The sequence below is a fragment of the Taudactylus pleione genome, unplaced genomic scaffold (assembly GCF_031769625.1).
Source record: "Taudactylus pleione unplaced genomic scaffold, aTauple2 ptg000454l, whole genome shotgun sequence".
Taxonomy (NCBI): domain Eukaryota; kingdom Metazoa; phylum Chordata; class Amphibia; order Anura; family Myobatrachidae; genus Taudactylus; species Taudactylus pleione.
Window position 1 is genome coordinate 10,295,152 of NW_028284856.1, and position 144,179 is coordinate 10,439,330.

The 144,179-nt window shown below is 43.8% G+C and overlaps 1 protein-coding gene across 1 annotated transcript; it reads left to right on the plus strand.

Annotated features, from left to right (window-relative positions):
- The first annotated feature begins 14,276 nt into the window (after positions 1-14,276).
- B4GALT1 (beta-1,4-galactosyltransferase 1) lies at positions 14,277-86,612 on the plus strand. Its single transcript, XM_088448377.1, has 6 exons — positions 14,277-14,911; positions 40,005-40,240; positions 62,638-62,825; positions 71,474-71,596; positions 73,256-73,360; positions 83,987-86,612. Exons 1-6 carry the CDS (start codon positions 14,590-14,592, stop codon positions 84,120-84,122), a joined length of 1,110 nt encoding a protein of 369 aa, XP_088304503.1. The 5' UTR covers positions 14,277-14,589; the 3' UTR covers positions 84,123-86,612.
- The last annotated feature ends 57,567 nt before the right edge of the window (positions 86,613-144,179 follow it).

A 144,179-nucleotide genomic window follows, 5' to 3' on the forward strand; every position in this document is an offset into this window, starting at 1 on the left:
GGAGGATTACATCGGTGACAGCATCCAAGTAGGCATGTCAGACAGTCCATACCTGTACTGGCAGGAAAAAGAGGCAATTTGGAGGCCCCTGTACAAACTGGCTCTATTTTACCTGAGTTGCCCCCCCTCCAGTGTGTACTCCGAAAGAGTGTTTAGTGCAGCCGGGAACCTTGTCAGCGAAAGGCGTAGGAGGTTGCTTCCACAGAATGTGGAGAAGATGATGTTCATCAAAATGAATTATCAGCTCTTCCAGGGAGACCAGCCTCCAGAACGTACAGAGGGACCTGTGGTGGTGGATTCAAGTGGGGACGAGTTAATACTTTGTGAGGATGAGGATGTACACACTGAAGAGGGTGAGGAATCGGTGGATGAGGAGGATGAGGATGACATCTTGCCTCCGTAGAGCCAGTTTGTGCAGGGACACATTAATTGCCAGCTTGTTTTGTGGGGGCCCAAACGAACCAATCATTTCAGCCACAGTTGTGTGGCAGACCCTGGCGCTGAAATGATTGATTTGTTAAAGTGTGCATGTCCTGTTTATACAACATAAGGGTGGGTGGGAGGGCCCAAGGACAATTCCATCTTGCACCTCTTTTTTTCTTTGCATTATGTACAGTTTGGGGCCTAGTTTTTCTAACTGCCATCCTGTCTGCCACTGCAGTGTCACTCCTAGATGGGTCACGTGTTTGTGCCGCCCACTCGTGTCGCTTAGCATAGTCATCCAGCTACCTCGGTGCAACCTTTTGGACATAAAAACACTATTGTGAGGTGTGAGGTGTTCAGAATAGACTGGAAATGAGTGGAAATTAAGGTTATTGAGGTTAATAATAGCATAGGAGCAGAAAAACCTACAAATTCTGTGATTTTAGCTGTTTTTATGCTTTTTTTCAAAAAAATACAGATCCAAAACACAAAACCCAGAACCCAAAACACGGAAGGGTGGTTTTGGCAAAACCAATCCAGATCCAAAACACGAAGAAAGATCCAGATCCAAAACCAAAACACAAAACACGAAAAGTGGCCGGTGCACACCCCTAGTTTATACCTTACTACAGAGGGGATGCAATCGGGAAGCCAGCTGACATTATACCAACAGCTGGCTTCCCGACTGTCATATCCCGGCGAGGGTGAAATGCCTGGCGTCTAGATGTAGACGGCGCTCATTTCACCGACGCCGGGAGACCGGCGCCCGGCATCCTGATCGAAGGGAAGCCGGGCGCCGCGAGCGGACAGCCGCGGGGGGGAGGGTTAGGTTTAGTGCTCCCGTGGGGGACTTAGGGTTAGGCACCCCCCGGGAGGGTTAGGGTTAGGCTAGGGGGAGGGAGGGTTAGGGTTAGGCACCCCCGGGGGGAGGTTAGGGTTAGGCACCCCCCCGGGGGACTTAGGTTTAGGCAGCGGGGAAGGGGGTCGTTAGGGTTAGGCACTTACAGGGGGGATTAGGGTTAGGCACTTGGGGGGGAGGTTAGGGTTAGGCACCCCTAAGGAGGGTTAGCGTTAGGGGGTTAGGTTAGGTTAGTCATTACTTACCTTACGACGAGCGGGATTTCCAGCACTGTGGGGCTACCACTGCCGGGATCTGTTCCAGTGTTGGGCTGCCGCTGCCGGGAATCGAACCAGCCGGCGGTATTTCATACCGATTCCCTACAGAGAGACATATACATTGACATTATTCTGTATCAGGCCCCACTTCTTTAAGAAAAAAATTACTTTTCCTATACACAAACAACAGTACATATACATTTACAAGGGAAAGTTACGGATTCTGCTGACACAATCATGTGCAGTTATGCCCATGCAGACGCAAAATCTGCTTTTTCGCTACAACATTTACAAAAAAACTCAAGATTTCAGAAGTTGTTGCATAAAATGGAAACAGAACACTATATAGTATAATATTATGTATATAATAACCATCTTGTGCATTATCTTTTATATTTTATTAATGCAGACAAAGGGTTAAAAACACTCACAATTTAAGTATACTGTAAGTAAAAGCACAAAACATTCAGATCCTACAAAGGATAGGTAGTCCACCTACCAGACACATGCTGTAATATGGCACACCACAATGTCACACATTGGGGTCTAAGATCCCATTACCAGATCTGACGGTGACATCTCATCAGTGATTCCCTGGTTGCAGCTGGCATTCCTAAAGGCTGGAATTGCTCATCTTGATGCGGCCCTGGCGATTCCTGCGGTTGCGGAACATGGGCGATGCCATCTTGGATTCACTCACATGATGCAATCAGGTTTCTGCAGTTATGCTCATGTGATCAGCTCAGTAAATTGGCACAAGAAGCACCCTATATAAACTTTGTCTGGCACTATGCTTGTGGCCAGAACAACACTTCTCTCTTAGAGATCAGTATCCTGGCTCCAGTTACTTTCTGCTTCTGCTCCAGTTACCTGCATTGCCAAGGGTATTCTGCATCTGATTCAGTCTCCAGTTACCTGCATTGCCAAGTGTATTCTGCATCTGACTCAGGGCTTCATTCAGAGGTGGACGCAAAGGCCGTCAGTGCTGTGTCTACTTACACAGTGGATCGGAGAAGTTATGCAAATCTCAGAAGACACAGCATCGGATGACCATCGGAAACATAGGTCGCATCACTGGACCTCTGAGCAACCCTATGGTTGCTCTGAATGCATATCGCAAGGAAGACGCCGGGCCAGTGACCACATGTCCAAAGTCACAGTTGCTGGCTGCGACACGCCCACGGAATGATCGTGCCAAGTATGCGTTTTTGTCACCACTCCCCCGTCACCTCCTCCAAATGGCCGCTTCCTGCCAATTACCCTGTGTCCTAATTCACACTGCAAATGTAATATTCCAGTGACTGTGATATTTGCATATTTTCGCACAGCTGCTACGTATGGGATAGCAGCGGTGGTGGTATTTGCATCCATCTGTGAATCAGGCCCTCGTCTCCAGTTAGCTGTATTGCCCTGTGCATTCAGCATCTGACTCAGAGCCTGATTCAGAGTTGTATGCAAACCCGAAAGTTTGCGTACAACTCCAATGTTTGAAGACCTGCGTATGTCCAGGATCTGTACTGCACATGTGCAGATCTACTTCTGTGTGCTCGCTCCCAGTGCAAGGATGGCATGGCCTGATTGACAATGTGTGGAGGGGGCGGAGTGGAGGCAGCGTCAGGCAGCACCCCAGAAAATGGGGGCATGTGCTGAAGCCAGTGACTGCGTCCTTGCACGCAGCTTCACTGGCTTCAGCTGTGTAAAAACACCGGCCACCCTGAGTAACCTGAATGTTACTCAGATGACCGATGTTCACGCAGAGTGATCAGATACTGCAGCTGCGGATCACATAAGCCGACAAGAGGCATCTACAAGGGTGGTTCAATAAGTAAGGTAACAAGACCTCTCATGTGTGTAATGTTCTCTATTTCATTCTAATTTCCTGCCAGGCCTCCCCTCACGGCCAATAGACTGCACCTCATTTTAGCCATACTGGGAATGACTGGTACTCTACAAAACATTAAAACCTGAATTGAACTGGAACCTAATGCTACCCTGAAATTCTGCAAGACAAACTCAGATACGTACACCACCCGGCCAGAGGTGGAGGAAAAATTACGTAATTTAGTAAACACGAGGACGCTTTCTCCTGTATAGAGTGAGGGGGCCACACTTAATAGTACCAGCTCTAAAAAAAATATTACATCAGGGGGTATATTTACTAAAGATCGATTTTGGATTCTGCCCGATTTGCCATTCGATTTTGGTTTGATTTCCATTTGATTTTTGATATTGGAGATTTACTAAAGCCAAAATCGAATGTCATATCGAACAGAAAACTGAATTTCACTCAAAATCGAATATAGGCAAAACATTGATGTTTTCCTATAGTTGAATATAGGATCCCTCCACTTACTAACATTCGATTTGCAAATCGAAAATAAATCGAACTCAAAATCAAACTTCAAATCCCGAAATGAATAGAATACAGAGAGACAGTCGATTTGGGCTTCTAAACACCATTCTATTGGCTGGAAATTGATTGTGATGCTTTTAAAAGTTCCCAAAAGTATGTAGGGCAATCTGTCTGTATGAATAATGGCTGCTCAAGGCTATGCTATGCTGTGCACCTACCTGCGGTATCAGGGGCGTAAGTATCTCTTTAGGGGCACCATAGCAAAGGTGCCACCCTCCCCATGGTGGGGTTCAGCCGACATAGCCAGCCGAAAAAAAAAAAAATGTTTTAAAAAAAATTATATGTATATACACATATATACCTGGGAACAAAGTTTGTGTACATTGAACCATCAAAAAGCAAAGGTTTCACTTATCTCAGTCATACTAAAAAAAAATCTGTTTTTTGGAATATTCCGTATTTCTGAATATTTCGATATGGGAGACTCAACCTGTATATCAGGGTTGCCAACATTTAGCTCCCTCCTTCTGGAAGGGAGCTGTCGGGCTTCCACCCAGGGGGATCGTGTTGCGGCAATAAGGGGGAGTGGCCTGGCAAATGACGGATCATTGGGGGCAGGGCATGGGGCGTGGAGGCACATACATGTCATCGTGGCTCCAGCCTCCTCTTCACAATGCCGAGATTAATGGCATTGTGAAGCAGGGGGCGGGGTCACGATGACGCAATTCAGCGTGAATCGAATCACCGTTGCCGGTATTTATACAGACGGGTCAAGAGGGTAGGCAAGTATGCTGTATATATATATCCATAAAAATGTATATAAATATATATATATATATATATTTATATTAGGGCTGTGAACCGGCCACTTTTCGTGTTTTGTGCTTTGGTTTTGGATCTGGATCTTTCTTCGTGTTTTGGATCTGGATTGGTTTTGCCAAAACCATCCTTCTGTGTTTTGGGTTCTGGGTTTTGTGTTTTGGATCTGTATTTTTTTGAAAAAATGCATAAAACAGCTAAAATCACAGAAGTTGTGGGTTTTTCTGCTCCTATGCTATTATTAACCTCAATAACATTAATTTCCACTCATTTCCAGTCTATTCTGAACACCTCAAAATATTGTTTTTAGTCCAAAAGGTTGCACCGAGGTAGCTGGATGACTATGCTAAGCGACACGAGTGGGCAGCACAAACACGTGGCCCATCTAGGAGTGACACTGCAGTGGCTGACAGGATGGCAGTTTGAAAAACTAGACCCCAAACAGTACATAATGCAAAGAAAAAAAAGAGATGCAAGATGGAATTGTCCTTGGGTCCTCCCACCCACCCTTATGGTTGTATAAATAGGACATGCACACTTTAACAAACCAATCATTTTAGCGCCAGGGTCTGCCACATGACTGTGGCTGAAATGATTGGTTCGTTTGGGCCTCCACAAAACAAGCTGGCAATTAATCTGTCCCTGCACAAACTGGCTCTACGGAGGCAAGATGTCGTCCTCAACCTCCTCATCCACCGATTCTTCACCCTCTTCAGTGTTGTGTACATCCTCATCCTCACAAAGTATTAACTTGTCCCCGCTGGAATCCACCACCACAGGTCCCTCTGTACGTTCTGGAGGCTGGTCTCCCTGGAAGAGTTAATAATTCATTTTTATTAACATCATCTTCTCCACATTTTGTGGAAGCAAAAAGCTGACAAGGTTCCCGGCTGCACTAAACACTCTTTCGGAGTGTTTAGTGCAGCCTCTTTCAGGGGGGGCAACTCAGGAAAAATAGAGCCAGTTTGTACAGGGGCCTCCAAATTGCCTCTTTTTCCTGCCAGTACAGGTACGGACTGTCTGACATCCCTACTTGGATGCTGTCACCAATGTAATCCTCCACTATTCTGTCAGTGGTGACAGTATCATATGCAGTGACAGTAGACATGTCAGAAATTGTTGGCACGTCCTTCAGTCCGAACCAGATATCCAAACCGGCCCTTGTCTTATGACACAGGCGCACACTTGGCGCTGCTACTGTGTTGATGCACGTGCGACTACTGTGCATACATTTCGCACACAAACACAGAAAAAAAGAATTGTTTAATTTTTGTGGAGCGCACTGTGGGGGTTACACCACCCTTTAAGAGATGAGCCAGCCAGCCCTTTACTTATAGGACACAGTGCACACAATTCACAAACACAGAAAATAATTTTTTATTTTGTTTGGAGTGCACTTTGGAGGTTACACCACCCTTTAACAGACGAGCCAGCCGGCCTTTACTTATGACACAGGCACACGCTTGGCGCTACTTTGTTGATGCACGTGCGGCTACAGGTAACCCAATTCACAAACACAGAAAAATATATTTTTTTTTTGGAGTGCACTTTGGGGGTTACACCACCCTTTATCGGACAAGCCAGCCGGCCCTTGATTTATGACACAGGCGCACGCTTGGCGCTACTTTTTGATGCATGTGCGGCTACTGCGCACACAATTCGCAAACACAGAAAAAATAATGTTTTTATTTTTTTTTTGGAGTGCACTTTGGGGGAGCACCCCTGACGGACAGATCACCCCCTGCACAACACTACAGCACCCCTTTAGGACTACAGCCTTTATGGGACACTGCACAACACAGTCCAGCCAGCCCCTATAGACTTTGGAGTGGACACAGCCCCTATGGACAACTGACTGCACAACACAGTCCAGCCAGCCCCTATGACAGCAGCACAACATAGCCCATCCAGCCCCTATGGACAACAGCAGCACAACATAGCCCAGTCAGCCCTAGCTCCCACCCTCCCTCTTCACTGTCCTCAGCCAGAGTGAGAAATGGCGCCGACGCGGGGACCTTTTATAGAATCCAAAACCTGCGAGATCCGGAAGGCGGGATGATGACGTTTTTCCTCAATTTCAGTTCTGAGTCAGGCAGGAAAACCCGAGCCTGACTCGGTTCCCGGCTCGGATCGGGGGGGCTCGGGGGGATTCGGATTACAGAAATCCGAACCCGCTCATCCCTAATATATATATATATATATATATATATATATATAGATATATATATACAGTCAGGTCCATAAATATTGGGACATTGACAGAATTTTCATATTTTGGCCTCTATTCACCACCACAATGGCTTTGAAATGAAACAAACAAGATGTGATTTAATTGCAGACTTTCGGATTTAATTTGAGGGTAATTACATCCAAATCAGGTGAACTGTGTAGAAATTACAATGGTTTCTATATGTGCCTTCCACTTTTTAAGGGGACAAAAGTAATGGGACAAACTAAACAATCCTAAATCTAACTTTCACTTTTTAATACTTTGTTGCAAATCCTTTGCAGGCAATTACAGCCTGAAGTCTGGAACGCATAGACATCACCAGACGCTGGGTTTCATCCCTGGTGATGCTCTGCCAGGCCTCTACTGCAAATGTCTTCAGTTCCTGCTTGTTCTTGGGGCATTTTCCCTTCAGTTTTGTCTTCATCAAGTGAAATTCATGCTCAATCGGATTCAGGTCAGGGAATTGACTTGGCCATTGGTGAGCCTCAAAAACAGGAAGACCAGATTAGAGTTTGCCAAACAACATCTAAAAAAGCCATTACAGATCTGGAACAACATCCTATGGACAGATGAGACAAAGATCAACTTGTACCAGAGTGATGGGAAGAGAAGAGTATGGAGAAGGAAAGGAACTGCTCATGATCCAAAACATACCACCTCATTAGTGAAGCATGGTGGTGGTAGTGTCATGGCGTGGGCATGTATGGCTGCCAATGGAACTGGTTCCCTTGTATTTATTGATGATGTGACTGCTGACAAAAGCAGCAGAATGAATTCTGAAGTGCTTCGGGCAATATTATATGCTCATATTCAGTCAAATGCTTCAAAACTCATTGGACGGTGCTTCACAGTGCAGATGGACAATGACCCGAAGCATACTGCAAAAGCAACCAAAGAGTTTTTTAAGGCTAAAAAGTGGAATGTTATGCAATGGCCAAATCAATCCCCTGACCTGAATCCGATTGAGCATGCATTTCACTTGATGAAGACAAAACTGAAGGGAAAATGCCCCAAGAACAAGCAGGAACTGAAGACATTTGCAGTAGAGGCCTGGCAGAACATCACCAGGGATGAAACCCAGCGTCTGGTGATGTCTATGCATTCCAGACTTCAGGCTGTAATTGCCTGCAAAGGATTTGCAACAAAGTATTAAAAAGTGAAAGTTAGATTTAGGTTTGTTTAGTTTGTCCCATTACTTTTGGCCCCTTAAAAAATGGGAGGCACATATTGAAACCGTTGTAATTCCTACACCGTTCACCTGATTTGGATGTAATTACCCTCAAATTAAATCTGAAAGTCTGCAGTTAAAGCACATCTTGTTTGTTCCATTTCAAAGCCATTGTGGTGGTGAATGAAGGCCAAAATATGAAAATTCTGTCAATGTCCCAATATTTATGCACCTGACTGTATATATATATATATATATATATATATATATATGTATATATAAAGGATGTCACATCTACTATACGTAGAGATAAAGGCACTCGCCAGACTTTTGAAGTCAAAACATACTTTAAGCTTTATTAGCATGCACATATTCCATAGTATGTTTTGACTTCAAAAGTCTGGCGAGTGCCTTTATCTCTACGTACAGTAGATGTGATATCCTTTATCGTTGGGTTACCCACAGTTCAGTGGAAACTCTAAAGAAGCACCCCAGCAAATTACAATATATAAGGTGTGAGTGCTGGACCACAGATACCTTGTTATACACATATATATATATATATACACAGCATAGTTAAGATGAGCATATATTTATGAAGAAAATATAAATCACTTTCACTTTTCTAGAGTGTGCACAAGTGTTTCCATTTTTTCCCCCTGTTATTTAGTGTGCATGTGATACACTTGGCCCAATAGGAAGTAATGAGGAAGTTGAGTTTGATTTTGAATTCTATTTTAATGGGGATTTGAGGTTCAATTTTGGAAGGGATTTTATCAACTGAACACAAAATCCCTTCTTAAAATCAACCAAAATCGAATTTGATTTGAAAATCGAAGGCAAAATCGAATATTAGTAAATGAGGGATTTGTTAAGGGATTTTGCAGATAGATTTAAATTACATTTCTGTCGATTTTATTGATTCATGAAGTCGAATACCAAATAGAACTTTAGTAAATTTACCCCCAGGAAGCATCCAAATATGTGGAGGTTTCAAGATGACAAAAAATACAGTTTTGCACATGGTGAAATATCCCTTGCAATAAATCAAGGATATCTGAAGGGGACCATTTCCTGAAAATACATCTGGGCACAAGCATAGTTGTACATCTGGGCACAAGCATAGCTGTACATCTGGGCACAAGCATAGCTGTAGATAGATTAAACTTCGAAGAATTATATCACCATAAATACACACAAAGGACTGTTACAATACAAAAAGCTTGTATTTGCCATAGCTTCAGCCCCACACTCTGGCAAACAGCAATGCACTAGGTACTACAAAGAATACCAGGTATGCAGTATTATCTAGATGATATTATTGTCACTAGCAGACATGATGCTGAGGACTTGCACAATTTAACAAAGGTCCTTCAATGCATACCAGAATAAGTCAAAAACAAATGTGAATTTTTCAAAGTTAAAATATAATACTGTCGACACCGGCATCCCGACAGGGTTAGGATACTGACACCTGTCAGTCAGTATCCTGACCCTTATCCTCTCCCTACCCCTACACCCTCCCTTCCCTTCCGGTGCCTAAACCTAACCTACCCCCCTAGTGCCTAAACCTAACCTCTACCTCTCTGCACCTTAAAGCTAACCCTCCCCCCTTAGTGCATGCTTGCTTACCCTCCCGACTTAGTCGGGAGCCTCCCGAATATTGGGTGCCACTACCGACCCCCGGAATGGCAGGCAAGCCTCCTGGCTGCCGCCTGCCCCTCTGGACTACTAATAGAAGCCCCCACAGCAGGGGGGGGCAATGACGCGATTTGCGCTGAATCATGTCATCGTGACCCCGCCACCCTTCTTCACAATGCCTGTAATTTCGGCATTGTGAAGAGGGGGCAGGGCCATGATGACACAATTGTGCGGTCCCGCCCATGGCCCCACCCCCAATGCGGAGTCACTGCCCGGCCATGCCCCCCGCTGTATGCAGGCATTCAGCTCCCTCCCGGAAGGAGGGAGCTGAATGTCGGCAAGTATGCCTTAGTGCCTAACCCTAACCCTTCCCCTAGTGACCAATTCTAACCCTCCCCCTAACCCTGCTACTTACCTGGGATGCCAGCGGTCAGGATGCTGGCTCCAGGATTCTAACAGAGGCCGGGATTCTGAGCACCGGAATCCCTGCTTTCAGTATTATGCCCATATCCCGTGTGGACAAGTGATCGACAAGGAGTGTCTACACAAATCTGAGGACAAAATAGAGGCTGTGTTGCAAACCCCACACCCACAGTCAGTAACAAAGCTCAGATCATACTTAGGTTTAGTCAATTACTACCATAAATTCTTGCCAAACATATCCATAGTCTTGCACACAACAATTAAGTCGCCCCCACTGAATACACTCCTATAACAGAATACATGAAGAAATGGACAAAAGTTTGTGAACACGTTTTCTTGGAAACCATGAAATTGATAACATCTGACAAAGGTGGCTTATTAAATTCCATAACACAATTTAATTTACATACTACCCTAAGAGTTCTTTCTTCTTAATCCTATGCATCTTCTTTGAGGATTTGGAGACACCGCATTTTTTCCTGAAAAGACATTTGAGAGGCAAAAAAGAATAGATTGTGTAAGCATTACATTCAGAAGGGCCAGTGCTCCAATTACCTATATATGTGTACCCTTCTTTTATTTACCAGATGTGGCCCCTGGCATCGTTTGGAGATTTATAGAAAGACACTCTGGGCCTGATTCAGAGCCGCTCGTAAGCAGCCGCTCGTTCGTTCCGACCGAAGTTCGCACTACTGCGCATGCGTACGGATTTTAATACGCATGCGCGAACCAGTCAGTGCGGCCGAAAATCGTTTGTTCGCTAAATAGCGAATGCCTGCTATTTTGAGTGACAGGAGGAGGCGTATGTGGGTGGTAACAGGGGAAGGTGCTTGAAAACGGGGAGTGGAAATCAGAACGCAGGCGTGCTTAAAGGTCAAAACGGGCGTTTTATGGGTGTGCATAATTAATACAGGAGCTTCATTGACCACGTCACTTGGTTGATTTATAGTCAGAACTGCTCGCAAGATTGTGGTTGGAAACACCAACCACAAGAATAGCGAGCAGTTCATACGCTGTTCGATGTACTCGATTAATCTATTAAATAGCGGACATGACGTATGGGGCGAGCGGCCAGGGGGCGTCTTTTTCAAAATTACGACCGCAAGTTTTGTTAGCTCGTTCAGACATAGAGGCGTGAACAGACCGCAAAATGCGAACGGTTCATTTGAATAGCCACCCCTTTTTTAATGAACGAGCGAGCGCAAATAGCGTACGGCTCTGAATCAGGCCCTCTGAGAGGTATATTTACTAAAGTGAGAGTTTTTAGAAGTGGAGATGTTGCCCATAGCAACCAATCAGATTTTACTTAACATATTCAAATGGGGATTCACAGCGCTCTTAAGTCTTTTCTGTGATTTGTCCCTAGCTGCTCCACTAGTAGAGGTATCCCAACCTCTCTGGGTAATTAGTTAATAAATATTAGTGGTGTGCTCTGGGGCAATATTAATGTGTAGATAAGTGAATCTGAATTGAAATTGAATGAAAGTGTAACTTAATTGGTATTTAAATTACACAATGTCCTGCAAACAAATTGCAAAGTCCCAACTTTAAATCTGTAGGTAGGGCATTCTTAAAAAATATTAGATAACTGGCTGAATGATGTGCGTTACAAAGTCCCAACTTTAAATCTGTAGGATGGGTGTTCTTACAGTGTGCTTCAAGGTATCAAAACCGCCTTATCCTCCTCTCCACCTCAAATACAATACAGTGGCACAGTATCAGGGATCTTAGCGAACGCTATAATGCAGGTAGGTAAGAATTGGTTTGTACTTACCCCGTATGCTGTGTTGCCCCTGCTGGTTCTCCTTGTCCCGGTGCTTTTATGGATGTTTATGAGGGGACTGGGATAAGTGTGAATGGCTGCTGCACAATGACATGTTATAAATTACTGCAGACTCCAGTCTGATATAAACTGCTATATTGCAAGTATACTGGGGACTCAAATGAGTCTTAACATCTAAAAAAGCTTCCTGTACATAGGAAGCATGAAATTATAAAAGTAGCCAAATGTGCTGATAATACAGAAAAAAAAGTCTCTCATGGAAGTCCTGTCAATAGGGGGTGTGGCACATTTTTTCCTGAAAAGACATTTGAGAGGCAAAAAAGAATAGATTGTGTAAGCATTACATTCAGAAGGGCCAGTGCTCCAATTACCTATATATGTGTACCCTTCTTTTATTTACCAGATGTGGCCCCTGGCATCGTTTGGAGATTTATAGAAAGACACTCTGAGAGATATATTTACTAAAGTGAGAGTTTTTAGAAGTGAAGATGTTGCCCATAGCAACCAATCAGATTTTACTTAACATTTAACTAGCACCTTATAGAAGATAATAGCTAGAATATGATCAGTCCGCAAGCTCCGATTGGCTCGTGACCGGCACCAGATTCGAATTGCTCCGGTGCTATATGTCCATGTCTGCCACTGCGCCAACTGTAATTAGCTGGCGACCCGGCCCCAAATCTACACCTGCTGGCTGCTGATGGCGCACAGGGGGAGGCTAGAGGCTGCTGGAGGGACATGTGGAGGTGAGTTGCTGGGGGGAGGCATAATGTGTAAGGGTCACTACTATAGTGTGCAATAATGTGTTATATGGGGCACTACTACGTGGCATAATCTGTAAAGGGCATTACTGTATGGTATAATGTTTAAGAGGCATTATTGTGTAGTGTAAGGGGCATTACTGTGTAGCATAATGTACTGTATAAGGGGCACTACTACTGTGTGGCATAATGTGTATAAGGGGTACTACTGTGTGGCATAACCTGAATGGGCTCTGTGTGGCATAACATGAATTTCGCCCTGTGTGGGGGCAAATGTATGTTTTTTTTTACCTCTGGGGGGACCTTTAAAGATCTTGCTATGTGGCCCACAAAATTATAGTTACGCCAGTGTTTCCCAAACTGGGTGCCGTGGCACCCTGGAATGCCTCAGGACACTTGCAGGGGTGCCTTGGGTTGGTGGTCCAGTAACAAATAAAATTATATATAGTCAGTATGATAGGCAAAGCCAGTGCTAATAACTGTGCGTCAATAAATATATGGACAAAAAGAAGTGCAGCCCTGTCAACCACCACATAACTGAACCTAAGGGTGACATATAAGCACAATTTACTTCATTTAATTTTTGCTGAATCTCTCAATAAGAAACTTTGGCCCAGGGGTGATGTGGAGAAAATGCTGATACTCTAGGGCGCCGTGATTTGAAAAAGTTTGGGAATCACTGAATTATGCCCTTGCATGCAAACACAGAGGCTCTGGATTTAATATGAAACTTGCATGAGTCATCAAGTTTGCTCAGACTGAGGTGAAAAGGATACTTTTGTAGCTCTCTCACAGGTTTTTCTCAGACTGCAAATCTCCACTGGAGCCAGCACTGGAACCTGTGTTCCCATTTTTAAGGATTGTGTACAGTGTGGCCCTGACAAAGTTCAAACCTAGACAAAAACTTAATCCTGGTCAAACTTACACCACCATGCCAAATTTTGTGGAGCTATGTCCAAAACTCTGGCCGTGCATAATTGACAAAAAAGATAGACAGACACGCTTTCTTACTTATTATATAGATGAATGCTAATGTGATATGGTAAAAACCTATAATCTTGGATATAATAATTTCCTCTTAGATAAAGAATATTTTATTGTCCAAACATGTAATTCCCCGATAACTTTGAATCCAACTGTAAAGACTATGTTGGTGCTATATAAAACGTTAATAAATAAATTATGATGACATTGTTATAAATGACCAATGCTTTATCTATTGTATTTCTATGAAAAAAGAACACTTGCCTAAAATGACAAGTTGATACTAGAATATAATACTATCGAGTACCATAAAAAGCACTGTAAATAACTTTGTGTAACACCTACTGGATCATGCCCCCTCTTTACACGTTATGTTATGAGTTGAGCACGGATAGAGCAGGGGCTACTGTATAGGTGCAGCATCCGTTTTTTGTTTAGGATAATAGACTGCTGAGCTGAACTGTAAAATGAGAACAAGCTCCTAATATGTCAGGAAATATAAGTAGGGCAGGGCCTGCTGTTACACCAGATGATTAGGGTCTCTGTGCGGACCTGCCCTTCCTCAACCCCCTCCTCCATGACACCCTCACCGTGACGTCACGTGGCTTTTTTCTCTCTCTCTCTCTCCCCGCTGTTGGCTGTTGGAGTTGATGTAGTATGTACAGTGCGGGGCGCAGGGCATCGCTGATGGCGTAACTCCTCGGGAACATCGGATGGTGACAGAGATGTTCAAAGTAGCTCAGCCGCTCCCCGTTGTTGTATGAGCCCTGGTTGGTCACGTAAGCCTAACCTTGGATAGTACTGTTATTTTACTATGCGAAGCCAGGGACGGGTTGTGTAAGCAGTGTCCATATATGCGCGTTTCCTCTCCTCGCTGCACTCCGCACTATGATGATGAAAGATCCGCTATTACCAGTCTCCAGTGCTATCCTGCCTGGCGCCTCGCTGCAGAAAGCCTGCAAGTTGCTGGTGCTCTTCTGTGCCCTTCACCTCACTGTTACACTGGTCTACTACGTGTCCGGCGGAGATCTGAAACTTTTCCAGTACTTTCAGAACCCGCAATTCCAAAGTAGGCAGAAGACGAACTCCACCGCCGGCCCCCTGGTCTCTGTTCGGGCCAAAGCAGAGCATGATGCCACGCCGGAGCCCCACAACAGTGCCAGAGGCACGGAGGATCTCGCAGAGTGCCCAGCCACCTCGCCACTGCTAGGTAAGAGCTGTCACCCCCCAGCCATATAGCTTTTTGTGTCCATGTACGTTTTGTTGACATTTAAGATGTTGACATAAAGTAGTATGTCTACAGAGTACATGTCGACATGCAGAATGTCGACTTGTGGCATGTCGACACCTACAATATCACCATTATCACATTGTCAACACCTAGCCCTAACACGAATGTTCACATTTAAACCATACTGACACGATAGCAATGCTAAGCATTCAACATTCTTTCAATTGTCAACATAGTGACTGTCGACTTCTGGATTGTGTAGTCCTGTAGTTGGTGTCTTGTGCGCAAGTTGTTAGGCTAGGGTCTAGACAGGTTCAGGACACTAAGGTCATATCCCCAGTGCCTCCTACTGCACATCTGTACTTTTATAGACCTGGAAGAACCTATCACAGGGCTGGGTAACCTGTGGCTCTCCAACTGTTGTGAAACTACTAGACCTAGCATACCCTACCACTAATCACCTGGTAAAGCATTCTGGCACTTGTAGTTTCACAACAGCTGATGAGCCACAGGTTGGTCAGGCCTGACCTATCCTGTATTTAAACACATTGTAGGGTCTGCAAACTTTGATTTATATTTTGCTGTTACTTTAATTGGTATTTCTGTATTGTATGTACTCCTTCATTTATCAGCATCAATAGAACATTTAATTACTACATACTAAGCCATTTTAATGTTCATCTCCTACTTCGGAACAATGTATAGTACCACACTAATTATAAGGCTAGTCATGGTTCTGAGACTACTGTGATCTTGCAAATTGTTTTTAATAATTCCATTTAATTCAATCACACTTGTGTACAGTACTTATCAATTTTTTTTTTATCTGTTAATTACCATTCGATTTTTATTTTTTTTTGTATACAGTATTTTCTGTTTCTCGTTCTGTAGTTTTTGTTTAAAACCCCAGTTTAATGTATATATTTCCCAAACATTACAATTGTATTCCCAGCCTGTATGAGTCATGCTGTTACCTTCCTAAAGCTGGCCACAGTCTAAAGATTATCTGTCTAACTAGCCAACTAGTTGATTGGTTGGAATGAAAATCTGGTAAGGAATGAAAGCAAATGACAATCAGCAGTTTGCTCCCAAATGCCAGAAAATGGACAAACACTGTTGTTTGAACAAATTGTTTAGAGTAAACATTTATCATACTTGTCTGACGACCATTTTCATCTGTTTTCTGGCATTTAGGAGCAAATTGCTAACCATCAATTACTCCTATTCCTTACCAGATTTTAATTCCAACCAATCAACTAGTTGGCTGGTTGGACAGATAATCTATAGATGTGTGGCCAGTTTATCAGTGCATTTGTTAGAACTCGAGCCCAGAAAGACAGCCCAACAGGCTTTGTAAAGGGGGGTATCCACTAAGTGACATGAAAGTCTGAACGTCCAGTGTTCAGACCTTCATGTGGCCGAGGTGCGACTTTCAGTGAACGAGCCCGACCTCCTATCCCTGAACATGCCGAACCTGATGAGTGTCGTCAGGTTGACGGGTATGTTCAGTAGACAGTCGGGGACGGCAAGTACCCAGCATGCTCACGCATCGCTAGTCCTTGCCGGCTATCCAAAACCTCCTGGTTTTGGTCGGATTGTTCACAAAGTCGGGTAATGGATAGGCCCCTTAAGCACTCCAAATCATTCAGGTATTCGGGAAATAAGCCTAATAATATTAATATGGAAATTGTTGTATTAGGAGATGAAATGCACTGTCTTTTCTTGGAGATCGGTACAAATCTTAAGGCAATTTCTCAGTGGCCAGCTAATGCTATCCTATCAGTAAGCATGTTAGCTGAATGGCTAGGTTATATGCTGACTGCTGGTTCAGCAGATTAGGGTCCCTATTTACTACAATCACCATTTCAAATGCGGTTGTAGTGTGATATTTTCACCTAAAGTGCATTATTTCTCGCATTAGGTATGTTCTAGCTAAACTTTAAATATGGCAAAATGAGCTATTGTATTGATACAATTTAATTAATCTTTTATTAAAAAATGGTTTGCAGCTACATTATACACAAATAATGCTTAGAATGTGGTAACTTACAGTAAATAAAATTGTTAGTTATTAGATTACACTATTACCACTTAGGGGCCTATTTATCAAATAATATTTGTGGGTCATTCCACAAAAAAACACCAGTTTTCAGTGGATATCTGCAAAGTGTCCCGCGACTGTACCATGGTGGGACCGCATCAGATATCTCCATATCTGCCCCAGTCATCCATTTCCTACAGCAGCTGCAGCCCCCATAGGTCTCTATGGGGGCTACAAAGCTGTCAGATTTTCCAAGCTCTGGAATGCAAAGCATTCTGAAATTTGTCCCCCGCCTGTTGTTGCCTATGGTGTACATTTTGCAAAAGTTACCGCTTCACACGCTTGGTTAGTAGACTGCGCGTACGCAGATGTCCCAAAAGAGGAGTGCAGAGATGGCTGATGCGCTCCCTTCACTCTGAACATATCGCAGTGAACGGCTCCGTTTGGGCTGTATGTAATTTGCCTAGAATAGCCGCAATAAGAAATGACAATGATCGAGTCTGAAACCCAATAATTGATAAATATTCCCCTTAAACAGGAACCATTTATTGTTGATTTAAGAGATTACGTTTTGAGTGGAGTAGTTCTTGTAGTATTGGGACTACAGTACTGTTAAGAATCTAGTTGTAGAACATGCAAAGTTTGTATGTTGCCCACAGATGATTTATAAGAGCATTTTAATTTGTGGAAGGGAATGAATTGAAAAGCCCCCATAGATAAGACAGTATTTCTTTATTAGCCTTACTAATCTATAATAAGTGAAAGAAGCATCGCCTATCATCTTTTATTGGTAGTTTTTTTTCATCAGGATAAGCAGCCCTGCCCCAGAAGTTATGTCTCCTATGGGCTGTAATGTATGAGGGTGTCACCAAGGTTTACCAGATGCTCCTCAGTTCCATTCATACGACTAGGCTGTTAAATTAATCGGTCGATAAGAGAGGAGCCGCACTGTGGGCGAGAAGCGGCAGTGCCCGGGAGAGGGTCCAGAGAGCGTCCCCGTCCATCCTTTCCGCGCCATATGGCACGCCTCCTCCCTCGCGGCAGGCAGGGTGTTCTGTGTGTCTCGCACCACAGGGCATGCCTTCTCCCTCATGGCAGGGTCTGTCCTAGAATATTCTTTAATGGTTTTGTGCATCCTGCAACTATTTTGGAACTGCAGTGCATGCCACAGTTAGTGGTTGGCTTGTTTCCAGCTGGTCTGAGCATGGTTTGTAAGTCCGAGCAGTCGATAAACGGGTAGGTTGTTGAGAGGAGCATCTTGTAACATTTTCTTACTCCATAGTGTATGATTTTTTTTTTTTTTTTAGTGAAAAACATACAATATTAGTAGACCAGAAGTAATTTTTACCACCGTTCAGCATGTCCCATCTCTTTCTACAATGGCTCAACATGCATTAGGAACAGTGGGGTTAACATCTTAATTAAAATACAGGTACATAATAGGATGTATGGATCATTTTATTGCCTTTTTCCTGTTAGAAGTGTAGAGTTTAGTTCTGAGGAAGGGATGGGCACAGGATGCTGATGCTTGGGATCCTGGCGGTCAGAATGCTGATGTGGGCATCCCGACAGGGTTAGGGTACCATCAGCTGTCGGTCAGTATCCTAACCCTCCCTACCCAGTGCCTAATCCCTTCCCCAATGCCTAACCTAACCTCCCCCTTAGTGCCTAACCCCTAACGCTAAGCCCGGTACTTACCGATGGGATGCCGGTGCCAGGATTCTGACAGGTGCCGTTATTCTAAGCACCGGCATCTCGACTGTCGAGATTATGACTGGATCCCCCTGAGAAGTTGCTGAGTAAATTACATTCATTATAACGTTGTCAATGAGGCAGATTAGACAGCTGCTGCATTCATTTTTTATTGGCATTGAAAGTAAATGTGATTGTTTTCAAACTTCTGGGTGTAAAGGCATGGTGGGTGAGCATCGATGGAACCACAGTAATTGTACTTTGGGGAAATGGGGAGGGGGGATTAATTTGTTTGAAAATCAAAACGAGAAATCATTAAAGACTTTTTAGTCTGTTTTATATATGACTCCTCATTTCCTGTTTTTGTGACTATGCTGTGCATGAGTCCTGTACAACACTATGACTACTGTATATAATGTGCTCAGGTTCTATTTCAGAGAGTATATGCAGTGATGTGACATTTTAACGGATATAGGGCCAAATGTAATAGGCCGAGAGTTTAGAAGATGTGAGAATTTAGCAGTAATCTCTCACATTGGTCGAGTTTTATCTTCAAAATGGAAAAACATCTGGATGAGATTTGAAATCGTAAAAAAAAATTTTTTTTTAGTAAAAAAACATGAGTTTGCATGTTCTTGGACTCTATTACATTGGCCGAGTTTAAAAAGTGTGAGAGTTTAGCAGTAAACTCTCACATTTTCTAAACTGTCGCCCTATTACATTTTGCCCATAGTCTTCATTCTAGCACCCTGCACCTGTCCCAGCCCGTACAGTTCCTCTTTCCTGTCTGGGGTGTGTCACTCTGTTCTGGAGCTTCTAGCACACTCAGCTAATGCAACAAATTGCTGAGATACAGACCAAAGTGTGCTAGAGGCACCAGAGCAGAGAGCGTCAACCCAGTCAGGAGAGAGGAACTGCACGGGTTGTGACAGGTGCAGGGTGCTAGAATGAACACTAAATCTGTATCTGTATACAGCAGGTTTCTCTACACCAGTGTTGCTCAAAACCGGTCTTCATGCATGTTTTACAGATCAATATAATTCAAGGAACTGTAAAATGGAAACAGTTGCTAAATTGTCACAGTATAAAACACGTTTATTATGCTTATAAAGATATACAATACAATATACCAATATGTAACAAACATCACATGAAAATTAAAAAGAAGAGAAAATAATAAAAAAATAAAAAGGATTAAAAAATATATTTTTTTTTATTTACTTTTAAATTTCACATTTTTCTCTTTTTAATTTTCATGTGACGTTTGTTACATATTGATGTATTGTATGGATGATCCATTTTTTTATAAGCATAATAAACGTGTTTTATACTGTGACAATTTTATCAGTTGTTTCCATTGCGCAGTTCCTTGTATTATATTGGTTTATATTCTCTTTTTAACCCTCACAGAAGTTTAATTGGACTGCAGCATTAGATCCAGTGTGTTTTTTAATAATTTGGTAGCGCCTTGTTTTCTGGTTATCCTAGCTTATGTTTTACAGATCATTTAGCTGAAGGTGTTCTAATTGACATAAGGCCCCCACATCAACAATTGATTGCAGCAATCGTGCAATTTGCAATCGATTGTGTATAAAAATCTTTCCCCATTGCAGATTGCAAAGATACCACAATCGATTGAAAAAGGGAAAGATTGTTATACACAATCGATTGCAAATTGCACAATTGCTGCAATCAATTGCTGATGTATGGGGGCCTTAACACAATAGATCTCAGGTGGTACTAATTATTCCTGAGGATACCTTGAAAACACTCACTATTAAGCTGGGTACACACTTAGCGACCCGCCAAGGTGACTCTTGATGGTGCCGATGAACGTTTATCGGGCAGTCAGTGTACTCCATGATCCGGTGAACGATCGCCCGATATATCATTCACCGGCACCATTGACAGGATCCAGCACTCGCACATATTCTTGTGGACGTCCTACTGGAGTGCTCTTTAGGGAGACTTACTTGTATCCCATAGATACTTTTTTTTTCACACTCCTCGCAACGAAAGCAAAAGGCACTCTCCCAGATTTTTTTCAAACTCTTATGTCACTTTATTAGATTTATGCATGCCACATATATTGCCAACGTTTCTATTCATTCTGAATCTTTGTCAAGGCTTTATTTGACACATCACAATTTCATTCTTACTATAGTAAGGTGGATGCAACAGTATTAGCAAACAATGTCTGACAGGTCCCACTAGTGTCATCAACAATGACACCATACTGACACACACATGAAAACTCAATACTAATAAAATAACAGTGACAAAATATCAGCCAAGCCAATAGTCAACATGGTTCACCTTTATACATTGTTCACCAAGTGTGTCATAAACTGAGACAATGGCTTTTACTGTAAGGTACCAAAAATATTCACTATGATGCCATAGCATGTAATTCTATATAGGTAAACCACTCAATACAATATTGTATATCATGTTACAATAGATTATCCATGGACTTACCTGCCCACAATGATGGATACTGGCATGCTGCTGAGTTACTCCACAATGCCGGTGCCCAGCTTTAAATTGCAAGAGACCGGGAGTGCGTCGGTGCCCAGGACCTGCTACCGGAAGTGCTCTTTCCGAAACTAGTAGTGCTTCTAAATTACGTGTGGTCTCACCTGGCGGATACTCCCTTACTATCTGCCAATAATACTTAATAGCTTCTTCTTGTACATGACATTTTCTTCAATGACCATGCCTTCACATGTAATATTATCAACATAATGTGGGGGATGGAAAAATTGAAAAGGTGTTTCTACTTGACCTATTTTACTGGGTACATTCCCTAATAATCTGTTACTGGGTTCTCCACAATTCGGTATATTTAGCTGGCATGCAGTTGGGAAGCCGGCGGACCTAATCCCGACAGCCAGTTTCCTGACTGTCATATTCTGGCAAGGGTCTAAAGACAGACATCGATATGCCGACGCCTGTCATTAGACATACGCCGGGAGCCCAATGCCCGGCATTCCGATCGAAGGGACGCCCAGCGCGGATAGCCGTGGGGGGGGGCAGGGTTAGGTTTAGGGTTCCCCGGGGGACTTAGGGTTAGGCACCTCCCTGGGAGGTTGGGTTTAGGCTGGGGGAAAGGGGGGTTAGCGTTAGGCACCCCCGGGGGGGACTTAGGGTTAGGCACCCCCTCGGGGGACAGGTTTAGGCAGCAGAGAAAGGGGGGTTAGGTTTAGGCACTTAGAGGGGGGTTAGGTTTAGGCACTTAGAGGGGTAAGGTTATGGTTAGGCACCCCTAAGGGAGGGTTAGGTGGTAGAAATAGGTTAGTATATACTTACCTTTGACTGTCGGGATTTCCTCCTCTGCCGGGATGCCGCTGTCAGGATTCCAACCGCTGGGCATGAGTTCGGTGGTAAAGCATACCGATGCCATTTAGCTGGACTTGCATATCTTGGAACGCTGATGTTATCATTCTGCACTTATTGGCTATCTACATTGTCGTGAGATCCGTTATGTAGGATTTCCCACTCCACAGAGCGCCAAGCAGCGCCATAGGTGAACAACCAAGTTGCCCTGTTAAATACAGCAACTTATGCAGGTCTGAAGGTATGAAAACACAATTATTGGCAAGAGAGGGGATTGATTAAAATGCAAATTTAAACCCTTTAACCTCTACCTATCTGTGAAGGCTTATTGCAGCTATTGGTGCACATCTCCATTTTAAACTCTGTCATGGCTGTTCAGGCAAGTTTTCAAGTCTTTTCCAATTGGGAAGCAATGGTTTGACAATCCTTCCTTCTAACTAATTTCAGTGTGATAGTCTAATATAGTCCTGTCCTAACTTGGGGAAAATAAGCAGATGTCTTGCTGTCTGACGTTAGCTGCTGTAGTTGTGTGGTTTTTTTTTTGTTTTTGTTTTTTTTCCCTGTCAAAAAAGCTTATACCATATCATACTATTGGCAAAAACCCCAAAACCTTTAAATCACTCCTCCAGTAATAACAGGCCTTGCAGGTGGATGAAACTAAGACAAGGAGAAAGCAAAGAACATTTATTCCAGCTTACCACTCTAAGCTAATGACCTCAAAAACCACTTTGTGTTAAGTGAAAAACCCAAATAAACAAATACATTTTGTCTACAGTTTGCCAGGTGTCCCCACTTGTGATTTTGATGAAATGTAAATGCTGCATAGTTATCATCTAGGAAATGCATTTCCTTTTTATGTCCTGAATTGGAGATTTAGGGGCCTATGTATCAAGCTGATTTTTACATTAAATTATACAGAAACTGCAGTTTCTGCATAATTGAATGTATTGTTGCCATGTACTAATAGCACAATGCAGAAGATTTCACAGAAATCTCCGGCAAAGTGCGAATTAGCACTTCAGATCACAGTCCCCATTATTGTCAATGAAGACTACGATCTGTCCCTTATGTACTAAGCTCCAAAAAGCAAAGCTTTTCAGAGTTTAGCCCCGATAGTTTACACCAGCTATGGGGGCTCCAGGGGCAGGAGAGAGCTCTTTCGATCTCTCGCTCTCTCATTAAAAATGAATATATTCCCGGCGAGATGGATACATAATCGCGGCAGTGCTGCAATTATTAGTACATAGACCCAATAGTTCTTGAAAAACAAGTTTTCTAGATCATTATTATTTATTTATGTTGCAGGTTCAAGGGCGCGGTGTGGTAACTTATGAAGGAGCGACTAAGTTGCTGACTAGGTTCTTTTAGCGAGCAGATTCACATTTGTCTAATGCCTTTTGGATAGTGGTTCCTAAACTTTTAGGGTTCTATGTCCAAAGCAATATTTTCACGGCATCCCTAGGCCAAGGGGGAGAATCGGATAAATGCGAGGTTCCATCAGATTGTCACATGCTAATACAACGCGGGTTATACACAGAAGTTTTTTCTTCTGTAATAACCTGTTATTTGCACAGATGGAACTTCCTGTTTAATTGAATCTCCCCCGAAAGTTTACTATTGAGATACTCTACAATAGTTATTTAAAATCAGAAAGTTGTGATTACCTGCCTTTTTTTAGGTTTATTTGTGTGGTGTTGAACACAGTTGCTGTTCTGTTTGTCCATGTCATTAATTTTGATCAGCGGGGGTGGGGATGGTTGGGGCCGGCATCGTTAATGATATCCACAGATTGAGCTGCATGTACAGACGACTGGGGATATCGTTAACGACCTGCGGGAGCGCGCATTGTTCATAGCTTACATGCATACATACTGGGCGATTTGAACGATATATCGATCAAAGATGTAGTTATCGTTCAGAAATATTGTCCAGTATTTTTTGGATTTTATTTGTCTGAACAACCATTTTTTGTCCATTTTCTGCCATTTGGAAGCAAATGGTCGATTGTCGTTTGCTCCCATACATAGCCAGATTTTTTTTTTCCAAACAGCCATCTAATCTTTAGGTGTTGTATCGCTAAACATTTAAATAAAATAAAAAAACCTGATCTATCTAGGTGAGTGAAAAGTGCTGGGTGTACATGCCACACTATGGGCCTTATTCAGACCCGGTCGCAAGCGCTGAGTGCTCGCAACTGGGTCGATATTTAGCCCCTCTGCACGCGCAGCGGCCGCACTGCGCGTGCGCAAGCCCCGGAGCGAGAGAGAAATTCTCTCGCTCCGGAGCTCACTACAAAAGGGGTGGCTGACAATGTTGATCGACAGCTCGACCTGTTTTGTAGGCGTGGCGGGGGGGTGGTTTCACAAACGGAGGCGTTCCTTAAGGGATGCCTGCCGTTTTGTGGGCGGCCGCACTGACCTCAGCAGTGATGTCAGTGGGGAGCTTCCTGCTCGATCAGAGCAGGAAGCTCCCTGGGGCTTGCGCTTGCCGAGACCCAACCTTAGGGTCTTGTTGCAAGTCACGATGGTCCTGACCATCGCGACCATCAACCTGGTCGCTCGTTAGAGCTGTGAGTGGTAACCCACAGCTTAGCTAGCGACCAGGAGGCCGCACTTCACACCACAAGCGGCTGCCCTCATTCAGAGCGACCGCTTGTATCTAGCGATCGACTGAATGAGGGCCTATGTCCTCAGGACACCCTAATAATACAAGGTTTTTAGGACATCAACAGCAAAGAATTATATCCATGCCTGAACACAGATGGTTAAATCATAAGGTTTGAGGCACTAGTTAAGTCACCTTTGCTCAAGTATGGATATCCTTAAGACCTGGGGGTTTAAACCCTAAATTTAAAACCGTAATTGTTTTAATAGCAAAGAAGGTGTGTATTTGATATTAAAATCATTGCAATTTTTAATTCTGAGCTTAAACTCGCTGAGAAGCAGCATCCTTTGCAAACTGCCGCTTAGTAAATATATTTTTGAGCTGTTAGGATCAGGTGTGGGAAACGCTGCCTGGAGGTACCATTATTGTGTTTTCAGCTGCTTTAAGGGACTTTGGTCCTCATTCAGACCCACTTGCGAGCGGCTGTCTGCTCGCAAGTGGGTCGATGGTCCCCACTGCGCATGCGCACGACGGAGGGAGCTCCGTCGTGCGCATGCGCGAGACCCGACGAGCGAAGGACTTTCCTTCGCTCGGAGTGTCTCATCAAAGGGGGCGTGCTGTCGATGGTGACTGACAGCACGCCCCCTTTGGTGGGCGTGCCTGCCAGACGTAGGCGTTCCCAAGGGAACGCCTACCGTCTGAAGCCGGCCCCACTGACATCACTAGTGATGTCAGTGGGAGTAATTTTGGCTCTGATAGAGCCAAAATCACTCCTGGCCTTGCGGTTGAAAAACCCAACCGCAGGCTTTTGCTCGCAGTTTCGATGGTCGCGATGGTCTTGACCATCGCGACAATCATCCTGCACGCTCATATATGCTGTGGGTGGTGACCCACAGCTGTACGAGCGTCCAGGAGGACGCTCCATATTAATGGAGGTGGGCCCTGATTCAGAGCGAGCGCTCTGGTCAGAGCGTCCGGCTCTGAATCAGGGCCTTTAAGCGGGCGAATAAGCTGCTCGAAGAATGTCATTTTAGAAGTCCCTCGATCAGCCTGGAAGTTCCATTGGACTTAAGATCACTCATTTTGTTTATGCCTCCGGAGAGTGTGAGTGAAAATGGATAATCTTAAACCTTATTTGCAGTCACACAAACTTCTGGATTATTATGGCTTTTTGCATATACAGGAGAGTGTCCTTTTTAAGGCTTTCAAAGTACAATAGTGGGGCGAACTGTAAATATCAGAGCAGGCAAAGAAAAGAAATTGCACATAGCCCATGCAGGTTCACAGCATAAAGGGAATCTTGGCATAGTACCCCCCTGTACTAGTAATTTCCATAAGTACATTAGATATATTATATCCTTTAAAAATATGAAGTCTCTTTATCACATTCACCTGCAAGCCTAGAAGCTTGGGGGGGGGGATGATGGCAGGGGAGTAGGATATCCGGTCACAGGTGGCACAGAGTGGGGTAGGATAGTATAGAGGACAGCAGGGGGAGGGAGAAGGATGGCAGAGAGGACTGTTGGGGAAAAGGATGGCAGACAGGAGAGAGGAGATGAATCCCAGTAATCCCGAAATTCCGAGATTTAAAAATTATTTCCAGGATTTAAATTCCTAATTCTCCCTTTATAAATGTTGTCATGCATCAACCAGTCTAAAATATTCACAGGTCATATACTTGTAATTCATTAGACATATGAATGCTTCAAAAGGCTTTGAAGGTATATGGTCAACATAGTTAAATTGGCTGTCATTAAACTTTATAAGTCTCAAGTCTGTAATTGTAAAGTAAAGAACGAACATGTATTATAAATTCTTAATACCATATACAGTCATATATGTGAGTGGTGTATATGTGTGTAATATTTGTATAATGGTTGTGTAATTTCTTCAGTTGATTAGGAAAATGTATGTATTTATAAATTGTGGCGCAAACTACTGCACATAAAACAATATATTTTACCAATGTGCTTTATTGCTGGACATTTAAATTCGACTCCAGCATAGATTAGTAAATTGTTTGGTTACAACAAAGGTTCATATTTTGTCTTCATTACACTTGTCAAGTTAATTGTGATTACAAAGGGTCCATGCTTCAGCACAAGTTGGCTCCTATTTCCTTTAATGAATTATCTTAGCTTATGGCCTGTATGTCCTATAAAAGAAATAAACCGAGATAAGATACGTCACTTTCCCTGTTCATTGTCCCTCTCTCCTTGAAGATGACTTTCTCTCAAGCACTGCCATTGCTATGCTGCTAACTACCTACAGAGGTAAACAGTCCCAGCATGCCCTGCCAGCCTAAGGGCCGTATTCAATTTGAGGCGAAAAGTCAGTTTTCGGCGAAAACTTTTTGCCAATGACGTCCTCTTCGCCTGTTTTGGCTTTTACCCCGTTTTCAATTTGGAAGACTTTCCGCCTAGGCGGAAAGTCAACGCAATGTAATAGGCGAAAAAGTATCACCTATGAATAGCAGGCGGAAAAAAAGTGCAGATTTGGGGTTTAGGGGTGCAACGTTGCAGGAACCCCTGTGCAGCCTTTAGACAGTCCCCCAAAGGTAAACTGTGTAAAAAAAATTAAAAACCACTTAAGGGCACCCCAAAAAAATCACTTTGCATTTGGTAGCAAAAAAAAAAAATGGGGGGACAAAGTTCAAAACTAGCGAACTTGACTCTGGGGGGTCCCCAAGTATGCCCCAGGTATATTTTTCATTGCAGCTGCTTGTGGCAGGTGGGTTTTTCATGATTTTTTCAACTCCCTTTAGCAACTTTAAAATATGCTGAACCCCATTTTCAAGTACCCCAAATTTGCTGGGATAAGTTATTTTTCCCTAAACCCCCCCCCCCCCCCAAAAAAAACAAAACCTTCTAAATGCTCTTCTGCATCACCTTACTCAAAGCTGCATTTTTGCACCACGGCTATTAGAAACCCCGACTTCCTTCAGGAGATAAAAATGGGGGTGCACTTTGTCATCCCCTATGTCTACACATCTTCAGGGGGGTCCCTGGATTATTTCCCGAAAATTCCCGTTGTCTTCAACCTGTAAAAAAACGGGTTAAAAGTTTTTTTTGTTTTTTTGTTTTTTAAATGACATAGGGACACCCCCATACCCACCAAAAGCCAAACCGGCTCCAGGCTTGCCAGCCAGTCCTGGTTTCTAAAAATACGGGGAACAAAATGTGTAGGGTTCCACCGTATTTTAGAAACCAACACCGGGCTGCAGGGACCAGTCCTGGTTTTAAATATAGGGGGGAAAAAAGATGCGAGTATCCCCCTATATTTAAGACCAGCACCAGACCCAACCGACTGGGGTGTAATGCCACAGCCCGGAGACCCAATCACCGGGGCTCCAGGTCCAAAGCATTAGCACCCCAAGTCGGTCAGCGCAAGCCGGTGATCTCGGGGGAGTCGGGGACCCCCCAAAGAAGGGTCTTCTCCCCCCCCTTCCTCGCGAGCACCACAGGCTTACACTGAAGCCCGGGGCTCTTCCCCATACCCCTGGGGCAGTGGGTATGGGAGTAATGGGGGGGGCCAAATAATGTAAGACTATTGTATTTTACAGTGGAACTACAAGTGCCAGCATGCCTGCCATTTTGCACTTGTACCAGTTGTTTGTGTCCCCTTGTCCAGTAGAATATCCTTAATGACTGGCCCTGCAAGCAAAAAAACATACTCTCCTATATCCTGGCGCTGGTCTCCGCAGTAATCCACGAACTTGGCAAAACAAAAAAACGAGTTCACGATCCACGTACCCAGGATCTGTATGTGTGTTGCCACACATACAGATCCCTCCCGAATGCCAGCTGACGGGACTGCACGGAGCTTGCACGCCCCGTCAGCTAATCAGCGGCCGCGCTGACTGGCTCTGGCTACTGACAGTTCCCACCTGACAATTCCCACGTGGGAACTGTCAGTAGCCAGAGCCAATCAGCGGCCGCTCTACAATCAGGGTGGCCGCTGATTGGCTGAAGGGACGTGCAAGCTCCCTGCAGTCCTGTCAGCTGGCATTCAGGAGGGATCTGTATGTGTGGCAATACACATACAGATCCTGTTTTTTTGTTTTGTCAAGTTCATGGATTACTGCGGAGACCAGCACCAGGATATAGGTTTTTTTTGTTTGCAGGGCTAGTCATTAATGATATTCTACTGAACAAGGGGACAGAAACATCTGGTATAGGTAAGTATGTGTGAATGGGTAGGTGTGTGTAATAAAGTTATACTAATCACAGTGTGTGTGTTTTGTCTTTATTTAACTAATTATTTTACAGTGAAGTTACAGGTGCCGCATGTCTGCTGGCACTTGTTGATCCACAAGTGCAAAATGGGCGGCATGCTGGCACTTGTAGTTCCACTGTAAAATTAAATAGTTTTACATTATTTGCCCCCCCCCCCAGTACCCCCATGCCCACCGCCCCAGGGGTATGGGGAAGATCCCCGGGCTTCAGCATAAGCCTGTGGTGCTCGGGGGGGGGCCCTTCTTTGGGGGGTCCCCGGCTCCCCCGAGAACACCGACCTGCGCTGACCGACTTGTGCTTTGGACCTGGAGCTCCGGTGATTGGGTCCCTGGGCTGTGGCATTACACCCCAGTCTGTTGGGTCTGGTGCTGGTCTCAAATATAGGGGGGTCCCCACATTTTTATTTTCCCCCTATATTTAAAACCAGCACTGGTCCCTGTAGCCTGGTGTTGGTCTCTAAAATACGGTGGAACCCTACACATTTTGTTCCCCCGTATTTTTAGAAACCAGGACTGGCTGGCAAGCCTGGGGTGGGTTTGGCTTTTGGGGGCGGGGGACACTATGTCTTTTTTTTTTTTTTTTACTTTTAATCTGTTTTTTTACATGTAAAACACAACGGGAATTTTCAGGAAATATAACAGGGACCCCGCTAAAGATGTGTAGACATAGGGGATCACTATGGGTGCCCCCATTTTTATCTCCTGAAGGAAGTCGGGGTTTCAAATAGCGGCAGCAGGTGCATTTTTGCAGGATTTAAAAAAAAATGCTAGTACCTATTTTCATGTACCCCAAATTTGATGGGACCACTTAAAAAAAAAAAAAAAAAGCTAAGTGCTCTTCTGCATCACTTCTTCAATGTTGGGGAAAAAAACCGTGGCTATTTAAAAACCCGACTTTCTATTGTAGGCAAAAACGGGGGCTCACCCATAGTGAGCCCCCTGGTCTGGACATCTTTAGGAGGGTCCTACAATTATTTCCCGAAAATTCCCCTTTTTTTTGCCGATCCAAGTTTCGCCGGTTCCTGATTTCGCCTACTTTCAAATTGAATACGGGGATATAGCCGGCACGCGCGTGAAAAGTTTTCGCCTCCAAACTGGCTATGTAGGCGAAAAGGGGATTTCGCCAGCAGTGGCGAAAACGCCGCTTCAAATTGAATACGGGCCTTAGTCGGAATGTATTGACTTGTAGTTCAGCTGGATAGCCACAGAGACAGAGATTATCAAGGAAGCATAAGGCAAAAGCTAGTCACTGTGTCTAATATTAACAACGGCACTGAGAAAAGATGTGTCCTCTTACACCTATCCTCAAATTGCGTCAAATACTGTAGCCTCATTTGGCACAACACAGACTTTACAACTTAGCTGCACCATGTGACTATTAAAATGCTAATCCTAAGTATTTAGGGCCTGATTCAGCACAAATCGCACGGCTGCATTTGCACGCATCCGGCCAATGTTTGCATTCTGCATATGGATCGCAGTGCGTGAAGCGGCCGTTGCGATCAGGAAGTGATCGCAGTGAACACTCAGAATCTTCACAGAGTGATTGACATGAACTGACCGTTTGGAGGTGGTTGAAGGAACGCCGGCGTGCCTTTTGCATTTGAATGCTGTTACAGGGGTGTGCATAATGAAGCCCCTGGGATTGTACACGCTGGCTAGATGGCGACAGGAAGTTTAGCAGTTTGTGAGGTTGGGTCAGGTCAGCCACAACTGTGCAAATGGTTTCGATGTTTTTGCTGACTTGCGGATGTATGTCATGAGAAGTAGGCAGGCTTTATACAGTGATGGGCGTCTTGGTATAGTGCTGCGGTTGCCGTGCAATTGCATATATTTTCGCAGCTAGCGAGTGCGTGCAAACACAGCTGTGTGATCCAACCTGAATCAGGCCCTTTAGTACACTATTAGCGATTTTGGCCCTGCTTCAGAGCTGAGTGCTGTAAGCATCACTCTTTGGACACAGCAGCGATGCTAAAATGTGCTAATGAGGCATCTGCAGACTCCACCAGCTGGTCGAGTGCTGTGTCCGAAGACACTGCATCTGATCACCCTCACGACTATTGGTTGGTTGCAGCCATCTGAGTAAGCCTCACATACGCTGAACGGGTCATGCGCAGTCCTTCCACCATCGGAGATGTACGCAATCCATCGGATTGCGTACAGATTAGGGTTATATGTGCTTATGCGGGTATTATGAGTTACAGTATGTAATAGGTATGTATTTTGGCTACTGTCAGAAGTTGTTTTAAGTCAAGAAATGAGATGTTGCACTTAATAAAAAACTTTATAAAAAAAACTCTACATTTTGTCCTGAGAGGCAAAAATGTAATAATGCTTGTATGCAGTGCTATTTTTGAGCAGGAGCAAGCAGGAACTCATTAACCATAGACCTTTCATTAACTAGGACGTAATGCCCTGGGCCAAAATGTATTTTCCATAAGATGTTAGATTTTTAAAGTCTCTTTTGAGTGCCTTCTTTTCTAAGTACTATATATGTATATATAATATAGATAAAATATAAATATATAGTAGTTTCTCTATAGCTCCACCCACAGTTTCTGAACCTATTTTCCAGAAAAATAGCCCTGCTAGTACTATATGTATGTTTGTGGATCATACAACTGCATGCCTCTGCTGCTTTCACAACAGTCCATTGACCTTGCAACATATTAATGAGTACAGAAAAGTGACATTATCTAGGCTATGTGCTTGTTACACAATTGCCATCTGATTAACTATTTCCATGTTATTACAAACACTTTTTCCAGCCTGCCTTTTGAGGGAAAGTATCATTAATTCTTTAAAATGTTTAATTTTTCCTTTTTGTTATAGCTAATGAGGCGATTATGTGAAAAATGTTTGCAGTCTGATATATGAATTTACAGTTATACATTTAAAACATACTATGTGAATTGTTTTGGTTTTAGAGATCACATTAATCTGTATTGTGATATCGAATGGATTGGTATGATCATGTAAATCATTTTTTTGAAATTTTTATATCAGACGCCTAAGTAGCGCAAGTGAAATATTGTGTTGTACAATTAGAACCTACTGAATTATCTTGTGAACAAGATAGGGACCAATTTAAATCAGCGCGATGTGACAGGAATTTGGCCGTGAAAAATAAAATTGTGGGTAAAAATCATTTCGTCAGCGCAAAATCGCATTTTATTTTTGCTTGCACCCTCTTGAGCAAGGGAAACGGTGGGGAAATTTTCTTGAGAGACAGTGCAGAATCTGGTACGCCCTTCCCAATGAGTAATCATGCACTTTAAGGGGTTTAAATTTGTCCAATAAAGTATTTGGTATTTGGCCAATAAAGACATATCAGTTTTCAGGTAGTTTTCTCTAAAAAGCTTATACATGGGTTAAATGATGTGAGACATGTATGTGGAGGTGTAAAAGATGAGGGACAGGTAGGTGGAGGTGTAAATGATGTGGGACAGGTAGGTGGAGGTGTAAATGATGTGGGACAGGTAGGTGGAGGTGTAAATGATGTGGGACAGGTAGGTGGAGGTGTAAATGATGTGAGACAGGTAGGTGGAGGTGTAAATGATGTGGGACAGGTAGGTGGAGGTGTAAATGATGTGGGACAGGGTAGGTGGAGGTGTAAATGATGTGGGACAGGTAGGTGGAGGTGTAAATGATGTGGGACAGGTAGGTGGAGGTGTAAATGATGTGGGACAGGTAGGTGGAGGTGTAAATGATGTGGGACAGGGTAGGTGGAGGTGTAAATGATGTGGGACAGGGTAGGTGGAGGTGTAAATGATGGGGGACAGGGTAGGTGGAGGTGTAAATGATGGGGGACAGGGTAGGTGGAGGTGTAAATGATGGGGGACAGGGTAGGTGGAGGTGTAAATGATGGGGGACAGGGTAGGTGGAGGTGTAAATGATGGGGGACAGGTAATTTGAGTTATTGTATTGATGGTGATTTCTGACTTTGGGGATGGGAGCTAGAAGTATTTTTCCAATATTTTACAAACTTAAAAATACTGAAAAATCACTATACAGACATGTTTCTGTACCCCAAAATACTGGAAATAATTTAATTTGTTGACAAACACTTGCTGTCTCTCATTTCTCGATCATAAAAATCAGCAATTTCACCCCTTTTAGGTATACCCAATACTTTGATTATAGCCTCTAACCGCCTCGAATGCTGTTCTGCTATCTTGTTTGCCATTTTTTTGGGGGGAAGTTCAGGGTGAACTTACCACTTAGATGCACTTCTCCCACTGTAGAATTATCACGCTAGATCGCCGCGATCATTGCAGATGGCCGTTTACAATGGAATTATGAGAAATGCTGGAGCGGTGCTTAATGAAAGTTAGTCACAATGTGTGCGATTTTACGCTTCCAAACTCTTGCACAGTTGAATGGGCCCCATTGAAGGGAAGACAATATAGTATGTTCCTCTCTCTTTTCTACAGTATGTCCGTTTTGTGGGGGTGTATTTCCTCTAAGATACAGGAATTGGTAATGGCCTTTAACCAAGAACGTGTTGAGTACGGGATGCTGGTGCTCAGATTCCCGACACTGGCATTCTGACAGGATTAGGATACCGACACCTGTCAGTAGGTATCCTAACCCTATCCCTAACCCTCCCTCCCTCCCTGCACCCTGAACCTAACCTACCACCCTAGTGCCTAACCCTAACCCGCCGTACCTAGTGCCTAACCACTAACCCTCCCTGCCCCCCACTACTTACCTTCAGGATGTCGGTGGTGGGATTCCGGCCTCTGTATTTTAAGCTCCAGCATCCCATTTGCCGGGATTGTGCCTACATCCCCCAACAACAACTAGCTCTGGCTTGTATGTATTAATGTGTTTTGATGTGTAATAGTGTCTTGTTTGTGTTCAAATAAATAATTGTGGTGGTTCATGAAAAAAGTTTTCATCTCTCCAGCTTAGCCATACATGGACATATCCAGTCACTCTGCACACAGTGTAATCATATCTCTGTCTTGTTTGACTACCCGCATACATGATCCATGCATTGCAGCACACCAACACAAGGAGAAATTGCTGCTAAGCTGGCAAATCATAATCTTCATATATTAATGTTAGTCTTATTTTATTTGCCAAAAGTGTCTATATATGGCCAGCTTTATTGTGCTTGCTCTATGTGTAAATGATCTGCTTTTTAGTCATTGTAGGGCAATGGACTATTGAATTCTTTTGTAGTTCTACAAGGCTTTGTTGAAAAACACCTGTCCTCACTTTTAACAGAGCATTTATTCATGTTCTTAAAGCTTTCCATCGGCAGAGAATAAGAAGGCGGGGCCCACTTTTTTTGTACACCTGCATGCTTAGTGTGGTTAGAGGAGAGAGGCAACATTGTGCTTTTTGTAAATTCCAAATTAAAAGCATGCATATAAAAGCAAACCTAAAGAATATGCATATACCTGTCCCCCCCCCCCCCCACCCCACCACTGCTTTATATACCTAAAGCAGTGGTTCCCAAAATGTTTTGAATCACAGCGCCCAAGAGTATCAGCATTGTATTCATGGCATCCCTAAGCTAAAAGTTTGTTATTCAGAAAAAACTGTAGTAAAGTGAAGTAAATTGTGCTGTCATCCTTAGGGTCAGTTATGTGGTGGGGACAGGTTTGCGCTTCTGTTTGTCCACATATTTACATCACATTGACCATAAATAATTTGATTTGGTGCTGGACCACCAACCTGAGGCACCCCTGCAAGTGTCCAGATGCCAAACCTGTTACCTGCAGTATTTTCTTCCCTTTCTTATTTGGTCCCTTTTGGGCCTGTTGTGTACGCTTTTTTGCACCAAATATTAATGAAGGTGTACTTTTTAAAAGCAGTAAAACACACATTTGATAAGTTTGTACATGGCTCTAGATCTGAGTTCAGTTCTTGCACACAACGTTTTACTGTTTTGGTGCATATACACGGTCAGATTTTTCTTCAGATCTGAACGATAACAATTTAAAAAATCGTTCAATCGTTCATACCTGAAGGAAAATGTGACATATCTGTCAGATGAACGATTTGAACGATGCGCGTTCCCGATGGTCAGATAACGATATCTGATGTGTTTGCAGTCAGACTTCGACGATTCCATTCATTTTAATGCAGTCAAAAATCGTTCAAATCTTTGGTAAAATCATTCAAATCGTTCAATCATTCATCTGACAGATCTGACAAAGCTGACCGTGTGTATGCTCTATTTGACTTTTTATTTTTTTGGAGGGGATGTTAGGTGAAATGTATCTTATGCTGTTGTGTGTTTTCAAGAAATGCCATTTTTTTTTGTATTGTTCTATGCTACTGAAACACTAGAAAAATGACACAGTGAAGAGGGCAATCTGTATATCCCAGGGACATGCAGTCAGGGTATATATGGGAGACTGAGCCTCCCCTATCATACTCCCTGTCATGCTCCAGAGTTTTGATCTAAAAACTGTGTTTTCATCATGTGTGCCTCCCCAGCCTTTGACCTCACTGCACGTTACTGTTATATCCGTCTCTCTCCTCCCACTTCCTGCTTGACCCATTTCAGTCTGTCTTCCATCCTCTCCACTCTACTAAAACTGCCCTCATGAAAGTCAGCAATGACATCCTTGCTGCCAAATCCAAGGGCCACTATTCTCTGCTCATTCTCCTTGGCCTCCCTACTACTTTTGTCACTGTGGACCACACTTTCCTCCTTCAAATCCTTCACTCCCTTGGTCTATGTGACATTGCCCTCTCCTGGCTGTGCTCATATCTCTCTGACCATTCCTTCTGTCTCCTCTCATGATTACACCTCCACTAACAGTAGGTGTCCCCATGGGCGCCGAGAGGGGGGGAAGCGGGTACAGTTTGCCCGGGCTTGCCAGAGGGCCCCTGGTGCGGCGTGGCTTCCCCCCCCCCCCCTCCCTCACAGCAGCTCAGCACACAGCTTGTGCTGGGCTGCTGCGTGAGACTGCTCGCGGCTGCTGCAGCAGCCGGAGCAGTCTCCTATGGCTGTGGGGGGGAGCGATCACACTTACTGCGCCCCCCCTGGTTAGCACCGGGCTGGGGGGCTTACAGCGCCCCCCTCCCCGGAGCACAGCGCCGCTACGCGGTGCTGAAAAACTGATTATTGCTTCTTCTTTTTTTACTCAAGGGGGTGTGGCCACGCCTCCCACAATTAGGCCACACCCCCTCCATTACCCGGGCTCGGCCAGGCTCTCAATGGCCCTGGGTGTCCCCCAAGGTTCTGTTCTTCGACCACTCCTATTCACCCTCTATATGTCCTCCTTAGGTGAGCTCATCGGCTCTTTTGACCTGCATTATGATACTGTATCTATACTGATGACACTGAGATCTACCTTTCCTCTCCTGACCTCTCCCCCTCTCTCCTTACTCGTATCTCCAACTGTCACTCTGCTATCCCTTCCTGGATGTCCCAGCACTTTCTTAAAGTTAACATGTCTAAGACTGAACTGATCATCTTCCCTCCCGCATAACCTCACCCCCCACAATTTCATTATCTATTGATCAGCACAACCAGCTCCTCTAGCCCCCAAATGCGCTGTCTTGGATTTATCCTTGACTCCTCCGTCTCCTTCAAACCACACATTCAGTACCTTTTTGTCAGTTCTGCCGTTTTCATCTCAAAAATATTTCCAATATCAGGCCCTTTCTCATCCTGGATGCTACTAAGACACTCATTCACTCATTGATCATTTCCAGATTGGACTACTGTAACCTTCTCCTATCTGGACTCCCTGACTCCCAACTCTCTCCACTCCAATATGTCTTTAATGCTGCGGCCTGGCAGCATTACATACATTACATACTTTCCAAACATACTACTTCTACCTCCCCTCTCCTACAAGCCCTACATTGGCTCCCCTTCAGAACCCCAATTCAAGCTTCTCCCACTCTCTTACAAAGCACTCACCCAATTCTCTCCCATTTACATCTCTGACCTTATCTCCCTTCACTCTCCAGCCTGTCCTCTTCGCTTCACAAATGAACACTACCTCTACTACCAACTAATTATTTCCTCCCAATTCCACCTCCAAGATTTTGCCCATGCTGCTCCCTACCTCTGGAATTCTCTCCCTATTGGCCTCTCCACCTCTCTACAAACCTTTAAGACCCACTTTATCAATGCCCTACTACTCTCACCCTAATTCCCCCAAGCTCACTGTCTACCCCTTCTGTGCCACCCCTGTCTGTCTGCCCCTTCCCTTTAGAATCTGGTTTCGGACTATAGCTAGATAGTAAAAAGGTCAACAATGTCAAGATAGACACCAGATGTTAGACAGTCAATAGGTCGACAGGGACTAAAGGTCGACCTGTAAGAAGATCAACCAGTACAAATGGTCGACAGGTCGAAATGATCGTAAGGGTCAAGAGGTCAACATGAAAATGGTCAACACAAAAATGGTCGACACATGATTTTTTTTGTTTGTGTGGGTTAGGCACTTACCGGAGGGTTAGGGTCAGGCACTTACCCCAACGGTTAGGCACTAGAAGGGACGGTTAGGGTCAGGTGCCTGGATCATGGAGTACTGAATCGATTCCCACCTGCAACTCCCCACTGTATGCTCCACCTAACTTCAGTGTGTTTCCCTACCCTTGCCCCTGTTTGCCATACTCAGTCTTGTTGTAATATTCATGTTTTGTATTTATGCTATGGTCTCCCATTGTGTATTGTATATGTTCTGATACTCTTTTACTGTGTTCTATGTTTACCCTATACTGCACTGTGTGGTGCTTAATAAATTTAAAGATCATATTCGTAAGGGAAGGGATCAAATTGCAAGTTAAGCAATGCCCTGTAACCCCTAGTCTGTCTGTGGGATTTACTAATATTCAAGATAATCACTGGGATCTAATGATCTCAATGAAACACTTTGTATATGGTCTATAAGCTACAGATGTACTTCAGTCCTTCGCGCCTTACTCCCCACAGGTCTGGCCACCCCCATTGGTTTCTGGCATCCTTCTTTTAAACCCTATTGAAATACCTGACATTTCTTTCTGTTCATCCCAAACTATTTTAATAATTAGCTGCTAATGCTCTGAACACTTTTGAGCATGTTATGCCACAGAGATTATGCACAAACACGTCAACACATGTGAGGTCATTCCTGTCCAAGGTTCTCTCGGAGATGCATTAACCATGTTATTACCACTCACAGTACAGTATTAAATGCACATAAGCTTTTTTTTGTTCTTTAATAATATCTGTCTGGTAACATAAGTGAGGAGTGAAGCAGATAGTCACAACAGCTGGGAAGTCATTCTAGGTAACATTATGACTCTTCCTACAATTCAGCATAGTTTGAACTTCAGGCAGAAATAAATAATCCTTGGAAGGATTTTATAAATCATTTGTCAGGAGCCCTCTCCCGAAAGATCTAAGAATGAACTGTCACTCAGAAAGTTAACTTTCCTTTTGAACTGTGACCCTGTCTTGTATATGGCATCCTACGTCCAGGTTCTATGATGCTTTTCAGCCTGTATTCTGCTTTTTACTGTTGCCAGTCAGTGTCTATGGTGTCTATTTATGCAGCAGTTAGAAGTTTATTGCTCCTCCACGCTTTGCCCCCTTGTGTCAAAACATTACTTCATAGCTCATCAATATGATGAGATATATATATATATATATATATTTGTGTGTGTGTGTGTTATTTTCCAGTTGCCATTTCATAATGTACATGAAAAGAGCCCTATATCTGCACTTATACTGTATTTGAGTAGGTTCTCTGTGATACATGCTCTCTGTAGAGTACTGCTTGTGCTATTGTAACTTAGCAGAGAGCAAGTTGGGTGCACTTGTTAGTAGTCCAGCAGACTTTTCCTTTGGTTATTAATCTATCCGCAGTTTTGTCATCAATGAAGCTTTCAGTCTCTGCTTGTGTGTTTGAACAGAGAGGAGAAAAAAAAAATCCCACACTAAATATTTAAATCCCAAAAATCTCAATAGTTGAATTATTATAGTGTATGCCCTCTCCCAAAATGTATATGTAATATTTTAGAAACTATCTTATATTATAGAAATAAATTTACCACTAATCCCTTTTTATACAACTGCAAAAAGTGAGTTCATATATTGCAATGCACATTGGGCTAAGAAACTTAGTAAAATATTAAATATTTATATTATTTAAATATATACATTATTATTTACCCACTGAATAATTTACTATTTTAAATACTGTAGTATCATTAAAGATTTATTATTTTAATAACTTTAGCCCCATTGCACTGTAATATATGAACTCACTTTAGACTTTGTATTTTTTAATTCAAATTGACCATGTGTTGTGTATCAATGTTTAGCTTTATCAAATTATAGAGGAGTATCAATTACAAAATGTATACTTAAAATGCAATATAATCCAAAAAAAAAACCTGACCACACTCTTAATTAATTTTTCAGCAGGAACTCTGTTCCTGAACCTCACATTAACTGTGATGCAATGTCCTGGAACAAAATGTTTTTTCCATAATATAAGTGTTATTTTAAAGTCCCTTTTGAGTGCCTTCTCTTCTAAATACTATATATATATATATATATATATATATATATATATATATATATATATATATATATATATATATATATATATATATATATATTTCTATAGCTCTACCCCCAGTAACTCCAGCCACAGTTACTGAACTTATTTTTCCTAAACATAAACACCCATCACCATTTAAAAATTTTTTTAAAAATAATAATAAAAACACAGCACTAATAACTGTAAATGTGAAAAGTGGTCTGGTCTTTTAGGTATAAATCTCCATTTGTTGCTAAGGGATTACAAAAGTTTTTGCTAAAAAGATTAATTAAAATTTATATTTGTAATCTAAACTAAATTTATAAACTAATCATTTAATTTTTGAAATGGCAACATAATATTTTTTTTCACTACATACTAAGGAGGGTATTTATAAAAGCTTGGGGAGAGATACAATTGTGAGAGATAAAGTACCAACCAATCAGCACCTGACATTTTTTCAACCACAGCCTTTAAAATGTAAGTTAGAAGCTGATTGGGTAATACTTTAAGTCTCACAATTTTGTCTCTCTGCAAGCTGTGATCAATACCCCACTAGATATCAATTTATTTACCTTTTTAAGTTTGTTTTTGTTTGTGTTTTTGAACACACTTAATTTGAGTGACATACATATATAAATATGTGGTCTTGCATTTCAGTTGGTCCTCTAAGAGTTGAGTTTTCCATAGCGGTTGACCTGGAAGAAGATAGGAAGACCAACCCCGACGTAAGTGAAGGTGGTCGGTACAAGCCCAAGAACTGCATAGCATTGCAGAAAGTAGCCTATATTATACCATTCAGAAATCGTGATGAACATCTGAAGTTTTGGTTACATTACCTACACCCCATCTTACAGAGACAGCAACTTGACTATGGCATTTATGTAATAAATCAGGTAAGTAGTTTCCTTTTTTGTATGAAGGAGTGACAATCTGCTATCTGTCATAGGATATAAATGTGATAATTATGGTACTTGTATACAAACACCAAAGAATTGCAAATCCTGCATTAAATAAGCTAGTATTCTATTTGTAAATAAAATACTCAAATCTTAGTTATACAGATTTTGAAATATATGATAAGAAGCTTTCCTTGATACTTTGCTAAATATAAATGGTTTGTTCTGGTTGCAAAGTTTCTTTATAAGTTGATTCTAGTGTGTATTTTCTTGCAGTAATCACACTTTTGGATTGCAGCTTAGGAAACATTTTCAAATGGAGGCCAAAAGATTATTGTGCAAGCATTCCCTGAATTTGTGAGAGACAGAAAAACGGGATATTATAACTTTAAAAAGTTTATGAACACTTTTTTATTTGCTCTTACTGGCTCTTTTATGATACCAGTTTTGTACTTGTTTACGTTGAAATAACTTGCCAGGAAGAGTAAAGCTTGTGCAGGGTACATGCACCTGTTTTGCCATGTTGTCCCGCTAGTAAGCCTGCATTCTTTGGGCACTGCTAATAATAACAAATGCAAATCCTGTGGTTTCTCTCTATTAGCAACCTGAAACTGCAGACTCTTGCTCAATGTGAACAACCCTCAAAAACAATCGACACATTAATTTTTTATAATAACAAATGGTATGAAATATTTTTTTGGGATGGCTTCTCTGTCATGTCAAGCAGGATTACCGTATATACTCAAGTATAAGCCGAGATTTTCAGCACATTTTTTGTGCTGAAAAAGCACCCCCTAGGCTTATACACGAGTGATGCCCACATGGTACGCAGCTGAGTAGCGTACCATGCGGGCCACGGTGCAGACTCTGTCTCTGTGACACAGCTGCACCGCCTGTGTAGCGCTGACCGGACGGAGTTCGGTCAGCACTACACACTGCCAAACACACAGCCGCCGGCAACGGCAGCTATGTGTTTGTTGTAATCAGCAGCCGCTGAGAGTCTGTCAGACTCTCATCGGCTGCTGCTGCTCCCACTGCGGGGAGCCATCTTCTGGCTCCCGCAGTGGGTAATGGGAGAGACGTCATGAGTAATGACGTCTCTCCCATGCAAAGCGGCCGGAGGAGCTGATAACAGCGGCGGGACCAGGAGCGGGGTTTCAGGTAAGTGTTGTTTTTTATTTTTATTAGGACTACTGGGGGCACTAGCAGGGAGGATTACTTCTGGGGGCACTACCAGGGGGGGATTACTTCTAGGGGCACTACCAGGGGGGGATTACTTCTAGGGGCACTACCAGGGGGGATTGCTACTGGAGGCACTGCCAGCTGCTGCATTTCCCACCCTAGGCTTAATAAGTTTTCCCAGTTTTTTGGGGTAAAATGAGGTGTACCTCAGCTTATATTCGGGTCGACTTATACTCGAGTATATACGGTACATTCTTCTATCCCAAGTAATGATTTGTGACTAGAGATGCAAGTGAAGGACAAGCACCTAATAGTGTGCCCTTATTTATCTAAAAAAAAAAAAAAATATATATATATATATATATATATACATACATACATACATACATGTACTGTGGAAAAGTTTTAAGCAGGTGTGGAAAAATGCTGCAAAGTAAGAATGATTTAAGAAATGGAAGTGTTTAATAGTTTATTTTTGTCAATTAACAAAATGCTAAGTGAATGAACAGAAGAGGAATCTAAATCAAATCAATATTTGGTGTGACCACCCTCCCCTGTAATGCATTCTTCTTTCCCTCGCACACCATAACCCTGTTCCAACCCATTGATGGAATGTGAACACATTCAGCATAGCTACTCCAGTCAACTCTTAACTGTCCTTTTTCAAACACAGCCTGTAAAGTGACAGGAGCTGATTGTTTGGTACTTTACCTCCTCCAAGGCTTAGTACATGGATCCTATGGCCGGAGACCTGGCCCACGTGGCTAAAATGGCTGCCACAGCACTGTAGGGAATAACCCTCGCCGATGGTAGGAGTTTGGCAGCAACGTACCCGCCCACTGTGCAGTGCATGGAGTCCGTAACAGTTACTGACAGTAAGAGGGAATCCCTGATACCCCAAGATCCAGTGGGGATCAAAACTAATCTGTAATTGGGTGGTGAGTGAAGTAATCCGGTCACAGATATTGCTTGCCTAACCTGGGGAGGTGAGCCCACAGAGACTGTTTCCACTCCAGTCAGTCCTATGGAGTGTGGCGAGCAGCAGGCAGACTCCGCAGAGATAGTCACCTGCATGGTCAAGAGGCCACCACAAAATATGTGGTGGCATCTGCAGCTGGTCCAAGTGGGGACCCTGCAGGGAGAAGGCCTGAGAGACTCTGGGGAGACTGTAGTGAGCCCCCACATTATTGACCCTGCTGCTGTACTGCAGGATCGAACTGCCAAGTTGACCATGGCAGATGAACTGGAGCAAGAGGTACCTATGTCGAGAGTTGACCTGGACTGGAGAGCTGGCCAAGAGTTGAGAGATGTTGCCATCATGGATGGCCTCCCAACTGATGTAGTCGTGGGGAGTATTCTTGGTGGTGGAATCGATACTGCCTTAACCCGGAGTCAAGCGGCCCAACTACAGTCCTCATCTATTCCAACACAGCCCAGCCCAAAGGAAAAGACCACAGCGGCCAGGCAACTGCCAACCACGGCATCAACCAGCCCAGAAGAAAAGACCACAGCGACTATATCTTCATATCTACCCAGCATGCCTTTTGAATCTGGTATGCCTACATCCCCTAGCAATGCAAAGGATGTTGGTTCTGGCTTGTTGGATCCTGTGGGAGTGCCCAATGATGCTCCTGTTCCTAGTGGTTTGCCAACTCCGGTGGTGAGTTTGAGTGACCACACTGACCTCCCTTTCACTCTCTGACCAGAATGACCCTAGTAATCCCACCCTAGACCCCCCTGTAGAGTTTTCCAACTTAGAAAGTGGCGAGGGCCGCAGGCAGGAGTTAAGGGAGGCTCAGCTCTCTGACCCATTCCTGAAAGGCATGAGGCGCCAAGCTGGCCTTTCTGGGATGGGGGGAGGGAGTGTGACCTGGTGGAAAGGGTTAGTGTACTGGGTAGGCAAAGTAGAAGAAAGGGATAGGCCAATTACGGAGCAAATTCAACTGGTGGTTCCAGGAGCTGTCGAGTTCCACTGAGGTCTGTGGTGTAAGATATCTCTTTGGCTGGACACCAGGACAGGGACTGAACACTGAAGCACCTGACACAGAACATTTTCTGGCCCTACATGTCGGGTGATGATTGGATCTACTGTAAGTCCTGTGATGTGCAACTTCGACGCCCCAATGCGTGGGCTTCCCTCAGGTCCTTGCCAATAGTCGGGGAACCTTTCCAACGAGTGGGCTTGGACATAATGGGTCCACTACCTGTGCCCAGTAGATCGGGAGAAGAGATACATCCTCACCGTTGTGGATTATGCTACCCAGCATCCAGAGGCTGTAGCTCTGTCTGCCATCACTGCGGAAAAGGTAGCTGATGGGCTGCTAGGTATATTTAGCAGAGTAGGGTTCCCCAGTGAGGTCCTAACTGATCAAGGGACGCTTTTCATGAGTGATCTGATGTCATGCCTCTGGGCAAGGTGCGGAGTGAGGCACTTACGTACTGCCCCCTTAACCTCCAAATTAATGGACTGTACAAGAGGTTTAGCGGAACTCTGAAGCAGATGCTACGGGTATTTGTGACTTCAGAGGGGGGGTATTGGGAGCGATATCTGCCACACCACCTGCTTGCATAACAGGAGGTTCTGCAGGAGTCCACCACAGATTCATCCATGGTGGAGTATTTGTTGAAGCTCAGAGATCGGTTAGAGAATCTCATGGGGCTTGTGCAAGCGAATGTTGTGAAAGTGCAGGCCAAGCAGAAAACTTGGTATGACCACGGTGCACGTGCCAGGATCTTTGAAGTAGGGCAGAAAGTGCTGATTTTGGTACCCACACACCAAGACAAGCTCCAGGCTACCTGGACGAGACCGTCTCAAAATGCCAAAGTGACATCTCCTGTGCGGTGTCATTTGACAGCAAGGGTAAATATGTTGAGGGCAAACCACGAGCGCATGGAGTCGGTAGCTGCCGTGTGCTGCTTGCCAATGGAGGAACCAGGAAATTACCCCCCCCCTAATGTGCGCGCGCCATCAGTGCGCTTCGAAAAATGGGCGTGGTCACTTAAACATAACACACACCCACTGTCTCGTCACTCTGAACATTCCTTTCCATTCCATATGCACCTCAATGCAGTGAACCTTATACAGTCCCCCCTATGCATTGCCCCAGTAGTGGTCCTCCTTATGCAGGCCTCCAGTAGTGGTCCTCCTTATACAGTACCCCCAGTAGTCCCCCTCATGCAGTGCCCCCTGTAGTGGTCCTCCCTATTCAGTGTCCCCAGTAATGGACTCCCCTATGCATTGCCCTTTATAGTCGTGTCCCCCCCCCCCCCAAGTAGAGGTCCCCCCTAATGCAGTGCCCCCAGTAGTAGTCACCAGTAGAAATCTCCCCCCCCCCCCCCTGCCGATGCATTTATCACACAAAGTCAAAATATATAATGATGGAAGTAAATTACCAGTTCGTGTGGGATGTGAGTTGTAATTACAATTGGGATATATGGTCAGATTGGTATACAAAACCAACTGTGGGAGGATTTCACCATGCTGTATTATATGCTCTGACTATATGTACAAGGCCTGCAAGCCTGGATTGTGTGGGTCTTTTTGCACATCAAGAAGGATTGTACTGCTGTGAAACATCTGTATGCTGAACCCCTAGAGCTAAGGGGCAGAGTCGTGGTTTTTTTTTTTTTGGTTCCTGGTGTCGGTGTTAAAAGACTGGGTGTACGTAAGCAGTTCCAAACGCCGATGATGGGATTTTAGTGGTGGCAGCAACGTACCCACCCACTGTGCAGTGGGTGGTGTCAGCAGGCAGTTACTGATGGTAAGAGGGAATCCCTGATCAGGGCCGGCAACAGAAATCTCGGGGCCCAGTACACTGAGGTCTCTGGGGGCCCCACCTTCTCGCCACCACCCCACATTCCTACACTGCATGTGTCATATGTGAAGCATGAGAATGTTAACCGAAAGATATGCCAGCCTTTAAATAAAGTTAAAATACACTATGACTTGCCACACTATCTCTCTGTCACTGATGATACAGGCTGTATTTCTTGTCTGCAGTCTCTTGCAAGGTCTTCTTGATGACAGTGACGTGGATGCCTCAGGGATAGGTGGGATGGTGTCTGCAGCCAGCCATTCTCAGTACTCATCACCTTCCTCAAATTCAGCCTCTCATCACAATCCTAAGCCCAGAAGCCCCCATAACACATCATCTTCCCCTGCCCCAGCCCCGATTCCTCTACATCTGCGGAAGGGGATCTAGCTGTTACCGATTCCAATACAAGAACTGTGTTATACACCACTAATTACGTTACCTTACTCTGAAGATGATCATTGTGTTTGCCGTCCTGGCTTCACCCCGTTCCTTTGCTAGAACAATTTGTTATATTTTCTCAGGTTATATCTGGATAGTTAGTCACCTATTAGAAAGACCACATTTTTCTTTACTGCTTTTCCAATTTGTGATAATAATTGAACTTCAGTACAGTAGTCTCTATGGATTATAACAAACCCCAATCATTGCTGTACTGGTTTATATATCTACCCATAAGGACTATACATTGTCATAAGTTTCATAGATTTCTTCCCACTGTGCAGGTTTCAATTTTTACATATACATAACCCCCCTCCCCTTTTACTGTCATTATTCTATATCCTTCACATTTGCTGTCTGGTCAAGGCTTGTCAGCCAACTATCAGATGTACACCCATTCTACCATACAGTAGTTCAATCTTCCAACATATAGTACTTGTTTTGGCTACGTTTAAAAGCTTTCTTACATTTGTTACCTTGCATTTGTAATTTTTATTCTTCCCTCTACCTCCCCTACACACCGCAGCAGCACAGCTTGCCTGACGTGCGGCGACGTGACCTATGACGTCACACAGCCACGTTGCTCACTTAAAGGTCAGGCCCGGGCTGCAGCCGAGCCACCTGGAAGAGCCTGGGCCAGACTCTGAGCTGGGGTGGCTATGGGTTATGGCAGCTGTAACAGAGTCCACTGTCCGCTGTCCCACTTTGTGGGGCCGTTCGGGGCCTGGTACGTGTCCGCTTAGTCCACCCCTGTCGCCGGGCCTGTCCCTGATACCCAAGACCCAGTGGGGATCAAAACTAATCTGTGATTGGGTGGTGAGTGAGGTCATCCGGTCAGAGTGTTTTACTAGCTGCTTTTATACAAGAAAAGTGGTGACGGGAAGAGCTGGTTGGTGTATGTTTGTCTGTGTAGCTGGGGGGTTTTCAGGTTTATTTTCTAAGAGCCAGTAAAAGGGTCTGCCATGCCTCCAATAGCCTGTTATTTTGCACTCTTAACATCTGATTGATGATAACCTGTCTTTTGTTAAAACTATGTCTTTTACTGGGTCTCTGAAGGATTGTTTTTAGGGGACATGCACAGTCCTGTCTTGTATGCCTAATCTTAGCTGAGTGTATTGCAGCAGAATAGCACAGAAACCAGTGCAGCTGTCAGTACGTTCATGTTATATGTGCTTGTTCATGCCCACAAATGCTAGTGCCATTTTTTGTTTGCAGCTGCTTTGCATGTGTTCTTAGTTAGGCACACATTTTTATGGGCCTTATAAAAGGAAATGTCTTCCTTCCCAATACACTTGCTGTTTGTAAGTAAACTATAGGGAAACAATGAAAAATAAACTTAACACTACTTCAGGAATGGTAAAATTAGCAGAGAAATGTATGTAAGCACTGTGGGGGAGATGTAGCAAGCCTTGGAGAGAGAAAGTACCAACTGTCACTTTACAGGCTGTGTTTGAATAATAACAGTTAGGTGCTGATTGGTATTTTATTTCCATCCACTTTCTATCTCCGAGGCTTAGTACATCTGCCCCTGTATCACAAATCCATTTGGGATTTTGAGTGTTATGTTTGGCTGGTATTAACATCTATTTTCAGACCCAATTCCATTTGTAATGTATCTATGTGATTAGTATTAATGTATGTTATGTGAACGCTACCACACAGGAGACTACTTATATCTGTATTTCACATTAAAAGTACATAAACTGTACCACAAACTTGGTTTCCGTTTAGTATAGAAACCCCACACATTCACTCATGAATCAGTTTATTTGCTCTTTACCTTGCAGGAAAATGTTTGCTTATGATATATACAGTGCATATATGCATACATACTGCTGTACAGTATTGTACCATAACATGCCAAGTGTACTGCTGTACAGTATTGTACCATAACATGCCAAGTGTACTGCTGTACAGTATTGTACCATAACATGCCAAGTGTACTGCTGTACAGTATTGTACCATAACATGCCAAGTGTACTGCTGTACAGTATTGTACCATAACATGCCAAGTGTACAGTATTGTACCATAACATGCCAAGTGTACTGCTGTACAGTATTGTACCATAACATGCCCAGTGTACTGCTGTACAATATTGTACCATAACATGCCCAGTGTACTGCTGTACAGTATTGTACCATAACATGCCAAGTGTACTGCTGTACAGTACTGTACCATAACATGCCAAGTGTACTGCTGTACAGTAGTTGTACCATAACATGCCCAGTGTACTGCTGTACAGTATTGTACCATAACATGCCCAGTGTACTGCTGTACAATATTGTACCATAACATGCCCAGTGTACTGCTGTACAGTATTGTACCATAACATGCCAAGTGTACTGCTGTACAGTAGTTGTACCATAACATGCCAAGTGTACTGCTGTACAGTATTGTACCATAACATGCCAAGTGTACTGCTGTACAGTATTGTACCATAACATGCCAAGTGTACTGCTGTACAGTATTGTACCATAACATGCCAAGTGTACTGCTGTACAGTATTGTACCATAACATGCCAAGTGTACAGTATTGTACCATAACATGCCCAGTGTACTGCTGTACAGTATTGTACCATAACATGCCCAGTGTACTGCTGTACAATATTGTACCATAACATGCCCAGTGTACTGCTGTACAGTATTGTACCATAACATGCCAAGTGTACTGCTGTACAGTACTGTACCATAACATGCCAAGTGTACTGCTGTACAGTAGTTGTACCATAACATGCCCAGTGTACTGCTGTACAGTATTGTACCATAACATGCCCAGTGTACTGCTGTACAGTATTGTACCATAACATGCCCAGTGTACTGCTGTACAGTATTGTACCATAACATGCCCAGTGTACTGCTGTACAGTATTGTACCATAACATGCCCAGTGTACTGCTGTACAGTATTGTACCATAACATGCCAAGTGTACTGCTATACAGTATTGTACCATAACATGCCCAGTGTACTGCTGTACAGTAGTTGTACCATAACATGCCCAGTGTACTGCTGTACAGTAGTTGTACCATAACATGCCCAGTGTACTGCTGTACAGTAGTTGTACCATAACATGCCCAGTGTACTGCTGTACAGTAGTTGTACCATAACATGCCCAGTGTACTGCTGTACAGTAGTTGTACCATAACATGCCCAGTGTACTGCTGTACAGTGTTGTACCATAACATGCCCAGTGTACTGCTGTACAGTAGTTGTACCATAACATGCCCAGTGTACTGCTGTACAGTAGTTGTACCATAACATGCCAAGTGTATTGTACACTATCTGTTAAGAGTTGGATGATCAACATTCCCCTGTCATAAAGTGAGCTGCAATAATCCTTCTAGTCCATTAGTGTAGAAGGCAATGCTGTACTACTTTCTCCCAAAAATACTTTATCATGGACTTGTTGGCACTTTTTACGTGTTTAATGTTTGTTAAAAACACCTTTTAAAAATAAGAGTCAATTAGCATTCCAAATATTTTGTTGTAAAATTATATTGTCATGTTTTACACTTTCAAATTTGACAATCTATTTCACATGCATTAAGGTAGGTTGTCAGTGCAATATATAGTATTAAATATAGAATGTGTCTGCAGCATGCATTCATTTTCCAGCTGATTATGTGAGCACAAACCGTGGATGATTATTAATGCACCATCACCATATGATGTCATTGTGATGTGCACTCCTTAATAGATCTTTCCTTATTGATAAGTTGTATGTGCATAAGCCCTTAGGTTGCCTCCCCACTGCTGCATCTTTTTTCCAGGCAAGCAAGGAGCACTGGTGTATAAAAACATAAATAACATATATTAGTTTCATGCTCCTATTTGTTCCAGCTCAGTCCCTACACACTCAAAATCCTTGTCAGTTAACTTTGTTTCTGTGACTTCTTCGTGTTGTAGTGGAAAATTGGAAGGAAATATAAATTTCACTTTGTGAAATGTATGGTATATTGTATTCAGAATGTAGGCCCATAGTATCAATAAATGTCTCTGAATGCATGCTATGCTAAATGTATGAGGGTGTGATATTGTTATTGAAGGCTTTGCCAGCTAGGGATCATCTGGTTTAGAACAGGATTTCATAGGCCAGTGTTTCCTAAACTCACTCCTCAGAGAGCACTAACAGTGCATGTTTTCCAGGTCTCCTCACAGAATCACAAGTGAAATAATTGGCTCCACCTGTGGATCTTTTAAAATGCATGAATACACTTGTGCACCACCTAGGAATAATGGAAACCATGCACTCCCTGAGGAATCGGTCTGGGAAACACTGCCCTAGGCCAATTCCTTGCAGAATACGCTCTGTTCAAACATGTATGCTAGTTGCTGACCCAAGCTAATAGGAGACTTTATGTGTGAATGATGGAAAATCCTCAAACATGATCTGTTGGGATGCTTTGGGATGGAAGTTTTATTGACATTTTACATATACTTATACTTTTATTGTACTTTTATTGTGTTACAGTATTTTCACTCACATTAATGTTTCTCACTCTGAAGTCTACACATGTTTGGCTCATTTGCTTGCTTTTACTTTTTTTTTATATATTTATTTTTTACATACGCTTACACCAGCTTATTAAACTATTTCTTTAATTACCTCCCCCATTAACCATCTTTATCCTGCAACATATCTTACACATGACATTATTCTACAGTTCCTGTCTACTCTCTATCTTTTACTCTATTCCACTCCATTTTTCCACTTTGGTGTCTATTCCATAAAAATTGCTAAAGAAAAGCAAAAAACTAAATAAATTATGTACTATATTTCCAAATATCTTTTAAATATTGAAAATCCTGCCTTTTTTGCACAATGTCCGTATTGCAGCTCCCAAGCTAATGGTACCGGTTCCCAACAATTATCAAAAGAAGACACCACTCCCAGCGCTGCGACCGAGGTCGCAGCCTGGGATGATGGTTTCTCCTTTGAGCAGGCTGTGGAGGCTGAAGCCTACTGCAGCCTGCAAGGCCAGGAAGTCTGTGTCCAGACCCTGGCCTCACCATTTCTGGAAAACGGGGGCGACACGCCCCCGGTTCCGGGAAAGCAGGCCGACCCCGCAAACTCCTCTGTCTGGCAATCAGGCAGAGGCATAGTGGGGCCAGAGTGCCATCTCACAGGATCCGTTTTGCACATGTGCAAAAACTCGGGTCCTGCGCAGATTCCCAATTACAAAGATCTGTGTCATCTGCTTATATTGTACTCAGGGCCTGATTCTGCAGTCAGTCTCTGGGACCCAAGCCTTCAAAAAGTCACGAGGAAATCCTCCAGGGGGGTAATACAGCCCCATCAAGCAAATATGCTTTTGAACAGTCAGACTCTTTTTAGACAAATGGTCTCATGGACCTTACCTTGCCTGCAACAAATTATTTACTAGGAAGGCACTAAGGGGGAGATTTAATAAAGCTTGGAGAGAGAGAAAATTGGAGATAAATGGCACCAACCAATCAGCTCCTAATAGTCACTTGACAGGCTGTGTTCAAAAACTGACATGTAGGAGCTAATTGGTTGGTGCTATTTATCTCTCTCCAAGCTTTATTAAATCTCCCCCATAATCCAGATCTATTAGCCATGCCTCACAGAAACTGTTTTTTTTGTTTCAAGTGCAATATATATATATATATATCTATTAGTGCTCGAATACACACTGTACATTCTGACCTGAGTAATACTATCAAAGCATCTTCTCTAAGTGTGTCCTATTTTTAACATAAGCATATCACTTTGACTCTGAAGTTAAATTGATAACTTGCAATTGTAAACACTTCATTCTGGTTGGTCAAAGTCCATTAAGGCTCTCTGTGACCAATATTAAGAGTAGCATGAAGTTGTTTTTGGTGGGGTATTCAAGTAGTCGAGGAATCTCCCCCTCGACTATTTACCTGCAAAAATCCCTGTGGCGTGGGGGAAGGTTATTCAATTAAATAGCCTTTTTCTCGCGCCGAGAAATCGGGATTCAGGCGAGGAAACACTGATTCCGCATAAACTGCGGAATCCATGGGTTTTTTCCCCGCACGCGAACCAGATTTTGTGTTTTTTTTTCCACTGACTTTACCTCGTACCTCCATGAGCTGCGAGGTTTAGTCCGACTGCGGGGGCTTGCGCAGTCTTATATATAAAATTCATTGGTCTGTCTGTCTGTCTGATTTTGTAATCTGACACCCCTGCACCGATTGGGATGAAACCAACGCGAGGTAGTCCAGTTGGATCCTGGCCAGGCTTTATGGGGGGGCGGTTAGTGTTCTGATCGGACCTCCGGTTGGTGCTAGGCAGAAGTTTGACCTGGGGAGTCTGTTCTGAGCCTTCCACTGGATGTATTTGGACAAAAACTTCAGAGTGGTAAAATTGAATCTCAGAAGACTTACTGGGGGTTGAGGTCCCAGTAGGACCTCTCGTTTGTGTATTCTACGCAGACCTTTGACTCAGGGAGCCTGTTCTGGGCCTTCTACTGGATGGATTTGGATGAAAACTTCAGAGGGGTGGCAATTGGTCTGGGATGCCTAATGGAGCAGTTGGACCTCACGGTGGAATGCATTGAGCTCAACTTTCCTCAAGCATGTGTTGGAAGAGCTGCTAATATTTTTAAACATTTTTACAGTAACCGCCAACTCATTGATAACGTAATAACTTGAAGAATTAAACCCGGGCAACACTGGGTACTCCAGCAAGTTTATTATATGTTTGAAATATTGTATATACATTTTCATTTGTTTTTAAGTGTGATCAACCGTGCTCCTTATTTTGTATATTCCATAAAGAATTAATAACTTAAAAAAAATATTCATGCTGAACTACATTTATGACTAAGTGGGTATCCAATTAGCTGCGGTAAATTACCTCGCACGGGCCTATCCAGTTAGCCCCGAAGTCGGCCTGATGCGGGCACTTACTAGGGTTTTTTCTTTGGGACACACCAGGTCCACGATAATTGCCGTTTTTTCACCTAAAAAAAAGGCGAAAACACATAGGTCTGCAAACTTTTCGCGGCATCTATGTGTATTTGGGAGAACTATCCTATTATTTTGACCAAAATAATAGTATAGGGTGAAAAAAACATCGGCGATAATGGGGAAAAATCCCCATATTTCTACTTCAGGGTCCATAGGGGGTCCACAGGGTTGACCTTGGGGTATAGCTGGATCTGGATCCACGGGCACCACGCAGTTAAAGCTTTGCTGCTCCCAGGATGCACTTGGGTCCGTCCTCCTCTATACCCCGCCCCGGCCACAGGCACCTCAGTTTTAGTTGGTGCCCGGCCGGAGTCGGGTCACCCTGTCGCAGTGGGGCTGCAGGAGCAGCCCCTAAGCTTTATTTTAAAAGAGAAATTTTTTATTTTTTTCTTCTTTTTTTACACTTTTAGAGCGGCAGCATCAGACTGTCCTTTAGGACGTCCACGCTGCCGCTCCTTCTCCCCGCTGGCGCCGCGACGCCAGTACAGCTCTGGGGATCGCGGCGGGACCCCAGAGCGACGGGGATCAGGTAAGCCGCGGGTCGCCGCGTGCGGCGGCCCGCGGATACTTCAATGCAGTCAGGAGCCTCCGGTCTCTGGGGACAGACCGGAGGCGCTAGCGGCGGCGGCGGGCTCCCCCTCAATTGAGGAATACCTTGCGTGTCCGCTAGACCACCAGGGTATCAGGCTGGTAGCGGGACCGGCAACCCGGGGGTTAATTGCTAGCCAGGGGAGGCAGCCTTCCCTGTCTAGCGGCTCCTCCCCTCAGCTCAGCGCGCCTTTCAACAAGCAGTCTGGCGTCGCTGAGCTGCTCTTATCTCTCGGCCACTCCTCCTCTGAGGTCTCCGGCGGCCATCTTTACTGGCACATCGCAGACTCCCAGGCGGTATCAAGTGGACCGGTCCCCCTGTGTACCTCTCCCCTGCTAAAGGACAGTGTACACAGCGCTATAGCCCTCCCAGACACTGAATCTGGGCGGTTGATTGTAGCGGAAGGTGCAGTGAGTATAACTTTTCTGCATTGTATGTGACTATTGCTAGTGCTGCCTGTCTGTGACTTAGTCTCCTTACTGTCAGCTTATAACTATCCCTTTCCTTCTCCTACGGCCCGGCAGGTGTGTGGGGGAAGGGCGTTTTTCTGAGACCCTCACATATATAAAACACGTATTTGTGGGGTCAGTCACATACTGTTGTGTGCTACACAGTACCATATCTGGGCTGTTGTTTCGCATACTGGTGAGTGCGCGGGTGTTAAAACCGTAATTCCTCTGGTGATACCTATTTCTTGTGTATCTACGGTATCATGTCTGATGAGGAGACTGAGCGCTCTGTGGCTCCTGTGCTATTTTCCTGCAGACGCTGTGCTGCTGGAGTTGATGGGGAGGACTTATCTCAGGATGGTCTGTGCGGGCGGTGCCAGCTGGTACCGGGCCCCTCCAACCCTCCTGTATCACAGGACCCTCCTTGGGCGATGTTTTCACAGGTGCTGGCGTCTATTGCGGACCGGTTATCGGTCCCATCAGCGGTCCCTTCTAGGGCGTTACCGCAGCCCACCATCCCCCATTCCCCGAGGGTTCCACAAATGTTGCGGTCTTCCCCCGGGGCCCAGACTGTGGGTCCTTACTCGGGACTGCCTGTGTATGTGCAGTCTTCCCCAGGGACGTGTCAGTCTGTAGTGCCTTTGCAGAGTGTTGCTCCGACGGCTCCTCCGCCTTGGGTGGATGTTCTATCCAGCTCCGTACAGAGTCTGGCGGCTTCATCCTCGGCGTTTCAGTCTATGTTGCAAGGTGATGTGCCACCAAGGGTGTCTAAACGTCCGGTTGTGAGTTCACTAGCTGCGCAGTTGTCGGACTCGGAAGTGTCCTCAGATGATGGAGAAATCCATGAGGACTCTGACTCTGATGTCATGGGGCAGGAGGTGGAAGCTAAGTCCTCCATTAATGTTCCAGCCTTAGTTAGGGCGGTGCGGGCTATCCTACATGTTGAGGATGATGCGCCGGCTCCTAGGTCGAAGTTTCCTAATTTTAAAAAGGCCAAGGTGACCTCAACTGTGTTCCCCCTGTCTGATCAATTATCGGATCATATGGCGGCGGCCTGGCAATTACCTAGTAAGAGGTTCCATCCACAGAAGAGGTTGGCGGCGAACTATCCTTTTCCTGAAGCTCATTGCAGGAAATGGGAAACTCCGCCGGCGGTGGATTCCCACGTTACCCGCTTGATCAAAAGCGCGACGTTGCCATTGCCGTCTATCTCCTCTTTGAAGGATCCCACGGACAGGAAGGTGGAGACTTGTTTAAAGTCCATTTATTCTCTTTCCGGGGCGGTGGCTCGCCCGTCCATGGCTATCTCCTGGGTGGCTAAAGCCATTGAGGCATGGGCCAATGCCTTGGAGGATACCTTTCCTGATGAGGCTCCGGATATCCAGAGAGCGTTAGTGGGACAGATGCGGGATGCAGCTTCCTATATTGGGGAAGCGTCTTTGGATGCCAGCCTGCTCACTTCTAGGGTGTCGGCTGCAGCGGTATCTGCTCGGCGCTCCCTGTGGCTGAGGTCCTGGAGGGCTGATGCAGATTCAAAAAAGGGTCTGGAGGCCTTGCCTTTTAATGGTGATTTACTATTTGGTCCGGATTTGGACAGAATAGTGGATACTTTGGCTAAGTCCAAGTCGGCTTTTCTCCCTTCGGCCTCTGCGCCGGCTAAAGTGAGGAGCTCTGCCTTTCGGTCCTTTCGGGTTCAGGGTAAGGCCAAGGGCCAGTCCTTCCCGAGACATTCGGCGACCAAGGCCGCACCCAAGCCCAAGAAGCAGGCATGGAGTGCTCGGCGCCCTTCTTCCAAGCAGGAGGATAAGCCTGCTGCCTGATGGGACGGGCCTCTCTCTGGGGGACCCCAGAGTGGGAGGCCGACTTCTCCAATTCGCCCAGTGTTGGCACAATACCACCACGGATGCCTGGGTTCGAGAAGTAGTCTCTCAGGGGTACGCCCTGTCTTTTCGGTTCAGGCCGCCCCACCAGTTTTTTTGTACGAGTCCTTCTCTGGACAAGACCAAAGCTGGTCAGATTCAGGTAGCTATAGAATCCTTGCTACAAGCAGGGGTCATTGTTCCCGTTCCGCAGTCTCAGCGCGGGACGGGGTACTATTCTACTCTGTTTCTGGTACAGAAACCCAATGGTTCTCATCGCCCTATCCTGAATTTGAAGTCTCTGAACAGATACCTCAGAGTTCCCAGGTTCAGGATGGAAACGTTACGTTCCATCATTCTGGCGATGGAACCCGGGGATTATATGGTCTCCCTCGATATCCAGGACGCCTATCTCCATGTGCCCATAGCACCGGCACATCACCGGTATCTGAGGTTTGCTATCCTGAACCATCACTACCAATTTCGGGCGTTGCCTTTTGGCCTTTCCACGGCTCCGAGGGTGTTCACCAAGGTGATGGCGGTTATGGCTGCCCACCTTCGGGGTCAGGGTCTACGTCTGTTGCCGTACCTGGACGATCTTCTGCTGCTGGCGAGCTCCCCGGAGGTGCTTCTTCGACATCTCCACCTGACCATTGCTTGTCTTCAAGCACACGGGTGGTTGATAAACTGGAAGAAGTCCTCCCTGATTCCATCACAGCGGATGGTTCATTTGGGAGCCCTGCTGGATTCTCGTCAGCAGCGGATTTTCCTGACTCCAGAGAAGGTCTCCTCCCTGCAGCTGCGGATACACAGTTGCCTGAGCAGTTGCCGCCTGTCGGTCCATTCAGCTATGAGAGTTCTGGGGTCCATGGTGTCGACATTCGACATGGTGGAATTTGCCCAGTTCCATTCCCGGCCCCTGCAGGGGCTGATTCTATCGGAATGGAACGGGTTACCTCACCGGATCCGCTCTCAGATGCTGGTGTTGTCCGCGGAGGTTCGGCAGTCTTTGGCTTGGTGGCTTCAGACGGTGCATCTGGTCGAGGGGCGCCCCTTTTGGATCCCGGACTGGGTCCTGCTCACGACGGATGCCAGTCTTCGGGGTTGGGGGGCAGTGACCGGCTCATTATCTCTTCAGGGTCGTTGGTCCGCGGAAGAAGCACTTCTCCCCATCAACATCCTGGAACTGCGGGCTGTGTACAGGGCCCTGCAGTCGTCCGGCCCCGCTCTTCACGGAAGGGCGGTTCAGGTGCAGTCCGACAACGCCACCACGGTGGCGTACATCAACCACCAAGGGGGAACTCGCAGTCGGGCAGCAATGTCGGAGGTGTCTCGCATTCTTGCTTGGGCGGAGTGTCACGTTCCAGCGATCTCGGCAGTCTTCATTCCCGGAGTCCTCAATTGGGAGGCGGACTTCCTCAGCCGTCACGATGTGCATCCCGGGGAATGGTCGCTTCACCCAGAGGTGTTTCAGCTACTCGTGGACAGGTGGGGGCTGCCGGAGCTGGACTTGATGGCCTCCCGTCACAATCACAAGTTGCCCGTTTACGGGTCAAGGACAAGAGACGCAGGCGCCTGTCTGGTAGACGCTCTGTCGGTGAAATGGACGTTTCACCTGGCGTATCTGTTTCCTCCGATATCCTTACTTCCTCGGGTTCTGCGGAAATTCAAGCAGGACGGCGGCACGCTCGTGTTGGTGGCTCCGGCGTGGCCCAGACGTCCTTGGTACTCCGATCTGAGGTGCCTCTCCATCGACGCTCCGTACCTTCTTCCTCAGCGTCGGGACCTGTTGTCTCAGGGGCCCTGCCTTTACCCGGATCTGGGTCGGCTGTCTTTGACGGCGTGGCTCTTGAGACAGCCGTCTTGAGGTCTAGGGGTTTCTCCAGTTCAGTGATTGGTACCATGCTTAGGGCACGCAAGCCTGCCTCCGCGCGGATTTACCACAGGGTGTGGCGCACTTATTTTCAGTGGTGTGAATCCAGAAACTATGATCCGCAGGTGTTCCGGGTTTCCAGAATCTTGGAATTTCTTCAATCGGGTTTGGACCTCGGCTTACGCCTGGCCTCTCTGAAGGTTCATGTGTCTGCTTTGTCCGTGTGGTTTCAGCAACGGATTGCTACACTGCCAGATGTTTACACCTTTTTCCAAGGTGTTCTCAGGATCCAGCCTCCCTTCGTGCCTCCGGTGGCTCCGTGGGACTTGACGGTGGTACTGAGGGTCTTGCAGGGTCCTCCTTTTGAGCCGCTTGAGTCGGTGGAGCTCAAGTGGCTGACGTTTAAGACCATTTTTCTCCTGGCAATTGCTTCGGCCAGGAGGGTTTCAGAATTGGGGGCGCTTTCCTGTCGCCCTCCTTTTCTGATTTTTCACCAGGACAGGGCAGTGCTCCGCACGCGTCCTGAGTTTTTGCCCAAAGTGGTTTCAAAGTTCCACATTAATCAGGAACTTGTTGTGCCAGCTTTTCAGTCACCTGATCTTTCGGCTGGTGAGGCTTCCTTGGATGTGGTCCGGGCACTTAGAATCTATGTGGACCGGACTGCTTCGGTTAGGAAGTCGGATTCTTTGTTTGTCCTCTTTGGTTTTCACAAGAGGGGTTGGCCTGCCAACAAGCAAACGATAGCCCGTTGGCTTCGTTCAGTTATTTGTGAGGCTTATGCGCAGGAGGGTTTACCTGTGCCAGCCTCTGTTAAGGCTCATTCCACTCGTTCTGTGGGTCCCTCTTGGGCTGCTAGACGTGGCGCCTCCGCTGTTCAGCTGTGTAAGGCGGCTACTTGGTCTTCAATTCGGACGTTTTTGAGGTTTTATGCGTTTGACACCTTCGCCTCTCAGGATGCATCCTTTGGGCGCCGGGTACTCCTTTCAGCACAGGAGCGTCCCCGCCCTTAGTTGAACTGCTTTGGGACATCCCCAAGGTCAACCCTGTGGACCCCCTATGGACCCTGAAGTAGAAAACAAGAGATATGGTAAGAACTTACCTTTGTTATCTCTGTTTCTACGAAGTCCATAGGGTCCACAGGGCGCCCGCCCTGACGCACCTGGCTTCAAATGGGCTGTGTGGCTGGTCACCGGTTTTCCGTCTCCCATTTCTGTGAGTATGGTTTCTTGTGTGTTCCAGTCTTCCTTCTCTCTGTTTAGTCTCCTCCTCCGGCCTTAGCTGCTTACCAACTGAGGTGCCTGTGGCCGGGGCGGGGTATAGAGGAGGACGGACCCAAGTGCATCCTGGGAGCAGCAAAGCTTTAACTGCGTGGTGCCCGTGGATCCAGATCCAGCTATACCCCAAGGTCAACCCTGTGGACCCTATGGACTTCGTAGAAACAGAGATAACAAAGGTAAGTTCTTACCATATCTCTTGTTTTCATCGATCACGGGGTCAATTAGCGCCCGAACAATGTTCGGCTCTAATTATCTTATTAAAATGATCATTCTTCGCCACCCTGCTCCAGTTTTCATCATCCACACCGGACACCATTTTTATTGCATTCCAATCTGCATCAGTAGCCTAGCAATTACTAGCTCAGTACCTGTGAAATACAGTAGGTAGAGGGAGAGCAAATGCACCAGGGCCCCCCTTCAACACCTATATGCTGTGCGAATGTTCAGAACCAGAGGGTCACCAATATTTGATAATCAGCCCACACTCCAGGGCAGCCCCAATTATGGGGTCCAGGGGCCTTAAGTAGCTGATAGATCTATACAGACTTTCTTCACCACTGTCCCTGGCTTAAAAATGTTTCCTGTACAGGGTGAATTTAGGAATAATTTGGGCTGAACAAATACTCGTCAGCATATAGTCTATGAATTTACTAGGAACCAGCGAGATGATGGAGGCACGAAGAGAAGACAGCCATTATGTACGGTGCCACAATAAATGACATGTCCTATGTTTCTGGGATTTTTTTTCTGCTGTACTGACTTTCTTTCTAGCATTTCCTCAGCTTTATGTTTGCCAATCTCTCTCTCTTTCTCTTTCTCTCTTCCCCCTGCTCCTCCTTTCTGTAGATACACAAACTGGGAAGAGACACTGAAGAGATCAGCCTTTTCCTGATGGTTTCTCTCACCTGTACACCTGCTACACAAGCGCCAGCAGAATGGTAGAGCTGAAAAAACAAAAAACCCTGCAGATTGTATCACCTTGCCAACTCGTATGTTTCTGTAAAAAGAACAGTATTTTCTTTGGAGATAGATGTGAGTGTTCTGAATAAAGTGGGAAGATGAAATTACAGATTTGAAATGCACAATGCTATTTCTATATTTTCTAATAATGTGTAACACATGACATGCCTGTCTGCACCGATTATCGCATGCTATGGCGACAGTTCTATCGACATGCATAAGGTCAATATGATCAAATTGCCGCGGTATGAAGCATGTTGACGTGCTTAGCGTGTCGACAGCGGCCATGTTGCAGTCACCATGTCTACATGGATGATATGTCGACATGATAGAATGTTGACGTAACGTCCCCGGTGGCCTAGCGGTCATTTACCTTGTACTGTCTACAGTGGCGTCTCCAGCAGTTCCTGCGCAGATGTCTGACAAGCGACGTTCAGATAAGTACAGTCCCCCTATCCTTAACCCCTATCCCTTTCCCTAATGTCTAACACGAATCCTCCCCCACACAGCCTAACCCTATCCTCCCCCTAGTACCTAAACCTAAGTGAGTGTCTGTCTACATTTTGAATATGTTGACATTATGAATGTCAACTAGGTAGCTGTGTTCAATGTGACCGAATACCGTCTGCACCTGCCCAAGGCTATTGCATAAGCCTCTATATGAATTTTCCTTGCTGTCTTATCTTTAACATCCATTAACATATAAGTATTCCTTATTTCCAGCTTAAGTTACACTTTAATGATCGAGCATTCATATATTTACATGTAAAAAAAAAAAAATATTTGGTGGGGGGTGGTTCTCTGTAAGAAATGTTTCCAAAGTGTGTTTGCAGTCCCATTTAAGCAGATAGAATTTTCCATACAATGTCTTGTATATTGCAATATAATACATGGTAACTATGTATATTGCTATCTAATACCTGTTAACCTGTTTCGCTTGCATATAAACTCAATAAAGGGACCTTTTATGACGATTGCTTATTGTAAGGAGATCTCTAAAGAATTTGTTTCTTAGAAACATGTAATTACATGGCATGAGAGTCTGTCCATTGGGATGTTCAAAGGCAATTGCTTATGCTGTTCTATATTTGTACTGTTTTCTTTTGTCTTAACCTTGGTTACAAGATTAACCAAACAAGAGCAATTGAAAAGTGATCTGGAAAAAATGTCCACTGTGGGTTTCCCAAGGATTTGGTTGCATTGCTAAGGAAAACACAGCATGTACTTGTTAATGCTGAAGATGTACATATTCCTGTGGGGCTAACGCTCACCATAAACCTCGATGTTTGCAGTAGACAAATGGACATGTTTGAGAATATGTAATGTTTTTTTTTTTTTTTTAATGGAATCATATTCTTTACTATTTACTTAGTTAGTAATTGAACACACGTGTGCTTACCCATCTACTTTAAGTTCATATACTGAATTTCTCAGTATCTCCACTTTGACTTTTAGTGTCAAACCACTGAAGGGAGCACAGCAGACCTGACAGTGGGATGCTTGTGAATGAGCTCCTAGACATACATTCTAAGAGAATGATAGTTGTTGTATACAGTAATTTATATTGGGGAATTCCAAATTCATGAAACTGAAAACCAGAACTCCTATCTCACTTAGGTTATAGACAGAGGATACCTTATGTCCTGTGTCTTCATTCGGGATTATCAGTACAGGTTGAGTCTCCCATATCCAAAATGCTTGAGACCAGGGGTATTTTGGATAACGGAATATTCCGTATTTTAGAATATTTGCATATATAATGAAATATCTTGTTAACGGGGCCCAAATATACACACAGAATGCATTTATGTATTATATACACCTTATACACACAGCCTGCAGGTCATTTTATACAATATTTTCAATAACTTTGTGGCTCAAGCAAAGTTTGTGTACAGAAATGAAATTCATTTATGTTTCATATACACCTTATACACAGAGCCTGAAGGTTATTTTATACAATACTTTTAATAATTTGTGCCTTAGACAAAGTTTGTGTACATTAAACTACCAAAAATCAAAGGCTTCATTATCTGTCATGCCAAAATAATTCCGTATTTCGGAATATTCCGTATTTTGGAATATTTGGATATGGGAGACTCAACCTGTACAACAAAATTGCTGAAGTTGTTTGTGCCAATTAATACTGATAATCGCACTGTGCTTCTTCAGCAGCTGTCTAAATGCTGTGAAAATTACAATTTTATAAATGAGGTTTCTATGAGTTAAAAAAATTGACACATGGTAGTCTTCTATCATCTTATATTTGGATATGTAGCTAATAGTTAAGCCCTACATTGTTTCTTCTTGCTAATAGATTAATTTAAACTAGTGGTAAACGGTGTTAAGTGTACTACTGTATAATTTCCCCAATTCTGCTAAGGACCAGGGCCGGCTCCAGGAGGAGCCGCACCCTGTGCAGAACGGAACTGAGGCACCTGAAAATAGGGGCATGGCCTAATTACCGTAGGCCACACCCCTAAATTGTTTTTGGGCGTGGCCGTATGTCACACCTCCCGTTTAACGTCAGGCTGGGGGTGAGCCTAGCATTCCGTCAGTAGCTGGGCTGCTCCCAGCCCTCTTCCTGCACTGAATGCGCGGCATCCATTCTCTTCTCCCAACTTCCCGACCGCCTGCGGGACACTTCGGCCCGCGGGTGGAACAGCGGGGCAGTGCCCCAAAAACTGGACAGTCACGCTGAAATCGGGAATGGTTGGGAGGGGTGCACCCTCTATGGGGTGGCGCCCCTCTTCGACTGCACTGGCTGAACATGCCTCGGGTCAGCCCTGCTAATGACATCATATTCAGATAACAAGCAATGTGATAAGTTCACTATCACCATATGTCGGCCTTATTTGCTTTCATTTTTTTGTTGAAAGTTTTTTGCGATTTTTAAGAAAAATAGTAACTAATGAAATTCATTGTAATTAATTAAAAAAAAAAACTAATTTATCTCACAAAGCAAATGGTTTTTATATTCTCTTTCCACATTTCAAGGATGGAGATAATACATTTAACCGTGCTAAGCTGCTGAACGTTGGATATATGGAAGCTTTGAAAGAGTATGATTATGACTGCTTTGTCTTCAGTGATGTTGACCTGATTCCAATGGATGATAGAAATATCTACAAGTGTTACAGCCAACCCAGGCACCTGTCTGTATCTATGGATAAGTTCGGCTTCAGGTAAGAGTTAATCATTTTAGCACTTGTGATTGCAAACAAAACAGCACTGATTTGAAAACTGTGAGGATAAAATTGTAGCTGTAAAAGTCACATGTACATATATATATGTGCAAGGAAAAGCAAGTGTAAATAATAAAATATATATGTGTGTGTGTTTGTAGACATTATTATACTCTCTGCAACAAAATCTGCTGTAATCTTACCTATGTCACCCCTAGTTAAGCCATGTGAGTTGTATTTTATTGTCACCCCTAGTTAAGCCATGTGAGCTGTATTTTATGTAGGAGTGTCGCATAAGTAAACCTTGATCTAGATTTGAAACCTTTTTTTTTTTTTTTAATCGTATAACAAACCCTTAGACAAATGTTTTATAGGCAACTGACTGGCAAACTCCATCACACATTGTTCTCTTCTGACATCACACCTTATTCTATTCTGATATGGTACAGTCCGCTACAGTTTCTCAAATATTATCGATCTAAGGTCAGATGAAATTCCAATAGTCCTCTCAAAATTATAGACACAATTATTAAAAATATATATACATATAGAGCACTCCTTTTTCTTCAAGGTCCACAGGGATACCATGGGGATATTCTGGTTGGAAGACCTGGCACCAAACAGTTAAAGCTTTGGCTCCCAGAATGCCCTGGGTCCTCCTCCATATATACTCTGCCCCTAGCCATAGGACTTCAGTTTAGTTAACAAGCAGGAGGAGAAGGAAGAACAATCATACACCAGAAACACTCTTACAGAAGATGAGGGAATCTGTGACCGAAAGAAAATCACCCAATGAAGCCAGGTGCGTCAGTGTGGGTGCCCTGTGGACCCTATGGACCTTGAAGAAAAGGAGTTTGTCTAAGTAAGTCTACCATAACTCTAATTTTCTTCTTCAGGGTACATAGGGATCCACAGGGATAACATGGGGATGTCCTAAAGCAGTACCCCTAGGGTGGGGGACGCTCCTGAGCAGAAAGGAGATCTCGACACCCAAAGGAAACATCCTGAGAGGAAAAGTGTAGACAGAAGACCACTTGGAAGCCTTGCACAATTTTTCAGCAGAGGCACCACAACTGAATGCCCACGATGGCCCTACAGACTGAGTAGAATGTGCTGTCACCATGTTTGGGACAGGGAAGATCAGCCTGTGTGTACACCTGAGAGATAGTAATGCATAGCCATCTTACCAGAGTCTGCTTATTAGCTGGCCATCCTCGTTTGTGAAAACCATATAATACAAAAAGAGTTATCTGGTTTTCTAACAATTTGTACGCTCCACATAAATACGGAAAGCATGACCTACAGTAAGGTCTGGAGCCTGAAAAGCTGGAACAACAATTTCTTCATTTACATGAAAGTGGGACACTACCCTAGGAAGGTAATCCTCCCTTGTAATAAGAACAGCTTTATCCTGGTGAAAAATCAAAAATGGGGAGCAACGAGAGCGCTGACAAATCCGAGACTCTGCAAACTGAAGAGATGGCAAGAAGAAAAAAGTACAAAAAAGAAAGAGATGGGACCGCACTGAAAAATATACTGCCACTATGACAAGAATGATATATTTCTCAAAAATAACCTCTAAAGGACTATACAGGTAATTTACAACCCGATCATTTAAAATACTCCCACAAATAATCATAAGACCTCGGTCTGTATCAGATCCATTAATTGGTATGTCCTTGGTGCTCCCCAGAGTCTGTTTATAACCTATAAACCAACAAGAAAAAAGAAGAAAAGAAAGGACTCTTTTTGGGGGCACACAATAGGTATAAAGAGTAGGCCAACCAGCCTATTAAAATTTTTAGCTTTTATTATATATACTTAAAAAAGGGAAAAAAAAGGAGCGATTATAAATGAACGAACAAAATTAACAAACAAATATTTAACATATAAATCACAGGGGATGCATCTCTCCCATTATAATTGTAAAAAATGTGAATTGATTAGGCTAAATGTGATGATTTGTGGCTGACAATATATGATTAAATTAATATATTGTCATTCATATACCACATATCAAGGAAAAGGCATCCCTCCAATGAAAATGTTGAAAGCCAGGCGAAATAATATTATTAGTGACAAGAATATATATTGTAAATGACCACAATTGAGTATATTGCCGATGGTTAACAGTGTAGGCATATAGTCATAGAAATAAATGAATAAATTATTCTATATGGGATAAGTAATTCCCCAATGCCTGCATGTACTCTGACCTATATATATCCGGATGGTAACTACCAGTGAGTCATCTGAAATGCATATGACACTACTGATAGAAAAACACCTTAACTTATATTGCTGTCTAAAACATCACATAGTATTGGGCTTAAAAATCACAATATATAATGTTTTACTTCTCCCTCATGTGAATGATTAACACTGCTAAAATAGCAGTAGTCCAGCAATGTGTGTATGTATGTATATATATGCACACCCGCAATTGTAGAGTCAAAAACTTGTCCACTGGTAGAAAGTTTCTTTGTGCCAGGGAATCCAGTGTCAACCCCAGATGTACCATCTTGTTGGAGTAAGGGAAGACTTTTTCCAATTGATTATCCAGCCCTGCTTCTGTAGACAGGCAGTTGTCAGCTGGAGATGATGTTGTAAAACCTCCATGTCAATATCAGGAGGTCATCCAAGTATGACAGTATCCTGACTCCTTCTTCTGAAATGAACAGTCATGACCACCATTATCTTGGTAAATACCCGAGGGGCTGTGGACAGACAGGCAATGGTAATGTTGCTGACTAACAGAAAAATTTAGAAACCCCTGGTGGATAGTGCAATAGTTACATGCAGATATGCATCCTCTGTGTCTAGGGAACCATGAAATCCCCAGGTTCCATTGCCAGCTTAATTGACCGTAGGGTCTCCATACAGAACTTGGGCACATGGATGAACCTGTTGAGAGATTTCAGATTCAGAATAGAACGATACCAATTTAGCTTCTGAATCAAAAACAAATCTGAGTAATCACTCCTTCCTTGTTAGCTAAATGAACCGGGAGTTGTGCAAACCACCTTCTGGGGAGTAACCCTTTTAGGAAAGTGTCACGTAAGAATCCCCAGTAGGGAGGAGGATTTCCCACCTAATGCACTCTCCCTGTGGGAGAGGGTAAAAAGACACTGGTCTTTTTGGAATCTGGAACAGTCTGCCTGGAGTGTTCCATGCTTCCCCCATAAGCACAGTGAGCTGTTCAGATTGAGGGAATCCAGCCTAAATCACCTTCTGGTGTCTGAAGACCAGGTTTATTAGGCTTTAGGAGCCGGTACTTCATCTTCTATAATGAGAATTTAATTAACTACCCTGCTAGAGAGGAACATACACTCCTCTCCAAGATAGGCCCAGAGGGAGAAACCTGTGTATCCTTTGCCTCCTCAAATGATATATCAGAATCTGAAATCAGGGTGGACTGAAAGGATGGTGCAGTCCATCTATATGCTTAGATGGCTTATTCCACTGTAACATCTGTAGATAGGTAGGTGCTAAAAAACAGATTCTGAACTGAGTGAACATAACCCTCCATCCAGAAAGAAGAGGAAACATGGCAGGCTGTAATCACTGTGGGTAATCCAAAGTGGTAGGCAGTGTGGGGGCTGATAAGTGGTCCACTAACTGCATCATAACCTGAGACCAGGAGGACATACAAGATAACCCCTGAACAGGTGCTGGCGAGGTGTACTATTGTGGTGTATAACAATAAAACCACAGTCCATCCTGTATCAAATCCTGACAGGCCAACTGCACAGGATTTACGTGAAACCAGCCCAGGGACAACAGTCTCATGTTTACCTTTGTCGTGAGACATGGGAAATACTTGCAAGTAACCTACATCCAGTGTAGGATTAACAATGCAATGTGACCCTTTTCACAGATAAAAATAATTGTGAAGTACTCTCTAACCCCTATACAACAGGTAGTTGGAGGTTAGGAAAAACAAAAGAAGACAAAACTTTTTTTTTTTTTTTTCTTTACAGCAGAGTTAGGTTATATGCATTTTATGGGACTTAAGCTATTTGTAAAAGGGCATTTAAAATCAACTACCTAAACACATAAGTTTGGTAGGATCTACATGCATGTAAATATACTTGCAAATGGGCACTAAATAGTAATCACATTGGCAGGATATAAGTGCAGTGCATACAGATATACTTACAAGTCAGTACCGCATCAACTTATACAAACACAACAGTTTGTAGGATTCCAGTGCTATATACATTGGTCCTAAGAGAACTACTCAGAGAGAGCCCAAATCTCCCCTCAACAGACATTTCGATGATCAATTGCAGCTGAGTGTCTCGGAGAGAGGGGGGATGGCAGCTCAGTCTTTACAAGTAAATGTGAAGTACAATTTAACCCCTACACATCCTGGTATTTGAGGGTCCATTGGAGCAATAGTGATAGTTATAACTGACAGTCATAAATAAAATCTGCCTGGACTCTTGTCTCGCTTTATGCACAAATGTCTTAATGAATGTGAAGTACTCAGAAAGAAACTCCCACCCCAAGAGGCTGGAGAGAAAACAGTGATAGTTATAATTGACAGACAGAAATTAAAGACCGTGGGGTCTATTTACTAAGCAGTGTTATGAGACAGAGTGAAAAGTGATAAGTCTGTGATAAGGTGCCAACCAATCGGCTTCCAACTGCCATCACACAGGCTGTGTTTGAAAAATGACAGTTGGGAGCTGATTGGCTGGCACCTTATCACAGACTTATCACTTTTCACTCTGTCTCCTGACACTGCTTCGTAAATAGACCCCAGTGTCAGTATAGCAGCTAGCAAATAGTCACATGCAATACATTTGTAATATAATTACAATCTGCTCTAAATCAACTACAGCAATGGTAGGACATAGAGCACTGTATACCTTAACCAAGGGAGAGGTATACAGGGAGACTGACCCAGACCCTCCTGAGACCAACAGCTACAGGTCGCACTGAGCGCCTCTCACACGTGGAGGGTTGGCGGAGCAACCCAGATGCACAAAACCCTTCGTAGGGACTGGGTCGGGAGAGGGGTGCCAGGGAATCGCCTACCTCCCCTAAGCTGCATTAACCAACCGGGTACTATGGCCTCAGACGATAGGGCCCCGTCTAGTGTAGTAAGGATGCGGACAGTCTCTGGTCTTTACAGCACCGGCTTCTGGTGAATCTCTGACACCAGAAGCAAGGACTGCCGCTCGCGATTCCCTATAAGCGAGGAATCGCCTATTCTGATATCTCCGAGCTTCCGGTGCAGTCCAGGTCGCAGCCTCGCTGCTAGCTAAGCTCAGCTAAGTGTAATTCCTTGGAGTAGATAATTTTTTTCATAACATGAAAAACAAAAAGGTTGTGCAGAAATATGGTGTAGTACGTCACACACTATAATTTATTTCAAACAACATAAAAGGACGGTATAGAACAACTCTGTGTGTACATAAGAGTACACTAGTGGTCATAGACATAATCCGTCTCAATAAAAAAACCAATGTGCAAAAATCTGCATAGGTTAAAAGGTAAAGAATTACCAGAAGTCTCCTTGATAAGGGTCTGTAGTTTGTAATATGATGGAGGTCTCCGGAAACCTCATACATGGTCTAAGTCAAGGGGTATCTCCGGGTATCTCCTGTCACACTCAGCCAACGCGGTTTGAGAGTAACAAGCTCTTCCTTCTTTTTTTTTTTTCAAACCCGGATTCGGGATTTTAAGTGAAGATCATCACTGGCACTTTTGGCCTCCGATCCCGAGTTTCACCTATAGGTACTCGCGCACCAGTTGAAGACTCGACCTTGCACCAGAGTGCAAGGCCCACTGTACGCCCAGAAGGAAAGAAAGACAGGCAGAGACAAACACAGTGAGAGACGGTACTGTACACACACAGATGTTTCTGACTGCGTCCACTTTTGATCTTCATCCGCCCACTCGCTCACAGATCCCTGTAAGGAGACAACAAAACACAACAGCTGTGCAGGGCCTAAACCTAAATTAAGTATGTCACGCTACTACACTTACTATGATAATATCGCCCTCAACCTACTGTGTGTGTAGTGCGGCATGTTTAACAATAAACAATTCTAACTTTTGCCCTGCACGGAACAATAACCACCATGATAGCCGGAAATTACACAAGAGCAAAGCGCGGTACTTTCTCTTTGAATGTTTGCTACCTGCCTAACTAGAGTTGACCAGCTCCTCTTCTACCTGACGACAATTATGCTTTAGCGGGAGCCTGACTGCTCTCTACGGAGTATCAATGAGCTGGGCCATGCCTACACACAAGATGCACAACCGGAGGGTGAGAGCCGCAGAGCTTACAACACTCTGACGTATGGTTATGTAGGGGGCCACCTATTCAGTTATGATTATAGTGAACTGGGCCTACTTCCCAGTCACTCTCAAGGGCTCGGTGCCCTGGGCCCAATGCCCAGGGTCTTACAGGTGGCTCAGGCTATATGTCTGCCTACTACAGGGCACAGAAGGAACTTGGGCCTAATGCCCAGAGTTCCCTATTTGTTTCATGCTGCCTCAGGCCTGCCTAGCTAAGGGGCTCAACTGGGTGGCCTGGGCCTAATGCCCAGGCCCACTTCATACAATTATGGTGGGCACAGGTGGGCTACCCGCCTATTTTTGCTATTTGTGACCTGGGCCTAATACCCAGGTCACTCACTCCTAGTTGGGGGCAAATAATATCTATAGGGCCTAATACCTGCTTACAGTGCTCGGGCCTAGCGCCCACCTATTTGCCCACAGGCCTAATGTCTGGCTGTACCCATGGGCCTAATGTCCGACTGTCCTGGTGGTCTAGGTGGAATATATAATACCGGTGGCCCAAGGCCTCCTACCTGTATGTTGGGAGAGGCTGCAGTGGGGAGCTTTGTTAGTTTTTACTTCCCACCACTGCAGCACTTCTCCGGTCCTCAGCTTCTTTCTTCTGCCGCTGGCCTGTTCTGGCCAGCGGCGCTGCCTCCTCCTCTTCTCAGCTTCCAGCCACCGCTGTACATCTTCTTTCTTGACAGCAGCGTCTTCTGGCCTCTTCTGCAGACGCCGGAACTCTTGCCATGCCAGGGTAGTAGCTAAAGACGCTATAACTTGTAAACAGGTGCACAGTAAGTTATTTTGAATTTACAGGATATTGAAAATGAGCAAAGGAGAATAGAGACTCCCCTTGGATCTTTCTTGTGACACGTAGATCGACTATTGTCCCATACATAAAATGTAGAAATAACTATTATTATTATTATTATTATTACATATTTATAGGATGCCACAAGTGGTACGCAGCACCATACATACAGCAACAGTAGGGACAGTACCAGGTACAAATAACATAACATAACATTACAATAGAGTAAACAAAACATAAACCGAGCACAAGTAACCATTAGCACCACCACCTACCATTAGCTAGGGAGTAATCGGCGAAAGATGGAACCTCTCTCCAAAAGTGACTGCGCGACTAGCAGGAGTAGAGACACTGTCTATTAGCGAGAGGAATTCCGGGCTAAATGGCCACTGAGTAAATGAAGGTTGTCATTGAAGTACTGAAGAAGAGGGCCATGTGAACAGGAGGGAGGGGGACCCTGCTCCTAGGAGCTTACAGTCTTGCGGAGAGGGGAGACAGACATATGACATGACAAAAGAGCATGTGGATGAGGACCTGAGGGCAGGCAGTAGGCAAGCTGGAGATGGCTGGGGCAGGAGGGTGGGGTGACAGTTATGTGGTGGAAGGGTACACTTTCATGAACAGGTGGGCTTTCAGTGCAGGTATGAAGCCTGATAGAGCGAGGGAGCTCATTCCAGTGAAGGGGCCACACTGGCACAATCTTGGATATGAGCCTAAGATGCAGTAACCAGGGTAGAGGAGGGGCAATGGTCATTGGCCAAACGGAGAGGGCTGGAGGGAGTATGCAAGCAGAAGAAGTTGGAGATGTAGGGAGCAGTGGAGTTAAAGAAGGCCTTGAGGGTGAGGAGTTTGAAGGAGAGGTAGTTTGCAGGGGTTGTAGGGGAATGGGAGTCAGTGCAGGTTATGGCGGAGGGGAGTGGCAGACGTGGAGCGGCGGGGTAGGAAGATAAGTCTAGTTGCAGCATTGAGAACCGTTTTGGAGGGGAGTGAGATGGGAACGTGGGAAACCAGTGAGGAGGAAGTGTAATATTGTAACATGTTAAACATTTGTTTCAATATCACACTATTATTGTCATGTCCACATTTTCCTTTTAGAGTTTACAGAATACTGAAAATTACCAATCTCTTACTATGCACCTTTTAAAAGTTATAACGCCTTTGATTATTACCTTCCACTTGATACACCTTTTCATCTCTAGAAAGTGAATATTTGGTTCTGGTTACACCACTTTTATGCACATAGATCCTCAGAATTCCACTTTTGTGCTGACTAAGCATTTAGGGAAGAGTGACACCGTTATCTGGGCATCTAGGACCAAAAACAATAGCCAGCTAGCTTTGGAAAGTGCAAACATACCGGCAATTTAGCTGCAATGCTTAAAGCATTTTTTAAGGCAAAACCAGCCTGGCACATTCCTCAAAGCATCAATTTATAATAATAGGTGTAATAGGTGATTTATAAGATCTATAAAATATAACATTTTACAATAGTAAATTAGTATGTAAACATGGTTGCCATATCACTTCTGTTTTCTTTCAGATTGCCATACAATCAGTATTTTGGTGGGGTATCTGCCTTGAGCAAGGAGCAGTTTCAAAAAATAAATGGTTTCCCCAATAATTATTGGGGATGGGGCGGAGAAGATGATGACATATATAATCGGTATGTATTATTTTATCAAAAACTATCCTTTAAAAAAATTACTCTGTTATTGTATTTCTACACATGTATCTGCTTTTTATACACATGTATCTGCTTTGCTAAAGCAAAACAATGACCGCTGGATAAAGATCATTCCGAGATCGTCACCAGGAATATTGGTAAAGGCTGTGGAAAAATAACCATTATAAGCCACCATCAATGTGGTATTATTTTGGCTGCCCTTACAGGCCTTGATGATACTGAAAGTGATCTGATGGCTAGGCCCTGGCTGTGTCCAAATTGGACCATAAGCTTGACAATCAGTTACAGGTGAAACTGCAGAGCCCCTGTGAGCTGAACGTCTGTTTTCCTCTTGAATCCATATTGCATCTGGCTTGGGTGCAGTTATTATGATTTTTTTGTTTGGTTCAACGGTTTTTAAGCCTATTTGGCAAGGAAAAAAAAAAAAAAAAATCCATTTTGTTTTTCCAAGGCAATATTTATTACAGTCAACAAAAGGGTTTGACTGTCCTTATTGCTGCTCTGCATAAAATGACTTGCACATACTTTGATTAATATTATTTCCTTTCCACCCCACAAACAAGCTTTCATTATATTAATCTTTCACCTTCTTCAACTTCCATCTTTCATATTCTTCAATGTGTTTTTATTTGTGTGTAAAGGTGATATTTAAAGCCGCCTTAGGATGTACTTTTGAAATGTAGATGTTTTTAAAAGAAAAGCTGTTTGTCCAGACATAATGTCACCAGGAAGTATTGAATGTGCTTGAGAGAGAGGTCTTTGAGCTGGATAGCAGATCAGAAAAGGGATTTTGAGCAATAACCAAGAATTGGATGTAATTTATTAAGTTGTGAAGTAGTTAAAAAGAAAACACAGAAGTTTACTGATAAGGGTCAATTTATTTAGGAGCTGGTAGGGTCCCGCAAGCCGCTCTTACTGGAAATTCACACCGTCAATTGCTTTTGCAATTCAATTCCAACCTCCAAACATTTTCAGCGGAAATTTACAGGGTTTTTTTTTTGTGCTCCAGCTTTTTTCAATTGTGAGAACACGGATATGGACCAGGCATGTCTAAAACGACTTACCACAAAGCAGTTGTACCATACATGAATGTGGACATGTAGGGGTCTATCCAATTAGGTGCAATTTTGTGCCTGCAAGACATTCTCATGACAAACTGGCATTGTAAATTTTCATTTGATAGCCAATTCCAAACTCGTATTAATTTTTCAGAGGAAATTCATGGTTTTTTTTGTTTGCAGCCCCCTGGGCAAGTGAAAAGGTAGGGAAAAATCTTTATTTTTAGGCTGCAAATGTAGTGACAGGTTGCATTTTGTAGAAAATTCATGCACCCTCGACGCGATTACTGAAAATTAGCATTTCTAATTGGTTCGCACATCTCTCGGTTGGGTGTATTTGTGCAATGTATGCGAGTTTCACAAAATATTCTGTCAATCGCAAATTCCTTACTACTTGGATTGAATTTATATCCGAATGGGTTTATTTTCATATTTATTCACTTGTCTTAAAGATGTTAAAAGGGAGCACAGGTAACTAGTTATAAATAGTAGAAAATTATCTGTAAATAATCTTATGAACTGTAGATTGTAAATCAAACATCAAGTGGACAATAAATGTTGCCTTGTTTCCTTTATACAGGATAGTCTCTAGCGGGATGTCAATATCGCGGCCAGATGGTGTTACTGGAAAATGCCGTATGATCCGTCATGAGCGAGATGCAAAAAATGATCCAAATCCTAAAAGGTAGTTTATACCTCCTTAATATACTTTAACCTATTACTAAAATGTAAAATAAAAAGGTGATTTTTGAAGGATTCATCAAAGTTTTTGGTAAATTTGTCAAGTTTCAGTGTTTTAGCATTGTCCAAATGCTGTTTATTATTGTGTTATTATCTTAGCTCATGCTTCTTCGCTTTAAATATGATCCAACTACTGGTGTCTTGTAGCACTGACCAACCATCATCTCAACTGTAGTCATAGTATTGGAATAGTTTTGCTGACCCTCCTTTTTGGTTATATCTGTATTTCAGTTCACTTCCTTAGTAGCATCACCTCAATACAAACAAGAGGTGGACTTTCTGTGGGATTTAAATGGAATGGTACAGTACTCCATAGTAGAAGTATGTAAACTCAATTGTCCATGGCAGGGGTGGCCAACCAGTCAGGGGCAAAGAGCCAAAAATATCTGTAGTCAAGTTAAAGAGCCGATGGCGTGCACGAAAAAATGAGGCGTGGCCTAGCTGTCACAAGGCCACGCCCTATTTTTGTGCGCACGCCTTTTGTATGACATTCGCTGGTGCATGACCTTGTCACACCCTCCTTTTTAGTCATGCTGGGGGCAAGCCCAGCACATTGAAAATACACATTTTACATAAACTTCCCAATATAATTTTTTCACTGTTGAAGTGAAAGAAAAAGCCAGAGCAATATAGAAAACATTGAAATAGCCACGTTCACATAAAATACACAGAAACAAGCCAGATCCACATAAAATACATTTAAAATAAACATCCACCTAAAATACCTAATGAAATCCAGAACCGCATAAAATAAGAGATATGCTAAGAACTTACCCTTGTTATCTCTATTTCTACGAAGTCCATAGGGTTCCAAAGGATACCTTGGGGTATTGGTGATGACATCAGGCATCGGGCACCACAGAGTTAATTTTCAGCCTCCCAGGATGCACTGGGGTCCCTCTCCCATACCCCGCCCCCCAGCCAAGGCTCTCAGTTTCGTAACAAGCCATAGGCCGGAGGAGGAGAACAAAGAGAGAAGAAAGTCTGGAACACACAAGAATCACATTCTCACCAGAGGGAGACGGAAAAACCGGTGACCAGATCAAAGCCCATCTGCAGTACAGGTGTGACAGGGCAGGAGTCCTGTGGAACCCTATGGATTTCGTAGAAATAGAGCTAACAAGGGTAAGTTCTTACCATACCTCTTATTTTCTGCTTTAGGGTCCATAAGCTATCCACAGGATACCTTGGGGATGTCCCAAAGCAGTATCCTTTAAGGATGGAGATGCTCCTGTGCTGGAAGGAGAATCCGCCGCCCGAAGGAAGCATCCTGAGAGGCGAAGGTACCAAAAGCATAATACCTCACAAAGGTATGGACAGAAGACCAGGTGGCTGCCTTGCAAAGCTGAACTGCAGAGGCACCACGGCGAGCTGCCCACGAAGGACCCACAGACCGAGTAGAATGAGATTTAAGAGAGGATGGTACAGAAAAGCCTTCATGTATGAAAGCCTCAGAAATCGCCATGCAAATCCATCCTGCCAAAGTTTGCTTAGTGGCAGGTCATTCCTTCTTATGGAAACCATAGAGGACAAACAGAGTCCGATATCCTAAATGAACTGGTACGGTCAACATAAATCTGTAAAGCCCGTACCACATCCAAGGAGGCCTCACCAGCAGATAGGTCTGGGGAATTAAAGCCAGTACTATGATTTCCTCATTCATGTGGAAACTAGATACCACCTTAGGTAGGAACCCCGGGCAAGTGCGAAGCACTGCCCTATGCCTATGGAAAATCAGAAAGGGAGGGCAACGAGAGAGCCCCCAAATCTGACACCCTTCTGGCCAAAGCAATGGCCAGAAGAAACACCGTTTTAGCTGTAAGCCATTTGAAATCCACTGAGCCCAGTGGTTCAATGGCGGTCCTTTGGAGAGCCCTCAGGACCACAGCCAAGTCCCAAGGAGCCACAGGTGGAACAAAGGGAGTCTGTATGCGAAGTACACCTTGGATAAAGGTGTGGACATCAGGAAGTGTAGCAATCCTATGCTGAAACCACACGGAGAGGGCAGAAAACCTGCACCGTCAGGGAAGGAAGGCGAAGACCGTGATCTAAACCCACCTGTAGGAAAGCCAAAACCTTGAATATCCTAAAAACCAGAGGAGCATAGCCTCTAGGGCGACACCATTCAAAAAAAGTATGCCACACTCTGTGTTAAATTCTTGCAGGAGCCGGCTTCCGAGCTCTGAGCATGGTGGTAACTACAGAGCTGGAAACACCCCTGGACCTTAAGAGGGTAGTCTCAACAGCCACTCCGTCAAAGACAGATGACCCAGGTCCGGGTAATGGCAAGGACCTTGAGACAACAGGTCTGGACGTAGAGGCAACCGCATCGGATAGTCTACGGAGAGACTCTGAAGATTGAAGTACCAGTGACGTCTGGGCCACGCTGGAGCTATCAGCAGGAGCGTGCCTCCTTCTTGCTTGAATTTGCGAATCACTCGAGGAAGAAGGGAGAATGGAGGGAAGAGGTACGCAAAGTGGAAGGTCCTCCGGACCGACAGAGCGTCTACCAGAAGTGCCTCTGTGCCTCTTGTTCTTGACCCATACACAGGAAGTTTGTTGTTGTGTCGGGAGGCCATGAGGTCTACCTCTGGAAGGCCCCACTTTTCACCAGCAGCTGAAACACCTCCTGGTGAAGAGACCATTCTCCTGGATGCACGTCTTGACGGCTGAGAAAGTCTGCTTCCTAGTTGAGGACACCTGGTATCAACACTGCCTAGATGGCAGAGAGATTGCCTTCCACCCACGCTAGAATGCGGGACACCTCTGTCAGGGCCACCTGACTGCGGGTTCCTCCTTGGCGGTTTATGTAAGCCACCGTGGTGGCATTGTCCAACCGTGGAGGACATGTCTTGCTTGTTGGAGAGCCTTGAATACTGCCCAAAGTTCCAAGACGTTTATTGGAAGCGCAGATTCTGCTGGCGTCCACCTTCCCTGGAAGATGTGTGGACTCGTCACTGCTCCCCAACCTCGGAGACTGGCGTCCTTTGTCAGAAGGACCCAGACCGCAATCCAAAAGGGGCGCCCCCTGTTCAAGTCAGTAGTCTGTAGCCACCAGGCCAAAGACAGACGTACCTCCGGTGAAAGCACCATTGTCTGTGTCTTTATCCGGTGGGGCACCCATCCCATCTGGAGAGTATCAACTTCTAAAGAGGTCTGCAGTGAAACTGGGCGTACTACACCATGTCGAACATCAACACCATGGGTCCCAGTTACCTCATCGCCGAGTGAATAGACACCCGGCAACTCTGCAGCAAACTTCGCACTTTTGCCTGCAATGCAGAGATCTTTTCCTCCGTCACAAAGATCCTCTGATGTTGGGAGTCCAACAGGGCTCCGATATGGAGCATCCTCTGTGAAGGAACCAGGGAGGACTTCTTCCAGTTTATCAGCCAGCCGTGAGCCTGCAACACAGAGACTGTCGGTTGCAGATGGTGCTGAAGGATCTCTGGAGACTTTGCCAACAACAGGAAGTCACCCAGATAGGGAAACAAGCGGACTCCCTGCATCCGCAGGTGGGCTGCTATAACTGCCATGACTTTGGTAAATACTCGAAGCGCCGTGGCCAGACCAAAGGGCGATGCCTGAAATTGGAAGTGTTGGTCAACTACTGCAAACCTGAGGAAAAGCTGGTGTGCTGAAACAGTGGGAATATGCAGGTAGGCACTCTGAATATCTAGCAACACCATAAAATCCCCAGGCTCCATCGCCAAAATGATGGAACGCAGGTTCTCCCTCCTGAACCAAGAAATTTGTTGAGTGATTTGAGGTTGAGGATGGGCCTGTAAGCCCCATTGGATTCTGTACCAGAAAGAGATTGGAGTAATACCCCGATCCCCTCTGGGACAACGGAACCGGCACTATAACTCCAGCCTGGAGCATAGAGTGGATCACCTTCCGGAATTCCAGGGCCTTGTCTAGATCCGACTGCCCATGGTGAAAAACCGGCTGGAATGCCTCCGCCGGAAGGAGAGGGCGTACCCCTGAGAGACCACTTTTCTTACCCAAGTGTCCACTGTTGTGAGACACCAGCACTGGGCGAACTGAAGAAGCCGGCCTCCCACTTTGGGGTCCCCCAAGGGAAGGCCCGTCCCGTCAGGCTGAAGGCTTATCGTCCGACTTGGGAATAGGACGTCTTGTACTCCAGGTCTGCTACTTTGGCTTGGCAGATCTCTTGGCCCCTGCCTCCCTAGGAAAAGACTGCACTTTGGACTTACCCTTGCCCTATAAGGCCGAAAGGACGAAGTACTAGACCCTGATGGGACTGTTGCCGATGGTAGACACGCAGACTTAGCTGCTGCCAGAGTGGCCACAATTTTGTCCAGATCAGGGCCAAATAGGACCTGTCCATTAAAGGGCAAGCATTCCAATCCCTTTTTGGAATCTGCGTCCGCTTTCAAATAGCGCAACCATAGGGTGCGGCGAGCCGCCACTGCTGCTGAGGAGATTCTGGAAGTGAGGAGCCCTATATCTAAGTCTGCCTCATTAATGTACGTAGCGGAGTCTCTGAGGTTACCCACTAACTCCACCTGCTCAGGTGACAAGTCAGCGTCTAGAGACATCTCTAAGCTATCAGCCCAGCGCTTCAGAGCTCTGGTTACCCAGCACACGGCCATAGCCGGTCTGGCCGCCCCTCCAGCAAGGGAATCATGGATTTTAGGCATATTTCAACCTTGCGATCCGTAGCATTCTTTAAGGAGGACATTGGCAATGTAGCACTCCTCACCAGGCGTGTGAAATGAGAATCCACTTGCGGAGGGGTTTCCCATTTGGAAAAATAATTATCCGCAAAGGGGTATGCAAAGGCCAAGCTTTTCTGAGGTTGGTACCGCTTACCCGGATTTTCCACGCCCCCTCTAAATGATCCACTAACTGACCAGATAGAGGAAATACAGTGGCATCACCTTTAATATCCTTAAAGAAGGCATATATGGATTTGGCCACGGGGGGATTGTCATCTTCAATAACAAAGGCAGCACGGACTGCCCGTATAAGGCCTGGTATATATATATTAGACTTACAATGCATCCGGAAAGTATTCACAGCGCGTCACTTTTTCTACATTTTACAACGTGTAAAATACCCCATAATGACAACGTGTAAAAAGTTTTTTTGAGATTTTTGCAAATTTAATTTAAAAAAAACAAAAATCACATGTACATAAGTACTCACAGCCTTTGCTAAATACTTTGATGCACTTTTGGCAGCAATTACAGCCTCAATGTCTTTTTGTATATGATGAAACAAGCTTGGCACACCTGTCTTTGGGAAGTTTCAACCATTCCTCTTTGCAGCACCTCTCAAGCTCCATCAGGTTGAATGGGAAGCTTCAGTGCACAGCCATTTTCAGATCTCTCCAGAGATGTTCAATCGGATTCGAGTCTGGGCTCTGGCTGGGACACTCAAGGACATTCACAGAGTTGTCCTGAAGCCACTCCTTTGATATCTTGGCTGTGTGCTTAGGGTTGTTGTCCTGCTGAAAAATTAACCATCGCCCCAGTCTGAGGTCAAGTGCGCTCTGGAGCAGGTTTTCATCCAGGATGTCTCTGTACATTGCTGCATTCATCTTTCCCTCTATCCTGACTAGTCTCCCAGTTCCTGCCGCTGAAAAACATCCCACAGCATGATGCTGACACCACCATGCTTCACTGTAGGGATGGTATTGGCCTGGTGATGAGTGGTGCCTGGTTTCCTCCAAACAGAATGCCTGGCATTCACGCCAAAGAGTTAAATCTTTGTCTCTAATGGTATGAGAGTCCTTCAGGTGCATTTTGGCAAACTCCAGGCTTGCTGCCATGCTTTTTATTAAGGAGTGGCTTCCGTCTGGCCACTCTACCATACAAGCCTGATTGGTGGATTGCTGCAGAGATGGTTGTCCTTCTGGAAGGTTCTTGTCTCTCCACAGAGGAATGCTGTAGCTCTGACACAGTGACCATCAGGTTCTTGGTCACCTCACTGACTAGGGCCCTTTTCCCCCGATCGCTCAGTTTAGATGGCCGGCCAACTCTAGGAAGAGACCTGGTTGTTCCGAACTTCTTTCATTTACGGATGATGGAGACCACTGTGCTCATTGGGACCTTCAAAGCAGCAGATATATTTCTGTACCCTTCCCCAGATTTGTGCCTCGAGACAATCCTGTCTCTGAGGTCTACAGACAATTCCTTGGACTTCATGCTTGGTTTGTGCTCTGACATGCACTGCCAAGTGTGGGACCTTATATAGGCAGGTGTATGCCTTTCAAAATCTTGTCCAATCAACTGAATTTACCACAGGTGTACTCCAATTAAGCTGTAGGAACATCTCAAGGATGATTAGTGGAAACAGGATGCACCTGAGCTCAATTTTGAGCTTCATGGCAAAGGCTGTGAATACTTATATACATGTGATTTCTTAGTGTTTTTTTTTATTATTATTAAATTAGCAAAATTCTCAGAAAAACTTTACACGTTGTCATTATGGGGTATTGTGTGTAGAATTTTAAGGACAAAAATGAATTTATTCCAATTTGAAATAAGGCTGTAACATAACAAAATGTGGAAAAAGTGACCTGCTGTGAATACTTTTCGGATGCCCTGTAGACTCCGCCTCCTCTGTGGTGCCCGATGCCTGACGTCATCACCAATACCTTAAGGTATTCTGTGGATACCCTATGGACCCTACAGTTTAAAATATATTGAGAAAGCCAGTGCCCATTATGCTGTGTCCCCCTGTAGTTGTGCGCATTAAGCAATGCCCCCAGTAGTTGTGGCCCATTATGCAATGTCCCCTGTAGCTGTGCCCATTATGTTGTGCCCCTTCTGCAATGCCCTCTATAGTTGTGCCAATTAAGCAATGCCCCCAGTAGTTGTGGCCCTTATACAATGCTCCCCTGTAGCTGTGCCCATTATGCATTGCCCCCAGTAGTTGTGCCGCTTTTGCAAAGCTCCTTGTAGTTGTGCCCAATAAGCAATGCCCCCAGTAGTTGTGGCCCTTATGTAATGCCCCCTGGAGCTGTGCCCATTATGCAATATTCCCTAGTAGTTGTGCCACTTCTGCTATGCCCCCTGTAGCTGTGCTCATTAAGCAATGCCCCCAGTACTTGTGCCATTTCTGCAATGCTCCCTGTAGTCGTACCCCTAAGGCAGTGCCCCCAGTACTAGTTCACACTCCCCTATGAAGAAACTTACCTGTCTTCATGCTGGTACCACTCCATGCCATCGGGGTTCCCGAGTCCTGCCGCCGCTTCTGCTGCCTGTTGGAGCCTCACATCGCGGGTGATGTCATGACATCTCCCACGCACTGCATTACTGGGAATGCTGGCTTCTGAAGCGATCAGAGGCTTCTTTAGTCTCTGATCGCTTCAGAAACTAGCGCTCAGTACTAGTGGGGGTCTGCCGAGTTGAGAGCTGCATCGGAAACTCAAGAGCCGCCCCTGGTCTATGGCGTCCAAAAGCTTTTAAGTGGTGTGGGATAGGAGCAGACTACTCACTTAATTTAAACTTGTTCTGAAAGTATTTTTATTTATGTATATACATAGCAAGGAATTACCTCCTGTAGTCGTGTTTTTTTTTTTTGTTTTTTCTTTGTGCATGGGCCTTACAGTTTCAGGATTATGAGAGGTTAAAATTTTATTTTCAATTCATTTAGATTTTTGTTTTCATTAACTGTCTAAAAATGTAAATGGAGCATAGAAATTATGACACAATGTGCCCAAGAAATGTTTTGCTTTGGCTTTGTAAATTACATATATGCTTGTTTGTGTTGGCATGTATGGAGATAAGAAAAAATTGTCTAACTGAATTTCTGCACACTGTAATATTTTATGTATGTAGTACCAATATTTTTGACAACGTGGTGAAGGAAAATGGATAGAAACTATAAAAGTTAATCCCAACATCCTTAATTTGTTATACTATAACCGTATTCGGTTAACTCTCTACATCAAAAGCAACCAATTATACTTCTTTAGTAATAGGATTACACAACTAAACAGATAAAGGGACTGTGCTAATGGTGAAAAAATATATAATATAGTAATACTTGATTGAGATAAAATATGGCTTCTCTCAATTAAAACATTTATTTAAATAAGTCACATAGCATAAAATAAAATAGAATAAATCAAATGAATCAGAAGACCAGAACACCTGTCAAAAATACTTCATAAAGCTACAACTATGGGAGCGTAAATTGTATACATGCCTGCATTATATATAAATGATATATACATAATATGATATATTATATATACACTAATCTGTACATTTTAACACCTTCAGTGCTAAGAACTTGTCATCAATATATACCTCATAAATCTCCCCCATCTGGCACCTCAAGGGCATGATTCAGAGGTGATCGCTATCGCAGCCTCGACAGTCCCTTTTGCCGCAGCAGGACTTCAACTTTATGCTAATGCTGCACCCAATGGGATTCGTATAGAGATGCTCGCAGGCTGCGGTGCTAATCAGTCGCTGTGCATATTAAGAGGCACCATGAGAGATTGCACCAGTCCTATGGCAGGTGCACATTCTTCGTATGAACATGGCTGCCGGGGTCAGTGCAACTGCGTCTTAAAATGCTGACCGTGACACTACCACGTCTAGCTAACTCTGCCTCCCCCCACCCCTTCTCTGCATTCAAATTTGTTCTGCATCTTTCGGCGGTAACCCTATGAGCACATGCACAGTGCGACTGACCGCTTGCGTGCGGCATCGACATATCGTGCACCTTTTGAGTTAGGCCCACAAACTCAAAGGCACCCTCAATTTGAAAGAGGGGGGTCCTCTCTTTCATATAATGTGCCCCTTTAATAGTTATCTGGTTACCATAAAACAAACCCTGCACCCAAAAAAAGAAAAACTTCCACCCCCACCTTGGCTTTAAGGTTCTCCTACCATATTATTATTTACCATATAATTACTACATATTTAAGATGGTGCAAACTAGCAAAAACAAAAATTCTTTATTATGAGAATCTTACGTATATGTTTTGCAGTTTTGGATAAGTGGATTGATACCAAAGCAAGAACCACAGGGTATTTCTTAAAAAATAATCAGAAAAAAATTATACACATTGCATTTCAAGAAAAGAAAGTGTTTGAGCCACTTGTGTAAATTTGCTTTGCCTTGTCACAAGCGGTATGCTAACGAAGGGTGGAATTCAATAAACCCCGTTAAGCTAACGGGTGCTAATTGATCGCCAGGGGCTATTCAATTAGCCTGATTTAGCGAGGATTTCTTTTCGGTTTTCATGAGACCCAAACAGAATTCTCTGACAAGTATGCAGTTAACGGGTGATAACACCCAGTTAACGCATAGGCCTATGAATGTTTCACAGACTCTATGCGTTAATGTACGTTAACTGCACTTAACACCCCTTTTTAACAGTCGTTAAAAAGGGGTCCAGGTGTAAAAGGGAGTCTAATTGAAAAGCCTCAGGCGATAAAGCCCAAGGCTGGCTCCCTATTTTAAATTGTGCAAATTTATTGGGTCTAATTGATTTCCCCCTAAGAATATTGTCTGAAACTTCAAAGACTTCGGGAAAAAAAGGTATAATTTCTGTGAGTACTGCATGAATACATTACTGATATTGATGTTGGAATGTGCCAAAATAGGCAGTCACAGGGGTGAGGGAAGTCTCCACATCAAAATGGATTAGAGACAAGTATGCAAATAAAGTAATATTTTTGAATTGTAATTTTTTCTGTTGTAATAAACACAACCTATTTGTTAAGTTAGTTGCTGTTATTTTTATTGTTTTTAATTACCCTGTAAGTACAGATGTGTCCTCATACACCTAGCCTCAATAAGACATTCCATCTGATTTAGCTTGAGCGGAGTGTCCATTTTGCATCTCTTTCACAGTAAATGGATGCGACAAACCACTTCCTGAGATTCCCCTGATAAATTTGATATGCAACACTTATCTATATGTATGCAACTGACTCTGTATCATAGCACTTTGATTTCAGACTCAGTCACACACACGCATACAAGTGTCGCATATCAAATTAATCCGTTTGCGCTTTACGTTGAAAAAGACACTTGACACAAGCGGAGTCAGACGGAACCTGGCACGCCGTGAAGGGCTGTTTTGTGCGACTGTAGCAGCAATAGTGTATGAGGACACATCTGTAAATGGGCTTTACCTGTTTTGCAACAGTAATCCTATTTTTATTCATGAGGGCTGCATAGACAGCAGTAAGAGTGCAATCCATCGCCTCACTAACACATAATATAATCTAATGTAAGACTTTAACTTTGCACTATAATGTAACAAAATACATAATGCAATGACTATTCAAGAAAATCCGTCTCGGAAGCAGGAGGACCTTAGTTTGCATTAATCATCCAGGCAGATTATACCTCTGCTTTGCATAGTTACGGTATGTAGTAGTTGTTTGTATATAGTAAGTACATCATGAGAAGAATTTCCCCAGAGCTTTCAACACAAAACCTCAAATATTGAATTCTCATGTAGTCAGATGGAAGCAGGCTTGAATGAAGGATACTATTTTTAATATTATTTACTCGTATATTAAATTTGTAAATTTTCACAAAACATAATTGTGCTGTTTTTTATATTTTGCAGATTTGATCTGATTGCACATACAAGACAAACCATGAGATCAGATGGAATAAACACTCTTACATACAAAGTACAAATGACTGAAAAGTTTCCTTTGTACACAAAAATAACAGTGGATATTGGGCCTTTGCCGAGCTAACATATTGTGACTCTGTGACTGCTTCTATCATACTGGTATGATGGTAACTTCAAACATCTTCAAGAGTAACGTTTTTTTTTCTTTAGTTTTTTTTCATAAATCCAGATCAGATTTTAAATAGACTGTTAACAGATGTACAGCCTCATCATGGGCACAAACAGGCTATCTATCCTGATTGTGCTGTAAAACCCCATTTGCATCCAGGGAGAGGGGGCCAAAGTTCACTTCTGGCTAATAATATACTTTGAAGTAGGTCTTCAATTGAATGTATTGCTGTACAATGCTGCTACGTATTTTGGATGTTTACAAACTTGGTTGCCTTATTTCTAATTGAATATGTGACCTTCCCAACAGGACACAGTCCGTGAGCCAAAGTATATTCATGCACCTTTATTAAAATCTACATTTAAGGCTATTTTTTTTTTTTATACATTACAGCTAAAAATGTAAGCTCTATATGGTATTTTATTTTGTTACTGTACATAACATATTTAGATTTGATCAAAAGGACTTCTTACAAAATGCTGCAAACATACATTTTTGGAGTATGGCGAGTGGCGTTATATTGATACTGTGGCACACTGGTTTATTGAAGTAACAACAATAAGAACCAGCAATGTTCTGTCACGTAATATTATGGCAAAAAACAATTTCTGCTTGTTATAAACATTTTACAACCACTTTTATGCTGCTCCATGTTGTGTCACGACAATAGAATCCGTTTGTATGCTGTGTAATGTGTGCGAGAGGAGGAGGGGATGGCTGAAAACAACAATCTGTGTTCGGCAGGGTCTTATAGATGTCACCATTAGTTTTTGCTGAAGAAGAATTGTTCGCACAGGTGGACACATTTTGCAAGGGGATGTGATTTGGTATATTCTAGAACAGGGATGAGGAACCTCAGGCCCGGAGGCCGTATAAGGCTCGCTGAATCATTTGGTCTGGCCCTTGGAGCTTTTTTCTGCTAGCCTCATCTGGCTAGCAGGGTGCCTAGAAAGGCACCCTGAAGCCAGAATCTATACAGCAGTGCAAACCTGGAGCGTCCTTAGGACACTTCAGACTGTCACACCGCTGCCCTTACAGCTCCCTGGAGCATCCTCAGGATGCTCTGGGCATTGCTGTAATCACTGGCGATTGTGGCCCTGCACCCGTCTGACATCACACGGAGGGGGCATAGCATGCATCGGGCCCACAAATTATGTTATATATATATATCCAAATGGCCCTTGGCAGAAAAAAGGTTCCACATCCCTGTTCTAGAAGGATCATCTTGTTACTTTTGGTAACTGGTTGCTTTTTAATCTTTAGATGAAGTCTTTTACTAGCCACATATTGGGGAAAATTATTCTCAATGTGTCTTTCAGAATAGATTATTCAGTTTCCAAAGATCTACATTTTTTTTATTTCCTTTTTTTATTGTGTTTGTATGGCTTTTAAAGATCCTCCTTCACTTGCCAGTGTAGAAAGTGTAATTTGGTCCCAACCTTTTGATCAAGATAGGTTTTCAGCCTTAAAACAATTTAAAAAAAATAAAAAATGTTAGCACTAATTTTTCCACAGCTTGGATGTTTTTTGAAATTTTGCATATTGAAATAAATATTTAGTAAAATGATGTTTTTAGTGTTAAATTATATGAATATTTTTCAAGTAAATATATGTTATATGGTGGAACAAAATGTCTATTGATTCAAGCCAAAGTACCGTTTGAAAATATAGATTATCGATCCTGCTTGGTCTTGCTTGTAAGCATGCAGCTTAATGGCAATATCGGACTACTTTTCCTTTTTAATTGCTATTAGCTTTGTAAAAAAAAAAAACTTTTTGCATATCGAAGTGCCTTGTATTGTCTTTTTCTTAGTTGTTTAGAAAAAGCAAATTATTTATGAAGCAGTTTTTTTCATTAGCTTTAATTTTCTCAAATATGTAGCTCATGTGACATACAGACTTTTAATTCCGATTACACACAGAACGTAAGTTTTTCTCATCGATGCTGCACTCTTGAAAAATGAAAAGTGCTTTATGGAAATCTCTGGGATTTTGTTTTGTTTCTTTTATATCGTGCTTTAACCTGTGTCATTGACAACCACTTGTCTTTTTAGTTACACAAAATTAATTATTAGTTTATCAGTACAGTATGTTTAGGATGGGGGCATTGAGGATAATTATAACTCAGGTTCAAATCTGCAAATTTACTTACAACAGTCTATCGTGCTCTTACTGGGCAAAATCTAATTGTTTATTGCTATGGATTTTGTGCCCACTTCTCAATGTGTTACCATATTAAGTTGAGCACAATAAAAATGTGCTCAAACCCGGGTGTCTGTCAGCACAATGCTTTTGGAAACAAGAAATTCCAGTTGTGAAAAAAAAATGCTGCTTTGAGTACAATCAAGTAAAGCATTCACACAAATGTTTACTATTGTTAATTATTAATGTATTTGTAAACCATATAATGCAAAGCATATTTTATATATGGAGTTGTATAATAAACGTGAGTCTACTTTGAACTATTCTTAACTTATTTCATCCAAAAAGCAAAAACAATTGCTCTAAACTGTTTCCTGTTTTTATCCGTCCCCTGCATTACATAGTAACTAGCCAGATGGTTTGTGATTATTTCTTTTTTCTACTGAAAACACTACACTCTTCTCAAGTTGCACCACTCCGGGTTTTGATGCAAAAGTCTCCATTTTGGTAACTCGAGCGAGATTCGAGAGCTTCTTCTGTTCCTTCCCAAAAAAATGTTGCGTCGTCTATGTAGCAGTGCCATTCCTTGAGTTCTGAACAAGAAAAAAAAGAGAACCTACCATCTAGAGAAGGGGTGGGCAGTAAGAGGCCAGCATGCCCTGTCACAGCTTTGTTAAATGGCCATGCTAAAACATTTGCAGGGCATTCTGGGATGTGTAGTTAAACAACAGCTGGAGGGCCGCTTATTGCCCACCTCTGATCTAGAGGAACACCATCTTTTCAAAGGGAACATACAGTATTCTAAATCTTTCTTCTATTAATAAGTGGAAGGTTTACCTATCCTTTTAACCCCCTTCTTGTGAGCGCTATCCTACAATACCATCCCCCTTTTTAAGTATTGAAAGAATGTAGCTATCATTTGCTAGAAAACGGTAGCCCGTGCTTTTTTTCTGATGATAGTTTGTATAACAAGTTGTGGAAACATGAATAAATCAATGAAATAATTTTAGAAATGAATAAAAGAGTATGGAAGTATGGTCCGGATTCAATTAGCTGCGGTTAATTACCACGGGCTAATTGATCTGCCAGTGCTTTTCAATTATAGCCCTCAGCAGCAGCGATCTGCAGTTAACACAAATTTCAGTTCAAGCCTAAGGACATAAATCCATGTTAAATGTCCTGAACCCAGGTGCCGCAAACGTGTTAACCCATTGCTCTGGAAACTTGTTCCGGATCCTATGGGTTAACGCACATTAGCAGGTAAACCGCACAAGAAAAGGGACTGTTATTGAATAGGGCTACCACACTTTTCCCAGTGCAGTAAATTACCACATTGTGGCCAGAAACTGTGTTAGTATGGATTCACATCAAAACTAGCTGGTTCTACTACTTTAGCGGGGAAGTGTGTGCATCTGTACATGGTGGGATGTTTGTAGGCTCTCCTAATTGAATCAGTAAAACATACGAGCATAGAGATGAGCATAGTTATTTCACCACAGCCTTAAGTAATATGGTATTTTAAAGGGCTTTATGTAAGTTGCTCAAAAAATTTTATTTTTTTTTTTAAAGAATTTTGATTGAAAAAAAAAAAAAAACACTTTCAAAAACACGCCATTATGTTCAGTGTATGAAATATAACAAATGTGTATTGCACCAATTTTAATTCTAAAACTTAGAATTTAGTTACCTAACATGCGTAATCTTTGCATCTGTTGGAAAAATCAATTTCTGCAGACTTTGGAGCGAGAATGACAATTGGTTACTGATACTGGATAGCATTTCACATACACATGGATTCATCATGCTCATTGCACAGAAATCTCTTTGAGAATAAGAACACTGGAAATTATACAATGGAAAAAGGGTGTGTGCTGTTTATATATTGTACTGTAGATAATAGAATTTTACAAGGCAGTCAACAATTACCAGTAAAGAACACGTATATTCCTACTACTAATTACTCCAGTTTCACCTTTGCATGTTTGGACTCATTCCCAGGAATTTAAACTTAACGATTGTCACTTAAACCAGTACAGATTATATTGCATCACCCATTCCTTTAGCTTCGGAAGGTCTGGCCCTTTATGCATACTTCCTTTTTCTCATATCAGCATTTGTGGCTCTGGTTGAACATTAATGTTAATTCCATCCATGCTTAATCTAAAGAACAGTAAAAAAAAAGAGATCACTTTAACTTGCTTTCTTTGTGTGAAATAAAGGGGTATATAATCTTCAGTCATTAAACCATCTATGTTTATTAAAAGCCCCCTCTTTTTAATATGATAAGCAAATAAGTGGGGGGAAAAATAAGATAAACATTGGTATCCATAGTAATTGTTTATTGTTTGTGCTACATGTAAGGTCTAAAGTAGCATTTATAAATTCTTTATTTTCAAAGCAGAAGACTTACAGGGGTGCGATAACATCGTTTTTGCGTTAATATTGTAGGTATGACGTCATTATCGCAGCTTTTACTTTTACACCGTATTCAATTTCAAAGACTTATCGTAGTTTTGAAAAGTCTGATAAAAAACGGGGATAACTTTTCACCATTGAATAGGTGTCGAAAAAAAGTGCAGAATTGGGGTTTAGGGGTGCAGGCTTAAAAAAAATAGCCTGCACCCCTGGGAATGACATTTAAAAAAGAACTGTGTCAAAAAAAGTTTTTAAAAAAAAATAGGGACACCCCAAAAAATTATTTTAAAAATTGGGGTGAAAAAAAAATAGGAAAAAATTGTTTAACAATAGGGAAATAGGTTCAGGGCTATTCTGCAAGTATGCGGCAGATGTTTTCTAGAATAGAATTATAGCGGCAGGTGCACAAATGCAGAATTTTAAAAAAATTACTTTAGGGGCACCAAAATATGCTAGTACCCATTTTCATGTACCCCAAATTTGATGGGACCACTTAAAAAAACGAAAAAAATAACCTAAGTGCTCTTCTGCATCACTTCTTCAATGTCGGGAAAAAAACACCTGCTGCGGCTATTTAAATCCCTGACTTTCAATTAAAGGCTAAAACGGGGGTACCCATAGTGTTCCCCCATGTTTTTACAACTTTAGGGGGGTCTTACGAATTTTTCCTTAAAATAATTGTAACTTTACGCAAATCCAACTTCGGAGTTTCCCGTTTTCGTTAATTTTATATTGAATACGGGGATAAGCGGGAGCGCGCACCAGACTTTAACGCAGAACAAAACTCCGATATGAAACGTTAACTTCGACAGTGAAGTTAACGTTTCATATTGAATACCCCTCATAGTTTTGTAGCAAAAAAGAATCAATACAAAACATTGTACTGTACATAACAAAGCACAATAACACAGCTCCATATTTAGACATATAAAAACCAGAAACTAAAATAATTTAGTAAAGTCTAAAGTATAGCGTACTTCACTATAAAATAATCAGAAAGATAAGGAAAAGAAAAAAGATGGGGAAGAAAAATAACAGAGAGGGAAAGATAAAGAGGGGGAGGGAGAGGGCAAATGTACACTGGATTTACCGAACTCTGAACCAAAACACCAGAGATATGTAGGAATTAAGGTTGTGGAATGAGGGCTGCATATGAGGCTGAGGATTTAAAATCAATCCAGCTGGACCATATAGCAATAAACTCAGAATGTTTCTCAGGGGCTGAGTAAAGGACATCATCCATGGTCATATAAAAGTCAAGGCGTTGACAACAATCCCACAGTGTCGGAGGAATCTGAGAGCGCCAGCGAACTGGGAGTACCGCCCTAGCAGCATTATTATGTCGAAGAAGGGACTTTTTAAATGGAGAAATCGGGTCAGATGTATGGGAGAGCAACCAGAAGTCCGGACCAGATGGTACAGAGTAGTCTAATATCTCCGGAGCCAAGGCTATTATCCCTGCCCAAAAGGGGGGCAATTAGTGAACAATCCCACCAGATGTGCATCATCATACCTGTTTCCCCAAAGCATCTCCAACAGAGAGGGGACACCGTGGGATAGCATTTATGGAGTGACTGGGCAGCGGTACCATCTTGTCATTACCTTATACTGCGTTTCCAAAATCTCCAAACTATTGGAACACACATTAGTAACTTGAAACACTTTATCCCAATTAATATGAATGTCTTTTTTTAATAAAATCTCTGTCCCAGGCCTTTACAAAAAGAGGGTCATCTTCAAACATGTTATGTAATAAAATCTTGTATATACCCGAAATTGTATGTGTGGGAGACTGCCATTGCAAACACTTAGATTCAAAGGGTGTCATATCTCTAGCAAATACTGAAGGACCCCCAAGAGAAGAGGCAAAATGTCTAATCTGAGTGTAGGCCCAGAGACTTTGGTTTGTAAGAGAAGTATTGGACCATAGATCTGAAAAGGTTATATATTGACCATTGGACACAAGGTGGCCTACCCTAGAAATCCCTCCATCAGACCATGTGGAGGAAAACCGCCCTGAGGTCCCAGGAGGGATAAGAGGATTATAAAGCATAGGAGTAAGAGGAGATATCGCTGAAGAAATCCCAGGTTTAGCACGCAATTTTTTTCCATATTTCCAAAGTAGGGCCGACTATTGGGTGTGTGGAACGAGCAATTTTAGAGCACCACGGCAAAGTGCTCAAGTGAAGATTGGATGATTCCGCCTCCAGTTCCACCCATTGCTTACCCACGGTGCCCCGAGTCCAATCCAGAACTCTACCGAGTATAATGGCCTGATGATATGTGGATATCATTGGCAATTGTAGGCCTCCCCGACATTTCTGCCTAAAAAGCACTTCATGTTTAAATCTGGGCTTCCTACCCCCCCAGACAAATTTTCGGATGAGGGTATGTGCTTCAGACAAGAAGCTGGAGGGGAGGGCAATCGGTGTAGTCTGCAATAGATACAAGAGGCACGGAAGAATATTCATTTTGATAATATTTAGATGACCGAGCCATGAAAACCCTTGCAGACTCCACTGATTCTTTACGAAACGGTGTATGGTTAAGGGCAAACAAGTCACATATACGTCTAGGAATACATATGCCTAAATATTTAAGAGAAGAAGCCTGTCATTTAAAGGGGAAGGAGGCACTAAGTGCAGACACTGTCTCAACCGAAGCGGTGGCATTTAAGGCAACAGATTTACTATAATTAATCTTAAAATTAGAGAGATCCCCAAAACGCTGGAATTCTCTCATTAAGTTAGGTAGAGAGATAACTGGATTAGTTAATATCGCTAGCAGGTCATCCGCAAAGAGGGCGAGGCGATAGTCTCGTGAACCCACTTTAAGGCCCGTTATATTAGGGTTTGCTCTAATTGCTCTCGCCAGGGCTTCCATGCACAGTACAAAAACCAAGAGAGAGAGCGGGCAGCCCTGGCGAGTACCATTCGATATGTGGACCGGGGGTCGACAAAATCCCGTTCACTCGTATCTGGGCCGAAGGGGCCCTATATGGAGCCAGAATTTTTGAAAGGAAGACTTCACCCAAACCTAAGTGCTGCAACAACTCTGTCCTGAAGCCCCAATCCACCCGGTCAAATGCCTTTTCAGCATCAGTAGAGAGGAGCATCATGGGAATGGCAGAGGAGACTGCAATGGTGTATCAAGTCAAGGACTTTGGTGGTATTGTTTTTCGCCTCTCTACCTGGGACAAACCCCACCTGGTCTGAGTGGATGATAGACAGAAGAAGAGGCTTAAGCCATTTGCCTATAAGCTTCGCGTAAAGCTTAACGTCTACATTTAAAAGAGATATCGGACGATAACTCGCCGGTATGATGGATCCTTGCCCCTCTTCTGGACGACCGTGATGTGTGCTGCAAGTGATTGACCGGAAAAAGGGGTATGCGCTGAAACAGCATTACAGGCCCTTAACAAAAGCGGCAAGAGAATGTCTTGGTACGCCTTGTAGTAAGACAGCGTGAAGCCATCAGGTCCGGGACTCTTACCAGAAGGGGATGACTTAATAGCAGCAGATAATTTGTCTTCTGTAAAAGGGGAATCAAGAGCCTTTGTCACCGCCTCGGGGAGAGTAGGGAAAGCTATTTCTTCTAGATACCTCTGGATCTGCGATACCCGAGCTGTATGATCTAAATTCGCATTATCCGGACCTAGATTATATAGGGCAGAGTATAAGGACTGAAAGACTGCTGCAATATCTTTGTCTGTATGACAAAGTTTGCCCGTATGATCCGTGATACATTGGAGATAAGTCAGGGATCTCTGAGCTCTAAGGGCCCTAGCCAACATTTTGCCTGTTTTGTTCCCCCAACGATAGTACTTATGGCGACATCTTCGAAACCCTCTCCTAGCCCCTTCATATAGTAAATCGTTAAGAGCACCTCTAGCCTTTTGAAGTTCTACAAATATACGTCAGAGGCCATAGTATTTTTATGGGTAAGTTCGAGCATCCGGATTTTGGATAACAAAGCATCCCTGATTTCAGTTTTCTTTTTTTTTTTTTTTAGATAGGACCCTAACTGAATACATTTACCTCTGACCACACATTTGTGAGCTTCCCATATTGAGATGGGTGAAACATCATCCGTGACATTATGAGAAATGTACTATCTTAGGGTTTCCCCAATTTGATCTTTACAGTAGGAATCACGAAGGAATTGCTCATTGAACTTCCAGTGCTACTGGTGCGGGGGGGATCGCGAAGATACAAAGTTAGAGATATTGGGGCGTGGTCAGAACCTGAAATCTGCCCAATAATGGCATCTGCACGAAGGTCTAAGTGGGAATGGTCTACACAAATATAGTCAATGCGGGAATAAGAATTATGTGGGGAAGAATAAAAGGTGTAATCCCTCTCTGCCGGGTGTAAGAGTCTCCAAGTATCTACCAATTGGAAGTCATGCAATGTCAGTCTAAATTTCTTAGTCTCTTTAATAGAGGTACGTAGAGAACCAGAAGTGGTATCCAGAGAAGGCTCCAAGGCCCAATTAAAGTCTCCACCAACCACTCGAATGCCCTCCAACTGGTCCTCTATCAATTCTAATGACTTACGTAGAAAGCTAGACTGACCCCTGTTGGGTACATATAAATTTACCAGGGAATATTTTTGGTTGGCTATGGTAACCTTGACTAATAAACCCCTACCATCTCCAATACGCGCAACTGAGATATCAGAAAGCACTAGATGTTTAGAAAACAAGATGGCCACCCCTCTAGCCTTGGCTTCGGAGAAATCATTAAAGTATCCCACTGGAAAATAACGAGAACGTAAAGACTGGGCCACACCTTTCTTAAAATGCGTCTCCTGGAGAAAAGCTATATCTACCTTATCCATATGCAACGTATGTAAAAGACTGGATCGTTTCTCCGGTATATTAAGACCCTTTACATTGTTAGAGAAAATAGATAACTTAGCCATAATTAAAGTGTGTGGGTGAACGTCTTGAATGTTGGGTACATAAATCAATTACCTGCATACAGATAATGTCTATCAGCAAAACAATACCGAGGGAGAAAGAAACACAAAAGGGAAGGAAGGAAATGAGAAAAGAACAAAAAAAACACAGAACAAATTATAAAAAACAGAGGACATGATAGCAATCTCAATTCAAAACTGAAAATGGTAGTAGCATTAAAACAAAACTCCTTTAATAAAGGCCATGAAACCCCCTAAGGGGTCCATGGACATTGTATACACAACGGAGTAGGGAGAAATAGGAGGGTAGTAATGAACATGACACCCCAAATAGGTCCAAAAACAAATGAGACCTATCTAAATTAATATACAATCAAATAATCGCCTAGAGCAATGAAATATGTAAGCTCAATAGAAAGACATTTAGCTAGTATATTAGAGATAACCATGGAAAAGATCAAGCTAAACAGAAGAACTGCTTCAGGCCTATTGGGACCTATGTAAACAAATAGCAGGATCTCAAATAAATGTACATATAACAGCAACTAGCATCCCATAATGTATAGCAAAACCAGCATATATCAACGAGAAGTCCACAAAAAGGCAATGAGTATAAAAAGGGAGATTACTGATAAACATAACTTTCCTGATCAGATAGTTTCCTCACTCTCAGCCGCAGGATCCCTTCCCGGTCTACGTCTGGAACTTCGAGTTTGCTGCCAGGTCTCCCCATGAGGTGGCAAGGAGACGCTGGTATCCAATAAATCCAGCCAGTTAGGGACCGAAACAGCAGGCAGACCAAGAGAAGAACAGAACTGGGGCAGTTCAGCAGATTCTCGAAGAATATGGAGCTTCCCCTCTTGCATTACTTGTATACTTAGAATCGACAGCATCCACGTGATCTTCCAAGGAAACCACTCTCTCTGCTACGTGAGTGGGGTCCGAACTGATGGAGGAGATGTGAGTCTGGACTGTTTCCTGAATTCTTTTTTCCAATAATTGTAGATCCTGTTGAATGTCCTGTCAAGTCGGCAAGGACCGTATATGTTGCAGAATCTCCATAATATCGGACGAATTAGCAGGAACAGGTGGGGTAAGATGGAGTGAATGAGACTGTGGGGTAGAGCCTCCATCAGAACTCCCTGAAGCCATATGTGGAGAGGTAGGACCTGGAGGAGTACACTGGTGTGGAAACGCCAAATAGCGTATAGAACGCAGTGTTGGGTGGAGGTTTAACTGGAGTGGCAGCAGGGCGTTTAGCAATATTCCGTCTCACCATGAGGGAACATATCAGAGCAAATTGACGTAGTAAGGAGAAGATGGTTTACTAGGCATAGCAGAAAATGGGTGTCATATTACACTTTCCTCTCAGTGCTTTATATTTATATCATGGCTAAAGCTGTCAGGACATGCATTGTAAGGCTTGAGTGTCCACTGAGTGCAGGGAGGACACAGATCTTAGACAGAAGCTCCTCCAAGGAAAGTTAGTAGTTAGAGTCTTGTTTGCCTTATCCCTGTGAGAGGCAAGCCAGTAACATCAGGAGCCAGTATAGGGCAAAGCAGGCTAGTCAGTTAAACAGGCAGGACAGTAGAACAGCCTGGCCAACCCTCTGATGGACCCCCCTCCACTCCTATGGGAGAAGGGAGGCCTCAAGATGGCTGCCTCCCGCAAATCGCGGCACCCAGCGCACCCGCCTCCACCGGGCCTAGGAGGGTATGTGTAGTCACACCTGGGATCCCGGCAAGGCTGAGCAGGCCAGCAGAGTGGTGTAAAGTCACGGCGATGACTAGCGGCAGCACAGGCCCGGGAAGCACCGGCAGAGGCCAAAATTTAGCCCGCAGCTTCCGGAGGTAAGGTAGGCCACGGGGTCTCCGGAGCCACAAATCCACCCATGGAGCTCGGGCTAAAGGGGAGCAGGCCCACAAGAGGCCAGGATTAACGCTCAGGATCAACGGGAGGGCCACGGGGTTCGTATATTAGAGGGACTGTCCCGGGAGCAGTGCAGATACACGTCCGCTCTGCCTGATAGCTAGGCCACGCCCCCCCCACAGAGTTCGGGCTGAAGGGGAGCAGACCCACAAGAGGCCAGGTAGGGGCAGAGGACCCTCAGGATCAACGGGAGGGCCACGGGGTCCGTATATTAGAGGGACTGTCCCGGGAGCAGTGCAGATACACGTCCGCTCTGCCTGACAGCTAGGCCACGCCTCCCTAAAGTAGCATTTAAATAAGTCCATACAGACATTGTCCCCACTTCCTACTTTGTGAGTTCCATTGTTTGCTTTAAGAAACAAATTAGGATGCGAGTAGTAGTGGCTTATCACAGATACTTAGATATTTGGCTCTTAGCAATGTTTTTGTTTGTTTTTTTCATCCCCATCCACTGACCTGTTTCTCCCATGTTATTGCTCATTGTCTGTTTACTTTCTCTGGAGTGCTGGCAAGCAATTATGCACGTGAATGGGACCGACATCACCCGTACACCACCTTAGTTATACTGGTAAGGCTGCACAACAGTTGTGTGGTGGATTTTGTCAGGGACTGCTGTAAATTAATACATATTGTTATGGAGCAAGCCGGAATCCTTGTAGCACCTTATAAATACATGCTAATAATGATGATCTCTGTATAGCGCTGCGTAATATGAGGGAACTATATAAGTGAAATGCAGGTTAGCTAGATAGTAACTGGTTACAAAGCCCCAGGAGACAAACCGTTTCGTTATATGGTAAATTCTCTTAGTAGGTGGTTGTACATCCTCTTCCACTTCTAGGTATCCCAGTCCACAGCATCTTAGGTGGAGGTAGGTTTGGGGACTTGTGTTCATATTGTGAAATATGCAGACTACTGCACAAACTATGGACCATCCTTTCCTTCTGACCAATGCTTCAGATGATTTCCCCCATTTCTGAGAAAATAAAGGGTTCCATACCTCAAAACTTGCAATTGGGAACTGTAAATTCGTAGCAGCCATGCCAAGGCACTGTTTCTTTTCTCTGGGTGATGGGTACTTTTAAATTTTAGAGAAATATTAAAAATAGAGTGGTAAGAATATAATCATTCACTATTTATTATAAATGTCTAATTATAGATATGTCCACATACAACTATCCCCAGATTGCACCAAATAGCCCTGTTTTACGCACCACGGACTATGCTACTTAACTAAGCCAAAACACTAATCCTGAGTACCTAGTACACTATAAGCGAACTGAGACACAAATTTGAGGAAAGCACACAATCCAGGTTAAACAGGCAAATGACAGGTGTGATACGAGAGTGACCCTCGCCATGCATCATTATGTTTAATCTACAACTTTTTCCTTTGCAACTAAAGAAACTAATCCTAAGTACCTAGTACACTGTTTGCGAATCAAGATGCAAAATTGAGAAAAATTAAGAGTTATGGTAGACTTATCTTGATAACTCCTCTTCGAGATCCATAGGGTCCACAGGGATACCATGGGGATAATGTGGTTGGAGAGATCCAGGCACCAAACCGTTAAAGCTTTCAGCTCCCAGGATGCCTCCGGTCCTCCTCCATATACACTACCGTTCAAAGGTTTGGGGTCATTTAGAAATTTCCTTATTTTTGAAAGAAAAGCACAGTTTTTTTCAATGAAGATAACATTAAATTAATCAGAAATACACTCTATACATTGTTAATGTGGTAAATTAATCTACTAGCTGCAAACGTCTGTTTTTTAAATGAATATCTACATAGGTGTATAGAGCTCCATTTCCAGCAACCATCACCCCAGTGTTCTAGTGGTACATTGTGTTTGCTAAGCACGTTAGAAGACTAATGGATGATTAGAAAACCCTTGTGCAATTATGTTAGCACAGCTGAAAACGGGTTTGCTCATTTGAGAAGCTATAAAACTGGCCTTCCTTTGAGCTAGTTGAGTATCTGGAGCATCACATTTGTGGGTTCGATTATATTCTCCAAATGGCCAGAAAAAGAGAACTTTAATGTGAAACTCGACAGTCTATTCTTGTTCTTAGAAATGAAGGATATTCCATGCGAGAATTTGCCAAGAAACTGAACATTTTCTACAACGGTGTGTACTACTCCCTTCAGACAACAGCACAAACAGGCTCTAACCAGAGTAGAAAGAGAAGTGGGAGGCCCCGGTGCACAATTTTGCAAGAAGACAAGTACATTAGAGTCTCTAGTTTGAGAAATAGACACCTCACAAGTCCTTAACTGGCAGCTTCATTAAATGGTACCCGTAAAATGCTAGTGTCAATGTCTGCAGTGAAGAAGCGACTCCGGGATGCTGGCCTTCTAGGCAGAGTGGCAAAGAAAAAGCCATATCTGAGACTGGCCAATAATAGGAAACGATTAATATGGGCAAAAGAGCATTGACATTGGACAGAGGAAGGTTGAAAAAAAGTGGAATGGACAGACAAATCGTAGTTTGAGGTGTTTGGATCACACATTTGTGAGACGCAGAACAAGTGAAAAGATGTTGGAAGAGTGCCTGACTCCATCTGTCAACCATGGTGGAGGTAATGTGATGGTCTGGGACTGTTCTGGTGCTAGTAAAGTGGGGAATTTGTACAAGGTAAAAGGGATTTTGAATAAGGAAGACTATCGCTCCATTTTGCAATGCCATGCCATACCCTGTGGACAGCGCTTGATTGGAGCCAATTTCCACATCCAACAGGACAATGACCCAAAGCACACCTCCAACTTATGCAAGAACTATTTAGGGAAGAAGCAGGCAGCTGGTATTCTGTCTGTAATGGAGTGGCCAGTGCAGTCACCAAATCTCAACCCCATTGAGTTGTTGTGGGAGCAGCTTGACCGTATGGTACGCAAGAAGTACCCATCAAGCCAATCCAACTTGTGGGAGGTGCTTCAGGAAGCGTGGGGTGAAGTTTCTTCAGATTACCTCAACAAATTAACAACTAGAATGCCAAAGGTCTGCAATGCTGTAATTGCTGCAAAAGGAGCATTCTTTGACGAAAGCAAAGTTTGAAGCGCAAAATTATTATTTCAAATAAAAATCATTATTTATAACCTTCCCAATGTCTTGACTATATGTTCTATTCACTCTGCAACTCATTTGATAAATAAAAGTCAGTTTTCAAGTAAAACATGAAATTGTCTGGGTGACCCCAAACTTTTGAACAGTAGTGTATACCCCTCCCCTAGCCACAGGTCTTCAGTTTTATTAACAAGCCTCAAGGTAGGAGAAAGAAAGAGGATAAGGAAGAACAATCATACACCAGAAACATTCTTACACAAGAAGAGGGAATTTGTGACCGAAAGAAAAAATGACCCATGCGGCCATGTGTGTCAGGGTGGGTGCCCTGTGGACCCTATGGACCTCGAAGAACAGGAGTTATCAAGGTAAGTCTACCATAACTCTAATTGTCTTCTTCAGGGTCCATAGGGATCCACAAGGATACCATGGGGATGTCCTAAAGCAGTTCCCCTAGGGTGGGGGGATGCTCCTGAGCAGAAAGGAGAACTCTTCACCCAAAGGAAGCATCCTGAGAGGCAAAAGTATCAAAGGCATAGAACCTAAGAAAAGTGTGGACAGAAGACCATGTGGCTGCCTTACACAACTGTTCAGCAGAGGCACCACAACCAAACACCCACGATGGCCCTACAGAATAGAGTAGAATATGCTGTCACCATGCTTGGGACAGGGAGATCATCCTGTGTGTACACCTGAGAGATAGTCATGTGTAGCCATCTCGCTAGAGTCTGCTTGTTAGCTGGCCATCCTCGTTTGTGAAAACCATATAATACAAAAAGAGCATCTGATTTTCTAACAGTTTGGGCGCTCCACATAGATATGGAGAGCACGAACTACATCCAGGTAGGCTTCACCTACATAAAGATCTGGAGCCTGAAAAGCTGGACCTACAATTTTTTCATTCACTTGAAAATGGGACACTACCTTACGAAGGTAACCCTGCCTTGTACGAAAAACAGCTCTATCCTGCTGAAAAATATAAAATGGGGAGCAACAAGAGAGCGCTGTCAAATCGGATAATCTGCATACAGAAGAGAGAGCAAGGAGAAAATGTGTCTTCGCTGTCAACCATTTCAAGTCTACAGAATCCAGAGTTTCAAATGGGGGAGCTTGTAGCCCTTTAAGATCAGGTGACCAAGCCCTCCGGCGAAATGCGCATCCTACGAGCTGCACACCGCAGCAGCCTCTTTGTCACAGTATCTCTACAGCCCCGGCTCCACAGACTATGGACTCGCAGGTACTTTCCCTTTCTCTCTAATAGTGCTCTCTCATCTGAGCACAAGCCTGTGACTCCCCCTGCAATGCCCTTTAGGTAACGGGTAAGACACGGCTGACTCCTCAGACAGCAGAAGCGCTGCCTGTTGTTTCTCCCAGGCTACACGTCCTTCTCACTCTCTCATCCCCTGTTTGATGGTAGACAGGAGAAAGTAGAAGTGATTAGTCGTACTCTCCATCCTGGATCTTACTTTTTTTTCCTGCTCCTGACTAAGGTGCTTAACAGCACGGAAATGCGTTGAGCCTGTAACTTTTATTTTGGAATATCTATTCAATACACTCCCGAGGCTTATACTCCTCAATATATGCACCTAGCTTCTTGCCGCTGTCCTTTCATCAGACACCAGCATGAGTTTTATTGACTGGACAGCATTCTGGACAGCATGATCTTGCCTACTTTCCAGCAAACCTGACATGAGCGGCATTACCAGTCCGGTGTATATTTTCAGGAGCTGTGGTCTGCATTTGCCTGACAAAATCTGAGGCAGACGGCGGCTGCCCCATCTGACATCAGCTTGTTGCTAGAGCCGGAGGAGAGTCTGTTCGAGTGCTTGAATATTAGCATCACTACCTCCTCACTGGTTCACTGCACGTACCTCTATTCATACTGGTCATTATAACCAGAAACCAGGATACGCTAAAGAGGACCCTGGTGATCAGAGCGGCACCAGCTATTTACACCAAGGATGCCACGTGGATGCGGTAATTATCCATTGTTCATTTAACTGATCTATATTTCTTTGCATATTCTAAAGGAATCATTCCATGTTCACAGTGGAGAGAATATAGTATTCCACGATTTACTAACTCAGATTATCTCATTCTAGTACGCACAAACTAATCTTTTTAGATGAGAGACACAAAGTCTCCACACCTGTTATACTATTTGGGACATTGTTATTTTTACACAGTGTACATGTTTTATTGTATCATTCATACTGTGCTGTTTTAGATCTCATTATTTTAGGTATATTTGCATTATTATTATTTATGTAAGGAATTGTGGCAATAAAATTGTTTACACAACTACCAGCCAGTTTTTGTATTACTTTTTTCCATCTGATTTCCTGTTGCTCTGTCACAGCAGTTCTGCTTATGTGGTCTATATGTATAGTGATTAACCCATACAGGCTACACAGAGCTTGGATGTCAGATTTCTATATATAAGATGGACATTCTTCCCAGGATATATGAGAAACAACAATTACCCACTATATTGCATACATTGTCTTGATTTAATACCCAAGATTGCGCTTGAGTTGCTTATGTTTTTTTTTTCTTATTTAATGCTATATTTATGCTATGTAGGTAAAAGACTGAATAGAGATTTGGACAATCCTGCCTACATTTATTTACATTATTGTGTTGAGGTGTATTATTTATTGAGAAGCATTTCAGAACTGAATATCTAAAGTGTTTGACATACTATATATTTATCCCACTTAATAGGGAGTTTAAATTATTCTAATATCCATGATTTCTTCTCTAAACATTCCGGCATGATCTTTAAATACAAATTTACCGGATACACAAGGGATTATTTTTCAGTCCTTTTGTAATTTTGAGTGATTGATGTGCATTTCTAATGATTAATGATCATAGGATTCACATCTTAGTGACAGAGATCAAGTAATACATTCTCGCCATATTTAATTACTGTATGTAAGCAATTATATATAAAGGTATATTCATCTGCCTTTGTATCAGTGTTACTTTCTCTTTTTTTAGAGATCTATGTAAATTTTGTAATTTCTTTTCACATATTTACCAGGTACATTTTCTTTTTATAAGGTGTTTTTCATAAAAAGTTAAGTTTTATATTCATTCATATTCACATTACTGTAACATCTATTTGACTAAGAGTTCCCCAAAAAATGTTTCATTTGTTCTTTCTTAGCCCCTTAAGAACCAAAGATGAATCCCACAGTGCTACTGGTGGAACAAAAGGAGGCTGAACTCGCAGAACTCCTTAATAAAAAAAATTCTAACATCAGTTAATGAGGCAACCTCTGGAACCAGACTGCTAGTGCAGAAAACTGCACTCTCATAGTGGCCAGGCGGAGACCCCGGTCTAAACCTGCCTGGAGAAAAAAGCGTACCCTGGAAATCCTAAACCCCTTAGGATCATATTTCTGTGGGAACACCATTGACAGAATGCCAAACCCTGTAATAGATGCGTGCAGAGGCAGGCTTTCGTGCCCAAAGCATCATTTGAATTACAGAACTGGAAAACCTTTTGCTCTTAAGATGGAAGATTCAAGAGTAACACCTTCAAAGCCAGATGAGGTAACTCCGGATTCCAAAATGTTTATTGGCAAATAACTTTCTTGATTTGTCCATCTTCCCTGGAAGGTGTGATGACCTATCACTGCCCCCCCATCTGTGAAGACTAGCGTCAGTGGTGAGAAGCACCCAATTTGAAATCCAGGATGGGCACCCTTTGTTCATATGGTCCTTTTTCAGCCACCATAGGAGGGGGTGAGGAACCTAGAGTAAGGAGGATTCCCTTGGACCTTATTAGATGATACTGTCCATTCCATCTGGAGAGAATCAATTTTTGCAGAGGCCTTTAATGGAATGGAGTATCCCCCACCATGCTGAAGGTGGATACCATTGATACCAGGACTTGCATCACCAATAAAATGGATACCCTTCGCTTGCATAGCAGCTTTCGTATTCACAATGATAGAGCCACAATCTTTTCCTCTGGCAGAAACACCCTTTGTGCCTGAGAATCCAGAAGAGCTCCCAGATGTACCATCTGCTGTTTTGGAGTAAGTGATGATTTCTCCCAATTTATGATCCAGCCATGCTTTCGTAAGCAGGCTATGGTCAGCTGAAGATGGTTTTGTAAAACAGCCGGAGTCTGCGCCAATATCAGAAGGTTGTCCAAATATGGTAGTATTCTGACTCCCTGACACCTGAGATAGGCTATCATGACTCCCATTATTTTGGTAAATACCCAGGGAGCAGTAAATAGGCCGAAGGGTAGTGCCTGAAATTGGTAATGTTGCTGAAGGACAGCAAACCGTAGAAATGGTTGATGGCATGGTATAATAGGAACATGCAGATATGCATCCTGAATGTCCAGGGAAACCATATAATCCGCAGGATCCATTACCAAAGTTATTGACCTGAGAGTTCCATACAAAACTTGGGTACATGGATAAACCTGTCGAGGGATTTTCAATTTAGAATAGGGCGATGAGCTTCATTCAGTTTCTGAACCAAGAATAGATTGGAATAATAACCCCTTCCTTGTTGCGACACAGGAACTGGGATTATTACCTGCAGCAGGGAGTAAATGACCTCCTGAAGGACCAAGGCCTTGACCGCATCTGTAGGAGGATGCCTCCTGAAACTGAGAGCATACCCCTGAGAGACCACTTCTTGGACCCAGGCATCCGTTGTTGTTTGAGGCCAGTAATCCCCAAACTGAAGAAGTCTGCCTCCCACCCTGGGATCCCCAGGAGGAGGCCCGCCCCATTGGGCCGAGGGTTTGTTTTCCAGTTTAAAAGCTGGACATCTTGCCGGCCCAGACTTCTTAGTTTGTCGCCTTGTTGTCCTGCGAAAACTAGACAGCTTAGAGTAAGAAAGATCCCTTGCTCGTCCCTGAGGACAGAACGACCAAAAAGAAACCTGTCTAGACTTTACTGTAGCTGTAGATGGCAGACCAACTGATGTTTATTGGCAGATAACTTTCTTGATTTGTCCATCTTCCCTGGCAGCCGTGATACGCCGGAATCACCAGACCTGTTACTGGTGTTGGGGCCCAGCGGAGGTAGATGGAGTCACAGCATGTGCATCTTAATTCAGATGCTAAGTACTGCCAATCCAAAAACATAGAAAATAAAATAAAAGCTTAGGACTGCCTGAGCAGTCCCCTGTTACAGTGATAGCAATAATTGACAGAAATAAAAGGCAGTGTCAATACAGTAGCTAGCAAACAGTCACATACAATGCATATGTAATATAATTACAATTGACTCTAAATCAACTACACAAATACCAGGAAAGGTAGGATATATAGAGCACTATATACCTTAACCAAGGGAGAGGTATACAGGAGACTGACCCAAACACTCCTAAGACCAGCTACAGCAGCGCACTGATAGTGGACCGTGAGCAACCCATATGCGCGAAACCCTTTGTAGGGGCTGCGTCTGGGTCGGGGGAGGAGCTGCCGGGGGAACACCTACCTCACGTAAGCTGCATCAACCAGCCAGGTATGCTGGCCTCATGGCAGCAGAATTGCATCTGCTGCCGATCCCTGGCATCAGACGAAAAGGCCCCGGCGGTCTAGTGAGGACACGGACGCTCCTGGGCCCTGACTGCGGCGTCTTCCGGTTACCTTCAAATGTGTATCATTTGCAAAGTGATGCGAATAGAATGCATCAAATTTTGCTGATTAAAATGATATGCGGCATGCCTATATTCCGTGTGCGACTGCGGCTGTGTCTTCATGCAATATCATTTTAATTAGCAGAAGCTGCTTGTGCGTCCTATTCGCATCGCTTTGCAATAAGACACATTTGCAGGTAAAAAGTAGCACAAAGAGACGCTCAGTTCTACCAAGTCGCACAGTAGTCACGCGTTGTTTAACGTGACTTGTATCGCCTTGAGAAAGCCTGAATGGTGAAACACCGTAGGCTCTCTGCAGCCATTGTCTATGTTCTGAATATATTGAAAAACTTCTTGTTAATGCTGTTAGAGTGAGATTGAAAAATGTGGCACACTGTATTCCTGGTGACTTTTTTTAACCGCCGCCAAACAGAGTGGTGAGGAGGCACTGACAGCCTAGGCAGAGGACAGGGTAATATAGGAGCATACAAGTTACGCCAGTGCTCACGCGACTTGCAGTGCAACAGCCGCTAGTAGATATTAACGGCGGTGATAAGTCTTATGGGGGATTAATAGTGACGGAAGTGGCCAGGGATCCAAGGAAAGAGCAGCCTGTCATAAAAGCACTGATCACAACAATACAATATGCTAGGATCAAACAGCAGCAGCTATTTGACACTGCAGATGCAGCCCTACCTGTACATTTCAGTAGCACAGTAAAAAATCTGTGTGGTTAATAAAGAATATTATAAGAATGACTAAATCACAAAGACCATAGTGCCCATTCATGCAGTTACCAAGGGGGAACTGATTGGATACATCTAATCAGGAGATGAAAGTGACACACAATGTAGAACTGTTATCAGCGGGAATATAATACTGTATTAGGAGAGAGAGGCTATATATAGAATTATAGCAGGACCATTATGATTAGCCCATTACTGATGATTTGAGTGTGTAATAATGATGTGAAATAGAGTATCTTTGGCAGCATTGACTAGTTATTTTGATATAGGGCTAAGACTACACAACACCTATCTCTTCCTGTGAGGGAATTGCATTCCATTAAACTATCGGGCTATAACATATGAAACGAAGACATACTATAAGTGTGTATACCACTAAGCAAATAGCTGTGATAAGTGATATACGAAAACGGAACAACACAGACAATGGTTGTTTTGTTGAACATATATTTTAATACTCTTTACTTTTTCATTCCTTTCTTCACGTCCTTTTGTTTTATATTTCACCTATTTCAATTGATAAGGTTGATACATTTAATACATAGTAGTATAACGGGAAAGAGGAATGGGGATAAGACCTGAGCACTGGTATGAGACCTCTTAATTAGTAATAGGTAAAAGGTATGTGCAGAGATAGTAGTGGTGGATATGCTACTGTGATAAAAAAATTAACCCAATATTAGTCCAAAATGAGTACACAGGTGCTCCAATGAGAGTAAAATAGAGTATACAGAGTAATGGAGAATACACACGATTGAACCAACGATTGGAACTACGAACGATTTTGACTGTATTAAAATTACTGAAATCGCCCAAAACTGACTGCAAACACATCATATGTCAGATATTGTTATCTGACCATCGGGAACACGCATCGTTCCTCGTTCAGACATGTCAGATTTTCCTTCAGATATGATTGATTGAACGATTTCTGAAATCGTTATCGTTCAGATCTGAAGAAAAATCTGACCGTGTGTATGCACCTGAAGGAGAAAGAGACAGTACTCTCCTTTTGTGGGGCACTAATCCAACACATGAAATCAGTACATTTTGATATATACTAAAACTTAACTTTTAATAAAATATATCAAAGATAAAAAGAAAGAGCTCACATATATTGCAATAGAACAACAATACAGACAAATAATGGCACAAATCAGTGGTATATCGTTAAGAAGAATTATTTATTCCCATAATTGTTGATATAATACATATATGGTTCAGACTTATTAGATGTATACTTTAAATAACCACAGATTTATGCATATGATGAGAATCATATTAAAGCCAATCGGGAACAATTGGCAAACATTATATAGTCAATCAAGGTGTATGCAAAAATAATAATTTTCTTTAGAAATAATGCAATACTATCCCTTGGCGAAAATATATAGGATACAGTTATATCAAATTCCAAAGGAAAAAATTCCTTAATGAAAGTGAGCAGCAGTCACCACGGCAATACCAAACATAAAAAGCAGCTCATCGATTCCCATGGTCTTCAAAAAACAGAATTGATATCTTCATAGTGCAATTTATCATATATGTAACTCTAGGAATTAGTATACAGCCGTGGCCAAAAGTTTAGAGAATGACACAAATATTAGTTTTCACAAATTTTGCTGCTTCAGAGTTTTTAGACCTTTTTGTCAGATGTTACTATGGTATACTGAAGTAAAATTACAAGCATTTCATAAGTGTCAAAGGCTTGCAAGGGTGCAGGGCCGGCTCCAGGGGTCTGAGCACCCTTATTGCGGCCCGGTACGTAGCGCCCCTGAAATTGGGGCGTGGCCTCATTACCATAGGTCACGCCCCCTATGTGACGTTATTTGAAGGCGTGCCCGCATGGCATGCCTCCAAATAATGTCAGGCTGGGGGTAAAGCCCAGCCCTCCGTCACTGGCTGGGCTTCCCCCAGCCCTCTCCCGTCAGTGAATGGATGCTGCGCGAATGCGTGCCTGGCATCCATTCACACTCCGGGGGTCCGGCAACGCAGCAAAGCTGCGGAGGTGGGGGTCTCCAAGCTTCCGATTTGACCACCCGCTGGCCACTTTCGCCCACGGGTGGAACAGCGGGACAGTACTGTCCCGCCGAAATCAGAATTTTGGGAAGTTGTGAGCCCTCTATGGGTGGTCCCCTGTGCGACTGCACTGGTCAAACACCCCTAGAGCCGGCCCTGCCAGGGCGAATTGCAGAGGTCTTGAAAAAGAAGGGTTAACACTGCAAATATTGACTCTTTGCATAAACTTAATGTAATTGTCAATAAAAGCCTTTGACACTTATGAAATGCTTGTAATTTTACTTCAGTATAACCTAGTAACATCTGACACAAAGGTCTATAAACACTGAAGCAGCCGACTTTGTGAAAACCAATACTTGTGTCATTCTCTAAACTTTTTGCCATGGCTGTACACAATTAAGCCTGCATTTGGACAGAGATCAGAAGGATCAGATCGATGATAATTAGATTCAGAAGTATATTGCCCCTATTCACCTCACATAATCATGTGGCTGCATATAATCTGTAAACAATTATCACTGAGATAAAAGTATATATACATCCTTTGGCAGTCAGTAGTGTGTGAATCATGCTTTTGTATACATAATTAAGCCTGCATTTGGACAGCGATCAGTATGATCAGATCCATGATATTTGGACATTTAATACATACCAATAAAATGTATAACTTTTAATTATATTATTGTGGTCGCCAGTGCACCCTTGAAACTACTTACCTTTCTCTTTGTGTTTTTGTGATACATGTAAAAATCAAGTAGTGGGTAGCACCTCATAGCAGCTATTCAACTATACGGTAAGGACATTTACCACAGACCTGAGCTATTTTGAGATAAGGACCATTCAAGATATTAGTTATGATAAAGATACTGGTGCAGGATTCATCCCTGTCTTGACATCTGTGTGCAACTGAATCTGTATACGCAGCACAACGGAACTTGGTGTGGAAGAAGTTGCGACCGCTGCATCGTAGCACCTGGTATACAGATTCAAACTCGGTAACATACAGATATACAAGTGTTGCATAACAAATTAATCAGTGTAGTCTTCGAAGATGCATTTTCGGGGGGAAAAGCAATTGGCGTAAGCATATTCGCACAGTACCTTGCGCAATGAGAGGGACTGTTTGCCGTGACTGCAGCAATAGTGTATACGGACACATCTGTATGTTTTACTTGTGCCTCTTCTGAATCCACTCTAAAGCCTATTAAGTGGTATCCTGTGTGACACATTTATTAGCCAATCATAGTCAGACATTTTAATTAACCTAAGTTTTTCTACTAACTACAATGCCTTAACTATAATGATCTATATGTCTAATTTCTGGGAAGTTAAATTAATTTCTTATTAAGGACAACTATTATGTGTCCTTTAAATTTGGGGGCTGGCGATTAGCCTTATTTTGGGATGGAAGACTGAATCTGACAAATTTAATACAGAAATTAGATTCAAAGAACTTTAATTTAAAACGAACACAGGGCCTGAGTCAGACATTATGCCGATATTCACAATTAGAGGTAGCTTCTAATGAATACATCTAATGGAGATGCAGCCATGATTGATTACATAATCACTGGCAAGACGCATCATTTGTGTGTGGGATAAAGCATAGTAAAAGCGCTATAGCAAATTGTGGTCTACACATGTTTTATTAAGGACTAATGAAGATAGAAATGTGTGATACATCTACAGTCTACTAACAATTTGCCCATTTTGAACATACAGTAGAAGGACTGAGTTGGTTTATTCCAATACAGATGTTCTGGACTGATCTGTAATTTTTTCCATGTAACATATCAACTGCTCAAAATTATAACACAGATGGGAAAAGTTGCTATAATATCTGGCCATGGTCTGTAAGATCTTCCCGAAGGTAGGTTTAGACCAGGGGTGGGCAATAAGCGCCCTCCTTATTGCCTACCATACTGGGATGTGTAGTTCATCAGCAGTTATTGCACACCCCTGGTTTAGACAGATTCTTCTTAGTTTCTTCTCCAGAGCTCCTGCTTGTCACCGAAAGATTGTCTCATCTTTAGAGAACGATATATTACATATCAGGGACCTGAATTAAAGTGCTGCCTAATTTTGTCCTAATTACATTGCAAGCCAGCTTGCTTTCATTTGGAATCTGGCAGTACCATAATAAAAAAAAATCACAATCGTCCGTAGATACGCTACCGATCAATCACTGTGGATGTTCGGGAGCAGCCAGCAAAAGCCAATAAGAGTCAGGCAGAATCTTATTGGCTGCTACAGAGAAGCTGAAGCCGCAGCTGGCATGTACCGTCTGCAGTCAGTTGTATCGTCAGCATCCAATAACAATCAGTGCGATTCTTATTGACTGCTGCGCCTAACTGAAGCTGCAGCTAGTTGAAGCCGCGGCTGTCTGTCGACTGTCCTTGTGACAGAAATAGCCAATACGGTTAAGGCTGTCACATGTAACAGCCTCTGTTGTGCCGGTGACAGAGAGCTGTTACCCGGTAAGGTCTGAGTCGCTGATAGTCACTCTAGGCGCCTGTAAGCAGGGCCGGTGCAAGGTGTCTTGGCACCCTAGGTGAATCTTCAGCCTACTGAACCTCCCCCACCAAGACCAAATTTCCAGCCCCTCAGGTGAAAGTGAGGAGGTGACATTTTAGAAGTTCCACAGCCATCACCTGCATTTAGTACAACAAGAATCATTAAATCCTTAATATTGTGATAGGCAGACTCTGTGGCGCCTCCTAGATCCCGGCACCCTAGGCAGCTGTCTAAATCTGCCTAGTGGTAGAGCCGGCCCTGCCTGTAAGTATACCAGTGATGATAACCGGATATGATGAGTAGTAGACCACAGAAATTATTGCAGGCAGTGACAGTGCTGGAGTTACTCATTACTCATTGCTGATGATAAGTGATTTTATGAATTCAGTGATGACTTCTGTGTAAAATGTAACAATGTTCTCACCAGCTTGTTTTTTGTTTTTTTTACTGAGGGGACATTGTGATTGGGTTCTTTGCTATGAGGGCCAATGGGAGTGTGTTTTTTATTGTGTGATTTAGGCAGACAGTCCCCACGCCACTTGCTGCGATGTCACTACCCCCCCCTGCATAGCGCTGCATGGGATCGTACATCGCATCCCCAGATCTAATGTGCAGCATGTAAGATCTGGAGGAGTGATGTATGATCCCACGGGAACTCTCACTGGCCGATATCATGCCCACACACGGTACGATATAGCAGACATGAATAATAAGCATTAAAATTTTATTCCTAGTTTTTTCACAAAATTCTGCAATGTTTCTATTTTTATGAATTTAGGGAGACAGTGGAGCTTATAGTGTAGGGGGTGTACACCCATGTGGCTCTGGTCACACCCACATGTCACTGGTCACCGCTCCTCCCCTTCACAGTATAAGATAATTTTCAGACCCAGGCCCATGTGGCTCTTAATCTGGCCCTGATGCACCTTAACGACTTAATAGAATAGTTGTGCTCTCACCTGTTGGTTTAATGTATTGATGTGGCTCCTGATTGATATTTGTAATCATGATTCTTTCTTAGGGCTTCAGCAGCTTTTGTTAGATGATGACTTTAAATCCTTTGACCTCAATTCCCCCAAGAATTATACGCTGTTCTTGGGTGCCCTCAAAAGGGAGAGAAGTGCTGAGGTGTAACACTTTCAGTGCCTTCTCTTGATACAGAGGATAGGTATTTAATTGCTATTGAATTATCCAATCAGTTCTTTCAACCATGGTTAATTTTTATATGCCTAGTTTTAACACACTGGGACACATTATCATTTTGGGAAATCTGTTTAACCAGTGGCGGAACTTCCGGAGACAATGGAGTCATTTGCCGCCGGGCGCCAGCCCTGAAGGGGGCACCCGGCTCCATTGTCACCCGGCCGTTCCGTATCCACCTGCTGGCTGCTGATGGGGAGCAGAGGAGCCTCATGGAGGAGGAGCGCTGATTGGCGCTCCACCTCCATGACCTGCTGCTGCCGGAGTGCTCCATAGTCGCGGACGTCACTTAGCATGTGACCGCCGCGACCCGCCTGAGTCCATTCGAACACGCAGGAGGGGTTTCTGAGTAGAAACCCCCCTGCCCGCCGATCAGTAAGAAACACGCTGCCGGCGATGTGTTTCTTTTAGCAGCCAATGAGAGTGAGAAAGACTCTCATTAGCTGTTGTATCCACTGAGGGAGCCGGGCAGAGCTCACATGAGCTCCGCATTCCAGCTCCCGCAGTGGAGATGGGAGAGAAGTCATTACATTTCTCCCATAATGCCGAGCAGGAGGACAGAGGAGCGGAGGATGGCGGGCGCAGAAATGGGGATTGAGGTAAGTAATCTGTGTCTGTTTTGTATGTAAGGACCACTACTGGGAGCACTTCATAGGGGGGACCCACTACTGGGGGCACTACATAAGGGGGCTCTGCATAGGGGGACCCACTACTGGGGCCACTGCATAGGAAGGGCCACTACTGAGGGCACTGTATAAAGGGCACTGCATAGGGGGACCACTACTGGTGGCACTGTATAAGGGGCAGTACGGGAGGCACTGCATAGGGGGACCATTACCGGGGGTACTAGATAGGGGGGCACTGCATAGGGGGACCACTAATGGGGGCACTGCATAGGGGGACCATTACTGGGGGCACTACATAGGGGGGCACTGTATAAGAGGCACTACTGGGGGCACTGCATAGGGAGACCACTACTGGGGGCACTGTATAAGAGGAACTGCTTAGGGGGCGGCAGCGGCGGCTATCATGGGTGCTGTGGGAGGTGGTAAATTTTAATTTGTGGGGAGGAACCAACATGTATTTTGCCTCCGAGCAACTGGGATGAAGTTACGCCACTGAGTTTAACCTAGTTGTTGATACCAAATGGCATAAGTTAACCCTGCTTGCTCCACTCTGTCACAAAGGACCTTAAAAAATTAGCTTCATTACCTTAACTGTTTGATCTTCACAAATTGTGGCATTATAATACAGTCCACCTCAAAAGATTTTCATTTTTACTCCTCTCCACATCAAATTTATTTGCATTATGTTTGTTGAGTTAGCCCTAGCCCAAATGTTGGAGTTAGGGACTTTCTTGGACAGATCCTTCTTTAGTTTATCATGATACCTTAATAACATTATCATCAAGTTTGTTGGAGGCACATAAAGCTTCAGTTCAAGGAGCCTTCATTAGTCAAAGAAATAGTCTCAGTAAACCTAAAACCTGCCCATCTCTGGATCTACCTTAAAAATGTCAAATTGCAATGACCAGTTTAATGCACTAATAACTGAAAGAGCTGCTGATACACAACCCAGATTACATGATAATTTGGACAAATTTCTCTGCAATTAAATAAACTTATGCAAAAAAAAAAATGTGTTAACCTAATTTGATTTATCAAGTCTAAAAGAGGTTTCCATATATATGAGCAATCTAAAATGATCTAAACCCTAAAATAATGGAAGGAATGCCATTGGACACACTGGGCAAGCGCTTTTGCTAAAACAAAAATACTAAATTTAGAGATACAAAGCCCTCTCTGAATTTGAAGACTGCTTTCTAACACACAACTGTCACACTTTAGGGTCATAGTCCCTGTTACCGGGTCTGACGCTGTCATCTCACAGTTCCTGCTGTTTTGCATCATAGGCGCCACCATCTTGGAGAGTAACACATGATCCACTCTGACAAACCAGTCTCATGATTCATCCAGTCTATCAGTTTTGAGAGTGCCCTATTTAAAACTGCGACTACTCATTGCCACAACAACATCTCTTTCTAATGATCTGATGCTAGCTCTCCTGGTTCAGTATCTGTCTCCGTGCTATCCAGAAAACCTGTATCAACATTGCTTTTGTCACCATTCTGTCTCCATGTGCTCATGTATTTGCTTCACAAGCATTCTGCTTCAGTGCATAGTTGCCGACATTCTGGCTGCTCCTTCCGGGAGGGAGCAGCCAGATCGGCAGTGCAGCGGGGGGCGTGGCCAAAAAAGGGGTGTGTCCGGACGGGTGCCTGGCATTTGTAGGCGTCACGGGGGCGGGGTCACGCGATCGCGTAATTTTGGCCCCGCTCCCGCTACACAATGCCGATAATACAGGCATTGTGAGGCAGGGGGCGGGGCCAAAATGACGCTAATCGCGTCACTGGCTGCCCTCGCAGCGGGGGTTAGGTGTAAATTGCGGGGGGATGTCGGCTTGCCTGCCTTTCCGGGGGGGCGGGAGCTGCACCCGATTATCGGGAGGCTCCCGCCCAAATCGGGAGGGTAGGCAACCCTGCTTCAGTGTGTTCCTGCACACCTGTTCCAGTAATTGCTTCACAAGCATTTGGCTCCAGTGCTATATAGAAAACCTGCTTCAGTATTGCTTAACAGCATTTTGCTCCAGTGCTATCCAGGAAAACCTGCTCCAGTAATGGTTCACAGCATATTCCATTGCAGCCTGCCTCAATTGTGCTTCCAGCACCTAGTTCTAGTTAATGGCAGTCTGCCCCTGAATATTCTACACTCTTCTGCAGCTGCAAGTACTCCTGCTAGCCTCCATATGTTCTCAATACTCAGTGGGTCTCCAGGATCAGTCTTCTGCTGCTAGTATACCTGCATGAGGAATTGCATAGTCAGGCCATCTAGCTTGGTTTACTCTCCAGTACCTATAGCTAGTCCTAGGGGTCCCTGCCAGAAACATCAAAATCCTATTGACGTAACAACAAATAATTTTATACTTTCATCATTTCATCTGGATCAAGATGGTTTTGTCTGACGTCAGACCTTGTGCAACACTGTACAGTACAATGGATGTACTCCATATCGCACAACAAAAAGTTTCCTTAATTAATTATGGTCCTTGACTAGACTAGTTGTTTGGCCTTCTGTCTTTAGAACGTTTTGCATGCAAGGGTTTAGCTATTAAAATAACTTAACAAAATTGGGTTAGGAGTTTGAGCAGACCATTCCAAACGTAAGAATGCATTGTATGCTGATGATATAGGGCCTGCTTCAGATTTGTATGCTGTTACGCAGCAGCGATGCTATCATATGCTAATGCCTCTGGAGGCTTCTTGTGTAAATAGATGCCTGCTGCTGGCTTCTGTGATTCACTGCCGTGTCCGAGGATGCAGCATTGGATCACCATCGGACGGCCAACAGCTATCTGAGTAAACCTAAACTTACTAAGTATGGCCACTGGAAATCTGCATTGGAAGACGCAGACGCTGCACTCAGCACGTCTACAAAACGTTCACTATCACCAACCCCGCCCCCAAGTGGACATGCTGCGCCTTAGGGTGCACTGTAAAACATTATCGCATACACTGATCTGCTCATGTGCAGTGCTAATCCTGCAAATACACAGATCAGTAACCATTGGGTTTGCATACATTTCTAAATCAGACCTATAGTGCACACATCAGATTTATGTCATCTTTTTTGCCAAACATCCATATAGAAAAAGGTCCTGGAACGAAATTATAATTTCATATGGCAATCCCACAAAATTAAATTATTAGGTAGTTACATTACCATACATTGTACATTCAGAGATGTACACTAATGCTATTACAACTGCGATCCCGTACGCAGCTGCTGTGTGAAAATATGCAAGTGTCGCAGACACCAAGGATTGTATGGTGACGTCCACGTGCGACTTTCCAAATACAAGCATCTACGTACAAAGAAGCAGCAGTGGTCATAGATCATTCAATTCTCTCCATTCTGAATAACTCCATGGCTACTCAGAATGGACGCGGGAACGGAGACGCAGAAGATATTTTCACTGCGTATTGGATCGCAGGCTGCGACACCCTGAAAAAGAGCAAGACCCGTCTGCGTTCTTTGCCATTACCTCCCACAAACTCTTCCTGCCTATCAATCACACCTCGAGTATATAGTCGCTGCGAGCAACTACGGTAATGTACCTTGACACATACGCAAATTGCCGATTATCGCTCAACTGCATAAACATCAGAATAGCGTACATATCTGAATCAGACTCATTGCTATCAACTATACCAATTGACGTTTCCACCCATAATATCTCCCATAAAAAGGCATCTAACTTTTTGAAATAAACTTTTAACTTATTGGATAGACTACATAAATTAGATAAATATTTAGTAAAGATTGCTTTACAGAGACCATCAGGTTGGGTATCCCTAATTTTAAGAAATATGACAATGGGGCCTTCCCAATGTGTCCACAGACATTCTTCCCTGGTTGGGATATCTATTGAGGCAGGGAGTATTGCAGTAGCATCCCTTCCTACACTTCGCTGGCTTTCTCCATTTTAAAATCATATTGTCTATTTGGGATAACCCATTTCTACCTCCTGGGAAATATCAGATTTCCTTTGGCTCCTGGTTGGTGAGGTATGTTTTCTTACCAACTTACCCTGTATGGCAGAGGTTCCCAAACGCCGCCCTCAAGGCATACCAACAGTTCAGATTTCAAAGATATCCATGGTTAAGCACAAGTGGTAAAATCAAATATGATTTAGGTACTAATTAAGTCACCTGTGGTCAAGGATGGATATCCTTAAAACCTGGACTGTTAAGGTTCCTTGAGGACCGAGTTTTGCTCTACGCAATGTTTTCTTGCTCTCTGGTATTTAGAGACAGTTTACTATTTTTGCAATACCTATACAGTTAAGAATTTAATTGTATTATGCAAGTCGATATATCCTTCTCTCCATCACACCAACACAAGAAGATAAGTAATATAATATATGCAGCTACCTGTGATTTGGCATCTTGCTGGAAGCCTTAAATCTGCCCATCCCACATGCGTTTCATGATGTATAAATAGAATATGGCATGTATGTGAAAAGGTGCACATGGCATGTCTTCTGAAGATTTTCCTTTCTTTGATGTGCAAGGTGTGACAGCCTCCACGGTCACCAGGTAACGTGGATGGCGGTCGCTGGGAGACCAAGACGCCAGACAGCCACGGGTGCTGCTGGGTCCGCCAGATAGACATGCAGTGCATGCTCTCAGCTATCAATCAATCTGTGCATCGGAAGCCCATTGGTGGAGGATCTTACATTAGTCTGTCTGGACTGGCACCACGTTGCCGGTGATAGTTATGCCTTGTTTGTGAATTCTGGTTCCTGTCAGTCTGTCAGTGTCCCTTTCTGCCGGCCTCCTGCCAGTTTGTGACTACCCTGCCTTGTCTTGTTTACCTTTCCGTTCTCTGCCATTCTGAGATTGGTCTCAGCCGCAGCATTCACCTCAGCGTGCCAACCTCTATCTTAGCCCTGGTGCCATCTACTTTTGCTTTTCTTGTGGTCTCCATATACAGTACCTGCCTATGGCTTAGCTTCCTTTACCATCAAGGCAGCACCTCGGCCCTATAGGCCGCAACTTGCCACACAAGTCTCATCTCGACCCTCAAGGTCACACCTCGTCATTCTGATCATAATACAGTGACCATTCCAAGACAGCGACTACCTTTTGTGACCTGCGCCAGCCAACGCCATCAGCCACTACACTTCCAGTGATCACCTGTTTAGTCAAGTAAGTCCCTACTGTCCTGAGTATTAAGACCAGGCGGCAACCCAAGTACATGTGAGTGTACTAACTCTAAGGGAAGGTTGGGGGGGGGGGCTGTTATTGGCAGTACACAACATCGAACGGGTGATCATAACACGTGATGTCTCATATCGCACCATATATGTTTTTGTTTACTTGCTTTTCTATTCACGTCTTTGTTTTAGACTGATACTTTTAAATAAATACTCCAAAAAGCATTTTTTATTTAAAAATGTTATGAAACACTGTTAGGAAATAACAGGAAAATAAAATCTCTTTCAATAAAACTAAATTGAGAACAATAAAATAAATAGACAAATAATTAAAACCAGCTGCCATAGATGTTGAATAATTTGATCTGATGGCCTACAGCTTCTAAATAACTTAACCATCTATAGTATAAACCAAAAATAGAAGAAAAAAAACGAAGTACTGGTTGTCAGAATAATTATTTTAATATTAAATTTATAAATATAACAACAATACATGGCCCATGTAATAAAACCAAATACAATAACATATTGTCTCACATTAATCCTTAATCACTGCAGTTAGTGTAATAAGACTATTGTCCATACACAGGAAAATATATAATTTGGATACAATTTTGTTAGTAGCAGGCAGTTAATCCCACATGTTGTTCGTTCATAAAATCTCCATATTCTAGAGGTTATCAACTTTCTTACATCCATTGTATTAATGTTCAGTCCTGATCATACAACGTTTGCAGAATCCATTTAAGGTTATATTGCAATGTGACTCTGATTAGCCGGCAACACGAATAAAAGTCCTTTAAGCGTGGCTGCCTCCCAGTTGCTGGTGTAATCCCTTTATTGCAGCCTCACAGAGGGATCCCACACTAAACACTGCCTGATATCCACCAATCCAGGGTTTAAAACACCAGGATCACTGTTAGAATCACTCCTTTATGCGTTTCCCCACCTCTCCAGTCAATCAGCGGCTTTCTCAGGAGGCAATCAGTGACACAGAAGACTCCCCTTTTATACCATCATTTAATCCTGCACATGCGGATAATGTGAGCGCTCCAAGCCTCAATTTAAACATTGCTTTCCATGCTTGCGTATTATTCCTGCGTTCCAATATACTTACTGTATTCGCAATTAGGAGATCATTCTTACCGCAGCTGGGTGCTTAATGTCCTCTCCGCGCATAGCACAGACTCTTTTACTAATGATATTTTTTCACGCAGTGCCTTTCAGGGAATTTTCTTATCATTGCAAATCCTGAACTGTGAATTTAACATACGGCAAAATATTCTGTGGATTTACTGTGGATTAGGATACTTGGGGCCAAATATAATAGGGTGAGAGTTTAGCAGTAACTTTTACACTTTTTAAACTCGGCCAATGTAATAGAGTCCAAGATCATGAAAACTCAAATTTTGTAGACTAAAAAAACTCACGTTTTAAACTCTCATCCAGATGTTTTCCCATTTTGAAGATAAAACTTGACCAATGTAATAGTGTGAAAGTTTACTGCTAAACTCTCACATTTTCTAAACTCTTGCCCTATTACATTTGGCCCCCTGTGTCTAAGTGAGGAACATCTCTGGTTATTTCACCTTTAGGAATATCAATCCCACCTATTTTTTAATAAATGAAATAAACTACTCATTTTAAGGAATTCACATACTATAAACATAACATATTGCCATCTACAAGTGTGCCCCCAATAAGAGTTTTGTCTTTTCTTTTTTTGCCCTATGCAAAATAATAGGGTGGGCACAATATTTTTCCATGGAGCTGCTGACAGGAACATATGTCATACAACCTGTTTTCATTCAGGACCATCTAATATTTTAACTGAAGCACTGTGTTAAAGTACAATGAGCAGATTGTTTCATTTAAAATAAATTACACATCAACATTCATATTTCTTTTGAATTCCGAGTACACAGCATTTAACAGCAGGTATGTCCACGACAGTGAAAGGTCTCCTATAGCATTATTCTGCATACAAAGTTATATGACAACATTTGTAGTTTAGACAGGGACGGGTACGGGATGCCGGCATTCAAGATCCCAACGCCGACATCCCAACAGGGTTAGAATACAGACATTTTGTCGGTCGGTATTCTAACCCTCCCCCTCTCCCTACTCTAAACCTCCCACCCTAGTGCCTAACCCTAACCTCCCCCGCTAGTGCCTAACCCTCCCCCTTCCCACGCCCTAAACCTAACCCTCCACCCTTAGTGCCTATTCCCAACCACCCCCCCCACTAACCCCCCTGCTTGCCTTCGGGATTCCGGTGGTCGTGGTCGTAATGCCAGGACTATGACGGGTGCCAGGATTCTGACAGGTGTCTGCATTCCGGCTCCGGCATTTTGACCGCCTTGACTCCCCTCCGTCAGTATTTTAACAGCATCCCATTCAGACATTATCCAGTAATTCCTAAACAAACTGTGTTTAATATCAGAATGTACATTTTTATATAGCCCAACTAAACTAATATAATACTAATAATACTGTATGCTTATATTGTTACAACCTGAGTAGAATCAAATAAAAAGGAATGAAGAGAAGAACCACATTGGAGGCCCTCAGCGACCAGCAGCGGATTTCTGTAGCATCGAAAATTATCATTGATATATTTACTTATGTGCGTGTTTTTAGAAATGGAGTTGTTGCCCATAGCAACCAATTAGATTCTACTTATTTACCTAGCACCTTCTAGAAGATAAGAGCTAGAATCTGGTTGCTATGGGCGACAACTCCACTTCTAAAAAGCCGCACTTTAGTAACTATACCCCTAAGTGTCGCCAGCAAAGTTATACAATTCAAACCATGAAGTGTGTTGTAGACATCTCAGTATCTGACTCTTTGTGACCCTATTTTTTCAGCTAGCATTCTCTCTAACCAGTGCATTTAACAAATAGGAAAAATGGTGCTTCATGATTGCAGAATTGCTTTTTGTCATGCAACATTAATAGCGAACAAAAAACCCCACCCACACTTGATGATTCTTTGACCTTGTGGGAATATTTTAAAGGTAAATCGTTTATCAAATAATCCTCTGTGTGTTTCTTAACTTAGAAAAATAGGTCTTCTAATTACAGGGCAGCTCCCTAAGCAGTGGTACAAGTTGAATTCTACCATGTCACATATGATACAAATGTGATAAGTGGCAGGCACTCCAAGACCCATCTATGGGCCTGATTCATTACCGATCGCAACTGCGATTATGCACGTAATCGTCCGATTGTTGCCTACTGTGCATGCGTATACATCGCAGTGCGCGAACATTCCACTGCAATCAGGACTGCAATCGCAGTGACTAAGCAGACCCATCACAGAGTGATTGACAGGAAGTACTGTTTGGGGGTGGTGACGGGGTGGTCAGCGAAACGCAGGCATGCCAGTGCGTTTGAAAGCTGTTATAGGGGTGTGCATATATTAGCCATTGCGATGCCATACGCAGCTTGGGCTTTCACTGCATGTGACAAGGTTAGTAACTCCTGAGTAAGGTCAGACCTGTTGTAATTTTGCGTGAGGCTGTGATGGTACTCGATGTTACCGATGGTTTCACAGACTTGCTAAGTATTACAGATCTGTGTAAGGTAAAGTGGACATCCTTATGTTTTGCTGCGTATGGCATTGCGATTGCAATCATTAGCATATCTTCGTAGTGAGACTGTGGGCCTCATACTGACCCGCTTGCAAGTGGGTCAATGGTGTGCCAGTGCGCACGCGTGAGCCCCGGAGGGGGCGCAAAAAGCATTAGCTCCATGGCTCACTACAAAAGGGGCAGCTGTCGATGTTGATCGATAGTTCGCCCCGTTTTGTAGGCGTGGCGGGGGATGGCTTAACAAACGGAGGCGTTCCCAAGCGAATGCCTGCCGTTTGTGGGTGGCCCCACTGACATCACCAGTGATGTCAGTGGGAGAGCTTCCAGCTCTATTAGAGCCGGAAGCTCTCTGAGGCTTGTGGCAATGAGACCCTACCACAAGGGTCTCATCGCAAGCCTGATGGTCACGATGGTTTTGACCATCACGACCATCATCCTGGCCGCTCGCAATAGCTGTGGGTGGTTTCCCACAGCTATGCGAGCGGCCAGGAGGCGGCACCAAAAAAAAAAGCCCTGGTTCAGAGTGAGCGCTCTTTCAGAGCGTCCGTCTCTGAATCAGGCCCTGTATGCGTAATCGCTATTGCAATAGCGATCCTTACTGTTTCAGGCCCCATAAAAGGACAGTATGCTTTGTGTAACATTTTAAGGAACATTTCAGTGTTTGTACTGGCAGATAAAAGTTTACAGGAAGTGTACACAGCTATGCTTATGCTGAAAGTCAGATAAGGTAGATTACCACTGTGCTGTGCCCATTCCAATTTTAGCACGTTCAGTATTGACTCACTGAAAACTTATAGTCTTATAGTTGGGAGGAGTTCACAATAGAATTGGGTCAAAAGGATTTGCCAGTCAAACTCCAAATGTCTTTATGATCCTACTTTTATAATGCTTCTATGAATGCATGACAGTGAGCACGTATGATTCTATAATTTTTTCTGGAATTGTGTTAAAGCATATGACTTCCTGGGCATATTTATGAAGTGATTAATCAATGGAGATTAAATTGCACTTAAATTAAATGAACTTCTGTTTCTTTACATTTCTTTACATCTTAAAAGTCAGCAGACAACCTGCTGTTCTGATATATGCCATCCCCTCCCCACCATCCCGATTTCAGCGGGACAGTACTGTCCCGCTGTTCCACCTGTGGGCCGAAGTGGCCCATGGGTTGTCAAATCGGGAGGTTGGGAACCCCCGCCGCCGCAGCTGTTCGGCGGTGCCGGACCCCCGTAATGTGAATGGATGCGGCGTGCATGTGCGCGGCATCCATTCACTGACGGGAGAGGGCTGGGGGAAGCCCAGCCAGGGCCGAAGGGCTGGGCTTTACCCCCAGCCTGACGTTATTTGGAGGCGTGCCATGCGGGCAAGCCTCCAAATAACGTCACGTAGGGGGTGTGGTCTATGGTAATTAGGCCACGCCCCCAATTTCGGTTGCGCGCCAATTTTCGGATGTAAGGGTGCCTAGTTAAGGGCCAGCACAGGGTGCTCTGACCCCTGGAGCCGGCCCTGTCCCTGCCCACCAGCTTACCCTAACATTTCCCATGTTACACCAGATTTTCTTTCAAATGCCACCTCATGGCCCCCTAATATTTCACATATGCCCCAGTACATCCTATTTTTTTATCACGCCACCCCTAGATGATGCGCACAGCATCTATTCGCAGTACGGGGGAAGCCCTGGGGTAGCCCAGCGCATGCCCCTTAGTGATGTAAACCGAGGGCGTGTCATCATACCACGGCCCTTTACTTTCAGGCTATGGCCTGGTCGTAAAGGGGGTGTGGCCTAATGGGATATCCCCCATTTACATCACTAAGGGGCGTGCCCAGCGTCTCCGAGAGGCTGCCCCCGGGCTTCCACCCGTACTGTGAATAGATGCTGTGCACATGTGTACAGCATCTATTCTCGCTCTGCATACCCACACTGCTCTGCTATGCAGAACAGTGGTGTATGCTTCCCCCAACTTCCCCCCCACCGTGGGACACTGCGGCCCGCTGGTGGGACAGCGGGACAGTCCCAGAAAAATGGGACTGTCCCGCTGAATGCGGGACAGTTGGGTGGTATGATCACATACCTACAAGCTCTACCCTGATGTATCACTGTTTTTCTTGTCGTGTTCACCAGTTTTTCTATTATATGTTTGTTAGCCATTCTCACATGCCACCATCTGAACCACAAGCTTTTTTCTCACTTGTACAACCCATGTCGAATGTGATCTTACATACCACTTACCTGTCTGTCAACGGTAAAAAGTGGCACCACAACAATAAGCAATATATATTGAGTAAGCAAAGCTACATTGATGATCCGTAATATGTCTGGTCTGCTCTCAATCAAAGAGGGTCCCTTTAAAGCAGAGATGGGGAACCTCCTGCCCTGGGGCCGTATAAGGCCCGCGGAATCATTTTGTCTGGCCCTCAGAGCTTTTTTCTTCTAGCCTCATCTGGCTAGCAGGGTGCCTAGAATGGCACCTTGCAGCCAGAATCTATGCAGCAGTGCCACCTGGAGCATCCTTAGGACACTTCAGATGGTCACACCACTGCCCTTACATCTCCTGTAATCACCGGCGATTGTGGTCCCGTTCCCATGTGACATCACATGGAGGGGGTGATGCCTGCACCGGACCCGCAAATAATGTTATATATATCAATATGGCCCTCGGCAGAAAAAAGGTTCCCCACCCCTGCTTTAAAGCCTACACAGCTCTCCCTGGAATAATTGTATGCATCTAGAAACAACACTTTTTGTTTGTCCAGTCAAAGCCAATGATGTACGTTGCAGCACAGTCTAATACCCCCTCACCTCATCTCACATAAACATCCAGAATTGACCACTTCACAAGCTATAGGCTGTTAGTACACACACACACACACACACACACACACACACACACACATTGCTCTAAAGGTTCTCAGCAGTGTGATATTAGCAGGTGCAGTATTAAGTTACTCCCATCTCAAGGCCTTTTCAGCAAAACTGTTCTTGTCAAGGATATAAAAATCGCTTTCTTCTTCAGGGTCCATAGGGATCTCTTTGGGTTTAGGTGGAGGTTAGGACCAGACACCAGACAGTTTAAGCTGTTGACTCCCAGGATGCACTGGTCCTTCCCCCTATACCCCACCCCCAAGCCAGAGGCCCTTCAGTTAGTTCTGGTGTCTGCAGGAGTCAGATCACCATTTAGTGGGTTGCTTTAGGCAGCCCATAAGCTTTTATTTATTTGATTTATTAGTTTTTATTTATTTTACCACTGTGTGAAGCACCAGACTGTCCATGACACGTCTGTGTTGACACTCCATCATCCCTCTGGGCGTCACAACTCCAGTTTCATCTGGTACTCTCGATGGGCTCTCGGGGACCTTGATAGCTGGCCCACCGGGATGACCATAGACTGCAACTCGGAACTAGGGGCAGTGGCGTAACTAGGGCAGGACAAGTGGGGCACGTGCCCTGGGCTCCGTGGGACCGGCGGCGCGCGGAGGCATCACCGGCCACGGTACTGGCCTGCCCTAGTTAGCCAGTGTAGCGCTGACCGCAGTGAGTGCGGCCAGCGCTACACATCTACACAGGACCGGCGCTAGGCTTCCAGCGCCAGTCCTGTGCTGCACAGCCAAGCCACTTCCCTCCCCCTGAGCGCTTGCCCAATAGCGCCAGGAGGAGGGTGGCAGGCGGGCTCATGCCGTGCATAACACGCAGCGCTGCCAGCGCTGGCGGCGATGTGTGTGTTAACCAGCAGCCAATGAGAGTCAGACGACTCTCATTGGCTGCTGCTGCTACTGCACACACATCACCGCCAGCGCTGGCGGAGATTTGTGTGTTAAACAGCAGCCAATGAGAGTCAGACAGACTCTCATTGACTGCTGCAGGCCCACTGCAAGAGTCGGCTCCTGCAGTGGGTAATGGGAGAGACGTCTTGACGTCATGACATCTCTCCCATAATGCAAAGCGCGCCAGCCCGGGAGAACTGACTTGCAGCGGGAGCAGTGGCCGGAGCAGGAGCGTGGATTCAGGTAAGTGTATTTTTTTTTTATGTGTAACTTGTGTGTCTGCACTATGGGGTAGATACTACTACTACTGGGGGCACCATTATTAGGGGGGGAGATACTACTACTACTGGGGGCACCATTATTGGGGGGGGATACTACTACTACTGGGGGCACCATTACTGGGGGGGGAGATACTACTACTACTACTACTACTACTACTACTAGGGGCACCATTTTTTGGGGGGGAACTACTACTACTACTGGGGAGACCATTACTGGGGGGGGAGATACTACTATTACTACTGGGGGCACCATTACTGGGTGAAACCTCTACTGGGGGTGGGGCACTACTGGGGACTACAACTGGGGGCGGCTACTACTGGGTGCACTGCATCGGGAAGGGGAACCTCTACTTGGGACTACTACTGGGGGGGAAACTACTACTGGGGGCACTATATAAGGGGTTTTCTACTAGCGGACCCACTACTGGGGGCACTAAACAGGGAGGACCACTACAGGGGGCACTGTATAAGGGCACTGGATATGGGGGATCACTACTTGGGGGCCTGCATAAGGGGGACCACTACTGGGGCACTGCATGAGGCAGGGACTAATTCTGGGGGCACTACATATAACGGACTAGGGACACTGCACTGGGGGGACAACTACTGGGGGCACTAAATAGGGAGGACCACTACAGGGGGCACTGTATAAGGGGCACTGGATAGGGGGGATCACTGCTGGGGCCTGCATAAGGAGGAGCACTACTGGGGTCACTGCATGGGGGGGACTACTGCTGAGGGCACTATATAAAGGGCACTGACTAGGGTGTACCACTACTGGGGGCACTGCATAGGGGGGTCTACTACTGGGGGCACTATATAAAGGGCACTACATAAGGGGGTACCACTACTGGGGGCACTTCATAGGGAGGACCACTACATGGGGCACTGCATAAGGGGGCCCACTACTGGGGGCACTGAATTAGGGGAACTACTATGGGCCTGCATAAGGGGGACCTCTACTGGGGGTACTGTATAAGGAGCACTACTGGGGTTAAGGTGCATATGGAAAGGAATGTTAAGAGTGATGATAAAGGGGTGTGTGTCATGTTGACTCGCCCCATTTTTAAATGACCACGCCTTTGGTGCGTGCACACAGAGGAGGGGTGGCTCCATTTTAAGATTTGCCCTGGGCTCCAAATACCCTAGTTACGCCACTGACTAGGGGGCAAGTAAGGCGGGTTACCACTTGCGGTAACCCGCACGTGGGCAGTCTTTCCTCCGGTCTCAGAAGACGGACCAGAGGACGCTGAGTGTGTACACCGATGTAGTCCGTGTGATCCACTAAGACCACCAGGGTACATATCGTGCGGGAAACCAGCATCCCTGGGGTCAATAATCAGCCAGGGGAGGCCAGCTTTCCCCTTTCTCCTTCCCCTCTTAAATGGCCCCTCCCCCAGCTCAGGGCACCATTCCGCAGGGTCTATTCCGCTCTGAGCTGCATTTTCTCTCTGGCCACACACCCTCAGAGGTCTCCGGTGGCCATTTTCTCCATAGACAGTCACAGCTTTCTCTGGGAGCTCAGGGTCCGGGTCCCCTACATACCTCTCCCTGGAGCCAGGTTATGTAGCGCTATAGCCTACCAGACATTAGAGTTTGAGTAGTTGATTTTAATGCCAATTGTGCAGTTACTTCTCTGCACTGTATGCGATCTGCTAGCGCTTTGTCTCTGTTTGATATTTTTGCATGCTGCCAAACTTTGCCTATAACTTTTTTCTCTCTGTGTCCCTAACAATACCAGTGTATTAAGGGTCCCTATTTCTCTTAATCTACACTTAATTTTTCACTGGAGTTGTGAAGTTATTGCATACTGGGGCAGTTGCACGATACAGGGCCGGATTAAGGCCCACATGGGCCTGGAGCTGAAAATGTTCAAAGGCCTATACTGAGTAGGGGAAGAGCTGTGATTGGTGCTGTGTGAGTGTGTTCAGAGTCTCCTTGGTGTGTGCACCCCCTACACTATGGACAATACATAGAAATAGAAAAATTGCAATAGAAAAACTATTTAAATACTTAAAATGTATGGCCAGTTAGGCAACGGGTAATCATGCTGTCATGTTGATGGGCCTATTTTTAGGTGGAGATCTGGAGCTGGAGCTCCATCCGCCCCATTGTTAATCTGGCCCTGGCACTATACATAGTGCCATTAATGTGCTGAAGTTCTACAGTTTAATACAGACTTGAACAGGCTATTTATATTGCTTCCCCCCTTGAGTTTGGCTTTGCCACATACTCAGTGGTGATATTCTGCCTCATACCATAGTCTCTGCAATATGTCTAACACAGGCAAGAGTAACAAAATAGCTGCTGCACCCACACTGCTCTCATGTAAATCATGTGCAGCAGGATTAAATGACGAAGATTTAATCCAAGAGGGACTTTGTGCCATCTGTTATAATACACCGGGCCCTTCAGCTGCCCCAGCCCCTGTCCAAGAGCCCCCCTTCTTTTACTAAGGTGCTATATACACTTGTGGACCATCTAACAGTCCCGGCAGTAGTTCCTGCTTTGGGGTTGCCACAGCAGGTACAGGCTATAATTCCCCCTATGGGGTTGCCACGACAGGTACAAACTATACCAGTGCCTCCTCTGCCCGCTATCTTAGAGATGCTGGTATAAACGGATGTTAAAAATATATCACAGGGTGAGAAATCACTAGCCAGTAAAAATAAGCATCCTCCTGTAAGCCCACGCTCTTCTCAGATTCTGAGGTGTCCTCTGACGAGGCAGGACAGGTGGATTTATCTACTACTGAGTCTCAGAGAAGGAGGACCTGCAGGCAAAGATTAATATCCCTGCACTAGTACGAGCGGTTAGAGATATACTTCACATAGAATGATGAACCCGCTCCAAAGTCATAGCACCCCCTTTTTAAGAAACAAAAGGTTAATTCTGCAGAGTTTCCTATATCTGATCAGCTAGTTGACCATGTGATGGCTGCCTGGCAGATGCCCGGTAAAAGGTTTCAGCCACATAAAAGACTGACCCATTGTTATCCTTTTCCAGTTGATCACTGTACGAAGTGGGAGACTCCCCCGGCATATCACACGGTTGATCAAGAGTTCTACCTTACCTATTCCGTCTGCTTCCTCGCTGAAGGTTCCCACGGATAAAAAGGTAGAAGCTGGTCTGAAATGTATGTATTCTCTTTTAGGAGCCTCTACTCGCCCATCCATGGCTATTGCTTGGGTGGCTAAAGCAAATGAGGGCTGGACAGATGCCCACAAGGAGCTGAGCCTCCCAGAGGATGCCTCTCAGGACATGCTTTCCCTTGTTGCTCACATTAGAGATGCAGCTTCATGCATAGGGATGCTACGCTGGATGTGAGTCTTTTAACCTCCAGAATATCGTCCATGTCAGTGTCTGTCCATCCCTCTCTGTGGCTACAGTCCTGGAAGGCGGATGCAGACTCTAAGAAGGTTTTAGAATCGTTCCCTTATACGGGGGACATTCTTTTTGGTCCTGACTTTGACAAGATTGTCACTTCTTTGGCTACCTCTAAGACTGCTTTTCTTCCATTTGCAACGGCTTGCTAAATGGACAACGTCTTTTAGAGTTTTTCATCCCCAAGGGAAACCTAGAGGTCAGTCCTTTCCTCAACAGCAAGCTTCCTCTAAGTCAGCCAAACCTAAGCCCAAGCAGGCCTGGACCACCCACCGTCCTGCTGCAAAATCAGAGTATAAACTGTCCGCCTGATGGGGCAGGCCTCCCTCTGGGGAATCCCTGGATAGGACGCCAACTTCTTCTCTTTGCAAAGCGTTGGCGTCAAATCACCTCAGACACTTGGGTACAGGAAGTGGTTTCTTACTGGTAAGCCCTCTCTTTCCTAAAACGACCACCGAACCAGTTTTTCTGCATAGGCTCTTACTCTGACCCACCCAAGGCCCTACTTATACAAAAGGCTATTCAGTCATTACTGCAGGTGGGGGTGATAGTGCCGGTCCCTCTGTCTCAGAGAGGGACAGGTTATTATTCCAAATGGGTCTTACCGACCTATTCTCAACCTCTAATTCCTGAACAAATTCATCAGGTTGCCCAGATTTCGGATGAAACACTGCACTCTATAGTCCTAGCTATGGAACCGAGGGACTTTATGGTGTCACTAGATATTCAGGATGCTTACCTACATATACTTATAGTACCTTCTCACCAGATGTTGTTCTACAGCAAATATTGTTCTACAGCAACATTTTCAGTTCCAGGCTCTGCCCTTTGGACTTTCTACAGCCCAACGGGTTTTTAACAAAATGATAGCGGTTATGGCAGCTCACCTCCGTTGTCAGGGAGTCAGACTGCTACCATACCTGGATAACCTCTTGCTATTAGCACGCTCCCTAGAGGTTCTTCAACAACACCTTCAAGTTACCATTGCCTTTCTGCAGAATAACGGCTGGTTAATCAATTGGAAGAAATCCTCTCTGGTTCCTTCACAAAGAATGGTCCATCGGGGGGCTCTCCTAGATTCCTAACAGCAGACAAGATCTCCACACTGCAACAACATGTGCACAGAGTACACCACAGTCACTGAGTGTCCATTCACTCAGCAATGCAGGTCCTGGGATCCATGGTCTCCACCTTCGACATGGTGGAGTATGCCCAATTCCATTCCAGACCTCTGCAACTCCTGATCCTCTCCAGGTGGAATGGATTGCCTCATCGATTAAAGGCCCTCATTCAGAGCCGCTCGTTAGTGGCAGTACGCTCGTTCCGAGCGATGTTTGCACATCTGCGCATGCGTACGGTTTTTAGTACGCATGCGCGAACCAGTCAGTGCGGCCGAAAATCGTTGGTACGCAATATAGCGAGTGCCTGCTATTTTGAGTGACAGAATGAGGCGTATGTGGGTGGTAACAGGGGAAGGTGCTTGAAAATGGGGAGTGGAGATCCGAACGCAGGCGTGCTTAAAGGTCAAAACGGGCGTTTTATGGGTGTGCATATTTAAAACAGCAGCGTCATTGACCACGTGTATGGATCAAGAACAAGGGATGCTGCGGCAGCCTTCATAAACTTATTGTCCATAAAGTTGACCTTCCTCGAGTCCTTTGGAAGTTCAAACAAGACAGAGGCACTGTCCTTCTGGTGGCTCCAGCATGGCTCAGACGACATTGGTATTCAGACCTTCAGAGCCACTCCATCGATGCTCCTCTTCTGCTGTCTCAATGGCCAGATCTGTTATCTCTGGGTCCTTGTCTACACCCGGACTTGGGTTGTCTGTCTTTGATGGTTTAGCTCTTGAGACATCCCTCTTAAGATCTAAGGGATTTTCTCCAGCAGTAGTACAGACTATGCTCGGGGCGCATAAACCAGCTTCTGCCCGGAATGAACACCGAGTGTGGGATACATACTTTCAGTGGTGTAATGCCAGAACTTATGACCCGAATATTTTTAGGGTCTCTAGAGTCCTTGCCTTCCTTCAAGCTGGATTGGACCTTGGACTTCGCCTGGCCTCACTTAAAGTTGTCTCTGCTTTGTCTGTCTGGTTCCAATGCAAAATTGCTACACTGCCGGATGTTCACACCTTTGTACAGGGTGTTCTCCACATTCAACCTCCCTTTGTCACTCCTGTGGCTCCTTGGGATTTATCTGTGGTTCTTCAGGCCCTGCAGGGCCCTCCATTTGAACCCCTGACATCAGTGGATCTCAAATGGTTAACAGCGAAGACTATCTTTTTTCTGGCTATTGCCTCTGCCCGTAGGGTGTCACACTTGAGGGTACTGTCATGTCGCTCCCCATTTCTGATTTTTCATCCAGATAGGGCGGTTCTTCATACTCGCCCTGGTTTTTTTCCCAAGGTGGTCTCTCAATTCCATATCATTGAGGAAATTGTAGGCCTTTGAGGAAATTGTAGGCCTTTTGCTCACCCACCTTTCAGCTGGTGATTCTTCCTTGGATGTGGTCCGTGCCCTCAGGATCTACGTGGACCGTACCTGTTCTTTAGGAAAACCAATTCTCTAATTGTTCTCTATGGATTCCACAAGAAGAGCTGGACAGCTAACAAACAGACCCTGGCCAGATGGATTCACATGACTATCTCACATTCTTACTTGCAGATGGGTCTCCCTGTGCCAGCTACCATTACTGCTCATTCCATGCACTCTGTGGGACCTTTGTGGGCAGTTTGCCGTGGCGCCTCAGCTGAACAGCTTTGTAAGGCAGCCACGTGGTCTTCTGTCCACAGCTTTCTGAGGTTCTATGCCTTTGATACATTCGCCTCTCAGGATGCTTCATTTGGGCACCAGATACTCCTGTCAGTTTTTTTCTTACATGCTTCTTGCCCACCATTCTTTGTATAAGAACATGCTACACTCTGCCACCAGCTTTTCTAGAATGCGCCTCTTTCTGCCAACAGATTCTCTGTAGCATGCTTTCCTGCCCACCAGCTTCTCTTACACATGCCCCCCTACTCACCAGATTTGGCCACTCGTCCCCTCCAGACTTCCTATCATGATATTTCTTGCGCACCAGCTTTTTGCTCATATGCTCCATTACCACAAGCTTTTTCCTAACGTGATAGAAAAATTGGTAGCATACCACCCACTACCAACCAGGTCTTCTCTCACATCTATAATCTGTGCCAACCAGTTCTTTCAAACGTACAACTAGCATAAGCTTTTCCGTCATATGCCACAACTTGCCCACCAGATTTTTCTTCACATGCCATGACATACCCACGAGAATTTGCCTCACTGCACCCCTCTCTTCCAGGTTTTTTGCCTGCGCATGACCAAGTACGCAGGGCTTTAGAGATCAGGAGAGGATGCAGTGGTGTTGCTGCTGGGTGTCTGGTCCTAGTGCTAGTTACAACATAGGCTGGGATCAGACACGTTTTGGCAACAGTCTGAATGTTACATAGATCGCCTCAGTCACAGTACAGTACTGGAGCAATGGGGGGACATAAATGATGTGACTCCAAAGGGTGCATTGCTCAGCATTAGTTGTCTGCCTAGTGGTCTTACTCCTGCATCCCACTGCATTTGTCCAGGTGAAAGTGGGCAATAGCCACATCTACGGCCTACATAAATACCGCTCTAATCACATTCACTCCATAACCAGCCAAGACCACTTTCATGTAAGCCCTTCCCCTAGCTCCTCCACAGCTACTCCCTCCCCCTTGCACCACTCACACATCTCATCCCCATGTTTTACCCATTTTGCTCCCTGCTGTCATCCCAGCCCACCCTGGTGTAACATTGACCCTTGGGTTGAGCCTAGTCCATTTTCAGCTAAAAGACTTGAACGTGACACGGAGTGAGGACGGAAGTGCGGTTCCATGCACTGAAAGCACTGTTTTTTTTTGTCTCAAATGTAGTATCTGGCCATCCACATTAGAAACTAGTACGCTCGCCACACTTCGGGCATGGTGGCTTGTTCCACTTGCCACAGGTTACTATACCCAATAGATGTCCACGTAGATAGTAAATGATGACATCAGGGTCCTTTAATTGAAGGGGAGCTAGCCACAACCTTGACCTTTTCAACCTCATCTAAATCCCTCCTCCAATGTCTGCAATAAACTGCCCCATCCATGATCACTTTTATCTCCAATTCCCTTTATCTAATTTCTCTCACTGACTCTATTCATATCTCCTGTTGCTGTCTTTTTATCCCACACCGATCAACCTGGTGACCGGTAAGCTGGTGGTGTGGGTATCCTTCCCCTACCCCTGGAACCCTCTCTCTCATTCTTCTCCTTTGAGATTAGTGATTTAATTTTTAACTAGGGATGTGCGCCAACCCCCGTGTTTTGGTTTTGCTTTTGGATCTGGTGATCCCTTGGTTTTGGATCGGAATTGGTTTTGCCAAAACCTCACTTTTTTTTGTTCCTACAGTATTAATAACCTCAATAAAATTTATTTCCAGTCATTTCCAATCAATTTTGACCACTTCACAATATTATTTTTTTCCTCTAGTTAAGGCCAAAAGGTTGCATCCAGCTACCTGGCTGACTATGCTAAGTGACACAGTGGGCGGCACTAACATGTGGCAGTTCAGCTTTCAATTTCCAACACAGATACAGTGTGTTATACAGTGTGGGTTGGATACACCAATAGTGCACTTACTGTGACAGCAGTGTCGACAGAGCGGGATTGCTGACGGTGTCCTCAGTGCAGGGTATCAGCGGTGTCAGCAGAGCGGGGGTGCCAGCGGTGTCTTCAGTGCAGGTTTGCTGGCTGTGTCGGCAGTGCGGGGTTTGCTGACGGTGTCTTCAGTACATGGAATGGCAGTGCTGCGTTGCTGGCAGTGTCCTCAATGAAGGGTACTGGCGATGTCGGCAGTGCCAGTGGTGTCTTTAGTGCAGGTTTGCTGACTGTGTCGGCATTGCAGGAGTGTTCTCAATGCAGGGTGCCGACAATGTCCTCAGTGCATGTATGCTGACAGTGTCGGCAGTGCAGGGGTGCTGGTGGTGTCCTCAGTGTGGGAGTGTCGGCAGTATGGGGGTCACTGACGGTGTCCTCAGCATGTGGGGCAGCAGTGCAGGGGTGCCAGCAGTGTTGGCAGCGGTGGTGTCGGCAGCGGGGGATGCTGCCAGTGGGGGTGCCAGTGATGTCAGCAGTGAGGGGTGCCGGCGGAGTCAGGCAGCGGGGGATGGCGGGCGCCATCTTCTTTTGCTTCTTGACTGTGTACATATTAAATGGGCTTAACGCTGATTGGCTAAGAGAGCCGTCTGTCACGGCTCTCAGCCAATCAGCATTAAGCCTGCTCAATACAAAATGGGATTGCGAGGTTTTGCCTCGGGTGAGAGATCGGATCGCCCCCGGATCCCTGAAATTTGGGTGGGTCCAGTTCTCTGAGAACCGAACCCGCTCATCCCTATATTTAACTAGGCAAAAATGTTAACATAGAGCATCTGACATGGAGTTTTATAGCATCCAACTTTTTTATCATATGTACACTAAAGCATTTTAAGCTAGGTAAAATATAGATAGAAGAAGAGAAAGAAGAAGCTGGTTAATTCTCTCTGGTAGTTGGCCACACCCCACACTCCTCCGTGGTGGGACACAATTATTGTATTCCCCCTGTGGGCCCCTCATGCCCAAGTCCGCCACTAACCATGACTCACACTCCTTTCGCCTAGGCTTAATACCAACCCAATACGATCCACTCTTTTGGCACCTGGTCGGCAGCTTTTTGCAGGACTATTTCCTGGTTTGGAATACCTGGTGACCAGATGAAGAAATAGTGGGTCAGATTGGTTTGGTACTAAGTCTAGCGGAAAGGATGTATGAGTCATGGCCGAGTTGAGCTGCCAGCTTTAGTGTAGGACAGGCATGTCAAACTCAAAATACCGACCGGGCCGAATTTTCAAGGTCTACGAGTGAGTGGGCTGCAACAAAAAAAAAGTCCTAAACCTTTCAAAATTGCATATATATAATTAATAAACACCAATGCAATGCCCCCTAGTAATGCCCAGTATGCAGTGCCCCAGTAATTCCCCTTATGTTGTTCCCTCAGTAATGTCCTTAGTAGTGCCCCTTATGCAGAGCCCCCAGTAATGCTCCTTATGCAGAGCCCCCAGTAATGCCCTTTTATGCAGTGCCGCCAGTAATGCCTCATATGCAGAGCCCCCAGTAATGCCCTTTTATGCAGTGCCCCCAGTAATGCCCCTTTATGCAGAGCCCCCAGTAATTCCCTTAGTAGTGCCCCCATTAATGCCCCTTATGCAAAGCCCCCAGTAATGCCCCTTTATGCAGAGCCCCCAGTAATGCCTCTTATGCAGAGCCACAGTAATGCCCTTAGTAGTGCCTCCATTAATGCCCCTTATGCAAAGCCCCCAGTAATGCCCCTTATGCACAGCCTCACTAATGCCCCTTATTTTGTGCCCCCTCCCAGTATAGAACAGACCCCACTTTCCTCTATCTTACTTATCTTCACGCTGGCCGCTGGGCACCGCTCCCACGTAGACGCCTGCCGCTCACTGGTCTTCATGAACCATATTTGCATTAATATGCCCTTAGTGTACTTAGCCTATGTTAGAACGCCTCTTCTTTCCCACCCAGGGACAAAGCTATGCCCTTTTTTTTTTTTTTTTAACAATGGGCAATATCGGTGCCCCTGCCTCTTCCTTTTGGGTCCAAAGTTGAATATTTTGAAAAGTTACTTGCTGGCAATTGGTTAAGCAGAATACAAATTACACCCTGACAATGAGTAGGATACGTTGCAGCAAATTTACAGTATGATTTGTAGTTCCAAAAAGACAGTAATACCCTTTTTAGGGTGGAAACGCATCGGAAAAAAACACAGGTGGACTTGGTCAAACTTTTTTAAAGAAACCTCCATTACCTTATATGAGCAGGAACATCAGTAGGTGAAACAGGGAGACGCCAGGAGCAATCGGACCTGACACAGAGAGAACTAGCGGCTTCTGGCGGTGCAGTAATCCCAAAAAGATTCCAACTAAAGGAGCCGTGCAATCAGCGTAGCCGTATAAATAACGCAATATTCAGTCTCCAAAGCACCAGTGAGCTCCCTGGTTTTTATGCATTATATTTCCGGTATATGCTCTGAAGCACAGGAGAAATGTGTTTGTGTAGATCGTTTTGGTAAATAAAGATATTTTTATCTTTCATGCATACTTGACTATTTTTGAAAAAATGTGTGCATACAGAAGAAGCCTGGAAGAGAGATAAAGATTGGATCTCTTTTTTTTCATTAGAATTTTTTTTGTACAGAGAGACTATAATTTTGGTTGGTTACATACAGGATACAATATACAGTATCTCTAGAAGGAAACAGTTACATGAAGTTATATGAGATTTCCTTTCCCTGATTGTGAATAAGATACAAGGAATCCTTGAAGTGTTTTAAAATTGGTGGATTGTGGCTGTAAAACAAAGTGAGAGAAACAAATCCTTTTTTCCCCACTTTATTAAATATTCTCTGGAGAGAGTATATGAAATTCTGGGCCTGATTCAGACCTGCTCGCAAGCGCTGAGAGCTCGCAAGCGGGTCGATGTTGGCCCACTGAACATGCGCACGACGGAGCCGGCTGATTCACTAAGAGTGCCCCCAAAAAGGAGTTTCTTTCTGCTGTCCTACTTTATAGGACAATTTTTTTGCGAGTTGGTTAAAGGGTTAGTCAGGTGATATAGACTGTCATGGCTGTGTCCATGATGGTAACCGCAGAAACTACATCATGGAGCAAGCACATGGATATCCTAGCAGACCCCAGGTATAATCCACAGTGCGTCACTTGCTGCTGCACCTGGCGTCTGAGTGCTCTAGAGATCAAGGGAAGCCGCAAGGCTTATCAGGAAACTTCTTAAGAAATGCCTGAGCCAGCTGTGGAGCATGGACATCAGACGCCTTGATCCATGCTCGTTCTTCAGGTCCGTACCCCTTCCAGTCAATGAGATACTGAAGATGATTCAAATGGTGTCGTGAGTCAAGGATCTTTTCAATTTCAAATCCGACTCCCAATTGAGTATGTACTTGAGGAGTCTTGGGTGGAGAACGCTGGCATTGATTAAGGATTAATTATCGTAGAAGAGAAACATGAAATGTGTTGATTGATAATTTTAACAATACAATATGGTCCAATGAAGCGTGTAGCAAATTTCATGCTTGGAACCTTTTAGTCGAATGTTTTTAGTTGACAGCCACACCCTATCTCCAATCTCCAGAAGAGGAATAGCCATACGTTTTCGATCAGAAAACTTTTTGTAATTACCAGAAGCGAGAAGAGTGAATGTTTTTCCATGTATCAGATAATGATTTCACAAGATTAGTGATGGCAGGCACTTCCATGGGAGGTAAATCTTGGAAATCTAGAACACGCGGATGTCTTCCATATACTGCAAAAAATGGAGTAGCATTTGAAGAAGAGTGGTACCTATAATTGTGGGCATGCTCTGCCCATGTCAATAAATTGACCCTGTCATCTTGAGAAGAAAAAATAATATAGAAAGAAAAGAAATGCCTGAAGTGGTGCACAGGAATAATTAAAATATAACTTTTATTAATTCAGTTAATATTGCAAGCCAGGAAAAGATACACTTTCTTGATATCACGTTGAAAATTGAAAGTGATGGACATATCTCATCTGATTTGTTCTGTAAAAAGACATCCACCAACAGTATTTTGCACAGAAAAAGCTCACATTTTCCGCCAGTGCTGAAAGGATTACCGAAAGGAGAATTCCTCCGTATGAAACGGAATTGCTCGGAGGAAGATACATTCCAAATACGATCAAAACAACTGAGCACGAGATTGAAATCTCGAGGATACAGTGGAAGAGCTATCAAGAAGGCATATAAAGATACTAGGTCATATACTAGAGATCAACTCCTAGTACCCAAGAAGAAAGATAAAGAACAAGAATGTATCAGGTTTGTGGGAACATTCTGTCTTGAATGGAAAAATATCCAAGAAATTCTACATAAGCACCTGGATATTTTACGTACGGATCAGGATCTAGCTGAGATGGTTGGAGAAAAAATCCAAATGAGTTGGAGGAGATCAAAGAATCTGAGGGATATCTTGGTGAAAAGTCATTTGGAATCACCGAGAAAACAGCTATACTTCAAAAATGGTTCTAGAAAATGTGGAACATGTAAAGCATGTCCAACTATGATCACAACTACCACCTTTAGTGACAGATTTAATAAGATCTGGCATATTAAGGAGCATATTAATTGTGATACTGCAGGGATTATTTATAATCTTCAATGTCCCTGTAAGAAAATCTATATTGGAAAGACTAAAAGACCATTTAAAATAAGAGTTCTAGAACATATAGGAAGCATAAGGAATGCGGAACAAGACCAACAGAAGTTGAGATCTCTGACCCCTATAGCCAGACATTTTTTGAAGTATCATGATGGAAACCCCAAAGGTTTGCAAGCTTTTTGATTAAAAAGAATTAACATGAATATCAGAGGGGGAGATGTGGATATTGAACTCCTAAAACAGGAAACCAAATTTATTTTTCTATTAGACTCACTAACACCTAAGGGTCTAAATGAAGAAAATAGTTACTCAGCTTTCCTGAGATAATATTATCTATATTATGGACCTTTGACGAATAATGATCATCACACATTATATCATATATTAATGTTTGATTACCTAGACATATTACGATAATTTTTGGAATATATTATTTTCTTTATTGATTGATTATCAGATAATAATAACAACACTTTGAAAGTATTGTTATTCTATTTAATGATATGCGTAACACCATTTTGAATTATTAATTAAAAACGTCTTTGATATGTTTAATATAATGATTACATTTATATTTCATATTTTACAGTTATAGTTATTGCAATAATTAGGGTAAATAGTCTATATATTATTATTTTTAAGATAATTTATACACAATTTACACTTATTATCACATATTTTCCTTTTTCACATGATGGGTTTCATTTTTCTTTTTTTTACCATAGTTTTATTTTGACACAATTCATTTAGGTTGTAATTGTGCACAACAACGCTGGCGATTCCAGTGCCACTTATTTCTTATAGAATAATTAATAAAGAAAATTATTCATTTATGTATTTATTATATATATTTTTTATGTTTATAATATGAATTTCATATCACATTTTTCAACAATACATGATTATTGATATCAGCATTAACACTGTATTTAGGTTCTCACATTATTTATTAAGGGGAATTTAATATATAATCTTTTTGGGAAATCACTGAATATGAATACTTATATATAATATTTATCCTATAACATGAATTTCAGCATTTAGAGAATTATGGCCCTGATTCAGACCCACTCGCAATTGGTCGTACGTACGTACGTATTTAAATTCAAGCACTCGCTCGTATTTTCGTACGCATATAAAAATCCGCCCCAAACTCAGACGACCCCTCCTCTAACTTACGAGCGTGCCAAATAGCGAGCGTACATCCCCGAAATGGCTTGAAGGGAACGCACGCACAAGTACAAACCGGAAGTGGGCTTGTCAGATGTCGATTACCTGCTCCTTTATTCTGCCTACCTCCCTCAATCGTATCATGTCCATCAATGTATCAATTAGCTTAATTGTTTGTTTTTTTTCAACACAATGCAATAAACTTTAATCTTGTCCGTGTTTGTATTTGCTCGCAGAATACGTACGGCTGAAACCTTCGCTTTTATTGTTCAAAAGACATGTTAGCCCCAATTAAACAATTGTTCTATTTGTTTGTCTCCCCACAATTTTTCTGTAGTTCATTTCTTTATTTAAATTTGCTTACGCATGTCACTGCATCAAGCCTATCATAACTCTCAAGAGATTTGTGGCCCTGTCGAACACATGACTCATACACTAACCAATAGAATTTGTCCTGTTAATTTCCCAAATACATTAGCCAATCAAATTGTTTTGGGGTGCTGAATTAAAAATATTTTGCCAAAAAAACACCATTGCCATCATGAGATCCGCCGCATTCACCAGGCGCGAACTGCTGGTGCTGACGGAGGTGATGGACAGGCGGATCACCAGTCAGCCTCCACCCATCTCCAATAGGCAAAAGCGTTCCGCATATGCGGAGGTACGTCGACGCCTGCGCTCCTTCGGCTCACGCCGACATATTGGCCAGCTGGAGCACAGGTGGTCGGACCTGCACCGGCGGACGCCCCGCTTGCTGGCATGCTTTCGCATGCAGATTGCGGAAAGTAAGTGTTCTGGACTGTGGTTTTCAAGTTTATCTTGTGGGCCCTAACTGCGTGTGCATGTTTTCATGTCTGTCCTATTGAGTCATTGTAGTCATATCTGCATGTGCATGTTTTCATGTCTGTCCTATTGAGTCATTGTAGTCATATCTGCATGTGCATGTTTTCATGTCTGTCCTATTGAGTCATTGTAGTCATATCTGCATGTGCATGTTTTCATGTCTGACCTATTGAGTCATTTTTTTTTTAATTTTTTTTTTTTTTTGGATTCCTGTTGAAACTAACCACAATTTTTTTTTCATTTTTTAGGGGCACAGCAAACACTACGGCGGCATCGCCAGACAAGACGCCGGTCCCGGCCCCTCTCTCCAACCCCCAATTCGTCAATTACCCCCTCCTCCCCAGACCCTGTGGCCGAAATTTCAGGCCTACTTCCCCTCCAGCCCAATTCCCCCTCTCCTCCATCCGTCCCTCCTCCAAATACCCCCTCCCAGGATTCCTCAAACACCTTGCCCCTAGGTTTGGGGAATGTAGCCACCTCCGAGGTGGTCCAGGGAGTGGCTTCTGGCTCTGTCGTTTTTGAGAACGGTATGTTTTTAAATTTTATTTTGGACACCACAAACTGTTTGTATGTAATCATGTGTCGTCCCCATTTTGTTTGCCTTTCTGTCGCCTTAGGGTATTTTTGGGGGTTGTCTTTACCTGTTCCTGCTGATGTCACCATACACATATCACACCTGTGTGCCTTTTTTTAGGGCCCTTGTATTTTTGGCCTACGACATTTTGGGGTGCTGGGTTTTATCCGTGTAATGTTTTTTTGGCCCACAAGCTTGTAAGTTTTGGTTTGCTTGTTTTGTGTTTTTTTAGAATGTTGCTTCATTATCGATTTATTAATCCCCAAACTTTTGTCACCCACAGAGGAACAGAGGCGTCGGGAAGAAATATTTAATTGTGTGGGCCATATGCGGGAGCAGGTCACCGGGCTTATGCAGGGCCTTGACCATCTGTTGGTCCTCCTTAGGAATTAGTTTTTTTTATTTTTTATTTTCTAATTGTTTCATAATAAATCAGTTTTAAATCAAGCTCTGTCTCATGCGTTTGGAGTAAATCCAAGATTCTTTACACTGACATAAGTAGACTCTTCAAGCAAGGATTGCCACAGAATCTCACTACAGATTGTGTGTTGTATTTTGAATGCAAACAGGCACAAGAAACACCTCCCAGTACCAATGTCATTTTCCTTTTTTGTGGTGGTCAACATGATAGTTTACACCATTTTTCAGGTTCCTATTTAGTGGCCAAACTGCTTAGGACAATCTTACGAAGGCAACTGATTGTACAGGATTCCTTGTTGTGTTGGTTAGTACCCCGAAAACATTACATTTTAGCTCCACTTGCTTCATTACTGGGTTACCCCTTAGGTAAAATTAACGTTTGGGAGTTTGTTTACACTTGCTTCTAACGTGCCCAAAAAGGAAACAAATTACACTCTCCAAATATTTATTCACAACAGAAATCAAAATACAAAGTGGTCACTCACAAACAAAACACACAGTGATAATCAGAAATACACCACATACCATAAACACGAAACAAACACACAACAAATCAAGAACTGGTTGACGAAGGTCCATGCCCACATGATTTCAAAAATATGGCGTTGCAATATTGGTGTCAGAATATATTCCCGAAGTTTCCACATAAAGGTTTTTGAAGGGTAGCAGGAAGTAGTCATCGTGGGAGTGCCAAAGATTATGCAAACAAACAGAAGATGGTGCAAGAATTAATATCAAAAAAGATGAACGCTAAAAAACCGTAACACATTGGGTATACACACTGTTGTTTGGTGAATAATTACCTAAAATATCGGGCCACCACATCATCGCGTATGGCCCCCCCACATACTGACCTCCGACCAACCTCGGGGGGGCCATCCTCAGGTAAGGCATCCTCTGGCTGCATTGGAACACCACTCCTTATGGCGATGTTGTGAAAGATCCCACACAGGACCACAATTTTCGAAACCATATCCGGCAAATACATGAGCTCGCCACCAGAGCGGTGGAGGCATCTGAATCGGCCTTTTAAAAGGTGTGGGAAGCCAGCTATTTGGTAAAAATTGGCCTTGGCCACACTAAGGGCACCCATATCCAAAGGTATTTGAATAAAATGATGGAGGTGCTTGAAAAGTGCCTCCATCACTGCCCTCAGGATCCGGGAAAAGGAGGATTGTGAGATGCCCGCCACTATTCCCACCGTTGTTTGAAACGATCCTGAGGCACAGAAATGTAACACCGCCATAATTTGCGTAAGTGGTGGTATTGCTGTAGGACTGTCAATTTGCCGCTCAAGATCACTCTCTATTAATGAGAGAGTGTCTATGATGATTTTGGGAGGAAGACGGTAGCGTCTTAAAACCTCGTCATTGGGCATTCCAAAAAGGGTGACATGTGTTCGAAATATCTGGGGCCTTGCACGCCTACGATGCCTACGCCTGGGACGAGATTGAGGTTGGTCGGCTTCCGGGAGCATGGCCAGAACAATCCGCCCAAGATCAACCTGAAATGGCAAGATTGGAATGTAAGGCTTTGGACCCACCCCAAAAGAAAATTAAGAACAACTTAGCTTGATGATACCATCCATTGCTGCTTACATGCCGGGGTATTGTCATGATACGTCCAAACTGAAATTAATCACAAAAATAATTTGACAAATTTTACTCTGTGCATTTATGTTTCTAAATTTAGTGCTAGACAAAACTTAAAATATGCGAAACACACATTTGGCCAAAGAGCAAAACGACATTGCACACAGTACATCAAAATGGGTTGAAATGTAAGCCAAAAAAGCGAAAGGTCAACCACAAAAATTTTTACAGGATTAATAAGCATTTAAAAATGCGCTAATTAGTTCGCAAATACAAGTCACAATAGTAAGTAGTAAAAATGCGCTAATTAGTTCGCAAATACAAGTCACAATAGTAAGTAGTAAAAATGCGCTAATTAGTTCGCAAATACAAGTCACAATAGTAAGTAGTAAAAATGCGCTAATTAGTTCGCAAATACAAGTCACTATACAAACAGAGAAAAATGCGCTAATTAGTTCACAAATACAAGATAAAAAATGGACTTACCAAGAGCAAATATATAAGATTCCAAATCAAAAGGTCTTTGGGTCCGAAATTAATAAAGAGCTAAAAGATATGAAATTATGGATCCAAAAATGAAAAACAAGAAGAAACACATTGAGACACCAATTGAACCAAAGTTAGACTTCACAAAACTTACCAAATCAAGAAACGAGGCCAAAAAAAAAAAAAAAAAAAAAGAGAACGGAAAATAAAAACGCAAATCTAGCAAACAAAATAAACTCCAAACGCCAACTCCTTAATCCGCAAACAAGAAACTCCAACCAAGGTAACCTCCAACAATCCAAAAACGCCACCTCGACTCGAGACACACCAAGCCATAAATAGTGTTTCGTTTCCCGCACAAATTAAGGAGGGATCATAGGAACGCACAATCAATGATGCGGCCGCAAAATAAGGACGCATGTATAAATACGTCACGAAAACACATTTAAATTCTGGTGTATTTCTTGTTTGGACCTCAGACATGGCGACAGACCAGGGAAACAATGCCCAAGAGTCAGGCGGTAAGTCTTTCATGCATTTTGTATCAATGATTAATTTGAAACATAAGATTGGGCAAGTTGTGAATTTGAGAAATCTGAATATTTACACAAATAGGTGAGGAGGATGACATGGAAGAGGCTGCTGGGCCCAGTATTCCGGCCAAAGCTGCCCAAAAAAAAAGGCAGCCACATTTCACAAGAAAGGAGATGGAGGTTTTGATTCAGAAGTGTGTGGACATCCTGCCACAGGCAGACAGGAATATGAGTCTAAGCCAGAAGTGGAGAATGTGGGAAGAGGTAGTCGTTGCTGTCAATAGGGTGGGTGATTATGTCCGTCTAGCCCGGGATGTCAAACGGCGGTAAGTAAACACTTGCCCCCCCTAATAACAAACACCATTTAAAACAAAAGGATAATGGCTTCCATTTTTTCCCACAGATGGGCCGACTTCAAATATCGCCTAAAGCAAAAACTCGCGGACAGGGCTAGGCATGCAAGGGGGACAGGTGGAGGTCCCACCCCTGTGTCATTGGAGTTGACCGATTTAGAAGAGCTGGCACAGGGGTGTGTGCAGCCTGTGGAGGTGTTTGGCGTGTCCAACATGGATACGGACATGCCAGACTTTGCGGCTCCTCATGTTGTCCCAGGTAAATCTTTTGATGTCACCAACTCTGAAATGTTAGTGGGCCAATATGTAGATTCTAATGTGAGTCTTTTGTCATTTTTCCTAACAGAGACACAGGCGGATAAGTCTGCTCCAGAGGGGAGCCTTGGCCGCCGAATTTCTGCTGGCTCGGCAGGGGAGGAACCAGTACATCCGGCTGAGGACCCTGCAGAAGCCAATCCAGGGCAATCCCCCTCGCAGGCAGTGTCCCTCCTCACAGAACTCAATTTCAAATCGGATTTCCATACGGAGATTCTGCAGAGGATGGACGCCAGTCTGCTACGGGTGGCTGAGGCCCTGGAGCAAAATGCTGCGGCCAACGTGACCATTGGTCAGGCCCTGGTATTTTCCGCCAGGGCCTGACCAATGTCCAACATCCGCATCGCCAATGCCCTGGAGCAGCTCGTTCGCCAGCACATGGTGGAGCCAACCTCCCTTCCTGCCGGAACATCAGGATCCTCCACCTCTGGCACAACATCAGCCAATCCTCCAAATGTGCCTAGCCCTGTGCCTAGTCCAGAGGCCACAACATCTGCCTCTGGACAGGCCAGCCCGATGACATCCCGGACAAAAAACGGTGACAGCAATGGTGACTTTTCCCACACTCCTTCTGTGCTTGGCTCATATTCCTTTCTGGTCAAAACTTCCCTCTCCTTTCTTGTGAAATGTTTTTAATTTTTTGTTGTACGTTTGTCTACAGTTATGTTGGGCCAATTTGTTTGATTTTGGGAATGATCTTTGGCAAAAAAAGATGTCCCAAAATTTTTTATTATTTTAGTTTTGGTTTGACCAATAAATTGACGCCAAAAATCTGACATTGTATTGTGACGACATTGTACAAATGGGTTAAATTTAATCCGGGCCCAAAAGGCAAAAACTTGCCAAAAAAAAAACAAACAATTTTTTTAAAAAAAGGGCTCTTTAAGGAACGTTTAAAAATTCACATAACGAGGCAAATTCAACAGGCAAAAATAAAAAGGTGAGAAAATTAAAACATGATGACATTATTGTTACAATAGGCCCTAACCACCAAATTGAGGCCAAAATAAACCCCCACAAATGTACGCAAATTGATTGTGTCATCCTGACATTAGCAGCTCTGATTTCCACCTGCGTACGGTTTTGTGCT

Coding starts and splice junctions, on each gene's coding strand:
- B4GALT1 (XM_088448377.1), top strand. CDS start 14,590: ATGATGATGAAAGATCCGCTATTACCAGTCTCCAGTGCTATCCTGCCT. Junction 14,912..40,004: donor AGCCACCTCGCCACTGCTAG/GTAAGAGCTGTC, acceptor CTTGCATTTCAG/TTGGTCCTCTAAGAGTTGAG. Junction 40,241..62,637: donor GCATTTATGTAATAAATCAG/GTAAGTAGTTTC, acceptor CCACATTTCAAG/GATGGAGATAATACATTTAA.